General features: G+C 38.0%; 1 protein-coding gene across 2 annotated transcripts; it reads right to left on the reverse strand.

Moving 5' to 3' along the window:
• Nucleotides 1-21,934: 21,934 nt before the first annotated feature.
• On the reverse strand, nt 21,935-121,353 carry CENPC (centromere protein C). Of its 2 annotated transcripts, none has more exons than XM_032334454.1 (19): nt 121,083-121,353; nt 116,223-116,269; nt 97,849-97,919; nt 97,050-97,144; nt 92,768-92,858; nt 79,897-80,164; nt 78,739-78,954; nt 76,324-76,847; nt 68,435-68,626; nt 61,682-61,967; nt 54,956-55,099; nt 53,739-53,821; nt 43,312-43,371; nt 34,574-34,678; nt 33,711-33,839; nt 31,931-32,026; nt 30,102-30,256; nt 22,962-23,052; nt 21,935-22,068 (listed from the first exon to the last, which is right to left on the reverse strand). In XM_032334454.1, exons 1-19 carry the CDS (start codon nt 121,098-121,100, stop codon nt 21,998-22,000), a joined length of 2,742 nt encoding a protein of 913 aa, XP_032190345.1. In that variant the 5' UTR covers nt 121,101-121,353; the 3' UTR covers nt 21,935-21,997. The 2 variants fall into 2 exon arrangements, with proteins under 2 accessions (XP_032190345.1, XP_032190346.1); XM_032334455.1 differs by having other exon boundaries at nt 97,833-97,919.
• Nucleotides 121,354-121,896: the final 543 nt, after the last annotated feature.

The raw sequence follows: 121,896 nt of genomic DNA on the forward strand, positions 1-121,896 counted from the left end.
TATAACTAGAAGTAGCATTGCTGGATCATAAGGTAACATAGGTTCAACTATTTGAAGACCTATCAGACTGTGCTCCAAGTACCTACATTATTTTTCATTTTCACCAGTAGTGCATGAGAGGTCCAATTTCTCCACATCCTTTCTAACACATATCTTTATCTGTCTTTTTTTTTTTTTTTTAAAGATTTTATTTATTTTTCAGAGACAGAGGGAGAGAGCGCGAGCGAGCACAGGCAGACAGAGAGGCAGGCAGAGGCAGAGGGAGAAGCAGGCTCCCTGCCGAGCAAGGAGCCCGATGTGGGACTCAATCCCAGGACCCTGGGATCATGACCTGAGCCGAAGGCAGCCGCTTAACCAACTGAGCCACCCAGGCGTCCCTATCTGTCTTTTTTATATTAGCTATTTTAATGGGTGTGAAGTATATTTGTTTCAACTCAAATTTCTTTCATGGTTAATGTTGTTGGGCATCTTTTCATGTGATTAATAGGCCATTTGTAGAACATCTTTGGGGAAATACCTCTTCAAATTATTTGCCCATTTTTAAATTGGATTATGTCTCTTTATTATTCAATTGCAGAAGTACTTTATATATCAAAGATATGTCTTTTACTTTTTTTTTTTTAGATTTTTATTTACTTGAGAGAGCATGAGCAGAGGGAGAGACAGAGAGAGAGAGAGAGAAGTGGATTCCCTGCTGAGCAAGAAGTGTGACATGGGGCTCAATCCCAGGACCCCGGGATCATGACCTGAGCCAAAGGCAGAAGCTTAACCGACTGAGCCACCCAGGTGCCCTCTCAAAGATACAAGTCTTATCAGACTTGCAGTTTACAAATATTTTCTCCCATTCAATGAGTCTTTTCTTTTTATTATGTTCATTGAAGCACAAAAGTTTTAAATTTTCATGATGTCCACTTTTGTTGTAAAATGAATATTTGTATCCCTCCAAAATTTATATGTTGAACTCCTAATTCTCAATGTGTTGCTATTTGGAGGTGAGGCCTTTGGGAGGTAATTAAGTCATGACTGGAGCCCTCATGATAGAATTAGTGCTCTTATATAGAGAGAGAGTAGGGAGCTTGCTTCCCCTCCTCCATTCCCTTTCCATGTGAGGACACAGGAAGCAGAACTCTATTGCAAACCAGGAAGCAGGACCTCACCAGATACTGAAACTGGTGGTGCATTAATCTTGAACTTTCTTGCCCCCAGAACCGTGAGGAATAAATTTCAAACAGCCACCCAGTCTCTGGTATTTTTGTTACAGTCGCCTAAACAGAATAAGACAACTTTAACTAAAGAGTTATTTTCTCCCTGTGTAAATTTTTGCATGCTATTTGTGTTAATCAGGGTTCTCCAGAGAACTATAACCAATAGGATATATGTAGATACAGAGATTTATTACAGGAATTGGCTCTTGCAATTATGGAGGCTGAGAAGCCCCACAATCAGCCATCTGCAAGCTGGGGAACCAGAAAAGCCAGTGGTGTGTCATCCCAAGTCTCACATTTTGAGAATCAGGGAGTTGATAGTGTAAGTTACAATCTGAGTCCAAAATCATGACAATCAGGAACACCAACGTCCAAAAGTGGGAGAAGATGGATGTCTCAGCCCAAGCAGAGAACTTTTCCTTCCTTAGCCTTTTTGTTCTATGTGGACCCTCAAAGGTGCCCACACTCACATTGGAGAGAGGACCATCTCTTTACTCATTTCACCAAATGCTAATCACTTCCAGAAACACCTTCACAGACACACCAGAAATATTATACCACCTAAGTTAAGTATTACTTAACTTAGTCAAGTTAACACATAAAACTGACCATCCCATGATTCCTCAAAGCCATCCTCCACCACAGCAATGAGGGTGGGTCACAGGGAGTGGGCAAATCAGAATAATCTCCAAGACTTTTCTGATAGAGATACTGAGAAAAATAGTCTTTTGCTTCACAGCATGTGAAAGAATGTAAAACTAAAACTGGCCATCTACCTATTTTGCAGTAAGAGAGAATGAAAGACAACCACGCAGACAGAGCAAAGAAAGATTGAGTGCTCTCTTGCCAGTGCCAAATCTTAATTTCTAGTCCTGAGTTTCTACCTCCTGTAGCTTTTCCTTCTAGTGAACTGCTGCAATATCCCTCTCAATAATGTAAGTCGGTATTTTTTTTTTTTCTTACTCTAGTAGAATTAGGTTGGGGTCACCTAGAAGTAAAAGTGATTGGACATGTTGGTGCTTTCTTGTTATTGGAGCACCCTATGGATTAGAGGTATAGTAGCATCAGTGTGGTTAGAGTGACTGCCATTGCGAGAACACATTTCTAACAAGGTGGGGAGTCTGGATGTGTTTTCTCGTGAATCAGTGGAGATACAGAAGCTAGTATTTTGATAAACAAAGTTATCTTAAAAACCACTTTTTTAAAAAAAGATTTTATTTATTCATTTGTCAGAGAGAGCCAGCGAGAGAGGCAACACAAACAGGAGGTGTGGGAGAGGGAGGAGCAGGCTTCCCGCTGAGCAGGGAGCCTAATGTAAGCCTCCATCCCAGGACCCTGGGATCATGACCTGAGCCACCCAGGCGCCCCATCTTAAAAACCACCTTAACTTTGATCCACTGGTTATCAAAAGGTTACTTTAACTTTGTTGCCTAAATGAAGTTAATTGTTTTGACACAAAAACAGCTAAGAAAACAACGGTATCACTTCACATCTACTTGGATGGCTATAATTTTTTAAAATACACAAAATAAAAAGTGTTGGCAAGGATATAGACAAACTGAAACCCTAGTGCTTTGATAGTAGGAATGTGAAAATAAATAGTGGCGTGTCTGCTGTGGAAAACAGTTTGGTGGTTCCTCAACAAGTTAAACATAAAATTTCCAATAACCCAGCAATTCCACTCTTATATATATACCCAAAAGAATTGAAAGCAGTGGAAGTAACTGCCCATAAGGCTGCTGCAATAAATCACTACAAACTTGGTGACTTAAAACAATAGAAATTGGTTCTCACCGTTCTAACGGCCAGAAGTCTGAAGAAATCAAGGTGTCAGCAGGGCCACATTGCCACTGAAAGGTCTAGGGAAGGATCTTGCTTTACCTCTCCTAGTTTGTGATGGCTGTTGACATCCTTTCTTTAGCTTAACTAGAACAACTCCAGTCTATGCCTCCATGGCCTTCTCTGCGTGTCCCTGGGTGTCATTTTCCATCTCTTAGAAGGACCCTGGCATTGGATTTAGTGCCTCCCCTAATCCAGTATGCTCTCATCTCATCCTTGCCTTAACTACATCTCTAAAGGTCTTATTTCCAAATAAGATCAATTCTGAGGTTCTAAGTGGGCATGAATTTAGGGGACACTAATGCAACCTTGTACACTAATGAAGGGAATGGGCTATGGCCTCAGACAGATTTGAATATAAAGTCCCAAATCTGCTTCTTTCTAACTCCGTGATCTTAGCAAGTCATGCCTCTCTGGTTCTTAACACTGGAAATGTTAATTATACTCAGTCATAATATTTGGATTTTTTAAAGATTTTATTTATTTGACAGAGATCACAAGTAGGCAGAGAGGCAGGCGGAGAGAGCAGGGGTAGGGGGGAGCAGGATCCCTGCTGAGAGCCCAATGCAGGGTTCAATCCCAGGACCCCAGGATCATGACCTGAGCTGAAGGCAGAGGCTTTAATCCACTGAGCCACCCAGGTGCCCCTGGATATGGTTTTAAACGTGTCTGATAATATATGTAAAAAAGTAAAGAAAATCAAGCAGTGGAAAAGAGATGACTCTTCATGGTTTGTTTGAAGACATTCTGAACAGCTGAATATTTAAAGTTGTAATATTTTGGTTTTTAGGTAATATAGACTAATAACGATAATGAATATATTGCTGAAATACATACCTGAGTTAATTTAAAATAATAAAAATTTAAAATAATTAATGGCATTATCAACGTCATCAATGACCTTCGGCTCAGGTCATGATCTCAGGGTCCTGGGATTGAGCCCCACAAGGGGCTCTCTGCTCAGCAGAGAGCCTGCTCCCCCCGCCCCACGGCCTGCATGTGATCTCTCTGTCAAATAAATAAAATCTTAAAAAAAAAAAAAAGATTTAAATGAGGTCATTAGAGAGGGCTCTAACCCAATATAACTGGTATCCTTAAAAGAGGAAGAATTTGAACACAGACACACACAGAGGAAAGACAATGGGAAGACACAGGGAGAAGACAGCCATCTGTAAGCCGAGTCCCCATAAAAAATCAACACTGCTGACACACTGACCTTGTACTTCTTGCCTCTAGAATAGTGAACAAATGAATTTCTCTTCTTTAAGCGACCCACTCTGTGGTACTTTGTTATGGCAGTCCCATTTGCCATTCATTTATACATCACACTAAAATCTGAACATACTCAGAGTGTTCTCTTTCCTTAAGATGAACTATTCTCTGAAAATCGCTATGTGGATTGTAATGCAATTTTAATGAATATTACAATTTTCAGGGTAGGATCTAGTTAGAACAACAGCCTGAGAAATGGTGTCTCTTGGGACCTACAAATTATTACTATTTCCGGTATCTTCTCATTCATCTTTGTAAAAAACAATTTTTTTTTCCTGGAGTACAATCTCAATTTTCTTCATATGATGTCCATTGGTCACAAACTTCTTAATGTTTTCATTTTGACAATCTATCTTACCTTCACTTGACTAGGTGGCTGGGTATAGATTCTAAGTTCAAAGTCACTTCATCTTATACTTGGAAAGAATTTTCCTTTGTTTCATATAGCCCACTATTGTGGATAAGATGTCTGAGCTGATTCTTGTTCCTTTGTAAAGATCTTCTTCTGCTTCTATCTGAAAGCTTTTAGGATTTCCTTTTTATCCTTAAGAGTTTTAAAAAGTATTATCGAAATGTTTCCAGGTGTATCTTTTAAAATTTTTTTCTTCCTGGTTCTTCAGGGATTCTTTCAATCTGAAGACTCTTTTCTTTAGCTCAAGAAAATTGTCTTCCATTATTTTTTTTTCTGCTTTCCAGATTCTGCTCCTTTATAGAATTTCTACTAATGCTATACCTGCTAAATCTATCTACCACATTCTTTAAATTTTCTATCATATTTCTCTTTCGTTCACTTATATGTCTTTTACATTGCCAGTTGGTTTTTCAGCCATGTCCTTTCTAGTTATTTATCATACCTACTGAATACCTAAATTTCTAACCACTCTTATTGCCTAACAGCTTTTTTTTTTTTTTTAACAACAGCAATGCTTATTTTATGGGTCTAATTTCTTCAATACTTATAAAGACACTAACTAGAATTTTTTATATTTTTATTTTTTTACATTTGCTTCTCACATGAATTGTTTCTGTCTCTTGTTGGTTGTTGCGTCAGTTAATCCTGATCTTTTTAATACTTTTTCCTCTTCCTGTGTGGGTTTTCTCTTCAGTTTGGTTGTCCTGTTTCCCTAGTAATCCTTTCATCTGAAGGGGAGGGTAGGTTTCACGTAGGGAGGTGACACCTGCCAATAGGCAGGATTCCTTGCAGGGTGGGTGGCCTGGGAACTAGTCAGCAGGCAGACAGGACTGTATTTGAAAAAATAAGGACACAAAGTATTCAGCTTAAACTATGAGTTCAGCTGCCTATTCTTTTAATTTTCTTCTGTGTCTATTTTTGAGGACACAAACTGTTCTTCTCAGGATCAAACACCCCAACTAGAAACTGCTCAACAATCTGTTCCATTCTGGGGAGAAATATGGTGCTTAGCTTATTATCTTGAACCAGAAATTCTAAGTTAGTTTCTTTAACCTTATCAATTCTTTTTTAGGCATGGTTAAAGTGAGATAACACTCAGATACTTTGCTTTGTATTCACTAGCAACAACAAACTTATCTTGCTGCTGCTGCTGCTGCGGCTTCTTCTTTTCTTACTATTATCACCATCATCATCACGAAGGACTTTATTCTTTAGTTTTAGGTATACAGAAAAATTAAGTGTAAAGTAGAAAAAATTCCCATATGTCCCCTCTCCTGACAGAACATTTTCCTCTATTATTTATGTTTTACAATAGTGTTAAATTTGTCACAGTTGATGAACAATTACCATGCATTTTTTTTTAAAGATTTTCTTTTCTTTTTTTTTTTTTTTTTTATTTATCAGAGAGAGAGGGGGAGAGAGCGAGCACAGGCAGACAGAGTGGCAGGCAGAGGCAGAGGGAGAAGCAGGCTCCCCGCTGAGCAAGGAGCCCGATGTGGGACTCGATCCCAGGACGCTGGGATCATGACCTGAGCCGAAGGCAGCTGCTTAACCAACTGAGCCACCCAGGCGTCCCTACCATGCATTTTTTAAAGTGAGGTATAATTGACATGTAAGTTTCATGTGTAGCACACAGTGTTTAAATATATGTATATTGTGCAAAATGATCACAATTAGTCTAGTTAACATCTGTCAACATGTAATTTTTTTTTCTAGTGATGAGAAGTTTTAAGATCTACTCTTAGCAACTTTCAACTATGCAATACAGTATTATTACCTATAGTCACCATGCTGTAGAATACATCCTCATGACTTATTTTATAACTAGAAATTTTTACCTTTGACCCCTTTCACTCACTTCACCTACCTCCCATTCACCACCTCTGGCAATCGCCACTCTGTTCTCTACATCTATGAGCTTGGTTTTGGTTATTTTTGTTTTTTTAGATTCCACTTCTAAGTGAGGCCATACGGTATTTCTTTTAAGGTCCATCCATGTTGTCTGTTACAAATGGCAAGATTTCCTTCTATTTTTTGGCTGAAATACTTTCCACTGTGTGTGTGTATCTGTGTGTGTCTGTGTGTATACACATTTTCTCTATCCATTCACCTATCAATGGACATTTAGTTTGTTCCCCATATCTTAGCTACTGTAAATATTGTTGCAATGAATATGAAGGTGCCTATCTTTTTGAGTTAGTGTTTTTGTGTCGTTCAGATAAATACTAGAAGCGGAATTCCTGAGCCATATGGTAGTTCGATTTTTAAATTTTTTGAAGGAAAATCCACACTGTTTTTCATAGTGACTAAACTAATTTACATTCCCATCAACAGTATACAGTATTCAACAGTATACAAGAATTCCTTTTTCTCCACATCCTTGCAAACATGTATTTCTTGTTTTTTTGACAACAGCTAACCTATGAAGTGACATCTCACTGTACTTTTAATTTGCATTTCCCTGATGGTTAATGATGTAAGCACCTATTCAATATACCTGTTGACCATCCATATGTCTTCTTTGGAAAAATGTCTATTTAGATCCTCTGCCCATTTTGATTGGATTATTTGGCTTTTGCTATTGAGTTGTATACCATTACCTTGCATTTTTATAGCACTTTATTGTTTACAAAATCCTTTAGTTATGTCATTTAATCATCAGATAGCAGGTGTCCAGTAAATACTTTTGGATCACTGAATGAATTAAGCAGCTGTGTATGAGCTACAACTGGGTTGTAATTAAATGCAGATGGCAGGACAAAAATATTAAAATAACTATTCTTTTTAAACTTAGCATCTATCATTTGCTAAATTATATCTTCCAGACTACTAGTAATTCCTTGGTATCTTATACGGTTGATTTGCCTCAGTGGAGGGAGAACTTGGTACCTAGAATATTCCCTTCCTCTGGCTCACGAGGCAACATGACTAAGCATATAATCATAATTTTAAAAAGTTTTAAATGCCTAAAATTATACTTTACTGAAATATTGTTTTCACAACTCCACTAATTATAGTGACCTTCTGACATAAGTTATTAAAATGGTTTTATTAAAAATATGTTCTTTGTATTACCCACACCTGAATCATGTGAAACATTGCTTTTAAAGATCTTCTCTGTGCTAAGAAGAAAGTATATTCTAATTAGCCAATATTTTTGCTAAGATTTTAGGGAGCAACCAGAGGAAGAAAATGCTCAGATATTAAAAGACTAATAAAATATCTTATACTACATAAATCCTCCACATAAATAGCATCAGTGGTTTGTAGCTAGCATTTTCTACTTCCATATGCAGGATTCTCTGAGAGAAAACAAAAAGTATTCACTCCATAGAGACTGATCTAAAAGCTGATCTTTCATTGGGTTGAAATCCAACTGCAATGGCATCTCAGAGATTCAGAGTCTAACCCTGTTGTTACTACTACTTATCTAAAGCCCTTAACTCTTACAAAATTTATCCAGCAAGTGGGAAGAGGGTCCCTATCTTGATTCCTGAGGAAGACTTTGCTGTGTTGTGGCCCATACTCAAGAGACCACTAGAGAAAAAAATATAGCAATAGTAAAATAAGGAAACTATCGTTCTTTTCTTTTCATGTATGTTCTGCATGTCATGGCCTGATTACAAAGTAATCAGGATGTCCAAAAAAGAACTACCTATGAGTTCCAGAAGAGCAAGGAATATCAGAATAATATGAAGCCTGGGAAGACTGAAGTATAAAAGTGGGCATAAAGAAGCCCACTCCAGCAGACCTAGAGATTATTCTCATCTTCATCCGTCATAACCTTGGCAAAGGAACCCAGAAAGATTTGGTAGTAAGGAAATGAGTTTGTCAACTTCATATGCTGACTACTAATCTAATGTTGTTATGCAGTAAGTTTTTACCCATTAACTTCTTAATATAAGCTAAAAACCCTGACATGATATAAGGTTTAGCCCCAGTTCCCTCATAAATCTTTAAAAAGCGTAACAGAAGAATATTCCTTAACACTGCAAAGAATATTAAGAATAACTATCTTAAACTAGTATACATTACTTTTATAATCAAGGATAAACTAGATACATTACTTTTATAATCAAGGATAAAACTTTGTTCTGGTAATTCTGGCCAAAGCATTTAATATAAAACCTAAACAAAAGTATAAAAGAGAAAAAAAAGACACAGACACATGCATACACTTCCAAATTCAGTCCACTTGCAGATCCTGAAAGAGTGCTGTAACCTAGCTACAGCCTCTCTTAACCACGGGATGAAAGTAATTGAGGAAGACTCAAGGAAATGGAAAGATATTCCTTATTCATGGATAGGAATTAACATTGTTGAAATGACCATACTACCCAAAACCATCTTTAGATTCAATGCAATCCATATCAAAATTCCAGTGGCAACCTTCACAGAAATAGGAACAATAACCCTAAAAGTCCTATGGAACTACAAAAGACCTCAGATAGCCAAAACAATCCTGAGAAAGAACAAAATTGGAGGCCTCAAACTGATTTCAAGTTGTCTTAAAAAGATATAGTATCAAAACGGTATGGTGTTGGCATAAAAATACTCATAATCCAATGCAACAGAATGGAGAGCCAGGAAATAAACCCATGCATATGAACTCAACTAATCTTTAACAAGGGTACCAAGAATACAGAATGGGGAAATACTGACCTTGTCAATAAATGGTGTTGGGACAACTGGATAGCCACATGCAAAATAATGAAGTTAAAACCATGTTTTACACTATACAAAAACTAACTCAAAATAAAGTTTAAAACATAAGACTTGAAACTCTGTAACTTCTAGAAGAAAACAGGGAAAACCTCGACATTACATTAGTCTCAGCAATTTATTTATTTATTTATTTATTTGGGGGGGGTGGGATTTGACACCAAATAAACAAATAGGGCTACATCAGCCTACAAAGCTTCTGGGGGCACCTGGGTCAGTGGGTTAAAGCCTCTGCCTTCAGCCCAGGGTCCTGGGATCGAGTCCCGCATCAGGCTCTCTGCTCAGCAGGGAGCCTGCTTCCCTTCCTCTCTCTCTGCCTGCCTCTCTGCCTACTTGTGATCTCTGTCTGTCAAATAAATAAATAAAAATTTTATTTTTTTTTAAAGATTTTATTTATTTATCAGAGAGAGAGGGAGAGAGCGAGCACAGGCAGACAGAATGGCAGACAGAGACAGAGGGAGAAGCAGGCTCCCCACTGAGCAAGGAGCCCGATGTGGGACTCGATCCCAGAACGCTGGGATCATGACCTGAGCCGAAGGCAGCTGCTTAACCAACTGAGCCACCCAGGCGTCCCAAAAATTTTAAAAATAAAATAAAAATAAAAAAACTTCTGCACAGCAGAGGAAAAAATCAACAAAATTAAAAGCAACTTACAGGAAAAAGTATTCAAAAAGACCTCATATAACTCAATAGCAAAACTGAAAAAAAATACAATTTAAAAATGGGCTAAAACCTAAAGAGACATTTTCTAAAAGGACTACAAATGGTAAACAGGTATGTGAAAAAGCTCTCAATATCACACATCATCAGAGAAATGCAAATCAAAACCAGTTATCACTTCACATCTGTTAGGACTGCTGTTACTAAAAGACAAGAAATTGCCAAGTGTTGACAAGGACGTGAAGGAAAGGAAATCCTTTTATACTGTTGGTGAGGATATAAAACTGTACAGCTTTTATGGATAACAGCATGGGGATTCCCAAAGAAATAAAAATAAAACTACCATACAATTCAATAATCCCTCTTCTGGGTAAATAGCCGAAGGAAATAAAATCAGGATTTCAAAGCAGTATCTGCACTCCCATGTTCATTGCAGCTTAATTCACAGTAGCCAAAATACTTAATCTAAATATCCACTGATGGACAAAAAAATTATGGTATATATACACCTACAAACATCCACACTAATGGAGTATCATCCAGGCATTAAAAAAAGGAGATCCTGGCACACCTCAGCAACATGAACTTGGAGAAAATTGTGCAAAGTGAAATAAACCAGACACAGGGGGAAAAAAAATACTGTATGATTCATTTATATGTAGAATCTAAAAAAGACAAACTCTAAGAGTAGAATGGTGGTAGTCGGGTTGGGGGGGGCAGGGAATGAGGAGATGTTGGTCAAATGATACAAAAAGTCAGTTATAAGATTAATAAGATCTAAAGATCTAACATACAACATGATTAGAGTTAGTAATATTGCATAGTGCACTTGATATTTACTAAGAGAGTAGATCTTAAGTGTTCTTACCCTACATCCAAAAAAAAAAAAATTGCTAACTATGTGAGGAAATGAATGTGCTAACTTGTGTGGTAATTGCTTCCCAATGTATACATGTTAAATTATCAAGTTGTATACCTTAATAATAAAATGATGTACTTCATACTAAAAGCATGATCTATGAAAGAAAAAATCATAAATCAGACTTCATCAAAATTTAAAACTTCACTCTTAAAAAGACATTAAGATGATGAAAAGGATACCAAAGACAAGGAAAAAATATTCCAAACCACATACCCAAAATATGACTCCTATCTAAAATAAATTTTTCCAGGGCGCCTGGGTGGCTCAATGGGTTAAGCCGCTGCCTTTGGCTCAGGTCATGATCTCAGGGTCCTGGGATCGAGTCCCGCATCGGACTCTCCGCTCAGCAGGGAGCCTGCTTCCTCCTCTCTCTCTGCCTGCCTGCCTACTTGTAATCTCTCTCTGTCAAATAAATAAATAAAATCTTTTAAAAAATAAATAAATAAATAAATAATAAAATAAAATAAATTTTTCCAGGGGTGCCTGCCTGGTCCAGTCAGACTCTTGACCTTGGGGTTTTAAGTCTGAGCTCCACGTTAGGTGTAGAGATTACTTAAAAAAACAAAATCTTTAAAAAAACATTTTAGAAATAATAAAATACATTTTTTATTTATAGCTTTACTGAGATATAATTGACATGTATTTTAATAGTTCTAGATTATATATTTTATATATATTTATACATATTTTAAGATTGTATATATTATGTATAATATATATATATATAATAATGATTTTATTTATTTGGGGGAGAGAGGGAGAGAGAGAGAGCACAAGCGGGGGGGGGGGGGCCCAGAGGGAGAAGCAGACTCTCCGCTGAGCAGGGAGCTGATGCAGGGCTCGATCCCAGGACCCTGAGATCATAACCTGAGCTAAGGCAGCTTAACTGACTGAGCCACCCAGGCATCCCTAGCTGTATGTAATTTTTTAAATGATAAAAAATCAACATTAAAAAAAAAATCCAAATAGAAAATGGTCAAAAACCATGAAGAGATATTGCACTGACAAAGATCTATGGATGACAAATAAACATATGAAAAGATACTCAACATCATTAGAAAATACAAATAAAATTATGAGATAACACTACCTATTCAAACAGATTTTAAAAAGGTGAAAATAGCAAATGCTGCTGCTGATGTGACAAAACTGGTTATCTCATACTGATAGTGGTAATGTGAAACAGTACAGCCACTCGAAAAGAAGTTCAGCAATTTCTTTAAAAAAAGTTACCATATGTATTTCTGCACATTTATTCCAGTGAAACAAAAACTTAAATTTACATAAAAACAGGTACACAATACTATACTTTTAGCACAGTGATACCAAAGAACACTACTCATGACAGAAATAAATGAACTATTGGTCTATCTAACAACTTCGGTGGTTCCCAAGGACATTATGCTGAGTGAGAAAAGCCAAAGGTCATATATTCTATAAGATTCCATTGATATAACAAACTGTAGGTGACAATATTATAGTGATGAAAATAAGTGAGTAGTTGCCAGAACTTAAGACTAGAAGGCTGGGGAAAAAAAAAAAAAAAAAAAGACTAGAAGGCCAGGTGACGGAAAGCGGTGGGCTGATATGAGTATTAAGAGGGAGCATAAAGAAGAGCTCTGTGGCGATCTTGGTTGCAGTGGTGGTTACATGTGATAAAGTAACATGGAATCATACACATTATTCTCATCCAAATTATGTTTTGGACATTGTACTATAGTATATAATATGTAACGATTAGGGACAACTGAATGAATGGTACATCCATTTATCAAGTGAATGGATAACAAAACTGGAATACTATTAAACAATAAAAATAATTACAAGCCTCACAGGTTTTTGTGGGAAATGTCGATGATGGATTAATGGATATTGAATTTATTCTCTCTGCACTATGTACTAGCAAAATATTAAACATAATTATGTGGAGGCATTGGACAACAGTGCAGGGCTGCAATTCTTGAAAGGCATAAGGTTAGCTCCACATTCTTTAGGGCACTTTGCAAAACTGAGCACAGGGAGTGGAATTCAAACAGAGCAGCAGTCTCATGGGGCAGTGAAAACAGACTGTAATATGTAATATGTTGAGAGAGCTGGAATTGCAGAGAGATACCAAAGACGGAGCTGCATTGAAAACAGAGCTCCAGAAGCCTGCATGGTCACCAAGAACAGTGTTGTGCAATAGAACTTTCTGTAATGATGGAAATATATATATATATTTTTGCAAAGATGGAAATATTTAATGTGCTGTCCAGTATGACAGCACCACTACCATATGGCTACTGAGCACTTGAACTGTGGCAAGTGCAAGTAAGAAACTAACATTTTGTTTAAATTTAAATAGCTACAACATGCGGTTTGCCCTAGAGTTTGGCTGAATAAATTGCAAATATGCAGGGCAAAATTCAATGAGGTCTTTCTGTATCTGGCTTATTTCCCTTAGCATAATATAGTCCAGATTGATCCATGTTGTTGCGAATGGCATGACCTCCTTTTTAAAAACTGTATCTATTGTGCAGATATATGCCACAATTTATCCATTCATCTGTTGGCAGTTTGTTTCTCTATCTGGACTGTTGTGAATTATGCTGAAATGAATACGGGAGTATTCAAATAGCTCTGATTTCTTCTCCTCTGGATATATACTCAGAAGAGTGATTACCCAATTGCATGGTAGTTCTATTTTCAATTTTTTTTTTTAAGATTTTATTTATTTATTTGACAGAGAGATCACAAGTAGGCAGAGGCAGGCAGAGAGAGAGAAGGAAGCAGGCTCCCAATGCGGGGCTCCATCCAAGGACCCTGAGATCATGACCTGAGCCAAAAGCAGAGGCTTAACTGAGCCATCCAGGTGCCCCTATTTTTAATTCTTTGAGGAGCCTCTATACTGTTTTCCATAAAGGCCTTACGACTCTACATTCCTACTAACAGGGTTCTCTCTTCTCCAATCACATCTACACTTATCTTTTATCCTTTTGATAACAGCCATCCTAACATGTGAGATGATAACTCTGTGATTTTGATCTGCATTTCCCTGATTAGTGATGTTGAACATCTTTTCATGCATCTGGTTGGTCATTTTTATGTTTTCTCTGGAAAATTATCTCACTTACAGGTTGAATCTAGAAGAGTTGAACTCATAAAAGCAGAGTAGAACAGCAGTTCCTGGGGGCAGGAAGTGGAGGGAATCAGGAGACGGCTGTTGAAAGGGTACAAAGTTGTAGCTATGTAGGATGAGTCAGTTTCGGAGATCTAATGTGCAGTATGATGACTACAGTTAATACAGTATTATATACTGGAAATTTGCTGACAGCAGATTCTAGGTGCTCTTGTCACACATGAGAACATACATGCAATGGAAATTAAGGAGACACATGTGCTAACTAGTTTGACTGCAGTAATGGTTTTACTATGTATATCAAAACACCATATTACACACTTTAAAGATATACAATTTTTATTAAAAGCAAACAAAAAGGGGCACCTGGGTGGCTCAGGAGGTTAAGCCTCTTCCTTCGGCTCAGGTCATGATCTCAGGATCCTGGGATGGAGCCCTGCATTGGGTTCTCTGCTCAGCGGGGAGCCTGCTCCCCCTCCCCACCTCACCTGCCTCTCTGCCTACTTGTGATCTGTCAAATAAATAAATTAAATCTTAAAAAAAAAAAAAAAAAAGGAAACAAAAAAACCTTTGTGAGGCCTGAAAGAATTACCAGGAGCTGTGAGCTGAAAGAATGGCAAAACGTAGATACATTTCTCACGAACTCAAGAGCCCTTGTTGAACCACCCAGGCTTTTACTTTAGACACAGAAAGTCCACACTTCAGGAAAAGCTACTCTACATTTAGAAATGGTTTGTCAACCTCGGCATTACTGACACATTTTAACGGGTAATTATCTGGCATGCAATGTTGGAAGTGGGAGTGTCTGTTCACTGTACAAGGTTTACCAGCCTTCCTGGCCTCTACAGTAGTGCCAGTAGCACCCACACAAATTCTCACTGTAACGATCAAAATTGTTTCCAGGGGCATCTGGGTGGCTAGACAGTTAAGCATATGATTCTTGGTTTCAGCTCACGTCATGATCTCAGGGTCCTGGGATTAAGCCCTGCATCAGGCTCTGCACTCAGTATGGAGTCTGCTTAAGATTCTTTTCTCCCTCTGTCCCTACCCCCCCAATTCATTCTGTCTCTCTCTCTCTCTCAAACAAATAAATAAGATCTTAAAAAGAGGGGCACCTGGGTGGCTCAGTGGACCATAGCCTCTGCCTTCGGCTCAGGTCATGATCCCAGAGTTCTGGGATCGAGCCCCACACTGGGCTCTCTGCCCAGCAGGGAGCCTGCTTCCTTTCTTCTCTCTCTGCCTGCCTCTCGGCCTACTTGTGATCTCTGTCTGCCAAAAAATAAACTGAATATTAAAAAAAAGAAAGAAAGAAAGAAAGAAAGAAAAGCCAGAACCATTTCTAGACATTGCCAGATGTTTACTGAATCATAAAATCACCCTAGGTGAGAATCACTCTCTAGAGTAACAGCCAATCTGAAACTATCCTACAGACCAAAACAAATTCTCAACAGGATCACGCTGATCAATAATAAAGTAACCCCTTAAATAAAATTCTTTAGAGGGGAAAAAAAACACCTCAATAATAAAATAAAGTTTATTTCCAGTAATACATGTATTAAGAGGTCAACAATTTCCCTACTTTAAAAAAAGTATAAAGCTAGACAAAATGGTCAAAAGCTATCATTTCAAGGCACCAGAAACCAACCTGGGGTAAATACTAGGTTAAGAACATTTATTCCTGAAAAAACAGCTAAAGCTTTGGGGGAAAGTAAAAAAAAAAAAAAGCTGGAGCCTATGGGATTCTTTTTTTTTTTTTTTTTTAAGATTTTTATTTATTTGTCAGAGAGAGCGAGTGAGCGAGAGCAAGCACAAGCGCACAAGCGGCCAGAGGTATAGAGAGAAGCAGGCTCCCTGCCAAGCAAGGAGCCCAATGCAGGACTCGATCCCAGAACCCTGGGATCATGACCTGAGCCAAAGGCAGTGGCTTAACCGACTGAGCCACCCAGGAATCCCATGCCTATGGGATTCTTGAGTGAGGTTTTCATTCTACCCAAGTTGGTCAGTAAGGATTATATCTTTAACAGGCTATGGCTGACTACAAAAACCAACAACTCTGCCCTAAAAGGGAATGGACTTGATTCAGTGCTGTGGTGTAAATCTATAGCTTTGTCAGTTAATGTGCAGGGAATCAGTCAGGAATGGCCATGGAACCTGTAGTTACTAGCTAAAAGTTAGAGTCCCAGTTCTTAGAAAGTTAACAGAGCTGCCAGAAATTTACTTAGATGATCCTGGAAACAAGACAGACACATAAGAGCTAAGATAGTTCTGTACACATACTATCTAAATCAGAAATGAAGCAAACACAGGAGAGATGCGAAAGAGGATGGGAAAAAGTAAAAGCCAAGGAAGATTTAAGAACAATACTGAATGTATCTCCCCTCCCCCACATCCCACACAGGGAGCAATTAGCAGAAGGTAGAAAGTCTACAGACTCAAAGTGTCAATATGTCAACCTCTGTTTAATCATCAGCCAACTACTAAACTATATAAAAATAGAGGCTATCCCTAGGGAGCCAGGATTAAACACTTAAATAAAGAATTTTAAAAACTGAGCAGAAATACCACAGGGGCAACAGATTCCATAGTTTGAGTCCAGGAGAGATCATAAATTAAGAAAAAAAAGAAACCCCAGACATAAAACATAACCAAGAATTGCTACAATTCCTAAAAGGTCTAATTTTCAATCAAAAATTATTAGACATGCAAAAAACAGACAAGAATGAAACATACTAAAGGGAAAAAGCAGTCACTAATGATAACTGAGTCTGTATGAACCTAGGTGTTAGATTAACAAAGACTACAACAGGGTATTAAACACATTTATATAATTAAAGGGAAGTATGTTAAAAATGAATTAACAAAATTGGAAATCTACATAAACTATAAAAAGAACCAAATTTAAATTCTAGAGTTAAAAAAGCATAATTACTGAAATTAAGAATAAAAATCATTAGATGAGCTCAAACAGCAAATATGCGATAGCAGAGAATCACTGATTTCAAGACGTTATCAATAGAAAGTATCCAAAGAATTAAAAGAAAAAAGATTTAAAAAATGACTAGAACATCAGAAATCAACATATGTGTAGTGAGTCAGAGGAGGAAAGAAAAAGGAGAAAAAAACTTCTGAGTAATAGCCCAAAAGTTCCCAAATTTGATCAAAAACATTAACATTCAGAGGCAAACAGCTCACCAAATTCCTAGGAGAATAAATACAAAGAGAATCTAGAATCTATACCAGAGTCAAAATGATAAAAGGCAAAAAAATCTTCAAAGGAGCCAGAAAAACAGGACTCATCACACAGAACAATGTAATTAAGAATGGACTTATTAGAAATGAAGGAGGACATAGGTAATGGAAAAACAAAGTCAATATGCTCGAACAACAAAAAAACCATAAACCCAAAATGATCAAGTAAAACTATCATTCAGAAATGAAGTCAAAATAAAAGCATTCCCAGATACACAAAAATTAAGAGAATATGTTGCTAATAGATTTACCCTATAAAAGGTACTAAAGTTCGTCAGGCTGGAAGGAATAATGCCAGGTAAGTTAGATGTACAGGAAGGAATGAAGAATACCAACGACAGTCAATATAAAAGACTGTTTATGTTTTTTCTCTTAATTAAAAAAAAAATAATTCAAAATAAAAATTATGACACAAAATTGTTGAACTATATAAATACACATGTCAGATATATGCATATTAAACAATGAAATAGTATAAATTAAAAGAAAAAAGAAATGAAGCTAAGAAAATGCAAAATTGCTAAGTTTTACTGAAATGAAGTCAGTAGTAACCTGACTTAAGATAAACTTAATCTGACCAAGATAAACTTAAAGATATAGACATCTCTATAGCAACCAATAAAATAATACCTCAACGTATATATTCAGTGGATTTAAAATGGTACACTATAAAGACTGCTAACCCAAATAAAGCAGGAAGAAACAGTTATAATAAAAACAACAAAACTCCTCCCCAATGTCCATAACCCCACCCCTCTTCTCCCAACCCCCCTCCCCCAAGCAAAACTCCTTAAGACATATAGAAAACAAAAGAGCACATATAAATTCAATCTTACCAATATTTACATTAAATAAGTAGATTACATATTCCAATCAAAAGGCAGAGCCTATTACATTGGATTTTTTTTTAAAGATTTTATTTATTTATTTGCCAGAGAGAGCGAGCGAGCGAGCGAGCACAGGCAGGCAGAGTGGCAGCAGAGGCAGAGGGAGAAGCAGGCTCCCTGCTGAGCAAGGAGCCTGATGTGGGACTCGATCCCAGGACTCTAGGATCATGACCTGAGCTGAAGGCAGCCACTTAACTAACTGAGCCACCCAGGCATCCCTTACACTAGATTTTAAAAACTCAAGATCCAACTATGTGCTTTCCATAAGAGACACATCTTAAATTAAGACATAATAAATTAATGTTAAAAGGACAGAAAAAGATATATCAGATGAATGGTATACATAAGACAGTTGAAGTAGCTATAGTAACATCAAACAAAATAAACTTTAAGATAAAAAAAAATTACTAAAAGATACTTCATAATGATAAACAGTTCAATACAGCAGTAAAACAATGATAAATTTTGAATATGAACCTAACAAAAGGATCAAAATAGATGAAGGAAAAATTGACAGATATAAAAGAAACATATTTAATAGGCAGAATCAGAGGTATCAATACTCCTTTATCAGTAATAGAAATAAAAACTACACAAAAATCAGGAAATATACGGAAGACTTACACAACACTATCAACCAAAAGACAGAGAATACCCCACCCAACAGCAACAGAACACACATTAGCTTCTAACACAAGGAAAATTCTCAAAGACCATACTGTTGACCATAAAATATCATCAATAAATGTTAAAGGACTGAAAGTGTACAAATGATGTTTTCCGCATACATCAGAGGCCAACAAATCCCACTTACAGGCTAAATACAGATCACTGACTGCATTTTGTATATGAAGTTTTATTGCAACATAACCATACCTAGTCATTTATTTATTGTCTATGATGCTTTCATGTTTCAGGGGCAGACTGAGTTGTTGCAGTATCAACCATACGGCTGCAAAAGTTAAAACTTGAGTTGGTTTAGAAAAAACAAATCTGGAGAACTTCCAAATATCCAATTTACAAGAAACACTTCCAAGTAACTCTAGATTTTAAAGTACCTTGAATTAAATGACATATCAAATGAAGCTTTCAATGGTTGAAACAGGAAGGAAGAAAATTCTAAATTAAACATTCACCTTAAGCAGCTAGGGAAAAAAGGGCAAATCAAACCCAAAGTAGAATACAGTAAATTATAAAGATTCTTTCTTTCTTTCTTTCTTTCTTTCTTTCTTTTTTCGTAAGAGAGAGAAAGGAAGATGGACAGGGAGAAGGAGAGAAGCAGATGTCTCGCTGAGCACGGAGCACACCTCAATGAGGCGCTCAATCTACAACTCCAAGATCATGAGCTGAAACCAAGACTCCCAACACTACACTTATTAAGTCACCCAAGTGCCCCAGAATGCACTAAATTATAAAGAGCAGATCAAAAATGAATGAAATAGAAATACAAAGAGAGAAAAATCAATTAAACGAAGTTAATTTTTTTTAATTTTATTTATTTATTTAACAGAGAAAGAGAGATCACAAGTAGGCAGAGAGGCAGGCAGAGGGGGAAGGGGAAGCAGGCTCCCCCTGAGTAGAGAGTCTGACCCGGGGCTCAACCCCAGGACCCTGAGATCATGACCTAGGCCAAAGGCAGAGGCTTTAACCCACTGAGCCACCCAGGCGCCCCAAAAGTTAATTATTTTAAAAGAACAACCGATAAAAGCTTAGCAATGACCAAAAAAAGAAAAAGGGAAAAAAAAGTAATTATACAGCAAAATTTGTGCTTCAGATACTGCACTATTTTTATATTAATTTGGGTATTTTAAGATTATTTTATGTCAAATCTCAAAAAAGCTTTTGAGAGAGAAAATATAAAATTTCACACAAATCAAGGTAAAACTTTAGAGATATGCAAATTCTTTAAAAAATAAACCTACCAAAACTAAAGAGATAAGAAATCTGGATATTCTGGTACTTATTAAAGAAGTTAAAGCCATAATTAAAAATTTCCCCACAAAGAAAACCCCAGACCTGGACGGTTTTACTGTTAATTCTTTGTAACACTTAAGAACGAAATGTTACCAATCTCTTACAAACCCTTCCAAGGATTACAAAAAGAAGAAACAGGAATGCCTGGGTAGCTCAGTTGGTTAAGCCGCTGCCTTTGGCTCAGGTCCTGATCCTGGTATCCCAGCACAGAGTCCCACATCAGACTCCCTGCTTAGCTTCTCCCTCTAACCCTCCCCCCTCATGCTCTCTGTCTCTCATTCTCTCTCTCTCAAATAAATAAATACAATCTTTAAAAAAAATTTAAAAAAAGGAACAGTGTTCACAGAGACTACTACTCAGAAATAAAACATGAATGAACTGATATACATACTATGGTGGAAGAAACTTAGACACTGTGTTGAATGAAAGTATATTTTGAGTCATTTATATCAAGTTCTAGAATAAGCAAAACCTCTCCACCATGATAAAGAAGAACAGTGGCCCAGGGTCCAAGTCAGGTTAGCAGGAATTGAATTGGACAGAACAGGAACTTCCTGAAGTGGCAGAAGTTTTGTGGGTTACTTAGTTTAAGATGTACTTGCCAAGAACCCACTGAACTGTCAGATCTATGCATCTGACCATTTGTAAGTTACATCTATAAAATAAATGCTTCACTTAAAAAAATAATCAAGCCATTGCAGATAAGTGACCAAAAATCTGGCCAGTCCAGGTAAAGATGGAGACACATCTAGTCCTATAACTCTTGACTTAGGAAAGCAAATATAACCAGTTTCTCTAGTGATAGAAGTGTATTCATATACTAAATTCTGCAACTTCTTACAGAGACACTGAGAAGTTAATAGACAATGTCTTAGCAAGCCTCAAAAAAAAAATGAATGTGCACGATTTTTTTAATAAAAGCAACAGTGAACACATACTGTTAAATTACATGACAAATGAAACTAAGATTTTCAAGTTAATATGAAAATACCTATTAAAATGACTTCAAAAATAGGTGCTAGCAATTTGTGACATTAGCCATTTTTCTCCCCTAAATCTACATATTTTCAGTGCATCTGGTCATATTAAGAAGAAAGCCTGAGTTATTTTTAAATGTTGTTTCACACTGACTTTCCCTCTAATAGAAAGATGAGTGCTAAGCAGAAGCATCATTGTGAAACCTGAAGGTTTCAGAGAGAACTTGGTCCTGCCGACATTTTGATTTCAGGACAGTGAGACAATAAATTTTTATTTTTAAGCCACCAGTTTGTACTATTTTGTTATGAAGCCCTAAGAAAGTAATACAAATGTACTATTTATATATATCACAATTCTCATTATTGGATTATTTCATTAGTGACTTAAAAACATTTAGAAAAGATTAAATGAATGAACATATTAATCAAATCTCTCCTAAAAAAGAAATGTCCTATATTTCACTGTGAGAGCTGATTCTTTTCCTGTTATTAAAATATTATGAATATGGGCATCACTACAGACTATGTGTACATTTGTAGAAAAATCAGAAGACACATGGGAGTTTGAAATGTTTATCAAAGAACACACAAAACTGAATAAAATTTTTATTTTAAAATATATCACAAATAATTATAAAGATGAATGTCTCAACTGCACAAACTTTTATATATTTACGTGTATGTGTGTATATATATGTGTCCACATATATACACACACAATATATATACACACACAAGTATTTAAACTTTGCTTCATCTTTCATCTTTTTATCTGAGTAAAAAGAAGCACACTTTCCTCATTCAGGAGATTTTTGATGTTGTAATAATTACCTAGAAGGAAAGTGGTAAGAAAAAAAAATTATTTCCATAGACATCATTTCCTTTTGACTAAATATTTAGCTATCACTAAGGCAGTTACAGTATATAGTACCAAATTTGTTCTTAAATCAGTTCATCTAACCTAAAGTAAGTTTTATTCAACTCCATGAACTAAAAAATCCAAGAGTTAAACCTGTGATCCAGACAAGGTTTGAAAGAAATGAAAATCTCACATCATTCTGATAATGAATGCAAAGGTGAATTAGACGAGGGTGAAGAAGAGAAAATTTCTGTATATTCAAACTAATACATGCTAAGATTAACTGAGTTACAATAAATGAAATGTGTTCACAACAGTTCTGGTACATGCTAAGGACTATATAAACATTGCTATTATTATTATTATTTTCTTCTTTCATTGGAATGTAAGCTCCATAAGGACAGGGAGTTTTCCTCTATTTTGCTCACTTATGTATCCTATACTCTGAGAGCAGTGCTTAACAGATTCTCTGTCGAATGATGAATAAATAAATGAACAAATTAAAAGTTCTCTTTCCAGAGGCTTGTGCTCTTTAATAGCTGATGAAAAACACTATTCTGTATGTTTAAAATAATCTACTAAAAATTGCTTGACTACATAATGTCTTATAGATAATACAGCAGAAATAATTTTCCTCCTACCCTAGACACAACTAAATCGTTATACACTTTGCAATAAGTAGTTCTTATCCAATTTTCACATACCATATACTAACATACTTACCTAAAGACAAAATCAAAATATGCATTGTCATGAGTCACATGACATTTTATTTTGACCCGTGTGGCTTCCATTTGCATGGTACTCACGAGCAACTATATAATATTTTAACTATATGAAAGAAGATTGTCTTTATTTTCCTTACCTGAAGGAACATAGAACGAATCCCCAGTTGTTATTATATAAGGTGTTTCATGTAAGGTACATAAAAGGTCACCAAAGTTAACATAAAAAACCTGTAAAATTAAAAATTAAAATCTCATTTCAAATCGAACCACCACCACAACACGGTACAAAAAAACTTAAAGGAAATGCAGTAAGCAGAATCACAACCCTCCAAGATGTCCACACTCTAATCTCCAGAATTTATTTTGTTACATGACAAAAGGGACCTAGAGACTGGGAGATAGGTTAAGTCTGGATTATATAGTTGGGCCTATTCTAATCACGCGAACCGTTAAAAGTGGAGAGTTTCTCCTGGAAGCAGAAGAGAGATGAAGCAGAGGAAAACCAGAGAAATTCAAAACATGAAAAGGACAAACTGTTGCTAGCACTGAAGATAATAGGGCCATGGGTCAAGAAATACAGGCTATTTCTAGAAGCTGAGAATGAACTCTGGCCAACAGCCAGCAAGGAAATGGGAGCCTCAGCCCTACAATATGGAACTGAATTCTGCCAACAACCTGAATAAACCTGAAAGCAGAGTCATCCTAAGAGTCTCCAGAGAGGGATACAGAGCTCCCAACATCTTGATTCCAGCCCTGTGGTACTCTAAACAGAAGACTCGGCCAAGCTTACCAGGATTCTAATCAATATAACTGTGAGATAATAAATAGGTCTTGTTTTAAGTCAATGAATTTATAGTAATTTATTAAAACAAGCAATAGAAAACAAACACTGGAAGAAATTTCTTTTGTTCTTATTATTTAACAGCTTATGAAAATTCAGAACCACTGTAAATAATATCACTTAGCTATACTACAAAATAGCTTGGTCTTATATACACCTCTTCAAAGGTTACATGGTTGGGACAAGTAATTCAATCACCCGACCAAAGAGAGGACAAAAAGTAAAACAAATAAATGGTACATTTAAGCAAATATCAAGAAAGAATAAATCTAATTCTCAATCATAAAGACTTCCATATTCATAGTCACGGCAAATTTTACATTTTATACATAGGTAGCACCCAAGTGATGATTTGGTTTTGGGACAACTAGAAAAACTGAAAGCCTCCCAACATTCAGATTCAAATTTTGAGATTCAGCCATCAAAAATATTTTGCCTCAGAGAATTACTCCTCCTCTTCCACCCCCTTCTCTTATTTTTTTTTTAACACTTTGTAAAATGAGCCTTAAATACCAGAAAAACGATAGCAGCTAGCACTTATATAGCACTTACTCCTTGCCAGTCACTATTCTGAGCACCTAATTTACATTCATTTTATGTATGTAAGTAGCAGTGAGACAGGTACTATTTTAATAGTTTTATACAAATGAAGAAAATAAGGCAATAGACTGGGGTAATTTTCCAAGTTCACAATGTAAAAGGCAGAAACAAGATTTGAACTCAGGCACTTTGATTCCAGAATTCATGCTCTTAACCACTATGAAATGCTGCCTCCCTAAATAGGGAAAAAACTCTTCAAATGGTTCCAAAGTATGGTACCTTATAATTACTTTTAAAAAATTTTATTATATCTTAAAATAATTTTGCATTAATTGAAAAGACAAAAAGGTAACAAACATACTACCCAGAAGGTCAAGCATATATTTCTAGGTGGTTTTTTTTTTTTTCTTTATCTATTCAGCTTAGCTATGTACACCTCTTTCCACTTCTGCAAACATCTTGGTAGGAAGGTTTTTGAAAGTGCTTGCTTCGGCAGCACATATACTAAAACTGGAAGGCTTTTGAAGTACACAAATACAGAAGGACGAACTCCCATGAATACCTAACACCAACAACTTTCCCCCATTCCATCTCTTTACTTCCCCCATTCCATGTTATTTTGCAATAAATACCCCAGCATCATAAATCATCTGCAAATATTTCAGTGTGTACTAAAAAAATCAAGGTGTTTTTAATTTTTTATTTTTTAAAGCTTGGTTTATTATTAGTTATCTCCATACTCAGCATGTGGCTTGAACTCAGGATCCCAAAATAAAGAGTCACATGTTCTACCAATAGAACCAGCCAGGCACACCTCAAGGTGCTTTTTAAAAACACAACTATAACAGTTTTATCACAACTAAACATAAATGAATATTTAATATCAAATACCCAGTCAGTATTAAATTTCCAATTTTTTCTTAAATGTATTTTTTTTTTTAAGATTTTATTTATTTGACAGAGAGAGATCACAAGTAGGCAGAGGCAGGCAGAGAGAGAGGAAGGGAAGCAGGCTCTCCGCTGAGCAGAGAGCCCAATGCGGGGCTCGATCCCAGGACTCTGGGATCATGACCTGAGCTGAAAGCAGAGGCTTTAACCCACTGAGCCACTCAGGCGCCCCTCTTAAATGTATTGCTTAAGAAGTTGTTCATCCGGGGCACCTGGGTGGCTCAGTGGGTTAAAGCCTCTGCCTTCGGCTCAGGTCATGATCCCAGGGTCCTGGGATCGAGCCCCACATTGGGCTCTCTGCTCAGCAGGGAACCTGCTTCCTCCTCTCTCTCTCTCTGCCTGCCTCTCTGCCTACTTGTGATCTCTGTCAAATAAATAAAATCTTAAAAAAAAAAAAAAAAAAAAAAAAGAAGTTGTTCATCCTCTTAAATTGCTCAATCTATAGTGGTTCTCAATTTGGGGGTGCTTTCTCAATTTCAGGAGACAACAGGCAATGTCTGGGGACATTTCTGATTCTTACAACTAGAGGAGTACAGCTAGAATCTACTTGGCAGGGGCCAGGGATGCTACCAAACATCCCACAATGCACAGGAAGCCCCTCTACAACAAAGCATTATCTGAACTAAAATGTCAATAGTGCCATGGTTGAGAAACAGTGATCTATAGGTTCTACTTGGTTTTTATTCCTTGCAACTTATTTATTAAAGAAATCAAGCAGCAAAGTTTGCTGTAAAAATCTTTGCATAGCTTAATTTTGCTGATTACCAACACCTGAGTATCATATGAAAGGTCATCTATTCTTTATTTCCTTAGAAATTAGAGTTTGATCAAATTTGGGTATTTTTGTTGTTTGCTTTATAGGTTTTTTCTGTTTGCTTGTTTTTAAAGGAGATGGAAGAGGCAAGACTATTTCATACAATGTTGTACTCTTCCATCAGGAGGCACATAATGTCTGGTTATCTTCTTTTTATTTTTTTTCTATTTTTTAAATTTACTTTTTTTTTAAAGATTTTATTTCTTTATCTGACAGAGATCACGAGTAGGCAGAAAGGCAGGCAGAGAGAGGAGGAAGCAGGCTTCCCACTGAGCAGAGAACCCGAAGTGGGGCTCAATCCCAGGACCCTGGGATCACGACCTGAGCTGAAGGCAGAGGCTTTAACCCACTGAGCCACCCAGGCGCCCCTAATTTACTTTTATAATTAACTATTTTTACCCCTCCTCCCACTCTCCTTCCCTCCACCAACCCTCAGTTTGTTTCCTATAATTAAGAGTCTCTATGGTTTGTCTCCCTGATTTTGTTTTGTCTTATTTTTTCCTCTCTTCCCCTGTGATCCTGTTCTTTTTTTTTCCTGTTTTGTTTCTTAAATTCCACATAAGTGAGCTCATTTGATAATTCTTTCTCTGACTGACTGACTTCATTTAGTATAATACCCTCTAGTTCCATCCACATCATTGCAAAAGACAAGATTCCATTTTTTGATGGCTGAGTAATATTCCATTACGTGTATATGGAATATTGTGTATGTACACTGTGTATGTACACACACACACACACACACACACACACACATCTTCTTTATCCATTCATCTGTCAGTGTACATCTGGGCTCTTTCCATAGTTTGGCTATTGTGGACATTGCTGCTATTAACACTGGGGTGCAAGTGTCCCTTCAGATCACTACATTTGTATCTTTGGGGTAAATCCCTAGTAGTGCAATCACTGGGTCATACGGTAGCTCTATTTTCAACTTTCAGGGTTGTCTTCTTTTTTAGATATTAGCAGACATTGATACTCAATGCCTAGACAGATCCAACAGTTTATCAAGGATTACAAAATGACAATATTTTACTCTACTATTTCTTTTTCATTTATTAATTGGAATTTCTTTTTAAAGATTTTATTTATTTATTTGAGAGAGTGAGAGTACAAGCAGGGGGTACATCAGAGGGAGAGGGAGAAGCAGGCTCCCCACTGAGCAGGGAGTCTGATGAGGGGCTCGATCCCAGGAACATGGGATCATGACCTGAATCAAAGGCAGATGCTTAACCAATTGAGCCACCCAGGCACCCCTAAATGAAATATTTCTAACAAAAACAAACTTCACCTCATTTTTATTTGGTTACGTAATAGTACAGTTTATAAGAAAAGGGCAGAAAAAATATTCGATTATTTCCCTTTATTTATCATTTGTTGTCAATATAAGTTAGCCTCCTAGTATTCTCCAAGAGTGGTGAATTAGGTTTTCTTTTAGTATCAGTCTTTCAAATTCATGAATTTATATATAGTAGATATGTATCAATCCACTTAAGTTATTCTTATTTACTCAAAACACTTCAAGATCAGGGGTACCTGGGTGATACAGTCCACTAGGCCTCCAACTCTTGGTTTCAGCTCAGGTCATGGTCTCAGGATTGTGGGATTGAGCCCTGTGTCACACTCCACGCTCAGCACAGAGTCTGCTTGAGATCCTCTCACTTAACCTCTCCCAATCTTCCCCACATTCTCTTTCTAAAATAAATAAATAAATCTTTAAAAATACATATTTCAAGCTCAGCTCCAGGCCTCCATTCAGACATTTCTCTAAGGAGCTCTGGTTCTTTAAAGTATGTTGCTCTAACTTTTTGTTTTTTAGTTCTGGAACATTTATTGTCTAATTTTTCAAATATTTCCATCCCTTCACTCATTTGGTTTTATTTCCTCTCTTCTGTTTTCTTTTCCTGTTTTCCACATCACTTCACTTTTATATTTTATATTACATAATTTTTTGTATTTATATTATATATTTTATACTTATATAATATAATAAAATATATATTTTATATTTCCATTTCTAAATCTCATCTTTTGGGAGAGCTCCACAACCAAATCCCATAGTAATCTGTTAATTCTTTTGTGGTTTGATTTTAGCAAATCTACTACTGCTACTATCTCCCTCTCATACAGACTTTTTAACATTGAGTTTGAAGGAAAGAGTTACAGTCTATGCTAGTTCTCTCTCTGGTCCCTTTTGTTTTTCAAAAGCATATATTTAAAAGTGTCCTTCATGTTTTAAAAAATTTAAAAATACTCTCATATTAAAAAAAAGAATAACTCTGATTTTCATTCTAAAAAGTTAAAGGCAATATTTAGAAGAAATAAAAATAAACTATGATCACCTGATAACATTATTTTTCTATAATTCCTTCAATTTTCATTTTTAAATTTTGGTCAGAATAAAAGTTTTCTATTTTCCATACGTTTGCTTAAATATTTATCCTAAAGTTCTTCTTATATGGCTATTCTTCAAAAATATATGCTTAAACTGATATAAAAATACTTATTACAGTATCTGGAACATCTAAGTGCTATATAACTGCTTATTATCTTATAACGACATCTTATTATAAAGTCAAAATATAAAATATAACCATTTCTTTCTGCAACTTTTCAATAGTTTCTAATTTTTGCAATTACTATCAATGTTACAAAAAATACCTATATATGTTCAGTTTCCCTACCCTTTAAATTATTTTCTGAGGAAAATATACTGAAATAAGAGTCATAAATCAAAGGGTACAGATATTTTTCCAATAATTTCTACTAGCTCAGTAAATATAAAATATTCTTGTTTTTAATGTTTTTTAATGTACATTCCTTAGAATAGTAGCCAGATTAAATACTTTCAAACATCTACTATTTAAATTTACTATTTAAATTTTCTTTTGTCTAATAAAGGCATCACAGTTTAATGGGTAACTGGTATTATTTCAATGATGATATTTCATAATGCTGGTCTTAAATGTTCCTTAATTATTATGCAGAAATCATCATTACTTTAGTTAGTTAAATGTGTTTTTTACTCTTTTAATAGCACCTGGAGATCTTTATCATTTTAAGATTGGATTAAAGTATTTTCTAATTCTAGTTATACTAAGGTATTAATGAGTTACTCTTTCATGTGTGCCTTTTTTTCTTGCCTCAATTTGCCCTTCTTTGATAATATAAACCCAAGGGTCCTCGTGTTCCTTCTCTTTCTTTCTTGAGTAAAATTAATTGTTTTGAATGCAATACTCCAGTAACCCATGATACCACAGGTTCTTGAAATGTTACATACTGAAAAATGTGCCTTAGACTAAGTATTTTTAAATGGCAGTAAAACAGTAAATATATATATTTTTTAAAGATTTGATTGATTTATTTGTCAGAAAGAGAGAGCAAAAGCAGAGGAACAGCAGGCAGAGGGAGAAGCAGGCTCCCTGCCCAGTAAGGAGCCGGATGTGGGACTTGAATCCCAGGACCCTAGGATCATGACCTGAACCAAAGGCATGCTCAACCAACTGAGCCACCCAGGCATCCCTAAAACAGTAAATATTATTAAAATTTGGTGATATTCAAATTCTGCAATTTTCAAATTCAAAATGTACAAATATAACATATATATACTTCACACTAATGGTGCAAAGGTGTGTGTCTCCAATGAGAGAACAAAGATGGACTCACCTTGAATCTCATTATAATTTCAGCCAGTAATGCTGCCACATACAGTAATACATTATTTAGTATTTATTGAAGTAACTAGCTCCTACTCCTTAGTCTACTGCTAATTACATGATTCTGAGAAAGACTTTTAAAACCTCATAATTCCTAAACTACATGATCAGTGAAATGAAATTTAGACTTAATTTTCACCAGCTCTAATGATTTCTTTGCAAATCTATATTCTACCATTCCTCAAAGTAAAGAACATTCCTTAAACTTTTAAATTTCAAGGTTACATGGCTATGCACAGAACAGGTACTTATTAAAGAACCATTGCCTGATTGACTCTAAACAGATTTAACAGAAAAATTCTCTATGCACCACAATAATATCATTTCTGAGAAAACAGCATTTTTAATGCCTCATCAAGTCCAATAAATCAGAGTTATGCCAACAGAGAAACATAAAGATATGGAGAAACACACTCACCAATATATCTGAGCCAACATGCTGCTTTCCCTTTTCTTGATGTGGTCCCAATATCAATTTTCCAGTAGAAAAAATAGGTGTATCCAGTGTTTTATACACTTTCAACTCACGATGCTCAACACAAAATTGATATGTATCTCGTGGCCTTAAAAGATCTAAGGGAAAAACACTAATATAAATATAGAGCAATAGCAATAATAATGCTCAATGATATAACATATATACACACATATATAATAGCATTATTCCTAGATATAAACCTGGCTTACAATGACAGAAGTGATTAAGGTCATTTACTTGAGCTAGAATGGTAGAGGTCAAATTTTGTCTATCTCACAAGTTGTGTGACCAGGCAAGTTACTTCTCTATGCCTCTGTTTTCTTTTCTCTAAAATGGGACAATAATAGTTCATCTATGTTAGAATTGTGAATATCAAATGAATAAATGTGTATAAAGTATTTAAAATACTGTCTGGCACAATTAATAAGCATTAGGTAAGTCTTAGCTATTAATAAAAAAATGGTAAAATTATTATTATTTCTATTATAGCTCAGAGAACATAATTAGCTAAGAAACAAGATTTCCACATCTTTATGAAGTTTAACATGGCCCACAATTAACAAATGTATCATTGTAATAGATTATTTTGTGCTTGCTTGACTGATTATTAAACAGCAAGATTTTTATCAAGTAAAGCCAGAGTACTTACTGTTGCTCACAAATCACTATCTTAATTCTGAAGTCCCCTTTTACTTATAAACCTTTCCAAATATATAGTTAATATATTCTTCTGCAATCAACTTGTTTCCTTGGGTATTTAGGAATGTTAGTAATCTCACAGATTGTAGATAGAAAATATACAGACTCAAGAAACAGACAAAAAGTTATGAACTCCTGACAACTCTCTAACCTGATAAAATATAGCAATGTTTTTGGTTAAGAACGTTACACTAAACAAAATTTTCTGTACTTCTACCTCTGTTGCTAAATAAATAATCCGATTATAAAAATACTTAATACTACTTAAGATGTCAAATGGGACCGATTTCACAGCCAAAATTTTAATTGGGAATGCGATTACTGCCTCTCTGGTTGCACCTATTTGTCCTCTGATTAGGAGAAATTAGTCCTGAGTACTCACTGGTATAGTCAAAACAGCTAAAACATATAACGATAGCTAAGTGTTCCCTATTTGCCCTTACCACACTATAGTTCATCTTTTGGAACCAGTCATGGTCTCACAGACAAGATACTTTTAAGGCCTATTAGACACGACGGTAGGCCTCTAGAACCCCTCTGCTGGCCTTAGGTTAACCATGGCATTTATGGTATGCCGATCAATGTCCCTGCTCGTCATCACTCTAAAGGTCTGATCTCCCAGGTACTATTACTGGCATCCCATGGTGCAGAAAGCTGTCCAAATCCTGTCCACAATCCCTGTCTGGACTCACAGTAAGGGTTTATTCTAGGATCTACCAGCTAAATTCCAACAACTACCCATAAAAAACCCCTGTTCCCATGTGTCATCTTGGTTGCCTCCCCCTGGGCCCTACTGCGGGAGGCAACACTCCTGATGATAGCACCTGAACCCTAGAGGATAAATGCCTTGTGCTATGTGTCCCTAGACATTGTTTGCTATCAGAGCTCCTCCAGAGTAATCCTCAAAGGCTGCTTACTGGAATTAGATACTCTATGGATCTGGGCTCTAAAAGAGCTAGGAAGTAAAAGAGAAAGTAGATAGGTAGTCACCTATAGATAGATAGTCACCAAGCCAGCGATCTGTCCTTACTAATTATTAAATTAAGCATTTTCATTATCCCTAATCTTACCCATGGGAATAATCTCTCTTGTTTCTGGGTCCTTTACCCTTGTTGGCTTCAATGGATCTCCCAGAGGTATACTCAGATTTATCATGAATTTATTCTCTGCAAAAGAAATACCACTGTAATAAAGCTACTTAAAATTCTTCCCAATTAAAAAGAAGTCTGATATTAAATACAGCTATGAATAAGTTGGAAAAAAAAAAAAGACTGCCACAGGCATAACAATCTCTTCCTATTTTCCTATTTATAAATGACCACTCTGACAAACAAAAATTCAAAAACCACAATGATTTAATACAGAAGCAAACATACTAAACTATTTTCTGCAAACCTGTTATGACAACTCTTGATACTCTTGCATCATCAAGAAAATTTAGAATATTCTCTCAGAGAGCGAGAAGTATAAAATACATTTCAGAAAAAAATTCATTAAAAATGTCAATTTTAATCATAATTTGACATGGGAAAAGTTAGCTTCAATGACAGGGTAATTTACTCACGAGGAAGTGTTTTTTTGTATTATGCTATTAATGATTTTTTTTTTTAAGTAAAAATCTGTTTATTTCCAGAATTTGGGGGAAAAGTGGATATTAAAAAGTGAATTCAAGGGGGGCACCTAGGTGGCTCAGTGGGTTAAAGCCTCTGCATTCGGCTCAGGTCATGATCCCAAAGTCCTGGGATCGAGCCCTGAGTTGGGCTCTCTGCTCAGCAGGGAGCTGGCTTCCACCTCTCTCTCTGCCTGCCTCTCTGCCTGCTTGTGATCTCTGACTGTCAAATAAATAAATAAAATCTTTTTAAAAATCTAATTTAAAAAAGTGAATTCTAAACAATAATAAAGAAAACACGATACTCCAAAACCAATAAGATGCAGCAAAAGCAGGTGTTAAGAGTGAAATTTGTTATAAACGTTTGTATTAAGAAATAAAGTTCAAAGAAACAACATTACACAAGAACTAGAAAAAGACTTAGCTGATATTTAGTAGAGGAAGGAAGTAACAAAGAAAAATCAGAAATAAATAAAATAGAGACCAGAAGAAACACTAACATAACATTGAAAGTAATGAGCAGTTTTACCATTTGATTTCTTATTTGGCCCAATGCTTGTCTGTGCAGTAGTGTATTGTTTAATATTTACATACTAAATATTTAATAGTTTACACTATAGATTTTCCAGCTTTGTTTTATTGTTGATCTTTAGTTTTGTACCACTGTGGTTAGAAAATGTTTTGGTATGATTTCAGTCTTCTTAAATTTGCAGTATTTGTTATGTCTCTTTTTATGTGGTTTAACCAGGTGATTGATTCTTCTGTGTGTATTTGAAGAAATGTGTATTCTACTTTTCTTGGGTGGAATGTTTTATATATATTTTTGGAACCATGTATTCTGAAGTATGTTTTGAGTTAAAAATGTTCTTGTTGAAAAAAAAGGAACTCTCACTGAGGGTACTTATTTAAAATAAAGCATATCAGAAGGGAGGTGTGTGGAAGGGTGAAGTAGGTGAAGGGGATAAGAGTATACTTATCATGATGAGTACTGAGTAATGATGTTCAGAATTGTTGAATTACTATACTGTACACCTGAAACTAATAGAACACTGTACGTTAACTACACTGGAATTAAAATTTAAAAACTTAATAAGAAAATAAAGAAAAAAAGGTGAATTCACCCTAAACTATCACGTCTAACATTTTTACAAATAAATTTTCAGAATTTGTAAAGAGCTACTTCTCAGAGCACTATTATTTAAAATAAAATCTAAAGGTTACTTTCAGGAATAAGCTCATACTTCTTTCCTCATTATCAAGACAGATCCTTTTCCTAGCAACCATTTTATTGACTTTTCCAGTGTTTCCTTTTGACTTCCTTTTAGATGATACTGTGTCTGGGGACAGTATTCCACCAATCACAAATCCTCCTGAAAGTTAATGACAAAAAACGTAAATATCATACAAGAGAAAGTAAAAATATTGAACCAAAATTTAAATTACTATAGCATATTTTCTTTCAGACTATCAAAGAATGTATTACTATTATACTTTACAGTTAGTAACTCAAACAACACAAATACCAATTTCACTTATGTTTCTACCATCCTAAATCCAGATGCACTGATGAAACATGATAGAATGATCTCTGCTGCTTGAAATCAAGTCAGTTTGAAAAACAACACAAAAGCCAGCAATGAAATATTTATAATAATGCACATGTGAGTTTAGTTCTTTGACTTAGATATATCCATCACAGAAAGGAAATAATTTTCTGGCCCACTATCTATATTTCTATAGAGAAATATGACGAGCAAATGGGATGAGAATAGTAAAAGGGAATACTAATCTTTGCCACTTACTATTTTCTCATGTTCTGATCTAATGACTTATTTCTTGCAATTAAAAACCTTGTGCAATACTAGGGAATAAAAATACTCTCAAGCCACAAACTCACCTCAAATTGCTACCAAAGAGAGAAAAAGATAATCATTTCCATAGTAATCTGATAGATCTGTACTTTAATCTATTCTGACCTCATTTTTGAAGGATAATGATAAAATGAGGTAATTCATGTACATATGTAAAATAGTGCTTTGCACATAATAAACTGTTATATCCTAATTATTATTTGCCAGAGATTAAAATGTAAACTGGAATTTACCTGATGGCCTTCCCTGATAATCTATTCGCTCTCCCCGCCAATACTCCAAAGGTTTCAATCGTGTTCTCTTGGTCCTGCGAACATTTGGTGTGTTGGAAGGCAATACTGTAAAAAGATATCACACAAAAAAGGTATGAACATAAATGTTTAACTGGATGGTCTTTGTAGCAGAAAGATTGATATTACCCTCTAGAACACTCATGCTTCTAGACAAAACAGAAAAAAAATTTCACAATATATTTGTGTTAATAGTTAAAGAAATATCAATGAAAAAATAAGTTGCTAGATTGTCAAAGATTAAAAAACTTGATGACACCCAGGGTGAATGATGTTAAAGAAACTCAAACATACTATAAGTAGAAATGTAAACTGAATTGAAAGCAACTTAGCCATAACTTGATTTAGAATTTAACTTACATAAAATTAATCTGCAAAAATACTCACAAAAAGAGGGAACGCTAGAGGTGGTCTAAGACAGTAACATAGGGAAGACCGTGAGCTCACAACTTCCATGGACATACTGAACCTCACCTAAATATAGACCAATTTCTTCTGAAGAACTGAAAACTGACTTAAGAACTTCTGCTCAACAAAGGACAGAGGGACCACGGAGAGAAAGGGAGGAGAGAAAAGACAAAGTAGTATCTGAAACTCCACTCCCTCTGATGACCTGCAGAAGGATGTCACTGAGAGGTACACAGACTCACCTGCCCTGAGGCACAAAACAAACAAACAAACAAAATACCAGTGGTTTAAAGGGTAATTAGACAGTAAGTGAAGAAAAGCCATTTTCTAACCTTAGAGCATCTGTCAAAAAGAGGCACAGCTACTGGAACTCTCTCCAGGTCAACAGGGGCTGGCAAGCACCATTGTTTACATTCCTTAACCGTGATAATGCAGATGGAATCAAAATTCAGGTGCTCCAGCTAGCCTGCTAGGGCTACCATAGCCAGACCCAGGACCCAAGCTCCAACCACCCCCGTAGGGTAGCACCCCATCTGCCTTGCCTCATCACACCAGGGTGACAACAGCCCAAGCACACTCCAGGTCTAGCCGGCCACCCAAAACCACCAAAACACAGAGTCTACACAGGGGATATTCTTACACAAGTCCATTTCTTCAAGACCAAGAATGGTAACTGTCCAATTTATTCATAGATACAAATAGAACATTAGACAAAATAAGGAGACATATTCATGCTCATGTTCCAAATGAAAGAGTAAGATAAAACTCAACAACAACAACAAAAAACCCTAAACAAAACACAAGTAAACAATCCACCTTAGAGTTCAAAGTAATGATCATAAAAATGCTCACCAAACTTGAGAGAAGAATGGATGAACTCAGTGAGAACTTCAATAAAGAGATAAAAAAATATAAAAAAGAACCAGAGCTAAACAATACAAAAGTGAAAGGAAAAACAGACTATAGGAACTGACAGCAAAGTAGAGGATATAGAAGAATGGATCAGTGAGATGGGTAGTAAAAAAGCACCTACGTTGAAAAGCAAAAAGAAAAAAAAAACATTTTTAATGAGGATAGGTCAAGGGAACCCTGGGACAACATCAAGTGTAATAACAGTAGTACCAACAGGGGTAGAAGAAGAAGAAGAAGAAGAAGAAGAAGAAGAAGAAGAAGAAGAAGAAGAAGGAGAAGGAGAAGGAGAAGGAGAAGGAGAAGGAGAAGGAGAAGGAGGAGAAGGAGAAGGAGAAGGAGAAGGAGAAGGAGAAGAAGAAGAAGAAGAAGAAGAAGAAGGAGGAGGAGGAGAAAACAGAGACAGAAGGGCAGAAAAATTAACTGAAGAAATAATAACTGAAAACTTCCCTAATTTGGGAAAGGAAAGAGACATCCAAGTTCAGGAAGAACAGAGAGCAAGGAGGTCTCAATGAGGTCCACACCAACACACATGATAATTAAAATATCAAAAGTTAAGATAAAGCAGAAATCTTTTTAAAAAGCAGCAAGAGAAAAGCAGACAGTTATGTACAAGGGAAAACCCATAAAGATACCAACTGATTTGGGGCTCCTGGGTGGCTCAGTGGGTTAAGCCTCTGCCTGCTGCTCAGGTCATAATCTCAGGATTCTGGGATCGAGCCCCACATGGGGCTCTCTGCTCAGAAGGGAGCCTGCTTCCCCCCACCCCCCTCTGCCTGCTTCTCTGTCTACTTATGATCTGTCAAATAAATAAATAAAATCTTAAAAATAAATAAATAAAGACTACAAGAGACAAAGAAGGGAATTACATAATTATGCAGGATCAATCCAACAAGAGGATTTAACAGTTGTAAGTATATATGAACACAGGAACACTTAAATATATAAAGTAAATACTAACAGACACAAAGGGATAAACTGACAGTAGTACAACAGCAGTAGACTTCAGGGGTCCCTGGCTGGCTCACTGAGTTAAGCATCTGTCTTTGGCTTAGATCATGATCACAGAGTCCTTGGATCAAACCCCATGTCAGGCTCCCTACTCAGTGGGGAGTCTGCTTCTCCCTTTCCCTCTGCCCCTTCCCCTACCTGTGTGTGTGCTCTCTAATATAAAGAAATCTTAAAAAAAAAAAAAAAAGAAAAGAAAAGAAAAAAAAAGAATTGTCTTCACAGATGACATGATACTCTATGTGGAAAATGCAAAAGATTCCACCACAAAATTGCCAGAATTCATATAGGAATTCAGGAAAGTGGTACGATATAAAATCAATGCACAGAAATCAGTTGCATTTCTATACACTAACAATGAGACGGAAGAAGGAGAAATTAAAGAGTTGATCCTATTTACAATTGCACCAAAACCATTAGACACCTAGGAATAAATCTAACCAAAGCAGCAAAGGATCTGTACTCCGAAAACTATAGAACACTCATGAAACAAATTGAGGAAGACATAAAGTAATGGAAAAACATTCCATACTCATGGATCGGAACAACAAATATTGTGAAAATGTCTATGCTATCTAGAGCAATGAACAATAAATATTGTGAAAATGTCTATGCTACCTAGAGCAATCTACACATTCAATGCAATCCCTATTAATATACCATCAACTTTTATCACAGAACTGGAACAAATAATTCTCAAATTTGTATGGAACTACAAAAGACCCCAAACAGCCAATGGAATCTTGAAAAAGAAAACCAAACCTAGCAGCAACACAATTTCAGACTTCAAGCTCTATTACAAACTTCGAATCATCAAGACAGCATGGTACAGGCACAAAAAAGACATAGATCAATAGAAAAGAAGAAAGAACTTGGAAATGGACCCTCAACTCAACAATCAACTAATCTTCGACAAAGCAGTAAAGAATATCTGATGGAAAAAAGACAGTCTCTTCAACAAATGGTGTTGAGAAAACTGGACAGCCACAGGCAGAAGTCTAAAACTGGACTATTCTCTTATACCACACACAAAAACAAGCTTTTCAAAATGGATGAAAGACCAACATGTGAGATAGGAATCCAATAAAATCCTAGAGGAGAACATAGGCAACAGCAACCTCTTTGACCTCAGCTACATCAACTTCTTGCTAGACACATCTCTGAAGGCAAGGGAACCAAAGGTAAAAACAAACTACTGGGCCTTCATCAAGATAAAAAGCTTTTGCACAGCAAAGGAACAGTTAACAAAACCAAAAGACAACCAACAGATTGGGAGAAGATATTTGCAAATGACATATCAGATAAAGGGCTAATATCTAAAATCTATAAAGAACTTACCAAACTCAATACCTAAAGAACAAATAATCCAGTCAAGAAATGGGCAGAAGACATGAACAGACACTTCTCCAAAGAAGGCATCCATACAGCCAAAGACACATGAAAAAATGCTCAACATCACTCAGCATCAGGGAAATACAAATCAAAACTACAATGAAATACCACCTCACACCAGTCAGAATGGCTAAAATTAGTAAGTCAGGAAATGACATGTTGGCAAGGATGTGGGGAAAAGGGAACTCTCTTACACTGCTGGGAATGCAAGATGCTGCAGCCACTCTGGAAAACAGGATAGAGGCTCCTCAAAAAGTTAAAACTAAGAGCTACTTTACAACCCAGCAATTATACTATTAGGTATTTACCCAAAGGACACAAACATAGTGATCTGAAGGGCACAGGCACACCAATGTTTATAGAAGCAATGTCCATAATAGCCAAACTATGGAAAGAGCCTAAATGTCCATGAACAGAGGAATGGATAAAGAAAATGTGGTAGGTATATACAATGGAGTATTACTTAGCCAGCAAAAAAACCGAAATCTTGCCTCCTGCAACAACGTAGATGGAACTAAAGGACATTACACTAAGCAAAATAAGTTAATCAGAAAAAGACAACTATATGATTTTACTCATGTGTGGAATTTAAGAAACAAAACAGGATTCATAGGAGAAAGGAGGGGGAAAATAAAACAAGACAAAATCAAAGAGACAGATAAACCATAGGAGACTCTTAATCATAGGAAACAAACGAGGGTTACTGGGGTAGTGGGATATAGGGAAACAGGTGATGGGCATTAAGGACGGTGATGGAATAAACACTGGGTATTATACAAAACTGAGGAATCACTGACCTCTACCTTTGAAACCAATAATACATTATATGTTAAGTGAATTTAAATAAAAAATTTTTTTAAAAAGACTAATGAATCACTGAACTCTACCTCTGAAACTAATAAAACACTATATATTGATACAATTAAATTTTAAAAATAAAGAAAAACAAACATTTTTTTAAAAAGCAGCAGCAGGAAAAAAAAAGGCAGTATTAATAAACTGAAATTCTCATAATCATTACAACTTTGGCTGTTAAAATTTACCTTAACCATCTAGCCAATTTTCTGTTGGAAGTATTTTGGAGTCAAACTTACATATTACCTTTATTATGAACTAATTTTGAAACATCCCAGAAGTTACAGCCACTCAACCTCTCTTATGTAAACTGTAGCTTCCTCCATCTGCCTACTAAAATAAATAACAGATAAATAACAGAACCTACCTTATGGAGTTTTGTGAGATGGAGTTTTATACCATTTGTTTAATGGTATAAAATGCCTGACATATAGCAATTCATTGAACATTAGCTATTACTGTTTTTTTTTTTACTTTATTTACTTACTTACTTATTTAAGTAGTCTCTACACCCAACATGGGGCTCAAACTCATGACCCCAAGAGCAAGAGTCACATGTTCTTCTGACTGAACTAGCCAGGCATTCTGCTATTACCGTTTTTTAAAAAAATGGGTAAACCTGTATCTGTAAGAACATTCATGGTAGTACTATTTATATTTAGAAAACAAAAACCAAACTGAACACCATCTAAATGCTCCACAACAGAAAACTTACAAATCAGGAGAGTTATGTATGCATGTGTTTGTGTGTATACACATAAATCCACTAATTTTATCTGAACAATGCAAAGTTCTATACACTAAGCTGACTTTGTTGGGTATATAATCAAATTCCTATGCTTTTACCTACTTTGCTTGCTAGAAGTTTCCAATGAATTGAAAGAAGTTTATTAGAATCTCCCAGTCTAACTATAATGTTTAAGTAAAAATTGGAGTTTTTTAAAAACTTTTTTCTTTATATATTTTATTTGGTAAGTTGTTTGGTGCATAAGCATTTGATTTTTCTACCTTCTTCATTAATTTTTTATCATTACCTGTCCTTCTTTATTCTGTTTTTCAAATCTGAGAGTCCCTACCTTTTTAGAAGAATTCAATCCATTATTTAGTGTTAACAAGTACCATGTTTCTTTTTATTCCTTCCATCTTACTATTTATATTTAACTAGTTATTTTGCATTGATGCTTCTTTCTCATTTTTATTGATTTGAGCAAATGACCATACCTTTTTACTACCCTCCCTTAGTCATTTTAAAGTTTTACTGTGCTTTTTTCCCTCTAATATTGATCACCTTCCCATTCTTGGCACTCAAAAATCAAATTCTCATTTCTCCATGATTATATTAAAAACTATAACCCTTACCAACATACACTATCTTCTTTTTTTCTCATTCAGTAAAATAAAACATTTTGACTACTTTTACTACTGCTGTTCTGCTCCTATTCTCTTCCTTACCACATTAAGTTTTATTTTTTTTTTAAAGATTTTATTTATTTATTTGACAGAGAGAGGTCACAAGTAGGCTGAGAGGCAGGCAGAGAGAGAGGGGGAAGCAGGCTCCCCACTCAGCAGAGAGCCCGATGTGGGGCTCGATCCCAGGACCCCGGGACCATGACCTGAGCCGAAAGCAGAGGCTTCAACCATTGAGCCACCCAGGTGCCCCCCCACATTAAGTTTTAATTAAAGATAGTATGGATTTCAAAGTATTATTATAAATGTCATTATTTAACACTAATAAATCCCCATTCACGTTAACATTAGGTAGTAGTCACACCCTAAGGTACCAGCAATTAATGATTCAACATCCTTGTGTAATAATCCCCTCCCCTAAGATGTATGTGGGAACTGTGACTTTCTTCTCATCTGCAGAATATGGCAATAGTGACAGGGAATCACTCTGATTATGTTATGATTATATATGTGACAATATATGATATCATACATATAAGACACCATTGAGCAGAAGCAAAAATTCTGCCTTGCTGACTCTGAAGATCCAAGGTGCCATACTATGAAGGGGCCTATGGAAAGGGTCAAGTGGCAAGAACTGCAGGCAGCCTTTAGAAGTTGAAAGTAATGGCCCATGGCTGACAGCCTGCAAAAAAAAAAACAGGTACCTCATCCCCAGTTTCAAGGAACTGAAATCTAAAAGCCACATGAGCTTGAACAGGACCTCAAACCTCAGATGAACTGAAATCTAACAGCCACATGAGCTTGGAACAGGATCTCAAACCTCAGATGAGACCACAACCCAGGCTGACACTTTTGACAGCAACTTGACTCCTAAACAGAGGACCCAGCTAATATGCATCTGGGCTTCTGACCAAAAGAAAATACAGATAATAAATAAATATGTGTTGTCTAAGCCACTAAATTGTGGTAATTTAGTACATAGCAACAGAAAACAAATACACATTACTTAAATTTAAGCACATATATTACAAGAATTATTCCTCACCACTATTTCCTTTCTTTGGAGTCAGTTTTGATTTGTATACTTAGTTAAAATACACGAGTATTTTATCAGAGGATTTAGAGTCAACTCAATCTTTGTATTATCTGCAAAGTAAATTCACTTATCAGAAAGGAAAATATCTTGGCTAGGTGTAAGATTACTAGATTGTAATATATTTCTTAAAATGGGCTATAGATGTTATTTTATTCTTGTAATATATTTCTTAAAATAGGCTATAGATGTTATTTTATTCTTCCAATGTTACACAGATCAACAGTACTCATCATTTTTTCTCCCTTATATATATATATTTTTCTGTCTAGAAGCTTCCTATAGTCTTGAAATTTAGAAATTTGTATCTATTTCAATAATTTTGACTGGCATTTGGCAAACTCATTCAAATTGCAGATTTAAGCCATCTTTAATTTAGGTAAGTTTTCTTTAACATACCTCTTTTAACTTTTTTCCTTCCTCCACCTGTTTCTCTTTTCTGGAAATCCTATTGTTTGCAAGTTTCTCAACTATCTCCATATTATTTCCACCTTTTTTCCTCGTGTTTTCCATCTTTTCGTATTTTGTCTCTGATAAATTTCTTCCATGTCAACACCAGTTACTAATTCAGTTCTCAGCAACAGTGACTACCCTTTAGTTTCACTTCATCTACTGACTTTTTTTTTTAAGATTTTATTTATTTAACAGACAGAGATCACAAGTAGGCAGAGAGGCAGGCAGAGAGAGAGAGAAGCAGGATCCCCGCTGAGCAGAGAGCCCGATGCGAGGCTCGATCCCAGGACCCCGGGACCATGACGTGAGCCGAAAGCAGAGGCTTTAACCCACAGAGCCACCCAGGCGCCCCCATCTAATGACTTTTTAAATTTAAAAAAATTGAGTTTTTCAGTCCCAGAAAGTTTTCTATGCTATAATGGAATCTCTGAAAATCCTCATTATTTCTTTTATTGTTGAAACTGTTATGCATCTACTAACAAAAATTCTAGCTCACCAGCAGTTGTCTACTTTCTTATGCATGATACTTGATTTTCCTCTCTCTAGTTGCTAAAGCCCTTGCTCAGAAACATTTTTATCTCTGTTTACCTACGAGGTAGAACAGTCTTCACATGGGCCCAAAAATATTGACAAAATGTGAGTTTTTGGTTGAAGCAATTTGAAGAAGCTTCAGTTCTAGTGGTTTCCTTAGATACAAGTGCAAGAGGTCTCATGAGTCCTCACTGGCAAATATACTATTGGGAACTGAAGAATTTTAATCCTCCATGGCCTCTCCATGAGTTCCCCAGCTCCCACCTTTGCCTACCTATGCCAGCTACTGCTTTGTTTGCAAATGAGGTAGATAAAAATGGGAGTTGTCAAATGTCATCTACCTAGCAGTTATTATTTACAGAATTCTCCACCCTAACTTCTTAGCCTGGGCAAAATCATGTTCCTTAATATGGGGCAAAGAGTGAGAGGGACACAAGATTTAATAAAGATCATCATTGGCCTATGATGACTTATTGTGAAATTCATAAAAACTAAACAAATAGTTTCAATTTATCTGCCAGTTAATCCAAATACTTCCTTTCTCTGTGTGAGAAGAATTAAGACCCATTTAGTAACAGAGGTTTTATAATATGAAGATATTAAGAGACAGAAATAATCTTACCTAACTTGTGATGTATTTTATCCTGTGGTATCACTGTAGATATTTTTACTCTTGAGTCACCTGCAAAATGCAAATGATAATCTCGTGAGCAAAGGCTGCTAATTCCATGTTGAATTAAACTGTGTTAGTTGTCAATTTCAATATAAGTATTTTCATTAAATTTAACTTGACAATCATGGTATTACTTCTTTTACTTTTTACTGCTGAGGAATAAAGACTAATGAAAAACAGTGTAACATTTCTTTAGATTTTGCTATAATGTATATCTAAAGAGCCTAATAATTAAACATAACAAAAAATAAGTTTTCTAGACTTGAGGTAAAATAAGCAACTTAGTACATTAAAATGTAGGGTGTAATAAAGAACGATCAAATGCTAATAATGTAATATATGATCTTTCAAGCTCTAAAATAGTACAAGTATACTAAATTTAGCAGTGTGCCAATTAGGCCAGAATTTTCAACTTTAGTATTGAAATAGCATCTAAACATAGCTGCTATTAATTCTTTCTCTTCCTATGCACAAATGTCATTCCTTATCAAGAAGCAGAGTCTAATTCCCTTTTCTCTGAATTCCCTAATTCCCTGAATCTCTGCTGATCTTAACGACCTGCTTGACCAACAGAACACAGCAGAAATGATATTCTAGGACCTCAAAGGTAAGTCCTAAGAAGATATTCAAGTTCCACCTGGGTCTCTTAGAACTTCACTTTGGAGAAAGACACCTTATGTGAAGTCTGACCACCCCAACACTGCCATGCTGTGAGGAAACCCAAGCTAAGCACATGGAAAGAACATGCGGAGAAAAAAGATACATGTGGCCAGCCCTCAACTGTTCCAGCCACACCAGTTAAGTGCTAAGTATTTTTGTTGTTGTTGTTGTTAAAGACTTTTTTTTTTTGAAGATTTTATTTATTTATTTGACAGATGGAGATCACAAGCAGGCAGAGAAGCAGGCAGAGAGAGAGGAGGAAGCAGGCTCCCCACAGAGCAGAGAGCCCAATGCAAGGCATGATCCCAGGACCCTGGGATCATGACCCGAGCCGAAGGCAGAGGCCTCAACCCACTGAGCCACCCAGGCGCCCCTAAGTGCTAAATATCTAAGTGAAAAAAGTCACCCTGGACTTCCAACCCAGTTGAGCTTTCAAAGGACTCCAGGCCCAGCAGCTTGCATTTTAAGTATGAATTCATGAGAAAGCCCAAGTTCAAGAACTGCCCAACTAAGCCAAGTCAACCCAAGAACACTGAGAGATAAAAATCAATTGTTGTACTAAGCTACTAAGTTGTGTGTGTGTTTGTTATGGAGCAACATGTAACTAGGACACTTAATGTCTACGTATGACCTAAAACTTTTGATACAATTTTATATGTAATATGCATTTCCTGAAAAATAAGTCTAAGCTTTCATTATATTCTCAAATGAGTCCATGATACAAAAAGACTGTTTAAAATGACTGAACTGGGGCACCTGGGTGGCGGCAATCATTTAAGCATCTGACTCTTGATTTCAGCTCAGATCATGATCTCTGGGTTATGAAATCGAGTGCCAAGTTGGGTACCATGCTGAGCATGGAACCAGCTTTAGATTTTCTCTCTCCCTCTCCCTTTGCCCTTCCCCATCCCACTCACACATGCATGTACACTCACTCTAAAAAAAAAAAAAGTTAAAATTAAATGACTGAATTAGTTACCTTATAAACTTGCGGGCTAAGATCATAAAAATCTAATGATCTAGTGATCATAAAATCTAATTTCCCTGTCCAGCACTGGCAAATCTATAGAGATCTATAGAAAATAAAAGTAGATTAGTGGATGCCACAGGCTTAAAAGGTAGGGAGAGGTGAGGGAATGAAAGGTGCCTGCTAGAGATAGAGAATACGGGGTTTCTTCTGGGGATGATAAAATGTTCTAAAATTTACTGTGGTGATGGTTACATTCCATTGAATTATATCCCATAAATGGGTAAATTTTATGGTATGTTGACTATCTCAATATACATCTTAATAAAGCTGTTACCAAAAAAAAAAAAAAAAAAAAATCTAATTTTCAGCAATCCCCACTGGAAAAAATAGAAGCTAGTCACTGAAAATTCTTAAAATAGCAGTGAGCTGAGGGAAGCAGGTAATGGGATCAAAGAAGGAATGAAGCAGGGATGCCTGGGTGGCTCAGTTAGTTAAGCAGCTGCCTTCGGCTCAGGTCATGATCCCAACGTCCTGGGATCGAGTCCCACATCGGGCTCCTTGCTCCGCAGGGAGCCTGCTTCTCCCTCTGACTCTACCTTCCACTCTGTCTGCCTGTGCTCGCTCTCGCTCACTCTCTGTGACAAATAAATAAAATCTTTAAAAAAAAAAAAAAAAAGAAGGAATGAAGCAAATAAGTAAATATACTGAGGACGTCCACTGACAGAGCCTGAAAGTAATGATACCCCAGTAACAGTGAGCATACCAAGTACCTAGATCTGAGTTTCTAAATGTCATTCTCCACTAAAAAGAACCAGTTTCCCAAGGAGAAATAAGCGATTCCAGAGCTGAGACAAGGGAAGTAGGCCAGAACATCTTAAGCCAAAAAAAAAAAAAAAAAAGAAGAAGAGTATTTGAAAAATGACAGAAACATAATCAAAGGACAAAAGGACCAGTTTGAAAGGATGCCTACCGACCAAATCGGACACAATTTAAGTATCAGAATAAATGAAAGAGATTACAACCATCAAATAAAATAGGAATCCAATAGCAGCCCATAATTATATAGATAAACAAATCAAGAGAAGTGGTAAGAAAAACTATTTCTTACAGAATGCCACTAATTAAAAGACAGGAATTGGGAAAATAGAACAGCACAATTTGGAATCATCCTTAGTGGCTGATGATTTGAGTGGGGGTCTTGAATAGATGCTAAGATTGGTGTGAAGGTTTGAAAAGAAACATGGTAGATAATAGCATCAGAATATCACACTGCAAAATACTTACCAATTATAAAAGAGAACAACCATATCTTTAGAGTAGAGATAATAACTTGAACAGGTGATCAAGATTAACATCACCAGCAGGAGATGGACAAACACTGTGTCTCCTAATGTGATGCACAAAGAACATAGCATCATTTCTGTACTACTTCTGTCACCTGTGCATGGCTGGCATCTGATCATGAGGAAACATCAAAAAGACTCAGGTAGAACGTCATTCTAAAGAATAAAAAGTTGCACTCTCTCAAAAAATGTAAAGCTCAGGAAAGTTAGAAAGTGCCTGTTGAACTGTTCCTTGCTGAAGGAAACTTAACGGACATGAGAGCTAAATGCAATCTATGATCCTGAATTGGATCCTGAACCAGAACACTAACGGAACTGCTGGTGAAATCTGCAGGAATCAATGAAGGAATACTAGTGTTAATATTAATGTTGATTTCCTGACGCGGATGGTTATAATGTGATTATGTTCTTGTCATACATCGTATCTGCATACATTTATACACAGTACTATGTCTGCAACTTCTTTTCAAATAGTACAGAAAAGGCCAATAATAATGCCAAAGCAATCTTGAGAAAGAACAAAACTGGAGATATCACAATACCAGACCAAGATATACTACAAAGCTGTAGTATATCAAAACAGTATGATACCAGCACAAAAAGAGACACATAGATCAATAGAATAAAAGTGAGAACCCAGCTATAAATTCATGCTTATATAATCAATTAATCTATGACAAAGGAGGCAAGAATATACAACAGGAAAAAGACAGCATATTCAACCAATGATGTTGGAAAAAATGGAGAGCTACATGCAAAAAAAAAATGTAACAGGACCACACTTTCTTACACTTTACACAAAAATAAACTCAAAATGGATTACCTAACTGAAAGTAAGACCTGAAACCATAAAACTCCTAGGAGAAAAGAGAGGCAGTAATCTCACTGACATTGTCTATAGCAACATTTTTCTAGATATGTCTCCTCAGGCAAGGGAAACAAAAGCAAAAATAAACTATTAGGACTACATCAAAATAAAAAACTTTTGCAGAGCAAAGAAAACCAACAACAAAATGAAAAGGCAACCTACTGAATGGGAGAAAATTATTTTCAAATTATATATATATATTTTTTTTTTCTTTTTAAGATTTTATTTATTTATTTGACAGAGAGAGAGATCTCAAGTAGGCAGAGAGGCAGGCAGAGAGAGAGGGAAAGCAGGTTCCCTGCTGAGCAGAGAGCCCGATGCAGGGCTCAATCCCAGGACCCCAGGATCATGACCTGAGCCAAAGGCAGAGACTTAACCCACTGAGTCACCCAGGCACCCACAAATGATATATTCAATAATGGGTTAATATTCAAAATAGGTAAAAAACTCAACGCAACACCAAAAAATCAAATAATCTGATTTAACAATGAGCAGGGGACCTGAATAGACATTTTTCCCAGAAATGACATCCAGATGGGTGAAGCTCAACATCACTCATCATCAGGGAAATGCAAATCAAAACCACAATGATCTACCACCTCATATCTGGCAGAATGGCTAGAATCAAAAAGGTAAGAAACATGCTGGCGATGATGTGAAGAAAAATGAAACTTCATGCATGTTGGTATGCTGTGGAAAACAGCATGGAAGTTACTCAAAAAATTAAAAATAGAATTATCATATGATCCAGTAATTCTACTACTCAATGTTTATTTACCCAAAGAAAACAAAAAAAAACACTAATTTAAAAAGGAATATTGCACCCTTGTGTTTACTGCAGCATTATTTGTAATAGTCAAGATACAGAAACAACTCAAGTGTCCATCCATAGATGAACGGATAAAAATGATGTGGTATGTATACAAACCACACATACACAGTGGAATAGTACTTAGGCATAAAAACTGACATCTTGCCATTTGCAACTACACGGATAGAGAATATAATGCTAAGTGAAACAAGTCAGTCACAGAAAGACAAATACTGTATGATCTCACTCATATGTGATTTTTTTTTTTTAAGACTGTATTTATTGATTTAAGAGAAAGAGGGAGACCACGAGAGAGAGAAAGAGCACAAGCAGCGGGGAGAGGCAGAGGGAGAGGGAGAAGCAGGCTCCCCACTGAGCAGAGAGCCCGAGGTGGGACTCGATGCCAGGACTCTGGGATCATGACCTGAGCCGAAGGCAGACACTTTACCAACTGAGCCACCCAGACACCCCACTCAAATGTGGAATTTAAGAAACAAAACAAATGAACAAAGAAAACAATAAACAAACAAACAAAAAAACAGACTCTTAAATACAGAGCACATACTGGCAGTTGCCAGAGGAAAGGTGGGTGAGGGATGAGTGACATAGATAAAGGAGTTTAAGACTATACTTACAATGAATACTAAATAAAGTATAAAAATGCTAAATCATTATACTTTATACCTAAAACTAATGTAACACTGTATGTTAATCATACTTCAATAAAAAACACGTTTTTTAAGGGGCACGTAGGTGGCTCAGTCAGTTGAGTTGTCTGTCTTTTGATCTCAGCTCATGTCTTGACCTTGGGGTGTTGAGTTCAGGCCCCATGTTGGGCTCCATGTTGGGTGTGGAGCCTACATAAAAAAAAATTTTTTTTAAAGGCTAATGACAAGAAATGTGTATGAACATATATGTAGTGGAGGCACAGAGAGAGATGGAACAAATGTTGTAAAATACTGACAACTGTGGAATCTGGGTGAAGCAGATATGGGAATTCAGAATGTTTAAAATTAATAATTTCTAAAAGTTAGTATTTTAATAAATTTAGTAATTTCCAAAAAATTATTTTAAAAAAACAGCAATGAAGAGATAACTCCTGCATTTCAAACATTAAAGAATTCTAGTAAGCATGGAGATAGAAGAAAACAGGTTCCCTACAAAGAAAACAAGAAATAGGTCTGCCTTTAAATTTCTACTCCTAAGCATTAGCTATTTCGAGACAAAAGGTCAATAGCCAGCTAGTTTAAAGGAAAAAGGATTATGACTCAAAGATTATTTTTACTATTCAACTAGTTGTACAAAAAAAAAAAAAAAATTTCCTGAGTTCTTGCTGTTATATGTGAGAATGTCTACCAACTTACAAGAAAGTAACAAGGCTATCTGTTCTGACAGTAAGCATAAATGTGTTAAACATTTATTAAAGGAAAAAATACTGACAGAAAGTTAAAAATAAAAATTCAATCATGTACTGCTTTTTTCTTTTTTTAAGATTTTATTTATTTATTTGACAGAGAGAGAGAGAGAGATCACAAGTAGGCAGAGAGGCAGGCAGAGAAAGAGGGGAAAGCAGGCTCACCGCTGAGCAGAGAGCCCGATGTGGGGCTCAATCCCAGGACCCCGAGATCATGACCTGAGCCGAAGGCAGAGGCTTAACCCACTGAGCCACCCAGGTGCCCCTCATGTACTGTTTCTAAACCACTTTGTTTTAGGTCTGTAAGAAAGGTTAAGTAAAAAGATAAAAAAAATATAAAAAAGAACAATGAGCCAAAAGAAACTAGGGTCATAATATTAATATTAGACAAAACAGACTACAAGGTAAAAGCACTGTAACAAGATCAAGAAGATAAATTTGGGGGCACCTGGGTGGCTCAGCGAGTTAAGCCTCTGCCTTCAGCTCGGGTTGTGATCCTGGGGTCCTGGGATGAAGCCCCAAATCCAGCTCTCTGCTCAAGCAGGGAGCTTGCTTCCCTCTCTCTCTACCTGCCTCCTTCCTACTTGTGATCCTTTCTCTGTGAAATAAATAAATAAAATCTTTAAAAAAAAAAAAAAAAAGATGAATTTGACCAAAGCAGGTACATTCCATATAAAGGCTTACATGCTTACTAACAGCACTGAAATGTACAGAGCAAACACTGCAGAAAATATAAGGAGAAAAAAGCAGACTATTGTAGTGGAACACTTTACTTCAACTCTGGCAGTCTTCAGCAGGTTTCACAAATCACAAGCAAGGATATAAAGGATCAAATTAATATCTAATGGAATATGTTCAATTCTAATATCCTGTTCTTTTCCCCCAAATCTGCTCCTTCCCTAACAGTTTTCAAATCAAGTAATGACAACATAATTCTTTTAGGTGCTCAAGCCTACAGCCTTAAAGTTAACCCTGATATCTCTTTCTTACATCCCACATCCCATCCATCAGGAAATGCTGTTGATTTTATCTTCAAATCTATTCAAAATCCTACTACTGTTGTCCACCTTCCACTGCTACCACCCTAGTCTAAGCAAACTCTCAGGGGGATTACGAATGTCTCACCAACCAGTCTCCCTGCCTCCAACTTTAATGCCAGCCCCCTCAAACTCACCAGCCTTCCCTAACACAGCAGCCAGTCACTCTGTTTATAGATCCATCATGTCTCTCCTCTGTTCAAAACCCTCCAATGTCTTATCAACTCTCTTAGGAAAAGCTTTTGCAAAAAATCCTTAAAATAGCCTTTAACATCCTATGTGATCTTTCCTTCTCGTTATCTCTGTGACATCATCTCCTAATACCGCTCTCTTTGCTCCGCCCAGTCTCCTGAGTGTTTCCTGCCATCAGACTCATTATCATATCAAAACTGGCCTTGTTCTTCCTGACTTGAGGTATTTCCTGATACAGCTACAGGATTTGCTTCCTCATCTTTTCCTCAGATGATCACGTCCTCAGTCATGCCTTTTCTGCCCATCTACCTAAGCATGTAACCACCATTTCCCACCACAAAATCCCTGCTTTATTATTCTACTCTCAATCCAGCAAATCCTAAATTTTGCTCTCATTTTTTATTGTCTTCTATGCTGGTTCCCCCAGAAAGTAGGCTCCAGGGGGACAGAAGTTTTTGTCACTTTTGTTCACTACCACATCTGCAGCCTCTAGAAGGATACATAGTAAATATTCCATAATATTCTATAAATATTAAAGAGTTCAGGGGCACCTGGGTGTAAACATTTGCCTTCAGCTCAGGTCATAATCTCAGAGTTCTGGGATCAAGTCCTGTGTCGGGCTCCCCGCTCAACAGGGAATCTGTTTATCCCTCTTCCTCTCAAATGCCCACTCACCTTCTCTCAAGTAAATAAAAATCTTTAAAAATTAAAAATATTTGAGTTCCATAAATATTCAAAATATTCAAAAATATATATCCACTTATATCAATAAAATAAGTGGATATATATTTCTATATCCATACATGTACACAAAAGAATAGTGTTCTTTTTCAAGCACCCATAGGAGAACCCATGAATTTTTTATGTTCTAAGCATACTACAGATCATAAAGAAAACCTTAATAAATTCAAAAAATAAATAATACAAGCCAAAATTCCCTAGAACAATGAAATGAAATTAGAAATTGTTAACAAAGAACAAAACACTTCAGAATAACAGTCAACATAATAATGTTTTAACATAAACCAGATATTAAACTAAATAAGAAAGCTAAGGGATTAGAAATGATATTCCAATTTTACAGATAAGTATGCTGAAGGTAAGAGCAATGAAATTTTTTACTCAAAATAACATAGTAAATAAGTGGTAGAGTTCGACTCTACCAAGAGACTCTGGTGGCCAAGCTGTTGGACTAATATATCCTTAAAAGACTCCTGAGTCAAAGAAAAATCACTGTAATTTAGGGTATACTACAGTAAGAATACAAGATTTGGAGTGATCTGGGTGGCTCAGTTGGTCTAGTATCTAACTCTTGATTTCAGCTTAGGCCATGAACTCAGGGTTGTGGGACCGAGTGCTATGTCAGGCTCTGCACTCACAGGGAGTGCTGGAGATTCTCTCTCCCTATGCCCCTCCCCCTAACCTTCCCTGGCTTGTGCTCTTCTTTCTCTTTCTAAAATAAAAGAATAAATCTTTAAAAAGGAAAAAAGAACACAATATTTAAAAAGCTGTAAAACTGGGGCACGTGGGTAGTTCAGTCGGTTGAGAGTCTTGATTTTGGCTCAGGTCCTGATCTCAGGGTCATGAGATCAAGCCCCAGGTGGGGCTCCATACTCAGCACAGAATCTGGTTCAGATTCTCTCTCTCCCTCTTGCTCTGCCCCAACCCTGCTCACACTACAAATAAATAAACAAATAAATAAAATCTTTTTAAAGATTTTAAAAATAAATAAATAAAAAGCTGTAAAATTAAGCTAAAGCTGTAGTCGGGAAAATTTATTGTTTTTTCAAATAAAAGAATTTTTATTATAGAAAAATAATAAGAAAGCATTCAACTTAGAGGAGAAAAATAATAAAATAATTCTCAACACAGAGAGAAAAAAAACAATTTAAAAGGGGGCACATGGCTGGCTTGGTTGATAGAGCCTGCAACTCTTGTTATCAGCATTACAGTTTCAAGCCCCAAGAGATGGGGATGCTTATCTCTAAGCATAGAGATCCCTTAAAACCAGAATCTTTAAAAAAACAAATTCCACATTCCTAGTATTTCAAGAGATGCAAATCAAAAGGAAAAAGAGGGGTGCTGGACGGCTCAGTTAGCTGAGTGTCCAACTCTTGATTTTGGCTCAGATCATGATCTCAGGGTTGTGAGATGAGCTCTGAGCTCAGCAAGGAGTCTGCTTAAGATTCCCTCCCTTTCCCTCTGGCCACCCCACCCCACCATGGCCAGGCCTGCTCATGGGCGCACCTGTGTGTGCTCTCTTTCTCTCAAAAAAAAAAAAAAAAAAAAGAGAGAGAGAGAGAGAGATTCCAATTTTAAAAAATAAAAAAATAAAAGGAAAATGAATTACTGAATTAGGAAACAAAAAACAGTATAACAGATTAAATTCCAAGTACATTCTTTAGCAGCATAAAAATTACAAAATTATTAAGAGGCATTTTAAAAACTGTACTATGTGAAGTTTCAAATATATTTAAAATAGAAAAAACAATATAATGAAACTGATATACCCATCATACAGCTACAGTATACATGGCTAATCTTTCTTCATTTATATCCTTAACAGCTTAACATACTTATTTTTTAAAAAAGATTTATTTATTTCAGAGAGAGAGAAAGAGAGAGAGAAACTGCAAGGTGGGCAAAAAGAGAGGGAGAGAAAGTCACAAGTAGACTCTACATGAGCATGAGCCCAACACTGGGCCCTATCTTACAACACTAAGATCATGACCTGAGCTGAAATCAAGAACCAGGCACCCAACCAACAGTGCCACCCAGACACCTCTTAACATTTTTCAATACTCAAGTAGATATTTTAAGTGTTAATTACTTCTTTATGTTCTACCTCAAAGAAAGGACTGTCACTCTGTCATTCTCTCTCTCTTCCTGCCTCTATCACACAGGTGTAAGATCTTACAAATCTTACAAATTTGTAAGTATCTTAAAAATACTAAGGCTCTTAAGAGTAAGTACTCAATACACACTTGCCACTGGCAACAATTTATATAAAACATAGCACACCCTACTCTGCATGCATAATGCCATAAATATCAAGACAACAAACAATAAGTAATAACCTACTTGAAGTTTCCTGAACTTCCTTGTCATCCACATCAGAATTATTCTTTCCAGGTGTTAAATAGTTCTTGAGCCTGCAAGGTCCACTTTAAGATAAAAAAGTAAACCATCAAATTTGTGCTTTTATAATACATATATCTAATTTTCTACCCTAATGGTCATTTTTCTCCCCAAAAAGGTTTCCTTCTTATAAAACTAAGAGTGATGTTATAGATCACCAAAAGTATATTTACATGCCAAATAAAACAAAGAATCTAAAATTTAATCCTATAACTGTCAAACAGGACAAATACTGAATTTTATATAACCTTTTAAACTCCATGAATTAATTCTAAATTTTAATTTCAACTCAAGTAACATCCCCTGATAAATCAAATTATAAAAAATTTTAGAAATAAATCAGCTTTTCTTAATTAAAAAATATAGTCAGAAACAAGTAGAATTTAAAATATAGTCCAGAAATTGCTCAGAGATAATTCAGCTTATCCCAGTTCTAGATTCCTTTCCTTCCATTATGAACCCAGGATAGGCCTAGTAGTCATAACCTACCAAATAGTAAAGAAATCTTAGCCATCACTTAAAAGTCCTGAGAATCTGTTATAATTTACCATTCCTTCATTTTAAAAATGGGTATATGATTTCAGATATTGTAAGAGTAGGTTAACTTGGTTTGTTCAGAGTGTACCTGTTTTAAACACATACCCACAAATTTTTAAATACTCCTCTTTTCGAGAGAGAGAGCCTAATCCCCCATTCCTTAAATGTGGTCTGGACTTAATGACTTGTTTCCAACAAACAGAATGGAGTAGAAGTGATAGTGCACAACTTCAGAGAGACAATTTTAACCTCCATCATAGTCACACTTTCTCTTGGATTACTTGCTTTGTAAAAAGCCAGCTGTCATGTTGAATACCCTTATGGAGAGGGCCACATAACAAAGACACATAAAGCTAACAGCCATGGAAGCAAACTACCTTATAAGTAGATCCTCCAGTCACAGTCAAGCCATCAAAGGACTACAGACCAGGTAGGTATCTTGAATGCTACACCTCATTAGAACCACTGAGTAAGAACTAACGAGCTAACCCAGACTTCTTGGCCACAGAAACTATGAAACCACAGATGTTTCCAAGTCACTGTTAAAGTTTGGGGTAATTTGTTACACAGCAATGAGTGACTAGTATAAGGTAAACCCAATTATCCTTAGAACACATACATACCTTCCTTCCAAAACTGAAATCTTCTGCTCTCTAGAATCGAAGTTAGATTCTGCTGGTGTATTGTGTGTAAATCCCTTGATCTGAGACTCCTGATGAACATTCCGTTCACTCATATTATCTTGATCCTTTGTACTTCTTGTACCTCTGTGAAAATGTGAAGTGTAAAGTTGTTTTCATTTCTCCATAAAATATTTCTTTCAGGGATAATACACAATGAGTAAACAATATCATACTGGCTGTAACAAATTAGATAACCCTGTTTAGGTCCTAGGACATACAACTAACCTAGGAAAAAAATTTGATTCTAGGACTACTAAGAAAAATTTTGAGGGGCACCTGGGTGGCCCACTGGGTTAAAGCCTCTGCCTTCAGCTCAGGTCATGATACCGGGGTCCTGGGATTGAGCCCCGCATCAGGCTCTCTGCTCCACAGGGGGCCTGTTTCCCCCCTTCTCTCTCTCTGGTTGCCTCTACTTGTGATCTCTGCCTTTCAAATAAATAAATAAATAAATCTTAAAGAAAAAAAAGAAAAGAAAAATTCTGAAATGGTACAGACCTGGCCTAAGATAGAGGTGATGACAAGGGGACACAAGGAGACATCACCTACAGGCAGCATATGATGTATATTACACATTTAATCAATCTTTTTTTTTTTGAAAATCCACAAGAAACTGAAATTGCTTTCTTTGACACCCCTAGTCAGCCTACTGAGGTACAGTAAGGTGCTCAGAGGGAATCAGGCTCATCTCTTTAACAGCTAATCAGTTTATCTCCAATACATGCAAATAGGATATACTATTCCCAGACTGTATGATTTTTTTCTTCTCTCACATTCCTCTTCTAAGTCCTATATTTTAATTTGTTTCTTGACTCAGTCTATCAACCTACTCTTACCATATGTGAGAAAATAATTTGCATACAACATTACTAAAAAACATGCAGATTTCGGTGCTATAATCATAATCTGAAGAAATAAAAGGGATTATAAGAGATTACTATGAACAATTATGTCAACAAATTAGATAACCTAGATGAAATGGATAAATTCCTGAAGACACACAAATTACCAAAACTGATTCAAGAAGGAATAATCTCAAAGACCTGTAACAAGAGAATAAATCAGTAATCAAGAAACTACCCAGAAAGAAAAGCCCAGGCCCAAATGGTTTCCCTTCTAAATTCTACCTAGCATTCAAAGAATACAAATTCTTCACAGACTCTTTCAAAAAACAGGAGAACTTCTCAACTTACTTTATAAAGCCAGGAATCTCCTGATACCAAAACTGGACAAGGACATCACAAGAAAACTACACACCAAAAAACTCAACAACATATTAGCAAAAGAAATCTAACAATGTATAAAGAGAATCATACATACATCATGACCAAATGGAATTTATACCAGAGATGCAGTTTGGTCTACAACCCAAAAACCAATTAAATAATACATCAGATCAATAACAAACAAAAGAGCATTTAACAAAATCCAACACCTTTTTATGATAAAAATGCTCAACAAAGTAGGATTAGAAGGGAACTGCCTCAGCCTGATAAGGGTATATATGAAAAACCTACACCTAGCAATATGCTAAATGGTGAAAGACTAGATGTTTTCATCCTAAAATTTAGGAACCAGACAAGAAGTCTGCTGTTGCCACTTCTATTGAACACTGTACTAAAGATTTTAGCAAGGGCAATTAGGCAACAGAAGACAAATAAAAAATAGAATGGAAAGGAAGGGTAGAACTATTTCTATTCACAAATGACATGACTTTTATACTCAGAAAATCCTATGAAATATGCTAAAAAGCTATCAAAGCTAATAAATGATTATATTGATGGTTTGCACATATCTGTGAATATACTATAAAACCACTGAATTGTACACCTTTCATTAGTAAATTGTATGGTATGTGAAGTACCCTTCATAAACCTGTTTAAAAAGAAATCTACTGTAATTAGCTTCTGTTCTATTAGGCTTACAGAAATAATATAGAAATTAAGTGATTACATAAATTTGAATGAAAGAACCTCAGTGGAAATTGCTTACACTGTAAGTGCTCTAGCTCTTAAAGTTTGGTTTATTTTGTTCCGAAAGGTTTTAACAGGGAAAAAGGAAGTTAGCTTGTAGTTTAATTAATGCTCATGGTCATAAAAAAGCAAAAAATATCACTTTTAAACAAGTTAAAAGTTTCATTATCTGTTAAATACATGCAGAGAGGAGAAGTAACTCAAGTAACATTTCTAATCAGGAAGACGCCTTAAAAATAAAAAATTTAAAAAAAGGAAGACTCCTTAGACCAATTAATTCGATTTTGGCTTAAATACTATTATCCATCTCATCCCTGATTTCAGTGTGTGCATGTGTTTGTGTGTTTGTACATGTGTACGTGCATGTGTGTCACAGAATATTCTAGAATTGAAAGGTTTAAATTTATTTTCTAAAAAAAAAGTATAGTTTTAATTCCTCAAAGTCCTCTATTCTACTGGTTTTAATATGGTGACAATAATACCTTTGAACAGTATAAAATATAAAATTATGTGCCCAACTAATTTAAAAAATAATAATGGTAATAGGTAATATAGTTAGGGTCTTTTTTCAAGATTTAATTACTTGTTTTAGAGAGAGAGCACAAACAGAGGGAGGGGAAGAGGGAGAGAATCTAGAGCAGACTCCCCCCTAAGGGGGAGCCCATCATATGGGGCTCAATTTCACATTCCATGAGATCATGACCCGAGCTGAAATCACTAGCGGGATATTCAACCAACTGAGCCACACAGGCTCCCCAGTAATAATCTTTTTTTAAAAAGTAATTCTTTTTTTTTTTTTTTTAAGATTTTGTTTATTGAGAGAGAGAGAATAATGCCCATGAGTAGGGAGAGGGGCAGAGGGAGAGAGAGAATCTCAACCAGACTCCCCAGTGAGCACAGAGCCCAATGCAGAGTTGGACCCCACAACCCCTAGGTCATGACGTAAGTCCCAATCACAAGTCAGAGGGTCAACCAACTGAGCCACCCAGGCGCCCTAGCATTAATTCTTACAGAGCCATAAATTATAAGAATTCAATGTATCAGCTTAAATTGTGTTTTCAAAACCTTTACTTAACTTTAAGACTTTAGACTAGTATTAAGTTATGTTAATAATTAATCTTTGGCTATATGGACAATTCCTAAGATAAAAAAATAAGAAACTGATTTCTAAATGTAGTTTTAATTTACCCATCTCACACATTTTAATACCATCAGTTAAATAGACTAAAAATAAGCCAATACCTTCAGATGCTAATATATAACGCATGTTAGCCACTATGAAAACAATGTTAAAAGGTTTATGTAATATGTACTTGGGACACAGCAATAGCTATATAGTTCTTGATTACCCACTTTCATATCCCCAATGTCCAAAGGAAACAAAAGCTGAGTGCTTAAAGGCTGAAAATACTTGAGACTACACTAAATAAAAATTACAGAAAAACACAAATACATATACAAAGTAATGAGTATGTTTTTTATACCAAATCAATTCTTACAATTTATAAAGAAGGTAAAATCAATACAAATTATATACTATCTGCAGAGCCTGGGTGCTCAATCAGTTAAGCATCAGCTCAGGTCTTCTCAGGGATCCTGAGGATCCCATCTCAGGGATCCATCTCAGGGTCCTGGGATCAAGTCTTGCATTGGACTCCCTGCTCAGTGCAGAGTCTGCTTCTCCCTCTCCCTCTGACCCCTCCCCCTTGCTCATGCTCTCGCTCACTGGCTCTCTCTCTCTCTCAAATGAATTAAAAAAAAATAAAAAAGAACTCTCACACCTTGTTATAAATCAGCCCAACCAATTTGGAGAGTGATGCAGCAGTATTTAGGCAAGTAAACCCTAAAATTCAGCAATTCTACTTCTTATATATATACTACAAGAAATCTCTTTCTTGCACAAGGAAACATCTAAAATGCCCATTCAAAAATCGTTTTTCAACATGCCTGCATGGTTCAGTAGGTTAAGTATCTGCCTTTGGCTTGGGCTGTAACCAGGGTCCTGGAATCAAGTCCTGCACTGGGGGGGGGGGGTCCCTGCTCAGTGGGGAGTCAGTCTACTTCTCCCTCTACCCCTCCCCCGTGCTCATGCTTGCTCTCTTGCTCACTCTCTCAAATAAAATCCTTTAAAAAAAAAATTGTTTTTCACAGTGAAAAATTATCAAGAGACTAAAAACACTGTACAATTGAAAATATAACACTATGTTAATTATATTAGAAGGGAAGAGAAGCATCTGGAAATAAATAAAAGTTATTATCATTTAAAAAAATAACAGCAACACTGGAAACCACCCAAATACTCACCCTTTAATGAATGGATTAAAAAGTGGTGTATTATTTGCAATAAAAAGGAATGAAGTACTAAAAAAGAGAGAGAAACTGAGTATTTTCATATAACCACATAAGGTGTTAACTATAAATTCAACCAGCCACTTGTTTTTTATATATATACTGAGAGCTAAGAATGGTTTGTATATTTTTCAAAGGTTACATCTTACAGGATTATTTAACTATAGACATATCTGTTTCTATTTTGCCTTTTGGCCAGCAAAGCCTAAAATATTTACTATCTGACCCTTTAAGAAAAATTTACCAACCTCCACTCTTTATAAAGGAATAAAAATAAATCACTTATCAACAAGAATAATCTCAATGATTATTGAGATTATTGAGATTCAAATGAACTGTGGGGGGAAAAGCAAGTCACAGAAGGATGTGTATACCAATAAAAACCATTTTTATAAACTTTTAAAACCATACCACATGCTGTTCATATATACATGCACACACAGGAAAAGTATAAAAACATCCACGAGAATGTTGACTACCAAATTCAGTATATAGGCTACTGCTAACGAGGGAAAGAATGGGCTCAGCAAACATACAAATGGGATTTTAATAGTCACTATAATATTTTATTTCTTAAGTGAGATCATGGGGGGAATCAGGTGTTCCTTTTTTTTTTTGTAAACCTGAAATATTTTATAAACCTGGAAAGTAGCATGGAAATGCTGTGAAAGAGTTAAAGAGAATGTGTATGGGATTTTTTTTCTGTACTACAATGACATACACTACTACATTTTAGGGCACTATAATTTATTTCCATACATCCCTAACTCCTTGCAGTTTCTCACATACATGTATTATTTGTTGAGTAAATGAAAGAATAAATACTACATCAATAAGCAAAAATATGCAAGAACAACACTTAACCCACTAGGTTGTTAGAATTGATGAAAATTCATTGAAAGCTCCCAGTAATACTGGAGCATACTTGGCACATAATAAGCACTCAAAGTATGTTAACTATTACCACCTTAGGGATAAGAGAAGTTTTTTGGTTTTTTTTTTTAAGATTTTATTTATTTATTTGACAGACAGAGGTGACAAATAGGCAGAGGCAGGCAAAGAGAGGAGGAAGCAGGCTCCCCGCCGAGCAGAGAGCCTGACATAGGGCTTGATCCCAGGACCCTGGGATCATGACCTGAGCCAAAGGCAGAGGCTTTAACCCACTGAGCCACCCAGGCGCACCGGGATAAGAGAAATATTAGATGTATTCCTAATTATTGAAATCACATTAACCTCACTTAAAAGGAAGCTAATCAAACTATACATTAAAAATGACTAAGAGGGGGCGCCTGGGTGGCTCAGTGGGTTAAGCCGCTGCCTTCGGCTCAGGTCATGATCTCAGGGTCCTGGGATCGAGTCCCGCATCGGGCTCTCTGCTCAGCGGGGAGCCTGCTTCCTTCTCTCTCTCTCTGCCTGCCTCTCAGTGTACTTGTAATTTCTCTCTGTCAAATAAATAAATAAAATCTTAACAAAAAAAATTAAAAAAAAAATGACTAAGAGGTGCCTGAGTTGGTTAAGCTTCTGCTTTTGGCTCAGGTCATGATCCCAGGGTCCAGCGACTGAGGTCTGCCTTGGGCTTCCTGATCAACAGGGAGCCTGCTCCTGCTTCTCTCTCTCCCTCTGCTCCTCTCCCCTGCTCATGCGCTGTCTCTTCTCTCTCAAATAAATAAATACAAGCTTTTTTTCTTAAAAATGACTAAGATGGCTAATTATACTGAAATTAAAACATAGGGCGCCTGGGTGGCTCAGTGGGTTAAGCCGCTGCCTTCGGCTCAGGTCATGATCTCAGGGTCCTGGGATTGAGTCCCACATTGAGCTCTCTGCTCAGCAGGGAGCCTGCTTCCTCCTCTCTCTCTGCCTGCCTCTCTGCCTACTTGTGATCTCTGTCAAATAAATAAATAAAATCTTTTAAAAAATAAATAAATAAAATGACTAAAATGGTAAATTTTATGTCTTTACCACTTTTTTAAAAAAAGCAACTCTTAAGTGATGATAATAATACTTATTAAATACATCACTCACTGCTGTGAAATGCGTAAGCCTGATGATTCAGAGACCTGTACCCCTCGGGCAAATAATATGTTAATAAAATACATATATATATATCACTCACACCCACATTCCTTATATTATTCCCATTTTAATATGAGGAAACAAATTCAGATTACTACCTTGCCCTAGGGCATCCTCCAACTAACAGTTGCGTCTGGATTTACAACCACCTTTGCAGACTGCAGAGCCCTTTATGCTAATACTGTTTCCGCATAAATGATTAATTGACACTGACCAACTATTAAATGCTGAACACCAAAAATAACTATGTTGTATACCTAACTATATTGTATACCTAAGAAGATTTTTCTTCTTAGCCAGGTCTTCCTTATCATTTTCCAATGACTCATTCTGGGAACAACTGGAAATTTCATCATGGTCAATAATTCTTCCAGAATCTTTAGCGTTTAAAAACTCCTGTGCTCTTGAGCTGCCCGAAGTAGTACTCTTCTGCCCTTTAAATGGAATAGTTTTTTCCTCAATGTTTTTAGTTGATTGATTTGACTTTTCAGTAGGTTTTCGTCTACTGTTGTGACACACTGACAATTCATTTCTTCTTGGAGAATTGCTATAAAGAAGACCTGAAGGATTCAATGATAACCTAAAGTTAGCATAATGTTTACCCAGATTATCCGGCTCACTGACAACATTATTTATTTACACATAAACACACACGCCAGTTTCAAAGGCTATGTTTGTTTTCAAATTAAATTCATAAACTGCAGCTTTTCAACCCCTTTAAATTTATCACAAGCTTCCAAAACCACCCTTTGTGTCTCTCCCCACTACTCCTTCGGCCATCCTTAAGATCCTATTATTTCCCAAGCTTCCAGCTCCAGCTTCTCACTCTGGATACCTACTTTGACGGACCCTGCTACTCTGAACTTTAATTACTATGTAGATGCTAGTATCATAATATTCACCTACCACTCTTCCGCAAATCTGACCTTTTGGTTTTAGTTCCTATCTTAATGAAAAGTATAACAATTTACCCAAATACCTACATCAGAAATCTGAGTCATCCAAGACTCCTGTCCCTATCCACAACCAAATCCCCTAATCCTGTCATTTCTACATTCTTAATACCTCTCAAATCCACTTCTTTCAAGTTCTCCGGCCTATCACTGACCTTCAGCATTTAACTGGGCTATTAAAGCTCCTCTTAGTCTCCCTTTCTCTAGCTTTGCTGTTCTTCAATCCATTCTTCACACTGCTTCAAGAATCATCTTAGGAAAACACAAGTTGGATAATGACAACCTTGCTAAAATCTTTTAGTGATTATAACTATTTTCAATAATTTACTTCTACACTTCATTAATTCAAATTTTCAACATTCTCCTCCAAATAAACCAAAACCCAGCAATACTGAACTACCTGCTTGTCTCTAAAGAACTGGTTCTTAAAAAATTGGTCCTTAGACCAGAAGGATCAGCATCACTTGAGAATTTGTTTCAAATGCAAATTCTCTGGCTTTGCTTTAGGCAGACTAAATCAGAAGGTCTGAGAAGAGCCCAGTAATCTGTGTTTTAACAAGCCCTCCAAATAACTCTGACAAAACTTTTTTTTTAAAGAGTTTATTTATTTATTTGACAGACAAAGATCACAAGCAGGCAGAGAGGCAGGCAGTGGGGGCGGCGGGGTAATGAAGCGGGCTCCCCGCTGAGCAGAGAGTACTATTTGTGTCTTGATCCCAGGACCCTGGGATCACGACCTGAGCGGAAGGCAGGCTTTAAGCCACTGAGCCACCCCGGCGCCCCTGACAGAACAATTTTTAAAAGGTTAAACTCTCAGCTCCAGATCTGTGTACGTGCTGCTCTACTAGAAACATTCCGTCCTTCCTCCTCACCCCACCTAGTCACTCCGTTGATTCCTAACTCATCCTTCAGAAATCTTTCCCTAATTCCCATACCTAAATTAAGTAGCTCTCTCTCAACCCTTTAAAAATATTTATCACCCATCTAACTGTTTACTTATCTTTCTCTTCCAGCAGACTGACAATTCCTTGAGACCAATATTGCTTTTACCTATCTTCATATTCTCAATAGCTAACACCAGGGCCAGGACCATGGTGAAGCAATTTTTTCCAGTCCACTGAGATATAACTGAAATATAACACTGTGTAAGTTGAGGGTACATAATGTAATAATTTTATATATGCAGATATTACAAAATGAATACCAAAGACTATACCTTAAAAGTTTTCACCATTAAAAACAAAACAAAACATGAGGTGCCTGGGTGGCTCAGTGGGTTAAAGCCTCTGCCTTCAGCTCAGGTCATGATCCCAGAGTTCTGGGATCAAGCCCCACATCAGGCTCTCTGCTCAGCAGGGAGCCTGCTCCCCCCTCTCTCTCTCTATGCCTGCCTCTCTGCCTACTTGTGATCTCTGTCTGTCAAATAAATAAAATCTTTAAAAAACAACAACAACAACAAATGGGGGCACCTGGGTGGCTCAGTCATTAAGCATCTACCTTTGGCTCAGGTCCCAATTCCAGGGACCTGGGATCGAGCCCCGCATCGAGCTCCCTGCTTTCCCTCTCCTAGTCCCCTTGTTTGTGTTCCCTCTCTCGCTGTGTCTCTCTGTGTCAAATTAATTAATTAATTAATTAATTAATTAACTCTTTTAAAAAAAAATTTAACTAGGGTAGGTAATTTGAAAAGGTGCTCACTTTCAGAGAGTCATACAGGGACTGAACCTGGACTCACACAACCCTGAGACTAAATGCCTCCTCAAATTTCTCATTCTATGTTACTCACTTGCCTCACTCTAGTACTGGCCCTAACACCATTCCTGCCTCACAGTGGGCACTCCATAAATGTTTCTCAATATACATGAAAAAGCAGTTTCGGCCAAACATCTACTTTAGGCAGCATGGTTGCTTATTAGGGAAATTAAAAATGCATCAACAGTCAGGAAACCTGGGTTCTACTGTTTTCCAGCTCTAGCACAAAAGTCTATCACCTTAGGTTGCAAGTGATGCTGCTTTTTTGAGCCTCAGACTTTCTTTTTCTAGCAGATGAAGGATTGTTTTAACTTTGAGATCTATAGCATTCTTCCATTTTTGTGACTCCCTACTTGATTAGAAACTCAACATCGGTTTTAAAACTGCTACAGAAGTTTTTTGGTAAGTCTCAGAGTTCTAGAAAAATTATCCAGGCTTTTTAAGATTTTTATTTACCTGTGTATTTACACACTCATCTGCTATAGTACAGTTTCAGTTACCTGGAGCAGAAAGGTGAGTTCCTCAGAGCAGTAACAGTAGTAGATAATATTTTATATAGTAACTACATGCCTAAGTCCTTATAATGAAGTAGAAGGATTTGTAATCACGTTACAGAATAAGAAACTGAACAAAATATCTTGCCCAAAGTTGAGAAATCATAATTTAAACTCAGATCTAAGTCCCAAATTCAAGGAAGGCTGCAACATAATATTTCTTTCTACTATCAATCAAGGAACCCAATGATTCAAAAATTCACAAGGCCTCATATGTAGTGCCATATTTGTTCTACTCTCACTTGTTGACCTAAATACCGCAAAGTCAATAGTATCTGTATATGTAAATGTTATCTTATCATCTACCATCTTTTCACGATTAACCACCTTTAAAAGATCAAAAATGTTCCAAAACAATGAATGTTTCATACTGTACAGAAAGAAGTTGGCATAGCAGACCTAAGAATGTTATCCTTAGAAAGACCTGCTTGCAAAGTTAGTTCTTGGCTAGCATTTGGGAACTTTAATTTTGGAGGGTTCCCATCATTTCCTAACTGATAAATGTGGGTTAGTGTGCCTAAACTGCTTTGAAAGAAATATGATTTATGTCAAATACTTTCTTTCCTTCAGGGAGTCTGGAATTTTAGTACTTGCTAGGTAGAAGGTGCCTAAGTAACCACCTCAGTAAAAATCTTGGGTACTAAATCTCTAATGAGCTTCCCTAATAGATAACATTTCATACATCTATCATAAGTATTTGTTGCCAAAAGAACTAAGTGCCTCTGGTATGAATCCTTTGAGAGAGGACTCCTTCAGACTTTGCCCATGTACTTTTTCTCTGATTTTGCTTTGTATCTATCCTCTTGCTGTAAAGAAACTTCAGACTTCCATTATCACTGATCTCACATCACTTTCACTTGATGGTCCTGCTTACTACTTCACTGAGAAAACAAAAAACTCAGGAGTACATATTCATCTTCTCACCATCAATTCAACCAACCTACTTCCATCTGTGTACTGCAAAACAGCCCCCTCCTTACCCCCTTCAAGGGTAAGGAGTCCTCCTTCAAGGACTGCCATCCTATATTTATGCTCTAACTTTCTAGGAGGTTGGGGTTTTTGTTTTTTTCACTCGAGAGTCTTTTTAAAGTTTTTATTTAGTAGGGGGCACCTGGGTGGCTCAGTCAGTTAAGCATCTGCCTTCATCGCAGGTCATGATCCCAGAGTCCTGGGACAGAGCCCCAGATGGGGCTTCCTGCCCAGCAGGGAGCCTGCTTCTCCCTCTTCCCCTACCCCCTGCTTGTGCTCTCTCTCACTCTCAAATAAATAAATGGAATCTTTAAAAAAATAAAAAATTTTTAAAAATCCAGCTAGTTAATATACAATATATTAGTTCAAGTGTACAATATAGTGATTCAACACTTCCATACATCACCCAGTGCTCATCACGACAGGCGCACTCCTTAATCCCCATCACATATTTAACCTGTCTCTCTACCAACCTTCCTTCTTGTAAGTTTGTTCTCTATAATTAAGAGTCTGTTTCTTGGTTTGCCTATCTCTGTTTTTCCCCTTTGCTCATTTGTTTTGTTTAAATTCCGTGTATGAGTGAAATCATATGGCATTTGTCTTTCCAACTGACATATTTCACCTAACATAATGCACTCTAGATCCATCCATGTCATTGCAGATGACAAGATTTCACTTTTTTTTATGGCTGAGTAATAGTCTGTTGTGTATACATATACCACATATTCTTTATCCATTCATCCACTGATGGAGACTTGGGCTGTTGCCATAACTTGGCTACTGTAGATAATGCTGCTATAAACATCAGGGTGCATGTATCCCTCTGAATTAGTATTTCTATACTGGGTAAATACCTAGTAGTAGAATTGCTGGATCACAGTATTTTTAACTTTTTGAGGAACCTCCATACTGTTTTCCATACTGGCTGCACCAGTTTGCATTCCCACATTAGTACAAGAGGGTTCTCCTTTCTCCACGTTCTATGAAGCTATTTTAAATGAGCAGATAAACCAATATAACATCTTGTAGATCACACACACACACACACACACCCCTACCCTCGACCCATCTTTAACCTCCCTTATCTTACTATCTTTCCTTCCTCACCTCCTACTCTTGAAACCACTTGAATCAGGCTTTTGATCTGATCATTCCACAGAAACCATTTCTATCCAAGTGACCTACAACCTCCATGTAGCCAAAATTATATTATCAGTCCTTAACTCTCATCTACCTCAAGCCATCAGCAGTATTTTAAATGAGCTCATCACTCAATCCTTAAAATGCTTTCATTACTTTGCTTTCCTAACCCTAAGTTCACTTCATTTTCTTTAACCTTACTAAATGTTCCTGTTTAGTTTCTTTTGGTGGATCTTCCTTCCCATCTTGACTCCTAGAACTGGAGTCTCCCAGTTCTCAGACCTGAGCTTTCTTTCTTCTCTAGGTTTAGTCTATCACTAGGTGATTTTAGGTAGTCCTGATTTCAGGTAGTCCTTAAATATCATCCATATACTGGTAAGTCCCTATTTATATGTCCTCCCAAATCTTTCCCCCTAACTTTAAACTCATTTACCAGGCTACTTTCTCAATGTACCTACTTTGATATCTAATTAATTTCTTACAACCTGAAGTCTTGACATCCTTCCCAAATCTGCTTCTTTCATACTTTTCCCTCATCTCAGTAAATAGTAGAGCTCCCTTATTCTATTTGTTCAGGAAAAAAAAAAAATCTGAGTCATCCTAGACTCCTGATTCTCTCTAACTCCAATCTGTTAATACCAAATCCAACTACTTTTCTTCTCTTCCCTCCAACAATCTCTTAGTGTCCATGCCCTAGTTTCCTCTCTATCTAGCAGTAAAAATAATTATTTTAGGTGTGCCTGGGTGGATCAATTGGTTGAGCATCTGCCTTTGGCTCAGGTTATGATCCCGGAGCCTCAGGATCTAGCCCCTGTGTCAAGCTCCCTGCTCAATGGGGAGTCTGCTTCTCCCTCTGACCCTCACCCCACTAGCAGTCTCTCTCACTCTCAATGAATAAACAAAATCTTTTTTTAAAATGTCTTAATATTAAAAAAAAAAGAATAATTCTTTTAAAAGAGGACTCAATCAAGTCACTTTGACTTGATTAAAATCTTACTTAAAATATTTCAGTAGTCTTCCAATACACTGCATCTAAACTGTCTATCACAGCCTCCCTCTCTGACTTGATCTCTCCTGGCTTACTCATCTTTAGCCAGACTGGCCTTCCTGAATTCCTCAAACAGCCAAGTATGCTCCATTAGCACCTTTACAAATATATTCAAATAACATTCTCTTGGTCTGAAATGTTACACACCATGTTATCTGTACGGTTCCCCTCTTCATTTTTCTGAGATATATGCTATGAAAAATCAAAATGGACTCTTATCACTACCTTTTATAAAAACACTATTCTATCTTCTTATCCATGCCTACTTTCTGCCATCTACTTCTCATCTCTATCTTTTATCTGCTTTATTTTTCCTTAATGCCTATCACTGCATGACTTATACACTTATATTGCTCGTCTTCCTCCACTCAAATGTAAGTCCCATGAGAGCAGGGGGTTTGTTTTCCCAGTTATATGCCCTATATCTAGACTATAGTGTAGAGTAGAGCTAATATCTTGACACTTAACTGATCTGATATTTCTATTAACAACCCAATTTAACTTCATCCTCATTAGATTTTCTGTGGAAAATGGGAGCATAAATCAAACATAAAGCCTCTTACAGAATGACTTTTTAGAGCTCTCAATGAACATCATTTAAATAAAATACTTACTCTGATCAGACTTTACCACCCACCAATTAGATGGACGCCTAGAAATTCTTCGACTTCTTGTAATAGTTGAAGTCACTTCGTCAGGTACAAGTTTATTCTTTTTGGACCCACTGGGAAAAAGTTTCTTTTTATATTCCTTATTTTTTTTCTGATTCTCTGTATAAGGAACATTGGTGCTGTTTTTCTTGCTTCCTAATTTAAAAAAAAACATAAAAAACAATTTACAATCTATGAAACCAAAGAGTTTTCAGAAAATCACAATACGTTAAAAAAAACTATCAATTATGTCTTAAATTTATTCTGTGGGCTTCTTTCATCCTTTTTTTTTTAAAGCCAAATCTTCTCAATAAGATCTGTTTCTGTCAGTTAAATATAAACTTTTCACATTGCTTGATACCATACACTTCTGAGCCAAAAAAAATGGTACACTCTGAAAAGGAAAAATATATGGCTTCTTCAAACTACTTACCAATGTCAAGTTAAAAAGAAAAGTAACTACTTCTTTTCTGTTTTGAATTAAGTCATTATTTTGTCAATCTAATTTTTGAAGGAGGAGATTTTAAAGTGAGGTTTCAATAAAGAGATATTCTTATATGTAGGAAAAACATTATTTTTGTAAACAGAATTTAAAAAGAGAAAAGAGAATGAAAATAAACAATAAATATGGCAAGTAATACATAGCTGATGAAAATGTTTGGTGTCAATAGTAACCACATTTCACTACCAGGACAAATAGGTAAGAAAAGAATCTAATAGAAGGGTGAAATCAATTGTAGTTTTGTTTTTTGTGGCTGACAACCAGAAAAATCAGAGAAATACACAATATTTCAATACAAATATTACAGTTAAGAAGGGCACAATCACCAAAATGGAAAATTTCTTTTTCTCAGAAATAGGTTTAGGGATGCCTGGGTGGCATAGTTGGTTGGGCGGCTGCCTTTGGCTCAGGTCATGATCCCAGTGTCCTGGGATCAAGTCCCACATCGGGCTCCTTGCTCAGCAGGGAGTCTGCTTCTCCCTCTGCCTCTGCCTCTGCCTCTGCCTGCCACTCTGTCTGCCTGTGCTCACTCTCTCTGACAAATACATAAATAAAATCTTTAAAAAAAAAGAAAAAAGAAAAAAGAAACAAGTTTAAAATATTAGGTGTGAGTAGACAGAATGGAAAATTTTCTTGATCATCAAATAAATCAAGAAACCATTTTATTAAGTAACTGAGACAAAGACTGCTAGTCCAAAGAAGGAATTACACTCATATCAAATAGGAAACACTCATGGACTAAATAAACTACATAACAGTATATAAGACTAAGCAGGTATTATATATAATCACATAATTAAATATGAAACTCTATAGAACTTTTTTAAAAGATGAAAGGAGAACATAATACAGGTTGAAATCTGAAAATACAGGAAATACAAGCCCAGTCTTTCACTAAGAAGGTAAATTTGGGGAAATAATTCAGATGGAGATGATATCTAAAGCAAAAGAATAATTTTATTAAGGTATGACTATAAAGGAAGAGCAAAGAGTAAACTATTAAACTTGGGGAATATGGAAAGAATCACCAAAATTTATAGATTAAATGAGGAAAAGTAATTAGTAAAGACACAGAAGGAAATCAAACAAAAAATAGGGAGAATCAGAATAGTACAGCATCAGAAATTAGACAGTGTTTAATTGGGCTATAATGAAAACTACATCTTGTCATCTTTACTTTATGTAGTATATAACATTGTGTTTGGCACATATGCTTGAAATAAGAATTCAGGGTGAAGCCAATGTTACAGCAGGCACTGGAATTGGCAGAAGTACTTCCAGCATGAGCTATTTTAGACAGGATCCAAGTTTTGATACGCCAACTACACTTCACAGATCATCTACTATCAGCATCACCTAGGAGAGACTATTTAGAAATACAGAATCTTGAGGTGCCTAGGTGGTTCAGTTGGTTAAACATCCCAACTCTCAATTTCAGCTTAGGTCATGATCTCAGTATCATGAGCTCAAACCCAGCATCAGGCCCATGCTCAGCGGGGAGTCTGCTTGTCCCTCCCCCTCTTTCTGCTTCCTCTATTTCTCTCTTTCAAATAATCTTTAAAAAAAAAAAAAATGCAAGAAAGACAGAATCTTGGGTCCCATCTGAGATCTACTAACCCAGTTTATGAATCAAAATGTTAAGAAAATCATCAGGGAATTCAAATGCATATGCAAGTTTGAAAAGCACTGTTCTGCTGTTTTAGCCATTCTCCCAATCAAATGTGATTGAGAAGTAGAGAGATAGAAAACGAGCCAAATTATGTCAAGATCCCTTAAAGCAGTATAACTCTCTGAGTCCAGTTTGACAATAAGCTACAGGATTTGGCAACTCTGACTTTGAGACAAAGAGAATGATATATGCTTATAAAAGGAGTAAAAGAAAAATATTAGCCTTAATGATCTGAACCAGGCACAAAAAAAGTTGATGAAAAAGGAAAGAATATACTTTACCAATACTGTGCTTAATACAAGAATCAACCAATATGCTAGAAGGGATAAGAATGGGAGATATTAGAAGAGACACACAACAGATAGCAAAATCTTGACAGTGAAGAACATATCTGAGGGAATGGTATAGGAGATAATAAAGGGTCAGTTTACAAAACACTAAAGCAAAGACAGAGAACTTTCAACATGGTTGCTACTGATGAGTGGGTTTAAGGAATCACCAGTGATTCCCGCAAGAATCCTCACCAGTGCGCAGCATCTTCAGGCCTCCTATATGTCCACCCTGTGTCTCTTCTCCAACTCCTTTTCCTCTATTTCCCCCTTTTTCTTTCCTCTGATCAAAAGTATCCTTAGGAACTATTTTTTTCAATAAAGATTTTATTTATTTATTTATTTATTTGAGAGAGAGAACAGGGGGATCAGCAGAGAGAGAGGGAAAAGCAGGTTCCCCACTGGGCAAGGAGCTCCATGTGGCACTTAATCCCAGGACCCCAGGTCCATGACTTGAGCCGAAGGCAGGAGCTTAACTGACTGAGCCACCCAGGTGCCCCCTCAGAAACTGTTCTAACAAATCAGAGGTGCTCATGATGACAAAAATTGCCCATGTTCATGAATAAACTTAAAAAAAAAAAAAATCAGTGTGAACAATGATTTAGGGAAAAAGAATCTGAGGAAGAGGGCGCCTGGGTGGCTCAGTTGGTTGAGCAACTGCCTTTGGCTCAGGTCATGATCCCGGACTTCCAGGATCGAGTCCCGCATCCGGCTCCCAGCTCCTTGGGGAGTCTGCTTCTCCCTCTGACCTTCTCCTCTCTCATGCTCTCTCTCACTTATTCTCCCTCAAATAAATAAATAAAATCTTTAAAAAAAAAAAAAAAAGAATCTGAGGAAGAAAACACTATCATGAAAGACTTATTCAGACAGCGACATAGAAATCATACAAATTCAAAAACAAACCAATTAATTATTCTAGAAACTAATTCCAGATCAGGGAAGATCAAAAACTGAATGACAACTTACAAAACTAATAAACAAGAACACATGCAGAAGGTATGAACAGATGGTAATGTGAAGAGAGCTGACTCAGAACTGAGCAGACATATTGTCCTAAGTAGAGCAATGGCCAGAAAAAGAGGTGACTTAGAAGTGATACTTTTCTAGGGCGCCTGGGTGGCTCAGTGGGTTAAAGTCTCTGCCTTCAGCTCAGGTCATGATCCCACGGTCCTGGGATCAAGCCCTGCATCGGGCTCTCTCCTCAGCAGGGAGCCTGCTTCCCTTCTCTCTCTGCTAGCCTCTCTGCCAAATACATAAATAAAATCTTTATTAAAAAAAAAAAATACATTTCTAATACTGTGGGAAATTTGCATATTTACATGTAAAGGAGTATCATTTTGAAGGTGGGACATCTTTTAAAAAACTGCAAAATTATTCACCCAAAACAAAGTAATACTTCTGTATTCCAAGGACCCATAGAGATAACTGCTAAGGCTAAGATCTAAGGGATACTTTAGGAATAGAACAGATATAGTTCCTATTCTCATGAAACTTTCAGTCTAACTGCCAGAAGGAGAGATGGAAATTTAGCAAGTAATTATATGTTTGATAAAACGAAAAGGATGCTATTGGAGCATATATAGGAACATACTGGGATAGGGAGTAATAATCAAGTAAAATGATATTTAAACTGAGTACAAAGTTTGGTAGGGGACAGAGTACATTTAGGAAAAATTTTCTAGGCAAAAGTCACAGCACTTTAAAAGGCCCACAGTTCAGACAGTATGTTCATGAACTGGAAGAAATTCATTATAAAGTAACCCAGGAGATGAACCTGGAGAGCGGAGAGAAGACAGAGGGCATGTGCTTAAACTGCTAAAATAATCTAAGAAACAAATGACTCTAAGTTGGCCAAGAAGAATAGCAAGAGGAAAGGAGAGAAGTAAAAGAATGGAAGTCAAACTTTATACAGGTTGCTGAAGGAAAGAGGAGTCAAAGATGATCCAGGTTTCTTTCCTGAGCTACTAAATTTATTATGGCCCCATTTATAAAGATAGGAAAACTAAAGAAGGAGCAAGTTTGGAAGAATTTATTAGTTTCATAAATCATCTAGTATGAGAACCCTAAGAGACAGGAGAAGTGGAAAAGTCTACTGCTTCAACACAAATCATTAGCTTAGGCATTACAAATTTGTCAAGTGCCTTTTAAAAAAGAAAAAATATCTTCAAAGTAAGAATATCCTTGGAATTAAGTTATTTTCCTATTATTAGTCTTTGAACTGAGATGGTTAGTAGAATAATATCCTTCCAAAAATGTACTCACCCTAATCCACAAAATCTGTGAAAATGTTATCTTATATAGCAAGAGACTTTGCATATGTGACTAAATAAACCTCAAAATTGGGAGATTACCCTGGGTTATTTAGGCTGGTCCAATCTAATTATATGTGTTCTTAAAAGTGGTGGTCAGGGGGCGCCTGGGTGGCTCAGTGGGTTAAAGCCTCTGCCTTCAGCTTGGGTCATGATCTCGGGGTCCTGGGATCGAGCCCCGCATCGGGCTCTCTGCTCAGCGGGGAGTCTGCTTCCTCCTCTCTCTGCCTGCTTCTCTGCCTACTTGTGATCTCTGTCTGTCAAATAGATTTTAAAAAAATGTTAAAAAAAAAAAAGTGGTGGTCAGAATGACAGGACAAAGGAAGAAGAGGCAAAAGAATCTGGAAATCTAAGAAACCTGGTATTGCTGGCTTTGAAGATGAAAGAAGGAAACCATGACTCAAGGATATAAACAACTTCAAGAGGCAGGAAAAGATAAGGAAACATATTCTCTCCCAGAATCACCAGAAAGAAAAGCAACCTTGTCAATATATTGATTTTAGCTCAACAAGATCTATTTCAGACTTGTGACCCACAGAACTGTAAGATAATAAATGTATGTTGTTTTAAGTCACTAAGTATGTGGTAATCTGTTATGACAGTAATGGAAAAATTAATAAAATTGGTAATTAATCAGACATTACATTCACTAACCAATCTAGATAAAGAATTTATCTGAGTATCAATGTGAAGAATCTGACAGGTACTTAATAAATGTTTAACATTTATAATTAAACAGTATCCTTCAAGAATACTTTTCTAAGATTTTATTTATTATTTGACAGAGATAACAGGCAGAGAGGCAGGCAGAGAGAGAGGAGGAAGCAGGCTTCCCGCTGAGCAGAGAGCCCAATGCTCGATCCCAGGACCCTGGGATCATGACCTGAGCCAAAGGCAGAGGCTTTTATCCACTTACCCACCCAGGCGCCCCTATAATTTCTTGATATAATGTTTTTTCCTAAGAAGACAAATCAAAATTTTGTACCTTCAAATTTTGTGAATTAATATTCTACGTAAAGGACTAATAAAAAAAAACTTCCCTATAACTTCAGTTTAGTCAGATTCTTTGTATTTCTTAAAATAGCCAGCCACTAATGAGAAAGTGAAGGAAGTTGAGAGAAAGAGAGAGAGAAAAAAAGAAGAAAGAGAGAGAGAAAGAAATTCAATAAAAATAATATTGGGGGGGGCACCTGGGTGGCTTAGTTGTTTAAGTATCTGCTTTCTGCTCAGGTCATGATCCCAGAGTCCTGGGATCAAGTTCAGCCCTGCCAGGCTCCCTGCTCAGTGAGGAATCTGCGTATCTCTTTCCCTCTGTCCCCCACCCCACTTGTACTCTCTCTCTTTCAAATACATAAAAATCTTTTTAAAAAAAAATAATATGGGATATGTCAGACATTTACAAGAGAGGTCTGCAAAACAGAAAAGGTGGATACACAAAGGTACAAACAGACAAAACTGAAATCTGACAACTATTACTTAAGGTGATATAAAGTCTATGTTTAGATTATAAAAAAAGAAAGCTAAAATAATTGAACAATACTTAAAGTAGAATTTCCTTTCATAAAAACTAGCTTAAATACTGTGCTTTAATATATACTCTTTCTCCCTTCTGTATTAGCAATATTATAGTATAGTATAGTCATCTAGGACCTCCAGGTACAAATACAATTCTAGTGAAGAGAGTTTTCTGGTTAGCTAATAGCTTTTTCAAATCAGCATCGAAAACATTTTCACTTATTTCAAAACTTCTTGACAGTGCTGAAGAAATATAGGCTCTAATGAGGGGACAGATCCTGAGCCAATATTTTCTAACCTTGAGTATTATCGCCTAACTTATAGGGCTGTCAAGAAGGATTAAATTGTATTTCGTACACATAAAGTGTCTAATACATTTGTTTAGTGTTTTCTACTCCATTAACTATTCTAAAGAAATTCTGTAAGAGTAACTACTTCTTCTATTACTTCAAAAAAAGTGGTACAAAAAACATAAATGAATCTTTTCTTCATGACAGTGTCATTACAAACCTCAATCACTACAAAATGATTACATAAAGAGGGCAGCCACACTCCAAGTTTGTCTGAGACAATCCCAATTTATGCTTCCTATCCTGACACCCCCTCTCATTCTCCAGTGTCCCAGTTTGGATGATAAATACTATAGTGGTCCAAGATAAAAAGATCTATTGAGATACTACTTGGATAACTGTTCTCTGTAATTCTATTATCATCCTGTGAATATATGTGTATATCTCCTAGTCTACAGACACTACTACATTGATTTTTTTTTTTTAAGATTTTATCTATTTATTTGACAGGCAGAGATCACAAGTAGACAGAGAGGCAGGCAGAGAGAGAGAGAGAGGGAAGCAGGTTTCCTGCTGAGCAGAGAGCCCGATGCGGCACTCGATCCCAGGACCCTGAGATCATAACCAGAGCTGAAGGCAGTGGCTTAACCCCCTGAGCCACCCAGACGCCCCTACATTGATTTTTTTTTTTTTAATGGTGATAACTTTTTTAGTTCTCTTTGTAATTTCAGTGCCCAATACAGTGTATGGCAATTTACTGAATGTTAGATAAATAAGTAAATGATAGAAAAGAAGAATATGAAGTTTTATTCTAGAAGAAATAGCTCCATACTATCTTAGGGTTTTCTTCTCCCTGTTTATATTTTAATAAAACTCAAAGAATATATGATGTTGTCTTATTCATATTCTGGTAACCATCTGCTTTATAAGCCTTTTCCCTTCACTTTTTCCTTTATATATGCTGCCATCTTAGAAGCTACACAAAAGTCAAGTGACTCAGAATTAAATTACATGTAAAACAGAGATACTAGAAAAGAGCTTATAGATATAGGTTTACTTTGCCTACTTCCCAAAGCTAAATAGAAATATTAAAAGAACATGAAGTGGTAGGATAATGTTCACAGGTATACTTAATGTAAAAAACTTACCCACAGGCAGCATCTGTTTTTTTGGAAATATCAGTATTTATCATCTCTTCACACTCTTCCATATTTCGGTCTGAATATCTCTGTAACTTACCTTGGGTGATATGTGACATATTTGTATTTTTTTCTTTAGACTGAGCCACATCAACCTGTTCTTCAAGTACATTGTCCTTATATTTTCTTCTCTGTTTTTGTTTTACAGTCTTTTTCTTTCCAGATGATTTTTCTGCATTCTCATTATACATTTCATATTTTGTAGATCCACAGTGATTTTCCAGTTCATTTGCCAAAGCACACCCCTTACCCAGTCTTTTTTGTTTAGAAGGCTGAGATTTCTCTACTGGGTAAGCTGTGTCACAATGTCTGTCACTTGTCATATTTGCAGGTGATACACGGTGATGTTTTTCTCTTGACTTCTTACTTTGAAGGAGTGCAGAGTTCTCTGCAGGGTTTACTGTGCATTGTTTCAGAGGCCCAGCCTTTCTCGGTATAGTAATCCAAGACTGACTGGCAAAACTTCTTTCGGATTCCTCGATTATAAATTCATCCTCTAACAAATTCACGTCATTTGAAGGAGATGAGTGAAGGGGAGCAGTTGCTATATGCCTAACAACAGGACTAAAACAGGATGTTAAAATAAATAGCTCAAAAAATTAAGTTTTTACCTTTGCTTTGTGAAGACCATAATCTATACAGGAAATAAAATCTATGTATCTTTTATTTTTTTATTTTTTAAGATTTTATTTATTCAACAGAGAGATAGCGAGAGAGGGAACACAAACATGAGGAAGCTGGAGAGGGAGAAGCAGGCTTCCTGCCAAGCAGGGAGCCCGATGCAGGGCTTGATCCCAGGATGCTAGGATCACGACCTGAGCTGAAAGCAGTCACTTATGATTGAGCCACCTGGGCGCCCCTATGTGTATATATATATTTATTTTTAAATTTCTTTTCAGCATAACAGAATTCATTGTTTATGGACCACACCCAGTGCTCCATGCAATATGTGCCCTCCATAATACCCACCACCTGACTCCCCCAACCCTCCCCACCCCTTCAAAACCCTCAGATTGTTTTTCAGAGTCCATAGTCTCTCATGGCTCATCTCCCCTTCCAATTTCCCTCAGCTCCCTCTCTCCCCTATGTATATTTTAAAGAATGAAGCACACCTGTTAAAAATAGATTTAATTTGCTTTACTGTATATAACTCACAGTTATCTGTTACTTTTATACATAAGAAAGTAATGCTAAGAATTTAAAAATTAAGCCTTCCTAAACCAGCCAATAAGAATTCTCTAAGGGTGCCCAGGTGGTTCAGTCAGTTAGGCATCTGCCTTCCGCTCAGGTCATGCATGATCCCAGGGTCCTGGGAGCCCCACATCGGAAAGCCCCTTACTCCCTTTCCCTGCCACTCCCCGTTTGTGCTTGCATGAGCGTGCGCGCTCTCTCTCTCTCTCTGTCAAATAAATAATAAATAAATAAATAAAAGAATTCTCTAACTCTGCTCCTCTATTTTACTTCAAGGGACTTCCATAACATCAAGATTATTCTAACTGATGATATCCTTAGGAAACAATGTTGACACTTGCTTCAGACTAAACATCTGTATACTTCCAAAATTCATAAGCTGAAACCGAATCCCCAATGGGATAGTATTTGGGGGTGGGGCCTTTACGAGGTGATTAAGGCATGAGTGTGGAACACTCATGAATAGAATTAATACCCTCATCAAAGAAGCCGCAGAAAACCCCCTTACCACCTCTGCCATGTGAGGTTATGGCAAGAAGATAGCCATCCACGAACCAAGAAGCCGATGTCACCAGAAAGGAAAAGGGAGATTGGCATATGACAAGGGAAAATGGTATGCCAAAACGGGGACAAATGGAAATGTGTACGAGCAAGTTGGCAGAAAGAGTTAACTAGGGAGAATGAAGGCCATAAATACCAGCCAAAAAAATCTGAAGTTTCTCTAGGTCAGGGGTTCCCATCTCTAACTGCCATTAATTCTAGTTAACTGCAATGTGCAGCTATAGTTAAGAATCACAGTGTGGACACTAAAGAACCTCTGAAGGTTTTTTAGTAGGCAAGAACAGATTAAAATTTCTTCTAGGATCACACTTTTATTAACTCAAGAAGAAGAAAAGGAAAGAAGATTAAAGCTCTTAACAGTGAAATACACCACAACGTAATTCTGTCTCTGAATACTGCCTTCATTCTTTGAGAGCATACAGACTAGAAAGTGCTAAGGAGCAAAAGCACTGAATAAGCAATGAAAGCAATGAATTATGAATAAACTTACTGTCTTTCACATTTAATTTCGTAAGTACCTAATGATGGCTTTGGGGGTGATTTGCTGGTAAGAAACTACACTCTCCTTGGGGTTAGGCATAATTTCAGTTAAAATTTGCACCAAATAAGATTAACTTTTAGTTAAAAGCATTAAGAATCCTTGATATTGTTTACAGAATATTAAGAAAAAAATGCCTCAAAGGATAGTTTCTTAATAACTTACCTGGATTCACTTTTTCTTTTTACAGTTTCTAAAAACAATGTTGAAAAACTCTTTTTAGTTTGTGGATGAATTTCATCTTCTAAATCTGGTACTCTTTTCTGAGATGCTCTTGACGATTTCCTCTCTTGTGGTTCTTCTGATCCTTTATCCTCTATTTCTGATATTTTATTTGCTATTTCTACTTCCTTCAAAGCATTTTTATCTTCAAAGTTTAACCTAAAAAGTTGAAAGGAAGGCAAGCTGAATAAACACTCTCACAGTTTGCTGAGTTTGGAGTTCTCCTGAACTCCCCTCAGTAACAATACAGACTAAATACAAAATTTTTCACTAGCCCTTTATTTAATGTCTAAAAATTCTGATTTGTAATCTTTTAAAATACACAAGGCAATTGCTCAGGAAAATTACATTTCTTATTTGTCAGTGAGAAAAAAGAGAAAAGACCAAGAAACTCTGTAGCTTAAAGGACTCGTTCTCAAACATTTAGTAAGATTTTCAATCATCTGAATAATCTTATTAAAATGTAGATTCTGAGTTAGTAGGTCTAGAATAGGGTTTAAGATTCTATATTTCTAACAAGCTGCCAGATAATGCATTGCTCTTGATCCTGAACTGCATACCACATTTTGAATAGCAAAATCTTAGAATGTATTTAACTCCTTGGCTCCAAGAATTACACAAGACACTAGACAGACATTAATTACACTCACTGCAGAAGTCCCCAGTAGCAAAAGACTTTGAATGATCTATGCTTCTTAAAGGCCAAAATGAGCCCCAAGAAATAGACAATGATTCACCACAACTTATCTTCAAAATACTTATCCTTTGCTACCCTAGAAATGAGCCAATATATACCTACCACTGTAATTACAAATGACATAGAGAAAACACTCTTAGGAAGATACAGAAAACATATTATCAGAAGAAAACACTTTTTTCCATAAACTACAGAAACGTTTACCCACAAACTTCTCTGAAGTATACTTTAAGCCTTCCTTATTATATAAACTGAATATAAACTGAACCATGTTATGCTCTTCTCATGTTAATATTCCTCAATACTTACTATAAAATACATTAAAAATAAATTTAAAAATTAATTAATAAATAACTTTAAAATTTTTAAGCAGACTGATATTATTTCAGTAAATAAAAATTCACCTTTTCCTGGTTTTAAGAGAAATCTCCATACTTGAAGACAATGTATTTACTGAATTTTTTTTTTGGGCAATGGATGAAATCACATTTTGTGATACAGAAGCTTCTGCATCCAAAAGAACAAAAGGTGAACCAACTGGTAAGTGTAATTCCTTATCAGCCTCACTGTGACAATCTTTTAATTTTTTACTCGACATTTTTCTCGAGTCAGGTGTACTTTTAGAACCAATACCAGCTGTCAAAATTTGCTGATGAACTTCATGGTCCTGACCTGGAAGAAAATTATATGAAGACATTAGAAACTTTTAAAATAATACTATTAGAATCAAATGTGCTTTTTAAAATTCAGCAGCAATAACTAGAAATAGTTTTCAGAAGACTCACAGTTCATTTAGTTTATAATCAAAGATCTATGACTAAAATACATAAAGGCAGGGCGCCTGGGTGGCTCAGTTGTTGAGCAGCTGCCTTCAGCTCAGGCGGTGATTCCAGGGTCCTGCGATCGGGCCCCACCACTGGGCTCCCTGCTCAGCGGGAAGCCTGCTTCTCCCTCTCCCACTCCCCCTGCTTGTGTTCCCTCTCTCACTGTATCTCTCTGTCAAATAAATAAAATATTTTTTAAAAATAAATAAGGGGCGCCTGGGTGGTTCAGCTGGTTAAGCGGCTGCCTTATTAGGCTCAGGTCATTTTCCAGGATCCTGGGATTAAGCCCCAAATCGGGCACCCTGCTTAGCAGAGAGCCCGCTTTTCTCTTTCCCTTTGTCTGCTGCTCTGCTTAATTGTGCTCTCTATCTCTCTGTCAAATAAATAAATAAAAATCTTAAAAATAAATAAATAAATTATATAAGGCCTTTAAAAGTTCTAATTCATGAATTAATGAATATAAAGATGTATTTTTTCCATGCTCTGAAGTTTTGAAATAAAAAAAATTCCAAACAGAAAACTCACAATTCTATGGATAGTCAATTTACCCAAGATTTGAATAAATCTATATACAGCTAAAATAAAGAAGTAATTTTAGAGAAATCATGAGATTCAATCTTTAAAATCTAATCTAAAGACTAGATCTTTAGATCTAAGGCAGCCAGATGACCACATATTTATACACATACATACATATACAGAGACATAACAGATATGTATAGAGATATATAAAAGATTTGTATATGTGTATATATGTAAAGATATACATATAAAAATATTCTTTATACATAAAAGTTTATATACATACACATATACACATGTACATTTATATATATATATATATATACACACACACACACACATATATAAAAATAAATAAATAATATACATATTCTCTTAGGCTTATACCCTCAAATATCAAAGAAAAAGTAGAACTGTTGGGGAGTATTTATATTGATTGATACTCTGAAAAAGCAAAGATTAGGAGCACCTGGGTGGCTCAGTATCAGTTAAGCATCCAACTCTTGATTGCAGCTCAGGTCATGAGTTCAGGGCGGTGAGATTGAGCCCCACGTTGGACTCCACACACAGCACAGAGTCAGCATGGGCTTCTTTCTCCCTCTGTCCCTTTCCCCCAAGCTCCATGCACTCAACCTCTCTCAAATAATAAAAAATTTTTAAAAAAGCAAAGATTAAAAATTTTAAATACAATCAAAAAGGAGCTTGTGAAGGTTACAGAACAAGAGAGTATACTCAGTTTTCTGTTTTTCCCTCCAAATCAAGTAAGCTAATAGTACATATCCATCGAATAACAATAAGAGAACTCTACAAGCTAGAAGGAAAGAGGCATATTTGCTAGGAACCTCAAGTCTTGAGCAACAAAAGACAGTACCTTCCCTTTATCTCCCACGAATCCCTAGACTGGGTTCTAGAGAGGTGTGCAACCCTGAACCACAAACAGGGGGATAAAAAACCCTGCATTCTCCATCCAAAAGACCTGGAGAAGGGAAACACAACAGAGACATAATGGGGAACCCCAACTCCCATTCCACAAGCTGAGCCACTAAATACTCGATTCTGCAGTGGCGCTGTAAGAGGAGCAAAGCCTTCGACCATGCCAGGACCCACTCCATAAGTTCTAAGTTATAGTAGTAGCGGAGGAGCAAAGTCCTAGAGTAACCTTGTCCCTCGACCAACACTGTCCCCACTTCAACAATCAAGGACAGCAGACCATATGATCCACAAACAGCTGCAAAGTAGTGAAGCCTCTGAGGTCCCCAGCCACTGCCTCACAGGTGACACTGTGAAACACGGTTAGTACTGACAACAATGAGGGTACCAGTGAGCAGTCTAATCTAAAGCAGGAAGAACATAAAAGAACACTACACCCCCATCCTCCTGTCCTCTACCCAGTGATTTAAGAAGATCCAATCCCAACAGCTTCTGACCCCAACCCTCATTTGAATGAATGAGGACATGGGGTACTCAGGAAGCACCTTCCATTCATCTGACACAGCACCAGCAAGAACTAAGGAGGAATCTCAGCAGCATTAGGAAACAAAACAGAACAAAATACCACTGCTAGGACTCTAACACTTAACTGTCACTGTAAATAAAATCCATAAAAGTGAGCAAGAACCTATACATTAAACCAAGACGAGGAAACTATATGTTATAATAAACAATTTAAATACAAATACAATTAAATACAATCAAGAGTTTCCAAAAATAATTACCAAAATGTCAAGAATACAATAAAAATGACTGCTTATACCAAAAACCAGAAATATACAACCTGAATAAGAACAATATGATCAATGGACACAAATAGACAAGATGAATCAAAAGTTGAAATTATTTAATAAGAATTTTAAAGTATACATCATAAAAAATATTTTAACAATTATGAACTGACTTTCATTTGTTTCTCCTGAAACAAATGAAAAGAGGAGAAACAAATGAAAAGACAAATTCTCAAAGAAACAAGTTACAAAGGAAAATCAGTTTTTTGGATTTTAGCCCATTCTTTTCAGTGTGCAGTGGTATCTAATTATTATTTTAATTTAAAATTTCCTAATGACAATGATGAACAATCAAGCCACAATGAGATTACTACTTCACACCCATTAGGATGGCTATTATCACAAAACACACACATGCACAGAAAGTAACAAGTATTGGTGAAGATGAGGAACAACTGGAACCCTTATGCAATGTTGGTAGGAATGTAAAATTACACAGCCACTACAAGGAACAGCCTAGTGGTGCCTCAAAAAATTAAATATACAATTGCCATGCAATCCAATAATTTCTTTTTGGGGTATGTATCCAAAAGAATTGAAAGCAGAGACCGCAAGAGATATCTGTACACTCCCATTCACAGCAGCATTATTCATAATAGACAAAAAGTGGAAACACAAGAGCAAACACAAGCAGGGGGAGTGAAAGGCAGGGGAGAAGCAGGCTCCCCACTGATCAAAGAGCCCAATATGGGGCTCAATCCCAGGACCCTGAGATCATGACCTGAGCCGAAGGCAGTCACTTAACCAACTGAGCCACCCAGGCACCCCAAGAAACAGACTCTTAACTACAGTGAACAAACTGATGGTGACCAGAGTGGAAGTGGGTGGGAGGATGGGGGAAACAGGTGATGGGGACTAAGGAGGGCACCTGTGAGGAGCACCACGTGTTCTATGGAAGTGCTGAGTCACTACATTCTACACCTGAAACTAGTATTAGATGGTATGTTAACAAACCGGAAGTTAAATAAAAACTTCTTTAAAAAAGATGAAAAGCTAAGATTCTACATTTACCATTAGAATAAGACAGACTTTTTAACCAAAACAAGGTGAAAAATGTAAAAGTCACACATCTGACAATTAAAATAAAAAATCTTACTCATCAGATGGTTAAAGATACCATAAACAAAATCTGTAGAAGACAAGGGATCATTTGAACACCCACGAAATCAGCCCAAAAATGTAAGAAGATATATCCAGATCTCTACAGAGTATGTCCAGCGGTTGGTTTTGAGGTATGAAGCAGGGAGCCGTGATTCTGTGGGCAGATACCAGAAGATAAATAGAAGGTGGAGGGAGCCTCTGGGATCCTGAGCTGCTGAGCACAAAAGCCTCCTGCACGGGGGACCAGGCAGAGACTCATAGACTGGTAGCAAACTGCAGGGAGAGGGTTTTGGGGCAGCCCCCAGACTGAAACCTGGAGCTGCAGGGGGGCAAGTGCAAACTGCGGGCAGCTGGCAGTTTCAGAAGCACAAAGGGCAGAGACATGCCTGAACCTGGAAGTAAAGACTGGTAATACTGCTGTGGGGCATACAACCCAGAACGCTCTGGTTTTTAGCAGCACAGATAAAAACAGTCAGTGTGACCTGGAGGGCTCTCTAGAGAAGAGACTGCGATCTCTCTGGTCTGAGTCAAAAGACTGGATACAGTCACTTCTGCTCTGATTCTTGGAAGAGACACAGAAAGCCGCTAGTGAAAGCGCCCAGCAAACAAAAGCCCCCAAAACCTAGTCTTCACTGAGCATCCCCCCCTGCCCACTGGAGGCAGGGCAACTCTGCCCAAACACGGTTGCCTGAGTAACAGTGTGGCAGGCCCCTCCCTCAGGAGACAGGCTAGAAGAACAAGAGGCTAACAACCCTAAGGTCCCTATAAAACAGGTGCATCTTGCTTTGGTTGTGGTCAATAGTCTGGACTCTGTACATTCCCTCAACCACGCCTCAAAAGAATGACTAAGAGAAGAAACCCCCAACACAGGAAAAATTGAGGGACTATGACCTCTGCCACAGAACTAACTGATATGGATATGAGCAAGATGTCGGAAATAGACTTCAGGGTAACAGTTATGCAGACAATAACTACAATGGAGAAAACCACTAATTGCAACACAGATTCTCTAAGGGCAGAAATGAGAGCTGATTTGGCAGAACTTAAAAATGCTATCAATGAGATCCAATCTAATCTAGATACTCTAACAGTCAGGGTAAACCAGGCAGAAGAACAAATTAATGATCTAGAAGACAAACTGACAGAAAAGAAGGAACAGGAGGAGGCCTGGAACAAACAGCTTAAAATCCATGAAAACAGAATTAGAGAAATAAATAAAGCCATGAAACATTCCAGTGTCAAGGAATCTCAAGGCCATCTTAAGGGGAGTTAGGGGAGAGATTCCTTACGTACAGAGGGAGGAACATCAGAATAACGTCAGACCTGTCCATGGAGACCTGGCAACCCAGAAAGGGCTGGCAAGACATACTCAGGATACTAAATGAGAAGAACATGCAGCCAAGAATACTTTATCCAGCAAGGCTGTCATTTAGAATGGATGGAGATAAGCGCTTCCAAGATTGGCAGAAACTGAAAGAATATGTGACCACTAAGCTAGAGCTGTAAGAAATATTAAGGGGGGGTGATTTTCGAGGACTATTAAGTTAAGGGGGGGGTTCATATGAAAGGAATAAGACCCCAAGAATGATACAGAAATTTACAGAGACAAGCTATAGAAACAAGGACTTCGGGGCACCTGGGTGGCTCAGTGGGTTAAAGCCTCTGCCTTCGGCTCAGGTCATGATCCCAGGGTCCTGGGATCGAGCCCCACATCGGGCTCTATGCTCAGTGGGGAGCCTGCTTCCTCCTCTCTCTCTCTACCTGCCTCTCTGCCTACTTGTAATCTCTGCCTGTCAAATAAATAAATAAAATCTTTAAAAAAAAAAAAAAAGAAAGAAAGAAAGAAACAAGGACTTCACTGGCTTAACAATGACAATAAAATCGTATCTTTCAATAATCACTCTCAACGTGAATGACGTAAATGCTCCCATAAAATGGTACAGGGTCGCACACTGGATAAAAAGACAGGACCCATCCATATGCTGTCTACAGAAGACTCATTTTGAACTTAAAGATACATGCAGACTGAAAGTGAAGGGATACAGAAGCATCTTTCATGCCAGCGGGCTTCAAAATAAAGCTGGGGTGGCAACTCTCATATCAGACAAATTAGATTTTAAGCTAAAGACCGTGGTTAGAGATACAGAAAGACACTATATCATTCTTAAATGGTATATCCAGCAAAAAGATCTAACAATTGTAAATATCTATGCCCCCAACATGGGAGTAGCCAACTGTTAACCAAAATAGAGACATATTGATAATAATATGTTAATATGTTAATTATAGGAGCACTCAACAGTCCATTTCTCAGCAACAGACAGATCACCTAAGCAGAAAATCAACAAAGAAGTGCTTTGTTGACACACCGGGCCAAATGGCCCTCACAGACATATACAGAACCTTCCACCCTAAAACAACAGAATACTCACTCTTCTTGAGCACACAGGCAACTTTCTCCAGAACAGACCACATTCTGAGTCACAAATCAGGTATCAACCCATACCAAAAGACTGAGAGACTGAATTTATTCCTTGCATATTCTCAGACCACAGTGCTTTGAGACTGGAACTCAATCACAAGAAAAAGTTTGGAAAAAATTCAAACACTTGGAAGCTAAAGACCATCCTGCTTGAAATGTTTGCGTCAATCAGGAAATCAAAGAAGAACTTAAACAATTCATGGAAACCAAGGAGAACAAAAACACATTGGTCCAAAACCTATGGAATATGGCAGAGGCAGTCCAAAGGGGGAAATATATAGCCATCCAAGACTCACTCAAAAAAAAAACAAGAAAATCCTAAATACATGAACTCTCTTTACACCTTAAAGAACAGGAGAATCAACAACAAATTAAGCCTACCTACACACAAGAAGGGAAATAATTAAGATTAGAGCAGAGACCAATGAATTAGAAGCCAGAAATACAGTAAAACACAGAAACTAGAAGCTGGTTCTTTGAAAGAATTAATGAGATCAATAAAACCACTGGCCACACTTAATCTAAAAGAAAAGAGAAAAGGAGTCAAATTAATAAAATTATGAATGAAAGGGGAGTGATCACAACTAACACGAAGGAAATAGAAACAATTATCAGAAATTATTATCAACAGCTATATGCCAATAAATTAAGCAACCTGAAATGGATGCATTCCTAGAAACCTATAAACTACCAAGACTGAAACAGAAATTGACAACCCGAACAGACCAATAACCAGTAACGGGATTAAAGCAGTGATCAAAACCCTCCCAAAGAACAAGAGTCCATGACCTCACGGATTCCCTGAGGAATTCTACCAAACATTCAAAGAAGAAATAATACCTGTTCTCCTGTCCAGACTCTTTCTATGAGGCCAGCATTACCTTGATCCCAAAACCAGGCAAAGACCCCATCAAAATAGAGAATTTCAGACCAATATCCCTCATGAATATGGATGCCAAAATAATCAGCAAGATCCTAACTAATAGGATCCAACTGTACATTAAAATGATTATCCACCACACAACCAGGAAGGATTTACCCCTGGGATGCAAGGGTGGCTGAACATTGTGAATCAATCAATGTGAGAGAATACATAAATAAGAGAAAAGAACCACATGGTCCTCTCAACTTATGCAGAAAAAGCATTTGCAAAATACAGCATCCTTTCCTGATTAAAACTCTTCACAGTATAGGGAAAAAGGGAACATTCCTCAATTTTATAAAATACATCTATGAAAAACCCACAGCAAATATCATTCTCAATGGGGAAATGTTGAGAGCCTTTCCCTTAAGATCAGGAACATGACAAGGATTCCCATTCTCGTCACTACTGTTCAACATAGCACTAGAAGTCCTAACAACTAGTCAGACAACAAAAATAAATAAAAGGTATTCAAATGCAAAAGAAGTAGAACTCTCTCTCTTCACAGATGACATACTTTACGTGGAAAACCTGAAAGACTCCACTCCCAAATTACTAGAACAGAGCAATTCTGTAATGTAGCAGCATAAAAAAACCAATGCACAGAAATCATCAGTTACTTTCTTATACACTAACAATGTAACTGTAAAAAGAGAAATTAGAGAATTGATTCTATTTATTATAGCACCAAAAACCGTAAGATACCTTGGAATAAACCTAACCAAAGAAGTAAAGGATCTAGGGGCGCCTGGGTGGCTCAGTGGGTTAAGCCGCTGCCTTCGGCTCAGGTCATGATCTCGGGGTCCTGGGATCGAGTCCCGCATCGGGCTCTCTGCTCAGCAGGGAGCCTGCTTCCCTCTCTCTGCCTGCCTCTCTCTCTACTGGAGATCTCTCTCTGTCAAACAAATAAATAAATAAAATCTTAACAAAAAAAAAAAAAAAGAAGTAAAGGACCTATACTTTAGGAACTACAGAACATTCATGAAAGAAATCAAAGAAGGCATAAAAACAAAAAAACGGAAAAAACATTCCATGCTCATGGATTGGAAGAATGAACATTGTTAAAATGTCTATGCTGCCCAGAGCAATCTATACTTTCAACCCCATCCTGATCAAAATACCAATGGCATTTTTCAAAGTGCTGGAAGCAAAATCCTAAAATTTGTATGGAACCAGAAAACACTCCAAATAGCCAAGGAAATGTTGAAAAGAAAAACAAAGCTGGAGGAATCATGTTGCCTGACTTCAAGCTGTATTACAAAGCTGTAATCATCAAGACAGTACGGTACTGGCACAAAAACAAACTCACAGACCAATGGAACAAAATACAGACTCCAGACATGAACCCTCAACTCTATGGTCAACTACTCTTTGAAAAGGCAGGAAAAAATATCCAAGGCAAAAAAGTCTCTTCAATAAATGGTGATGGGAAAATGGGATAGCTATATACGAAGAATGAAACTCGACCTTTTCCTATACCATACACAAAGATAAACTCAAAATGGATCAAAGACCTCAAGATGAGACACGAATCCATCAAATCCTAGAGAAGAACACAGGCAGTAACCTCTTCAACATTTGGCCATAGCAACTTCTGTTAAGACACATCTCCAAAGGCAAGGGAAACAAAAGCGAAAATGAACTTTTGGGACTTCATCAAGATAAAAAGCTTCTGCAGAGCAAAGGAAACTGTCAACAAAACTAAGAGGAAACCCACGGAATGGGAGAAAATATTTGCAAATGACACTATAGACAAAGGGCTAATATCCAAGATCTATAAAGAACTTCTCAAACTCAACACCTAAAATACAAATAATCAAGTCAAAAAATGGGCAGAAGACATAAACAGTAAGTTCTCCAGAGAAGACATACAAATGGCTAACAGACACATGAAAAAACATTCATCATCATTAGCCATCAGGGAGATTCAAATCAAAACCACACTGAGACTTTTGGGTTTTCCACATATAGTATCATATCATCTGCGAAGGGCACTCCAAAACTTGTACAGGAATTCAGTAAAGTGTCAGGATATAAAATCAATGCACAGAAATCAGTTGCATTTCTCTACACCAACTAGACAGAAGAAAGAGAAATTAAGGAGTCAATCCCATTTACAATTGCACCCAAAACCATAAGATACCTAGGAATAAATCTAACCAAAGAGGGACAGAATCTATACTCAGAAAACTATAAAGTACTCATGAAAGAAATTGAGGAAGACACAAAGAAATGGAAAAATGTTCCATGCTCCTGGATTGGAAGAATAAATATTGTGAAAATGTCTATGCTACCTAAAAGCAATCTACACATTTAATGCAATTCCTATCAAAGTACCATCCATTTTTTTCCAAGAAATGGAGCAAATCATCCTAAAATTTATTTGGAACCAGAAAAGACCTCAAATAGCCAAAGGGATATTGAAAAAGAAAGCCAAAGTTGGTGGCATCACAATTCCGGACTTCAAGCTCTATTACAAAGCTGTCATCATCAAGACAGCATGGTACTGGCACAAAAACAGACACATAGATCAATGGAACAGAATAGAGAGCCCAGAAATAGACCCTCAACTCTATGGTCAACTAATCTTCGACAAAGCAGGAAAGAATGTCCAATGGAAAAAAGACAGCCTCTTCAATAAATGGTGTTGGGAAAATTGGACAGCCACATGCAGAAAAATGAAATTGGACCATTTCTTTACACCACACACGAAAATAGACTCAAAATGGATGAAGGACCTCAATGTGCGAAAGGAATCCATCAAAATCCTTGAGGAGAACACAGGCAGCAACCTCTTCGACCTCAGCCGCAGCAACATCTTCCTAGGAACATCGCCAAAGGCAAGGGAAGCAAGGGCAAAAATGAACTATTGGGGTTTCATCAAGATGAAAAGCTTTTGCACAGCAAAGGAAACAGTTAACAAAATCAAAAGACAACTGACAGAATGGGAGAAGATATTTGCAAACGACATATCAGATAAAGGACTAGTGTCCAAAATCTATAAAGAACTTAGCAAACTCAACACCCAAAGAACAAATAATCCAATCAAGAAATGGGCAGAGGACATGAACAGACATTTCTGCAAAGAAGACATCCAGATGGCCAACAGACACATGAAAAAGTGCTCCATATCACTCGGCATCAGGGAAATACAAATCAAAAGCACAATGAGATATCACCTCACACCAGTCAGAATGGCTAAAATCAACAAGTCAGGAAATGACAGATGCTGGCGAGGATGCGGAGAAAGGAGAACCCTCCTACACTGTTGCTGGGAATGCAAGCTGGTGCAACCACTCTGGAAAACAGCATGGAGGTTCCTCAAAATGTTGAAAATAGAACTGCCCTATGACCCAGCAATTGCACTACTGGGTATTTACCCTAAAGATACAAACGTGGTGATCCAAAGGGGCACATGCACCCGAATGTTTATAGCAGCAATGTCCACAATAGCCAAACTATGGAAAGAACCTAGATGTCCATCAACAGATGAATGGATCAAAAAGATGTGGTATATATACACAATGGAATACTATGCAGCCATCAAAAGAAATGAAATCTTGCCATTTGCGACAACATGGATGGAACTAGAGCGTATCATGCTTAGCGAAATAAGTCAAGCAGAGAAAGACAACTATCATATGATCTCCCTGATATGAGGAAGTGGGGATGCAACATGGGGGCTTAAGTGGGTAGGAGAAGAATCAATGAAACAAGATGGGATTGGGAGGGAGACAAACCATAAGTGACTCTTAATCTCACAAAACAAACTGAGGGTTGCTGGGGGGAGGGGGTTTGGGAGAAGGGGGGTGGGGTTATGGACATTGGGGAGGGTATGTGCTTGGTGAGTGCTGTGAAGTGTGTAAACTTGGCGATTCACAGACCTGTACCCCTGGGGATAAAAATATATGTTTCTAAAAAATTAAAAAATCAAAATAAATAAATAAATAAAATTCAAAAAAAAAAAAAAACCACACTGAGATACTACCTTACACCAGTCAGAATAGCAAAAATTGACAAGGCAAGAAACGAGAGGCTGTGGAGAAAGTGGAACCCTCCTACACTGTTGAAAGGAATGCAAGTTGGTAGAGCCCCTTTGGAAAATGTGTGGAGATGCCTCAAAAAGTTAAAAATAGAGCTACCCTATGACCCAGCAATTGCACTACTGGGAATTTACCCCAAAGATACAGATGTAGGGAAAAGAAGGGTCATATGCACCCCAATGTTCATAGGAGCAATGTCCCCAGTAGCTAAACTACAGAAAGAGCTGAGATGCCCTTCAACAAATAAATGTTTAAAGATGTGGTCCATATATACAATGGAATATTACTCAGGCATCAGAAAGGACAAATAGCAACTTTTGCATCAACATGGATGGGACTAGAGGAGATTATGCTGAGTGAAATAAGTCAAGCAGAGAAAGTCAATTATCATATGGTTTCACTTATCTGTGGAACATAAGGAGTACCACAGAAGACATTAGGAGAAGGAAGGGAAAAATGAAAGGAAGGAAATCAGAGGGGGAGACAAAACATGAGAGACGGGACTCTGGGGAACAAACTGAAGGTTTTAGAGGGGAGAGGGAAGGGGGATGGGTTAGCCCAGTGATGGGTATTATTAAGGAGGGCACATATTTCATGGAGCACTGGGTATTTTACACAAACAATGAATAATGGAACACAACATCAAAAGCTAATGATGTACTGTATAGTGACTAACATAACAAAATAAAAATTAAATTTTAAAAATGTAAATAAACTTTTCAAAGTAGCAGCACTTATGACTAATTAAAGGAAATGAACAAAAAAAGAGAGGAAAAGAACACTAACTATGTGTATACAAACACTGAAATCATGTTGTATACTTGAAGCTAACGTAATGTTACAAGTCATTTATACCTCAGTTTAAAAAAAATGCTCACGAAGCCCATGGAGAGGGGTGCCTGGGTGGTTCAGTGGGTTAAGCCTCTGCCTTTGGCTCAGGTCATTATCTCAGGGTCCTGGGATCGAGCCCCCTCATCAGGCTCTTTGCTCAGTGGGGAGCCTGCTTCCCTCTCTCTCTGCCTGCCTCTCTGCCTACTTGTGATCTCTCTTTGTCAAATAAATAAAATCTTGGCGTGGGGGGAAGAAGCCCATGGAGGGCCATATGAAAAGCAATTAAGGCTTCCTGCTCACATCCAGCCCCATGTGAGTCATCTTGGAACTATATCCTTAATCCCTCAAGCCCTCATCTGACTGCAACACTGGCCAACATCTTGACCACCACCTCATGAAAGACTGCAAACCAAAACCATCCAATTACTAAGCTGCTTCTCAATTCCTGATCCACAGAAACTATGTGAGATAATATTTATTATTTGTTAAAAAAAAAAAAAGCCAAATCTATTTGAAAATTCTTAAAACTATAGCCCTATAATAATTCTTAGTTAATGTCTCTTACTGTATCCTAATAATCAATGTTCTTACCACTAAAACAAAGAAATATTCAAATAAAGTTTATTATTCATGTGAAAAAAAAAACAAACACTACCCACTTTGCCTAGGCTAACCCATGAATTTGTCACCCAAGCCAACACATGCAACACTTTTAGCACCTCCTTTTAAATATGTCTAAGTAAATAATATCCATGGGGATGCCACCAACCTGATCTGCTGTCAACTTTACTTGGAACAGAGGCTTCTTTCTTTCTTAAAGAAACTGGAACTGACTTCAGATGAGATTTCTGGCATTCAGCCTAAAAGATATATAACATTAGAGCAATTAAAAATTAGTAATTCTGATTAAATACACTTGTTTTTAAATTGGAAAAAAAAGTATTTAAAAACAATAAACCACACAGCGGGATACACTGATGCTGCAGAAGAATGGATATTTCTTACATTGAGGGATGAGTACATAAGTGCTCATTTATATTATTTTTAATAACCTTACATAATATCTTTTCTTCTGTAAATTTGAAATATAGCAAGTCATAAATTTTAAAAATCTAGAAAAGGGAAATCTCATTCATACATTGCAAGTGACAAAGAAAACTGGTAAAATCATCTTGCAGAACAAATTGACAATATTTAACAATTTCATTTAAAATGTGCATATCCTACCGAAATACAGTTTACAACAGGTGCGCAAAGAGGCATGGACAAAGGTGCACATCAGTGTACATGACTGTAATAATGAATAGATGGAAACAAATCTACCAGTTGGGGAATATATAAATAAGGAAGCCACTGCACTGTTGTTCAGTGAATACACTATGAAACTCAATTATATAAAGAAACAAAAGCAAGTTTTCACTATATTCTGTTCCTCTTAAAACCTCATTAGGATTTTTTAAAATGTATAAACCCAGAAGTATGAGGAGAAAGAGAAGGGATGTCAACAAACTTTTCTTAAATTGGAAAGCAGATCAGCAGCAACTAATCAGTCCAGATAGAGGAGAAACATGCTGAGAAAGCACAGAAGGAGACAGATTAATACTTATGGAGAAACCAGTAAGATCAGTAATTAGATGTGCAAGGCACCTCTAAAAGACGGGTTCCAAGTGAGGTCGAGGAACAGAAGAGTTGCTAAAAGTAGGTACAAGAAGCAGTCAGAGTCACGGAGCCTCTCCTCTTCCAACCCTGTCATATTAGATGTTTACTCTCCTGAGTTCCAGAATCAGAGAAACTATAGACTCAGACATAGCCGAAAGTAAAAGTAATACAGTAGAAACAGAGATATTAAGTGGAAGCATCCAATTGTACCTTCCCTCTGCCCCAAGTGGCTGAGAACATTTGTAGTTAGAATCAGACTCCCAAGCAGGATACATTTGTCAGAAAAACGTACCAAGCCAAGTTTTAAAAAAAAACCTGTAGATAGTAACACCTGGACATCCACAGTGACATGGCCCAGACAAATCATAGCACAGTAAAATCTACCAAGGCACAAATTTTACTGCATGAATAGAACTTTCAATCACCATTTTAATTTTCCATTCAAATATGAAGAGACCACTAAGATTCACTGGACATACGACAAAAGGCTCTAGTACAAAAAGGCAAGGAATTTGCAAGAAACAGAAACTGTAAAAAGAAATCTTAATGAGAGGAGTTAGAGGAGGGGCGCCTGGGTGGCTCAGTGTGTTAAGCCTCTGCCTTCGGCTCAGGTCATGATCTCATGGTCCTGGGATGGAGCCCCACATCAGGCTCTCTGCTCAGCAGGGAGCCTGCTTCCTCCTCTCTCTGCCTACCTCTCTGCCTACTTATGATCTGTCAAATAAATAAATAAAATCTTTTTCTTTAAATTTTTTAAATTAAAAAAAAAAAAGAAGAGTTAGAGGAATCTAACATCAAGGAATATCATGAAATTTCTAATCACTAAAAGCAGGGACACCTGGGTGGTTAAGTCGATTGAGAGTCTGACTCTTGATTTCAGCTCAGGTCACAATATCAGAATTGTGAAATCGAACCTCAAGCCTGTATTAATGTCAATATCCTGGTTGTAATTCTGCAAGTACAGTTTTACAAGATGTTACCCATAGAGGAAACCAGGTAAAGGCTTGCACTCAATTCCTTATAGCTGCTTGTTAATTTATAATTATCTCAATACAAAAAGCTTAATTAGCAAAATAAGTTAGTAGAGTTCCCAAAATCTTTCTATAGAGTAGAAAGAAATCTTATCTCTTTTTAGGCAGATTGGACTGAAATGAACAGATCCTCACTCTCTCATGGATTAAGATGGGTCAGTCTAAGATGAAATTTTAATGAGACTCAATCCATTCCTAGACCACCCTGTTCTTCAGAATGAGGTCTCCTGGGAAACTGAGAGCCAGGTGAGTCACCTTAGCCCTTAAATATTGGGAGACATCAGTTCTGTTCTGTGAAGGTTTCTGTTCAACTTTTTAGCCTCTTGCCTCAGACTGCTTCAAAATCTGGCAATTGCCTTCCTGGCATAGCAAGACTATATATGTCACTCCACCTAACTGGCTCAGGATTCTGTGCCAGCCCCAGAACTTACAAATGTTCTTTAAGGAAAAGTGCCTACCCATTTGGAACATCCCTGGAATCCAGTCTGTCATGCCATCTCAGCACAGCTGACAAAAACTACGCTTTCCCACATAGACTATCTCTGTGTGGGTAGGCCTAAAGCCCTCAGCTTTTGCACCAAATGAGCTAACACTCTAAGGAAAGAAAAAGATTAATAATCATCAACTCATCTCAAGATTCTTCTCTCTTCGGGACGCCTGGGTGGCTCAGTTGGTTGAGCCGCTGCCTTCGGCTCAGGTCATGATTCCAGGGTCCTGGAATCGAGTCCCACATCGGGCTCCTTGCTCGGCGGGGAGCCTGCTTCTCTCGCTGCCTCTGCCTGCCTCTCTGCCTGCTTGTGTGTACTCTCTCTCTCTATCTCTGGCAAATAAATAAAATCTTTAAAAAAAAAAAAAAAAAAAAGATTCTTCTCTCTTCGGAATTTTATCCAGCCTTTGTTCTTTCCACAGCTCCCCATGTCTCTAAAATTAGAATTTGTTTGCATTTCATTCTTTTTAGCTTTTACAGCAGAAATGTTGGCCTACTGCAATCTGTCCCTTCCTACCGAGGAATGAAAGCCCTAGCATAACTTTGATACCAAAGCCCTATAAAAACATTTTGCAAAAAGTAAGAAAAGACAATACTGTTCATGAACATAGATGCAAATGCTTCAAATACTAGCAAACTAATTTAAAAAGGTTAATACTTTATGACCAAGTCAAATTTATTTCAGAAAACTTAAGGTTGATTTAACTTTCAAACACCAGTACTATATAATTTACGACATTAAAGAGAAGCTCTCTAATTCTGGATCTGTTTTCAGTCTTTGGAACCAAAAAGCTATATATACCTGACCCCTGAACAAGGGTTTGAACTGTGAGGGTCCACTTATTCACAATTTTTTGCAATAAATACAGTACCGTAAGTGTATTTTCTCTTCCTTATAACTTTCTTAACACTCTCTTTTCTCTAGCTTTTTAAATTTTTTTTAGAGAGAGTGGGAAAGGGTAAAGGAACAGTCTCAAGCAGACTCCGTGCTGAGTTCAGAGCCTGACATGGGGCTCAATCTCATAACCCTGAGATCACCTAAGCCAAAACCATGAGCCAGATGATTAACTAACTGCACCATCAAGGCGACCCTCTAACTTACTTAATTATAAGAATATAGTATATAATACATATACAAAATTACGTGTTAATCAACTGTTTAATACATATACAAAATATGTGTTAATCAACTGTTCATGTTATCAGTAAGGCTTCTAGTCAACAGCAGGCTATTAGTAAAGTGTTTGGGAAGCCAAAATTGTAAGTGGATTTTCAGCTGCAAGGGTGGGTCCACAACCCTAACCTCTTCATTGTTCATAAATACCTATATAATTAGGTATTTATACAAATTTCTAATCAATGTTATTTCTAGTACTACATAATTTTTCTCTCCAATTTGTATTGTACTTTTGAATAACTTGTCTTTATTCATTAGCTTCACAAATTCTATTTGAAAGTTTGCTATTTTGTAGTTAGGTCAACCTAACCTCTTAAGATATAATCTTTAAAAGACTGATTCTCCTTATAGTAATAGATTAACTTTGGTTTTCAGAATATAACCAAATTTGCCAACCTGGATTAGGAACTTCAGCAGCTGCCCACTTTCCTAAAAACCTAATTCAATTATTATTTTAGGAGAGGTGAAAAATGATTGTGCAGCAATATAGTAATTCTACACCCAGACCTCCAATTTCAAACACTTGAAACATCAAGTCAAAATTGTCACAAAACATCTCTAAATGATAAAAAGAATGGGAATATAGGATTCCCTTTTAAGAATAAGACATAAAAAAAACTAGAATAAATGTAAGTATATTGTGTAATGTTTCATCATTAAACTGTTAAAGCTATACCAGCTCTTCTTTTTGACCTACCTCTTTGCTTGGTGACTGAATACAAATGTCTCCTGTTTTAGGTGTTGAATAAAGCAATGATTTTGTAGAATTTGTGCTAAAATCGTTGGCAAAACCTTAAAAAAAGCAGTAAATAAATAAATAAACACGGTATAAAATCTTTTGGTTACAATTAAAAGCAGCCCTACATGAAATGTGAAGAAGTTTGACAACTCTTTAAAAACAATTAGTTTAAAATTAAGTACAAACATCACTTCAACATTCAAATGTTCCTAGACTGCATCAGGAACTGAAAAAGGCAAACAAGATTCCTGAAGAAATAATATAACAGCTCTTCTTTCAGTGCTTATATAGAAGAAATATTTTTCCATTGTTTCTTTGGTTGGCCTATTCTCTTATTTCAATGCCTTCTAATGCTGACAAGCACTTAGAGAAGTTTTTGCCCTAACTCACCATTTCTATAGAAAGAACTGCGTATCACCAAACATTACCTCTTAGAGATCCTAAGTATTCCGCACATTTACTCCCACTATATGAAATACCTTCTCCTGTGTATGATAATTATTTATGGACTCCCAGAGTATAAGAATCTAGTATGAACTAAAGGAAATGATAAATTATTCTCTTTTTTGCTACTATCATCCTCAGTGTATCAGGAAATACATAAAGGATTACACATGTACTAACATTCTGGGAAAATATTTTATATATTTAAATGTCAGAATGTATTTACTGAATTTAATATTAATAATTTAATAATATGACAAATTTACATTTTCATCCAACCCAACCATCAAAGTCCACCTTTAAGATGTCTTACTATTTTCTTCAAAACAGTCTTGCAAGATTTCCAGTATGTTCTGGCCTTGCTTCGTCTTAATGTCAGGTGCTCTAATAAGAAGGAAGGGAAAATGTCACATATCATTTCCAGAAGATATTTGCTATTTAAGTTACCATCTACTTTGAAAATTTAGTATCTCATTATAAAATGTTATTTTACTTAATGGGGAAAATATCACTTTTACTATCTCAGGACAAAACAAGTACTTGAGAGTCCAAGAGTTTCCAGAAAAGTATCTGAAGCAGTATACTGTTATCTACATTAACAATTACATTCCTTGATTGAAGAGCCACATCTAAAGCCATTTTAGACTACTGGTATATCTAAACAACAATATAAATGGTTTTGAACAAATCCAATCCATACTAAAACACTTCTTTAATAAAAACTCATGGTCACAGTACTAATAGCTCCAAGTAACAGTCTTCCCTTCAAGTTCTCCAATGCATTTTTATTTAATATTATTAACCTTAATAGCAGCTTATGAATCAGTATAAAATTTTCATTGTAGTTTCACATGCAGTTGTAAGAAATAAAATAGAGAAAATCCCTTGTTCACTTTTATCTAGTTTCCCTCAATGGTAACATTTTGTAAAACTATACGATACTACCACAACCAGGATACTGATATCAACACAATTCACTAATCTTTTCTGATTTCTCCATTTCTACACATACAGTTGACCCCTGAACAATATCGGTTTGAACTCATACACAGATTTTTTTTTTCATCCACTCATACAGATTTTTTTTTCAGTAAACATACTGGAAAATTTTTGAAGATCTGCAAAAATTTGAAAAAACTCAGACAAACCACATAGCCCAGAAATATAAAAAGAAATTAACAAAAAGTTAAGTATGTCATGAATGCATAAAATACATGTAGATACTAGTCTATTTTACCATTTACTACCATAAAATACAGACAAATCTATTTTTAGAAGTTAAAATTTATCAAAACTTATACATGCAATACATGGTGCTATTTGTAGTCAAGAGATGTGAAGAAATGTAAAGATGCAGTTAAATCATAATGGCATAAAACTGTAGTGCATGCTGTACAACTGTAATAATTTTACAGTCACTCTGCTGCTGTTGTGCTGAGCTCAAGTATTAGTGAGTATCCCCTTAAAATGCCATCTAACACTAATCATCTCTGAGTGAGCAGTTCATCTTCTCCAGTAAACTGCGAATTGGCAGTAAAAAGTGATCTCTCACAGTTCTCCCATTTTTCATTATGTTTAGTGCAATACTGTAAACCCCGAATAACACCAGGGGACCCAACAAGGTACCACTAGTGATGCTGGAAATGCCACCAAGAAACAGAGAGACCGTCATGACATTACAAGAAAAAGTTGAATTACTTTATATATACCATAGACTGAAGTCTGCCTCTGTGGTTGCCTGCTATTTCAAGATAAATAAATGCAGCATAAGGACTATTGTGAAAAAAGAAATTAGTGAAGCTGTCTTTGCTGCTGTGCCAGCAGATACAAAACCTTGCATTTTGCTAAATAGCTTTTTATCTTGTACTGAAAATGCAGCTTTTATGTGGCTTGCAGGACCTCTTACGAGAAAGGCATAAATACAGATACTAATATGGCTTGAAAAAAAGCAAGGTTACTATAAAACATCTTAAAGCAAAGGAAGTGAAGGATCTAAAGCTAGAGAATTTAATGCCAGGAAAGGATGGTCTGACAATTTAGAAAGAGACTTGGCTTTTTTAAAAAGTCAAGATTAGGAGCAAGAGGCAGAGCACTAGGAAACCTAAATTCCTTCTAGTCCCAGGAATTCAGCTAGATAGCTAACAAACCATTCTGAACACCTACAGACTCAAAAGATCAAAGAAAATAATAGCAATTCTATGAACAGAAAAATAACCACTTTCTGAAAGGTAAGGCTTTCGGGAAAGTAAATACAAGGCGATATACAGAAATACAGACCGCGGTGGGTTGGTGAGGGAGGAGAGAAGGCCTCCATCAGCCAGCTCCTGGCAAGTGACAGAGCAGCAGAGCACAAAATCAGAACTTGGAGAAGTCTGCTCCACTGAGGGATGTAGCTCCAGTGGCTAAGGACAGGCCAGGGGAGGCGGTGGAGCTCCCACTGAAACAGTGTGGTCTCAGGAGCCTCAGGGTCCCAGAAAGACCGAGGTTGCCTGAGTGCGGCACAACTCCCAGGTATCAGAGCAGGGAAGCCAGCTGCAAAGACGGAGCTAAGGAGTGCGTTCTCGGCTCAGGGTTGCCATAAACCATTATCCCTGGCACAGCCAGGCTACTGTTCTTCGGGCAAGGACCCTACAAGTGGCAAATCGGGGAGACCCCCCCCTTCCTCCACCAGGACGGGCAGCGCGGGAGCGCACTGCAAGAATCTGCTGGGTTTGGAGACCCCAAACAGGCTCGTGTCCCAGAAACAAACAGTCACAGGCCAGATGAGCACAGAGTACAGCTGGAGACCAGGGAGACAGGTGTGTTTGACAGCTTTTCTCTGAGGGCTCACTGGGGAGTGGGCCTCCAAGCTCTTGTCTCCTCCAGCCTGGAGACTGAGAGGCTGCCATTTTCATTCTCATCCACCAAAGCTGTGCAAAAAGTTGTCAGGGAACAAAAGCACCAAGAGCAAACCCGAACAACAGAGTACTCGGCCTGGCCCCTGGTAAAGGCGCTGTCAATTCCGCCTGGGGCAAAGACACTTGAGAATCACTGCAACAGGCCCCTCCCCCAGAAGATCAGCAAGAATATCCAGCCAGGACCAATTTTACCAATCAATGAGAACAGCAAAACTCCAGCACCAGGGGAATACAGCACATGGAATTCATGGCTTTTTTCCCATGATTCTTTAGTCTTTCAAACTTAAATTTTTTTTAATTTTATTTTTTCTTTTTTTTTTTAATTTTTCCTCTTTCTTATTTTAATCATTTTATTTTATCAATACCTTTTTTAAACTCTTTTTTAATTTTAATTTTTACATTCATTTTTTGTTCCTTCATTGTATTTAACTTTATTTTTTGTATATATATGTGTGTTGGGGTGTGTGTGTGTGTGTGTGTGTGTGTTTGTTATTCTTTCTTTAAAATTTTGGGATATACTTTCTTCTAACAGACTTATACCCTAAATCTAGTGTATGGCTTTCTTCTAGTCTCCAGCCTGAGGATGTTTCTCTTCCTTTTATTTTTTTTAATTTTTTTCTTTCTTTTTTCAATCAACTTTTCTCTTATCAATTACTTTTTAGAAATCTTTTTAAATTTCCATCTTTACAGTCATATTCCATCTCTTCATCACATTTACCCTTATTTGTGTGTGGGGAGGGTGTGTATACATATACATGATTTTCTTTCTTTAAAATTTGGGGAGGCAGTTTCTTCTTTTTTTATTTTTTTAAAAGATTTTATTTATTTATTTGGAAGACAGATATCATAAGCAGGCAGAGAGGCAGGCAGAGATAGGAAGGGAAGCAGGCTCCCTGTTGAGCACAGCGCCTGATGCAGGACTCAATCCCAGGGCCCTGGGATCATGACCTGAGCTGAAGGCAGAGGCTTTAACCCACTGAGCCACCCAGGTGTCCTGGGAGGCAGTTTTTTCTAACAGACCAAAATACACCCAAAATCTAAAGTGTGGCTCTGTTCTATTCACCAGCCTGATGATATTCTTTCTTTTTTTTCCCCCCTTTTTTTTGCCCTCAATTACAGGTCTCTTCTGATTCATTTAGTGTATATTTTTCTGAGGTCATTGTTACCCTATTGGCATTTTGTTCTCTCATTCATCTATTCTTCTCTGGACAAAATGACAAAAATGGAAAAACTCATCTCAAAAAAAAGAACAAGAGGCAGTACCAACCACAAGGGACCTAATCAATACGGACATTAGTAAGATATCAGAACTAGAGTTAAGAATGACGATTAGAAACATAACAGCTGAGCTTGAAAAAAGCATAGAAGATACTAGAGAGAGGGCGCCTGGGTGGCTCAGTGGGTTAAGCCGCTGCCTTCGGCTCAGGTCATGATCTCAGGGTCCTGGGATCGAGTCCCGCATTGGGCTCTCTGCTCAGCAGGGAGCCTGCTTCCCTCTCTCTCTTCTCTCTGTATACTTGTAATCTCTCTCTGTCAAATAAATAAATAAAATCTTAAAAAAAAAAAAGAAGATACTAGAGAACTGTTTTACAGAGAAGTAAAAGAACTAAAATCTAACCAAATTGAAATCAAAAAGGCTATTAATGATATAGAATCAAAAATGGACTCCTCCGCCTCCTCGTCCTCGTCGTCGTCCGCCAAGGCCCGCGCCGCGCCCCCGGGGGCGCACCGCTCCCCCACCGCCTCCGCGGGGCCGGAGCTGGACAGCCTGCCCAGAGGGCCGCCGGGGGAGCCGCTGCACTGGGCAGCGTCCTGCGGAGCCCTGGCGGCGGGCGGGACTGCATGGTGTGCTTCCAGAGCGAGGTGACCGCTGCCCTGGTCCCCTGCGGACACAACCTCTTCTGCATGGAGTGCGCTGCAGGGCTTCTCCAAACTGGGCAGCGGCCTGCGGAGCCCTGGCGGCGGGCGGGACTGCATGGTGTGCTTCCAGAGCGAGGTGACCGCTGCCCTGGTCCCCTGCGGACACAACCTCTTCTGCATGGCGTGCGCAGTACGCATCTGCGAGAGGACGGAGTGTCCCGTCTGCCACATCACAGCCACGCAAGCCATCCGAATATTCTCCTAAACCCCCTGCCCCCAGCCTCTGGGCTCCCTCCCTGGGCCGAGGACGCCCCCACCCCCACCCCCACCCTCCCGCCCTGGATCTGTTTTCCACCCGGGCCTTTTGGAAATCAGTGGGCTCAGTGAGCAAGGTGCTTTGACATACTCGATCCGTGGGGAGGGGTCGGGGAGGCGACGGTGGCTGGGGGGGTGGGGTGGGCCACCTTCAGAGCCTCTGGCCACCCCGTCATGGAAAGGTTGGGAGGGGGCCAGGCAGGAAATTTTACTAGAGTTACAACTCTGATACCTCAACACACCCTTCTATCTGGAAGCAGCTACGAGAAACTTTTGTTTGGCCAGAGGGGGCCTCCCGCTAAGGCATCCTGACCCCCCTCTGCCCAGCCCCCTATCTGCGCCACACCACCCCTTCCTCTCTGGGGGGGATTGGGTAAAGGGAGGGGGAGCATTACCATCTGTATCTGGAGGTGCTCTTTCCAGCCCTCGAGCCGCTCTGGCCCTGACCTTTGACCTCCTTATGTGACCCTTAAAATCCCCCCGCCCCCCCCAATGCCATATCCCCTTTGGGCATCTGCTCCTGAGTTTCCAGTGGTCTGAGGGAGTTGGGGCCCTTTCAGAAGTCTGCACAGATTCCCTGGGGTTGGAGGGGAGGCGTGTCCATCCATAAAGGGCTCAGAGCTGGATGGAGGGGTGTGGAGAGCGAGCGCCTCTCACCCTCTCCTCCCCACCCCTCCTCCCCCTGGGCTGGCCTCGCCTCTCCTCCACCACCAGCTCTCCGCTTTGCTTCCCCTTGACAGCTGTCGGCTGTCGTCCCCAGCTCTGTCCTCCTCTGTCTCTCTTCCCTCCCCTCCTTCCTGGCCCTTCTAGTCCAGCTTTGGGCTCACCATCCCCCTGGGGAGAAGTAGGGGAGAAGAGCATTTGGGTGAACCCCCCCTAATTCCTCTTCTGGCACCTGGAGGCCCTCCCCACTCCTCCAAAGAAACATCTCGAATTCTTGATAGAATGTATCCCCATTCTCAGTGAAAATTTGAGGAGGGGACTAATACTGGGGTACATCAGGGGTCAAACCTCTGCCTCTACCATCTTTGGGCATTGTATTTAGGGAGCAGTTCTCAGGCTGGATCTTCTGGCGGCAGGCGGAGGAGAGACAGGGTCGCGCGTCTGCTGTTCAAGGGGCAGGAAGGAGCCTGAGGCAGGTGGAGAGGCTGGTGCACGGAGGGGCTGCCCCTCCCCCTGCCTCTCCCGGGGCCTGCGCCCCCTCTCTGGACCTGACCCAAACCCCTATTAGCAAGCAAATCATGAAGTCTCTGTCCCACCCTTCGTGGTTGTGGGGAGAGGCTGGGTCTTCAGAGAGAGTTCAGTCCTGGACCAGGCGGGATTGGGGTGCGACATTCTGCTCTAGTATTGCTAACAAGCCTAGGACCCCGCCCCACCCCCACCCCCACTGCTTCCCTAAGGCTCACTTGGGGCTGCCACCAGCCTCCCACCCTCCTGGTTCCGCTGGCCGAGCCAGGAGAGGGTGGGGGATGGGAGTCCCTGGGGGGGGGGTCCCAGGCGATTCTTGTATATAGTGGGGTGGGACTCTGTCCTAGGTGACCTCTGAGCACGGAGGCTCGGGGAGTCCCATTCTGTCTGCTGGAGAGGGGGCGCGGGGATGGAGGCACAGGGGGGATTCCTCCTCTCTTTCCTCCGGTTGTGAATTCACTCACCTCTCCTCAGCCTGCCCCTCCAGACCACCAGCCAGGAGGGGAGAGGAAGGAGGTCCCAGTCCGGAAAGTGGCCTGGGACAACTTCCCTCCTTCCCGCCAACGTGAGCCATCCTGAGATGTGTGTACAATAGAAACCAAACCAAATGGGCGCCCTCGGTCGGTCGGTCGCCGAGGGGGATGGGGAGGGGGGTGGGAAGAAGGGATGTCGGTCTGTCGGTCCCCCTCCCCCTCTCCACTTCTTACCCACAAAGACAGAAGACTGTTAGGCTAGGGGGCTCAGAGAATTCAGTCCCGCCCTAATTGAGCCAAACCTAGAAATCAACGCAAAACACACATAGTGAGAGACAAAACAGAGGAGAGAAAGCGCGAGAGGGAGCGAGATAGGCGAACAACACAGAGAAGACAAAACAAAAATAGCAAAAAAAAAAAACAGTTCTTTATAATTTAATATTCTATTTTAATAAAGGCGTTTATTACCGTATAAATGTAGCAAAGAACCTGGGCTAATATGAAAAAAAGACTTTTTATTAGGTAATTTATTATATGAAAAGGATATTTTATTTTATGATAAAGTGATCCTTAAAAAAAATAAAAAAACTTTAGAAGGTTTAGAATATATGTAGGGAGAGAAGAAGAAAAAAAATACATTTGTATTCAGAGTTAAATCTTAAAAAAAAAAGTATTTTTAATATATGTTCGGGTTTACGTTCCTTTTTTCCCCCACTTTTATTTGGGGAGGAATGTCATTTGCTTTTTTGTGGGGAGCGTCCTGGGATGTGTGGTGGAGCTGGGGGGCCTGGGGGAACCTGGTCCCTCTGGGGCCCTGAGTAGATTGGATTTCACTCCATGGGCCCCCCTCCCCACTCCCCTCCCCCTCGGGGGAGCCGGCAGAGCCAAACAAAGAAAGGGATTAACAAGAAAGGAAGAGGCTTGGACTGAGGATCCTGGGCTGCCCCCCCCCCCCCCCCCCCTCCCAGGGGCGAGTGGGGAGGGGAAGTCCAGAGCTGAGGCCTAGCAGGCCTGCGGGAACCCTCAGAGAGGTGCGAGATTTAAGAGAACTAGTTTTGTTTTGTTTTGTTTAACCAAAAATGAGGGAGAGAGAGAGAGAGAGAGAAGAAAAAGAAAGAAACCGAGGGGTTTAAAAGAAAAGAATACTACAAAATAATAATTATTAATAATAATAATTCAAATTTATTTCATATAATCCTAGAGAAAAAGAAAGAATTACTAGTTACTTAGTAGATGATATTCAGATAGCTTAAAGTTTAGTAGCATCGAGGGCCCCTGGGTCCAGTAGAATGTATAAAAGTTGTAACGAGAGGAAAGTAGTTGACGGAAGCGGTCAAGTGCACCCTGCATGTGGGGAGCCCCCATCTCCAGATACCGGGCAGAAGCAGGCCGCTAGCGGAGCTTGGAGCTTCTGGTCTGCTGGGGTTGATTCTGAGAATCCTTGGATTTTTAAATTGTAGGACAAACAGATGAGGGGCTCCATCCCCTGGGTCTTTGAAAGATGGACACTGATCCATTTCAACTACATGGGAGCTGGGCCGGCCAGGGCGGAGGGGAAGGTGAGCGCCTTCGCCTGTGCCCTTGCCCCTGGGGGCCCACCACCCTGTCGGTCCCCAGGTCTCTGCAGAGCAGTCCTTACTCCTAAGTGCTGTGTCCTCTTGGGGCTCTCTGGGAGGGTGCAGGCTTCCCAGCTCAGACCCTCCCGGACCTGCTTCTCCCAGGCCCCAGGACTTTCCCAGGCCCCAGGAAGTCCTTAAAGTGCAACCTCAATTCACCCCGCGGGGAATTGATTCAAGAGCCTGGTAGGTCTTGAATCTAGAAACAAGACACGCACACACTTCCCACCTTCCTGGAGCTTCATGAGGGCTGGGGGTCAGGCCCCTGTCCTCACTCCAACACGGTATCCCGCTTAGTTTTTGGCCTCTGTGGGATTAACAATCTCAGTCATGGCTCTTTCTCTGGGCCTGCTTTGTCTCCTAGAAGTTAGACTCCAAGAAGGACTTCCCACCCACTGGGGTACAGTGTAGATACTCCTTGAAGGCCTGGGAAAACTGGGGCCCCCAGGGGTATGAAGGCAGGGGGCGGGCAGCAGGGACTGGGGGGGGGGGGGCGCTGCCCCTAGCCCTGTGCTCCAGGCCACCTGCAGCTCTAAGTGTTCAGGACACAGCCTCCCCCAGGGTGCCCTGCCCTGGGGGCACCTCGCCCTCCCCACAGGAAACCTGGGAGCGTGGCTTTGCATGTGAGAAATCACCTCCTGTTTTCTAGCACTTGCCTCCCACCAGCGGCTCAGGGCCGGCCCTCCGTCCCGCCCCAGGGAGCACAGGGGACCTGCTCCAGCGTCACACCTGAGGCTCTGTCGTGCCTCTCCCCGGCCCTCAGCCCCCAACACATCTCCCTCTCCCCGGTTTACTCTTCTCACCCCACCTAGGGAGAGTCCCCCCTGCTCTTTTTGTCCTAGAAACCCCGCTAGTTTGGGAAGGTAGAGTCTGGGGTGGGGAGGGCTTCCCCTTCCCGGCGGAGGGTGCGGGTGGGGTAGGGAGGGAGGGGAGACAGCCCTGGGGCAGGGGGTGGTCTCCACGGTAAACCCATGGATAATCAAGTCAAAGTAAAGTTGCACAAAACGCAGAGAAACCAAGAAGGGGAGGGCTATTGTATTAAATGTGCTATTAAGAACTTAATTTTATTGGGGCGCCTGGGTGGCTCAGTGGGTTAAGCCTCTGCCTTCAGCTCAGGTCATGATCTCAGGGTTCTGGGATCAAGCCCCGCATCGGGCTCTCTGCTCGGCGGGGAGCCTGCTTCCTCCTCTCTCTCTGCCTCCCTCTCTGCCTACTTGTGATCTCTGTCAAATAAATAAATAAAATCTTTAAAAAAAAAAAAAAATAAGAACTTAATTTTATTAAAAGTATTATTAATTAAGAAAAAAAAAAGAATCAAAAATGGAGGCTCTTAATTCTAAGACAAATGAGGTGGAAGAGAGAATTAGTGATATAGAAGACCAAATGATAGAGAATAAAGAAGCTGAGAAAAAGAGATAAACAGCTAATGGATCATGAGGGGAGAATTCAGGAGATAAGTGATACTGTCAGATGAAACAATATTAGAATAATTTGGATCCCAGAAGAAGGAGAGGGGGCAGAAGGTATATTGGTGCAAATTATAGCACAGAACTTCCCTAATTTGGGGAAGAACACAGGAACCAGAATCCAGGAGGCATAGAAAACCACCCTCAAAATCAATAAAAATAGGTCAACAACCCATCATCTAATAGTAAAACTTAGAAGTCCCTAAGACAAAGAGAAAATCCTAAAGGCAGCTCAGGACGAAAGGTCTATAACATACAATGGTAGAAATATTAGATTGGCAGGAAATCTATCCACAGAGATCTGCCAGGCCAGAAAGGACTGGCATGATATATTCAGAGCACTAAAGGAGAAAAACATGCAGTCAAGAATAGTATATCCGGGACACCTGGGTGGTTCAGTTGGTTAAGCAGCTGCCTTCGGCTCGGGTCATGGATCGAGTCCCACATCAGGCTCCTTGCTTGGCGGGGAGCCTGCTTCTTCCTCTGCCTCTGTCTGCCACTCTGTCTGTCTGTGCTTGCTCACTCTCTCTCTCTCTGACAAATAAATAAATAAAATATTAAAAAAAAAAAAAAAAAGAATAGTATATCCAACTACACTGTCCCTGAAAAAAGAAGGAAAGATAAAAAGCTTCCAGGACAAAAACAGCACGGAGGTTCCTCAAAAAGTTGAAAATAGAGCTACCCTACACCCCAGCAATGGCACTACTGGATATTTACCCTAAAGATACAAATGTAGTGATCTGAAGGGGCAGATGCACCTGAATGTTTATAGAAGCAATGTCCACAAGAGCCAAACTATGGAAAGAACCTAGATGTCCATCAACAGATGAATGGATAAAGAAGATGTGGTGTATACATATACAATGGAATACTATGCAGCCATCAAAAGAAATGAAATCTTGCCATTTGCAATGACATGGATGGAACTAGAGGGTATTATGCTGAGCGAAATAAATCAGAGAAAGACAATTATCATATTATCTCCCTGATATGAGGAATTTGAGAGTGGGGGGCTTGGGAGGTAGGGAACAAAAAAATGAAGCAAGATGGGATCAAGAGGGAGACAAACCGTAAGAGACTCTTAATCTCACAAAACAAACTGAGGGTTGCTGGCGGGAGGGGGGTATGGAGGGGGTGGTTGGGTTATGGATATTAGGGAGCGTATGTGATATGGGGAGTGCTGCGACCTGTGTAAGCCTGACAATTCACACACCTGTACCCCTGGGGCAAATAATACATTATATCTTAATTAAAATAATTAATTAAAAATAAAAAAATAAAAGCTTCCAGGACAGACAAAAACTAAAAGAATATGCAAACACCAAACCAGCTCTATAGGAAATACCTAAAGGGGTCCTCTAAGCAAAGAGAGAGCCTAAAAGTAACATAGATGAGAAAGGAACAGAGACAATACACAGTAACAGTCACCTTACAGGCAATACAATGGCACTAAATTCGTATCTTTCAATACTTACCATGAAACTAAATATGCTAAATACCCCAATCAAAAGACACAGGGTAACAGAATGGATTAACACAAGCCCTATAATGGGTTAAGGCCTCTGCCTTCGGCTCAGGTCATGATCTCAGGCGCCTGGGATCAAGCCCCACATCTGGCTCTCTGCTCAGCAGGGAGCCTGCTTCCTCCTCTCTCTGTCTCTGCCTGCCTCTCTGCCTACTTGTCTGTCAAATAAATAAATAAAATTTAAAAAAAAAATCAGAGCAAAAATCAATGAAATAGAAAACAAAAGAACAATTGAACAAATCAACAAAACTAGGAGCTGGTTTTTTGAAAGAATTAATAGACTGATAAACCCCTGGCCAGACTTATCAAAAAGAAAAGAGAAAAGGACCCAAATTAATAAAATCATGAATGAAAGAGGAAAGATCACAACCAACACCAAAGAAATAAAAACAAGTATAAGAACATATTATGAGCAATAATATGTCAGCAAATTAGACAATCTGGAAGAAATGGAGGCATTCCTAGAGATGTATAAACTACCAAAACGGAACCAGGAACAAACAGAAAACCTGAACAGACCCATAACCAGTAAGGAAATTGAAGCAGTCATCAAAAATCTCCCAACAAGAGCCCAGGGCCAGATGGCTTCCCAGGGGAATTGTACCAAACATTTAAAGAAGAATTAATACCTATTGTCCTCCAACTCTTCTAAAAAATAGAAATGGAAGGAAAACTTCCAAACTCATTTTGTGAGGGCTGCACCACCTTGATTCAAATACCAAAGATCCCATCAAAAAAGAGAATTACAGACCAATATCCCTGAACATGGACGCAAAAATTCTTGCCAAAATACTAGCCAATAGGATCCAACAGTACATTAAAAGGATTATTCACCACAAACAAGTGGGATTTATTCCTGGGCTGCATGGATGGTTCAACATCTGCAAATCAATCAATGTGATACAAAATACATTAATAAAAGAAAGAACAAGAACCATATGATACTCTCAATAGATGCTGAAAAAGCATTTGACAAAGTATAGCATCCTTTCTTGATCAAAGCCTTCAAAGTGTAGGGATAGAGGGCATATACCTCAATACCATCAAAGCCATCTATGAAAAACCTACGGCAAATATCAGTCTCAATGGGGATAAACTGACAGCTTTTCCCCTAAGATCAGGAACACAGCAGGGATGTCCACTATCACCACTGCTATTCAACATACTACTAGAAGTCCTAGCCTCAGCAAGCAGACAACAAAAAGAAATACATCCAAATCATCAAAGAAGAAGTCAAACTCTCACTCTTTGCAGATGATATGACACTTTACGTGGAAAACCCAAAACACTCCACCCCAAAACTGCTAGAACTCATACAGGAATTCAGTAAAGTGTCAGGATGTAAAATCAATGCACAGAAATCAGTTGCATTTCTATACACCAACAACACAGAAGAAAGAGAAATTAAGGAGTCAATCAAAGTAGCACCAAAAACCATAAGATACCTAGCAGTAAAGCTAACCAAAGAAGCAAAGAATCTATACTCAGAAAACTATAGAATACTCATTAAAGAAATTGAGGAAGACACAAAGAAATGGAAAAACATTCCATGCTCATGGATTGGAAGAACGAAAATTGTGAAAACATCTACGCTACCTAAAGCAATCCACACATTTAATGCAATCCCTATCAAAATACCATCCATTTTTTTCAACAAACTGGAAGAAATAATCCTAAAATTTATATGGAACCAGAAAAGACCCCAAATAGCCCGAAGAATGTTGAAAAAGAAAACCAAAGTTGGTGGCATCACATTTCCAGACTTCAAGCTCTATTCCAAAGCTGTAATCAGTGCCAGTATGGTAACTGGCACAAAAACAGACACACAGATCAACGGAACAGACTAGAGTGCCCAGAAATGGACCCCTCAACTCTATGGTCAACTAATCTTCAATAAAGCAGGAAAAAAAGGTCCAATGGAAAAAAAGTCTCTTCAACAAACAGAGTTGGGAAAACAGCCACATGCAGAAAAATGAAACTGGACTACTTTCTTTCACCATGCACAAAAAATAGACTCAAAACGGATGAAAGACCTCAATGTGAAATAGGAATCCATCAAAATCCTTGCGGAGAATACAGCCACAGCAACTTCTTCCTAGATACATCACCAAAGGCAAGGGAAGCAAGGGCACAAGTGAACTATTGGGTCTTCATCAAAGTATCAATATCAAAAGCTTTTGCACAACAACGGAAAGAGTCTACAAAACCAAAAGACAACTGACAGAATGGGAGAAGATATTTGAAAATGATGTATCAGATAAAGGGCTAGTATCTAAAATCTATAAAGACCTTATCAAACTCAACACCCAAAGAAAAAATAATCCAATCAAGAAATGGGCGGAAGGGGCGCCTGGGTGGCTCAGTGGGTTAAGCCGCTGCCTTCGGCTCGGGTCATGATCTCAGGGTCCTGGGATCGAGTCCCACATCGGGCTCTCTGCTCAGCAGGGAGCCTGCTTCCCCCTCTCTCTCTGCCTGCCTCTCCATCTACTTGTGATTTCTCTCTGTCAAATAAATAAAATCTTAAAAAAAAAAAAGAAATGGGTGGAAGACTAGAACAGACATTTTTGCAAAGACATCCAAATGGCCAACAGACACATGAAAAAGTGCTCCGCATCATTCGGAATCAGGGAAATACAAATCAAAACCACAGTGAGATACCACCTCACACCAGTCAGAATGGTTTAAAATTTTAAGTCAGGGAACAACAGGTGTTGGTGAGGATGTGGAGAAAGGGGAACCCTCCTACACTGCTGGTGAGAATGCAAGCTGGTGCAGTCACTATGGAAAATAGTATGGAGGTTCCTCAAACAGTTGAAAATAGAGCTACCCTACAACCTAACAACTGCACTACTGGGTATTTACCCCAAAGATAAAAGTGTAGTGATCTGAAGAGTCACATATACCCCAATGTTTATAACAGCAATGTCCACAATAGCCAAACTATGGAAAGGGCCTATATGTCCATCAACAGAGAAGGGATAAAGAGGATGTGGTATAGGGGCACCTGGGTGGCTCAGTGTGTTGGGCCTCTGCCTTCAGCTCAGGTCATGATCTCAGGGTCCTGGGATTGAGCCCCGCATCAGGCTCTCTGCTCAGCGGGGAGCCTGCTTCCCCCTCTCTCTCTCTCTCTCTGTCTGCCTCTCTGCCTACTTGTCATCTCTGTCTGTCAAATAAATAAAGAAAATATTTAAAAAAAAAAAAAAGATGTGGTATATATACACAGTGGGATAATTATGCAGCCATCAAAAAGGAGAAACCGAAATCTTACCATCATTTGCCACATGGGCAGAACTAGAGGGTATTATGCTAAGCAAAATAAGTCAATCAGAAAGGGACAATTATCATACGATCTCACAGATTTGAGGAATTTGAGAAACAAGACAGAGGATCATAGGGGAAGGAAGGGAAAAATGAAACAAGACGAAACCAGAGAGGGAGGCAAACCTTAAGAGATTCTTGGTCTCAGAAAACAGAGGGCTGGGCGCCTGGGTGGCTCAGTGGGTTAAGCCGCTGCCTTCGGCTCCTGTCATGATCTCAGGGTCCTGGGATCGAGTCCCGCATCGGGCTCTCTGCTCAGCGGGAGTCTGCTTCCTCCTCTCTCTCTCTCTGCCTGCCTCTCTGCCTACTTGTGATCTCTCTCTGTCAAATAAATAAATAAAAATCTTTTAAAAAAAAAAAAAAAAAAGAAAGAAAACAGAGGGTTGCTGGAGTGCAAGGGGGTGGAAGGGATGGAGTGGCGGGATGATGGACACTGGGGAGGGTGTGTGCTATGGCAAGTGCTGTGAAGTGTGTAAGATTGATGAATCACAGACCTGAACCCCTGAAACAAATAACACATTATATGTTAATTTTTAAAAAGTCAAGACAGCATAAGACTCTTCTGTTGAACAAAAGGCAGTATACAGGGGCACCTGGGTGGCTCAGTTGGTTAAGGCACTGCCTTCAGCTCAGGTCCGGATCCCAGAGTCCCAGGACGGAATCCCACATCAGATTCCCAGCTCTGCAGGGAGTCTGCTTTTCCCTCTGATCTTCTCTCCTATCATGCTCTCTCTCACTCAAATAAATAATATCTTAAAAAAAAAAAAAGGCAGCATACAAGTTCCCAGATGCTGCAGCTCAAGTCATGATCTCAGGATCAGGAGACGGAGCTCCCCACTCGGTGCAGAGTCTGCTTAAAGTGTTCTCCCTTCTCTCTTTGCCCATGCACTGTCCCCACTGCTTGTGCACACCCTCTCAAAATAATAATAATAATAATAATAATAATAATAAAAACCGGCTCAGTCAGTTGGACATCCGACTTTTGATTTCAGCTCAGATCATGATCTCAGGGTCATGAGAATATGCCCTACATCGGGTTCCATGCCCTCCATCAAGCATGGAGCCTGCTTAAGATTATCTCTCTCCCTGTCCCTCTGCCCCTCCCTCCTGCTTGCATGCCTGCTCCCACACTCCTCTCTCAAAAAAAAAAAAAAAAAAGAGGGCTCAGTCAGTTAATTATCCAACTCTTGGTTTTGGCTCAGGATCCTGGGATCAAGCCCCTCACCAAGCTCCCCTCACAAAAAGGAGTCTGCTTGTCTCCCACTCTCTCTGCCCCTCCCCCTGCTTATACACATGCTCTCTCGCTCTCTCTCTCTCAAATAAATAAAGCTACTTTTCCCAAAAAAGAAAAAAAAAAAAAGGCAGAAAAAGTTAATCACTGAGTAAAAAGGATCTCTGTACAAACATATTTTAAAGCAGACAAAATTGTCCTATTCTAGAAAAAACATGCCATAGAGGACATTTATTATTAAGGAAGAGAAGCAAGCAAAGGATAGGCTAACTCTACTGTTTTGTGCAAATAATAATAATCAGGACTGACTTATCTACAAAACTGCTAAACCCCAGCTTTGAAGGAAAAAGATAAACACCAGCTGCCAGATTTGGGGCTGTACGATACCAAGAAAGCTGGGCAATGAGAATCCTTCTTCTGGACTGGTTCTACCAGTGCTTTGTCCCTGAATTCAGGAGGTATCCTACCAGTAAGGATCTATCTGGCTTTTAAAGTTCTTCTGATATTAAAAATGCCACTGGCCACCCAAAATCCCAAGAGTTCAACACTGAAGGAGTCAAAACGGTATACCTGCCCCCAACACAACTTCTCAAATTCAGCCTCCAGAATAGAGAATCATAAGGACTGTAAAGACTCATTACACATGGTTCTCTATGCTAAGGAATATGTAACAGAGAAAACAACATGAAAGTCTGGAAGGATTACAGCATTGAAGATACCATTATTGTTAGAGAAAAAGCTATGAAAACCATTAAGCCCAAAGCAATAAAATCCTGCTGGAGCAAACTATGTGCAGATGTAATACATGACTTCACAGGATTTACAATGGAGCCAAACAAGAAAAGTCAAAAAAAAGCTTGCGGATATGGCAAAAAAGGTTGGGGTACAGGGTTTTAAAATAAAGATCTTGGAGAAATTAAAGAGCTAATAGACATCAATACCGGAGGAATTAACAGAAGATGACTATCTGGAGATGAGCACTTCTAAATCAGTACCAGACAAGGCAGGAGATACAGTAGCACTATCAGAAAACAAATTGACATTAGATAATCTGATAGAGGCTTCCAATTACTCCAGACTGTTTTTGGCCTCTTTTATGACATGGACCTTCTAACTGTCATAACAGACAGTGAAAATAAGGTAAACAGCAGACGGACTGGTACCACTGGTACCATATAAAATCAATTTTAGAGAAATGAAAAAGCAAACATCAGACAAAAATTATGGTCTAATTGTATAAAGTTATACCAAGCATGCCTGCCTCTCCTGCCTCCCCTTTTACCTCCCCACCTCTTCTGCCTCCATCACACCTGAAATAAATCACCTCAGCTCTTTCTCCTCCTCTTCAGCCTGTTCAATGTGAAGACGATGAGGATGGAGATCTTTGTGATGACCCACTTCCACTTAATGAACAGTAATCAGTACGCCATATCATTAATGAACTATGTATGTGTGTGTGCACATGTGAAAATCTATTAACTGTATAGCAAAAAAACGTATGAAACATTTGTGTGTCATTGTCATCATCATCACCTAAGGATTCATTGTGTAGAACACCTTGTGCAAAACCTGTCGGAAGTAGATAGTCTATCTTTACATGGGAATAAGGTGAGTGATATTTAATATAAAATTAATAATGTGTTATCTCGCTGTCTTTAACTTTCCTTTCAAAGAATTATACTACCATATAATATGTCTCTCCTCACAGGTAAGTGGTTTAATAAAAGAGTAACAATGTTTCCAAACTATATTATGAATATAACTATTATACCATATGCTGTATGCTATAAAAATTTTATAATTCATTCAGTAGTGTATAGACTAGGCTACCATAAAACAATCATATTGATCACACCAGGCTACCATAAAGCAATCATATTACAGCTTCTTTATCAATACCTATTATATTTGTAAATAAATATGAATTTCTTTCCCACATATTTTCATGTCTGATGTCTAGTGCTAGTAATATATATAACATCTACAGTGTTTTGTATAAGACTATATTAATATAGGTAATAACAGACAATTCTTGTAAACAGGCAACAAAAACTTACTGTTACCAATACAGTACAATACTGTAATTGTGTTTCCTTATGATTTTCTTAATAACATTTTCTATTCTTTAGATTTTATTGTAGAATACAGTATATAATATAGAGTATACAAAGTATGTGTTGATTATTTATGTTATTGGTAAGGCTTCCAGGCAATAGTAGGCTGTTAGTAGAAGTTTTGGGAGAGTTAAAAATTATGTAAGGATTTTGAACTTTTCCAACTTTAGTGGTCAGCAACCCTAACCCCCAAGATGTTCAAGTGTCAACTGTACTCATTTACGAGTTTATGTTAATACCTAGTTCTGTGCAATTTATGACATCTGTAGGTTCAGATTATCACCACCACAGTCAAGATACTGAACAGTTCCATACTACAAAGATCCTATATTGCCTCTTTATAACCTACACCTATGTTTTCTTTTAGCCCCAACAAATATGCTGCATCCTTGTAATATTACCATTCAATCCACTCTATAGAGTGCTTTCCCCATGGCTGTCAGTCAGAACTAAGACTGATTCTTCCTGAACCATAATTTATTAGCTAAATTTCTTTCCTCACTGCTGCTAAGTCACTACAGTGATTGCATTAATATTTCCGTTAATATAAAATCACTAAGTAGACTATACTTAATCAGTGGGCACAGAAATCATTGTTAGAAGTGATTTTCCCTTCTTCATTTAAAAATCACTTTCTGAAGATAGAAATAAAAATGACTTAAAAAGCTTAAATATATAACTCACCCACAAGGTCGGCAAAATCTTCTTCTATAGTCATTTTTGAGATGATCCTAAAAGAAAAATAAATCATCGAACTGGTGAAAATTTAAGTTCCTCATTTATTCATTCAGCAAGTTTTGATAATTGGCCATTATAATACTATAAAGAGGAATTCATCTGGATCAAGTTAAAGAGAACTTGCCTCATATCTACTGTTTCAAAATCTTTGCTTATACTATTTTCTCACCCTGGGATTTATTCCATCTTTCTCCTTTTCCTCTACCCTGCCTCCATACCTTTTCCATCAAAATTCCAACTATCTGTGCTTCTAATAATTCAAATTGGTTGACTCGCAATATCTACTTATCTCCTTTACCTGCAGGCAGATCCCTGTAGAGTAATAATTAAGCACTAAAATGAGATAAAACAATGAAAAAGAGGGTGGAAGAGAGGACCACCTATTAACAAAAAAATTTAACAAATTTCTAGAAGATTGAAAAAAATGGATTATGTTAATTGATGAAGCAGAATAAAAGTAGTTGCAGCCAAAAATAAGCTCGGAGGATCCAGTTTTTGATGGGTCATAAAGCTAATCTGCCCAGGAAAAAGCCGTAACAATGCAGAACTAGGAAAACTCGAAATATGAAGGAGGAAAGAGTGAGAAAGGGAATGAACAGGATAAAAGACTCCCACATCCCCACCCCATCAACACAGAGCTAACTGACTAACTGAATTTAAAGAATACAGAGCTAAAAAACTGTATTCTATTGTTTCAGTCTTAAATACCACCAGCATCTATAGATCACCAGACATTTAAAAGTCTCTCAACAAAACAGGAAAATCAAGACAAATTTTAAAAATGGAAAAGAAAAAGGCCCAAGAGAAAAATGAATTCAAGAATGAGAAAGAAGAGCATAACCCAACATATAAACACATCAAATTTTTATGTTGTACATTTGAAAGTAATTAACATTGAGTGTCAACACACCCTGCGGAGTGTAAAACAAAGCCCCTACAGAGCAAGGAGCACAACAAGGGACTCCATCCCAGAACCTTGGGATCCTGACCAGAGCAGGAGGCAGATACTTAACTAACTGAGCCACCCAGGCTAGGCTTCTATGAAAGAGAAAAAAAGAGAGAGAGAGAGAGAAAATGTAAAAACAAAAAACAAAACTCTAATTAGTACATGGAAAAGAGATTTGAAATACTGGACTCATAAAACAAAAGTGGTATACTACGTTGAGCCCAAGAAAAATTCTTAATAATTAAAAACATTTTTGCCAAAAATTTAAAAAGCAGTAATTATGAAAAAGCTAAGATATGTCTGAGAGGGGGGAAAAAAAGACAAAAAAATGAAGAGGAAGTAGAAAATGGGAGAAACAAAGAAGTTCCAAAACTCAGGGGGTCCAACTTCTGACCAATTGTTATTCCACAAAGAACAAAGAAAAAGAAACGAGATCTACTCTGAGAAAATACACAATCAAATTCCCTAAATCTGTAGAGCATATAGCCAGCATGATGAATTTAAGAGAATCCATACCTAGGCCATAATAGTGAAATTTCTGAAAAAGTGAGACTAAGAAATGCTAGGATGCTTCCACAAAGAAAAAAGTCATTAACTCCAACTAGGAAACAGCCTCATCACTGGGAACAACAGGAAAAATAAAACACAGAGACATGCTGATTTTGGAAACCGAGAGGATATTTGAGATATTTAGGGTTCTATCTTTAATCGTTAAATCAATCCTAGTTGAAAACTGGGTAGTAACAGGATGAACAGCATGCTTTAAAAAATACTATCAATACCAAATATTTATTGAGCCTCATTTTCACTTGGCCCAATGGGCTATAAATGACCCCACCACATATAAACACTCTCTTTCCCCACTCATGCTCTGCCATCCTGAACTGAACCACCCTCCTGACTGTACTCAGGCTCCAACACAGGTCTCTGGGCCATTGTAGTTTCCCACCCATAGGGATCTCCTACCTTGCCTGACCCCACCTAAAGGATTTTCGACTCAATTATTCAACAAGATGAAGATCTCTTATTTGATTTTTAAAAACCTGAAGACCTCTATTTGATTTTTAAAAACTTGAGAGCAGAGACTTCATGATAAGCTATCTATATTCTTCCCAGAGCCTTGTCTAGTGTATTATACACCACACGAACACCATTTTCTTATGTTTTTCATATACTAAGTGAGACCACAAACTCAGATTAAAAATGTTTGTCTTTAAAGAAGGTGAAATATACAAGGGTAATGATTATTGAAGACTGACTGCGGTCATGAAAAACAAGAAATTCAGTCAGTATGAGAACTGAGACTAATTTCAACCAGTCTAAGCTTCCCAAATTCTGAACAGCAACATTCTCAAGAAAGAAGAAATTCATAAAAGAAAGGCAGAGATCACGATGAGAAAAGAGTTTATTAACATGATTGATAATATTATTATCAATTGCAGATTTTTTTTTAAAGATTTTATTTATTTATTTGACAGAGAGAAATTACAAGTACACTGAGAAGCAGGCTCCCTGCTGAGCAGAGAGCCCGATGCGGGACTCGATCCCAGGACCCTGAGATCATGACCTGAGCCGAAGGCAGCGGCTTAACCCACTGAGCCACCCAGGCGCCCCTCAACTGCAGATTTTAAATCCATGCCAACATTTATCCAAATAAAACCCTAATCATGGTTTAAAAAAAAATTTTAAAGGAGAATGAGAGGACAAGAAACAGGTTGGAAGAAAATATTTGCAGAAGACATATCTGGTAAGGACTATTATCCAAAATATAGAAACAATGCTTAAAAGTCAACAGTAAGAAAACAAACAAACAACCCAATTACAAAATAAATGGACTTGGGGCACCTGGGTGGCTCAGTGGGTTAAGCGGCTGCCTTCCGCTCCGGTCGTGATCTCAGGGTCCTGGAATGGAGCCCTACATCATGCTCTCTGCTCAGCAGGGAACCTGTTTCCTTATCTCTCTCTCTCTCTCTGCCTGCCTCTCTGCCTACCTGTGACGTCTCTCTGTCAAATAAATAAATAAAATCTTTTAAAAAGATAAATAAATAAATAAGTAAATGGACCTTACACTTCATGGGACAAGATGTACAGATGGGAAATAAGCATATGAAAAGATGCTTCACATCATATTTCATCAAAAGCAAATTAAACAATGAGGTATCACTCTACCTATTAGAATATGTCCAAAATCTAGAATACCCAACAACTTCAAATGCGCAACAGAAACTCTCATTTATTTTTGAATGTAAAAATTCCAAATGTACAGCCACTTTGGAAGAGTTTGGTGGTTTTCACAAAACTAAAGAGACTCTTACCATGACTTAGCTATCATACTGCTTGGTATTTACCCAAGGGAGTTGTCCACACGGCTGTCCACACAACAATCTGCACGCAGATGTTTAGAGCAACTCTACTTCTAACTGCCAAACTTGAAAGCAACCAGATGTCAGGTGAACGGGTAAACTGTGGTATATCCAGACCACGGACTATTATTCAGCAGTAAAAGGAAAGAACTATCAAGCCATGAAAAGATACGAAGGATAAATGTGTAATGTCAAATGAAAGTCAATCTGAAAAGGCTATGTATGTGTGATTCCAACTCGATGACATTCTGGAAAAAGCAAAAACTATGAAGATGGTAAAAAGATGAATGGTTCCAAGAGCTGCGTGGGGAGGAAGGGGTAAATGGACAGAACACAAAGGATATCGGGGCTGTGAAAATCCTGTCTCTAGGACAGCACAATGATGGACGCCTGTCATTACATTTTTGTCCAAACGGACAGAATGGACAACACCAGGAGTGAACCCTATGGTACATTATGGACTTTGAGCAATAACGATGTGTCAGTATAGGTTCATCCCGTGTAACAGATGACCACGCTGGTGGGGGATACTGATAACAGGGGTGGCTATGCATGGGCGGGAGTAAGGGGGTATGGGAAATCTCTGTAACTTCCTGCTTAATTTTGCGAAGAACCTAAGACTTAAAAAAAAAAAAAAATGAACTCTTTTTTTAAAAGGAACTGTGGACATTTGGTAAATTTTATTCCCCTCCTCTCCCTCCAATGAAAATGGCCTTATTCTCTCTCTTTTTTTTTTTTTTAAATTCTACACAATGGAAACAGTGGGCGTGCTCACCTAAGAAGTCCGCTCTCCGGCATCCTTTCACACACCGCCAGGCGTACGAGCCCACATTTACAACTTTACATAAAGGGCAGATCCCTGAGCAAGATTTTCTTAAAGGGGGAGAGAGAGAGTAGGAAATACACTAGGACAGGGACTGATACGGGTTGTAAACTACACAGGAACCCTAAGCGAAGTGTGAAATACAGAATCGTGACCATCAAGGGAGCCCAGAGACGGAAACAAAAAACGAGTGCCCGCCCCCCTTGAGTCATTCCCACCTTAAGCGCCTTTTACTTAACAGCCGCCCTCTGGGAAACTTTATCAACAGCAGATACGTAAGTACAAATAATCTGCTTCTCCAGACCGTCACGTCCAGACTTTGAAGGCGTCCCAACACTTCTACAGACAGAAAATTATTTCAAGGACCAAGACGTAAAGTTAGGCCAAAAAAAAAAAAAAAAAAAAAAAAAAAAAAGTTTAAATCACAATTCTCTGAAGAGAACGATGCCATCGCAACCAAAATTAAAGGAACCCTTGAGGAACAACACGAAAATGAACTCTGGCTATCAGCATTCGATCAGTGTTCGTCTCAAAGAATTCGCGGGCTTTCCCGCTGAACTCTCCACGAAGCCACAGCACAGGCTAAATAAACATTTCGTTCTCCCCCGCCCCGAGCGCCGGGGCACGGGGAGGCCGAGCTCCCGCTCACCAGAACGGCCGGAGCCTGCACTTACCAGACCCGACGCGGCCATGTTCCCACCAGGCCCCGGGCGTCTGGCACGGAAGTCCTCGCGGGCCGCGGCTCCGAACAAGCCAGGCACTGCCCAGAGTCGCGGGAGGAGCGGTTAGACTGCGCCTCAGGAGCCTGAGGTGGGAGAGCGGCAAAATCGAGGGACCTGCGAGCCGAAAAGCGAGCTACCCCAGCTCCTCAGCCATTGGCTCGGCCCCACAGGCACCGCGCCCGGCAAACTCCGCGGTTTGAAACGGTCTGCACATGCGCAAAACGAGACGAGCGACCCAATAGAGAGCCGTTACGGGCTCTCTCCTTCCCGGGACGCTCCGGCAGTCCCGCCCTTCGCAGCGTCCACCGTAGCCCCGCCCCGTCTTTCCCGTAGCCCCGCCCTCCATTTCTCCTAACGCTTGATCCTCCTTTGCTCCCCAGCCAAGCGTAGACTGAGCTTGAAACGAGTTTTACTTAGGTAGACACCGTCTGGAGAGCGGCCTTTGCCCTTGAACCCAGTGTAAGACGTGTCGACGGTTCTATTATAGAGTAAAAAAATAATACTCGAGTGGATAAGAGGTTGAAATTGCAGAAGTTGTTTGAAGAGGAATATTTTACTGTGCAGACTTGTCAGCCTCCTGTAGCCCATCTATGCATCAACTCTGAAAGTAAAAATAATATGATGATGATGATGTATTCTTTTTTCACATATGTGGGTAATATTTTCATGAAGCATTGCCAACAAAATGACCAAGGTGAATATATGTCATTTAAGTATAATGTCCTGAAAGGAGTCCTAATCAGGTGTCTTGAAATCTACTCAGCCA

The sequence above is a fragment of the Mustela erminea genome, chromosome 2 (genome assembly GCF_009829155.1).
Source record: "Mustela erminea isolate mMusErm1 chromosome 2, mMusErm1.Pri, whole genome shotgun sequence".
Lineage (NCBI taxonomy): Eukaryota > Metazoa > Chordata > Mammalia > Carnivora > Mustelidae > Mustela > Mustela erminea.

Coding starts and splice junctions, on each gene's coding strand:
- CENPC (XM_032334454.1), bottom strand. Junction 80,165..92,767: donor TAAAGTTGACAGCAGATCAG/GTTGGTGGCATC, acceptor ATTTTCTTCCAG/GTCAGGACCATGAAGTTCAT. Junction 76,848..78,738: donor AAAAGAAAAAGTGAATCCAG/GTAAGTTATTAA, acceptor ATCCTGTTTTAG/TCCTGTTGTTAGGCATATAG.